General features: G+C 40.9%; 1 protein-coding gene across 2 annotated transcripts; it reads left to right on the plus strand.

The window, feature by feature from the left end:
* Positions 1–9,262: 9,262 nt before the first annotated feature.
* Positions 9,263–74,500, plus strand: LOC146258732 (chemokine-like protein TAFA-5). Of its 2 annotated transcripts, none has more exons than XM_084672302.1 (5): positions 9,263–9,456; positions 48,710–48,859; positions 64,522–64,649; positions 70,383–70,520; positions 72,389–74,500. In XM_084672302.1, exons 1-4 carry the CDS (start codon positions 9,345–9,347, stop codon positions 70,389–70,391), a joined length of 399 nt encoding a protein of 132 aa, XP_084528428.1. In that variant the 5' UTR covers positions 9,263–9,344; the 3' UTR covers positions 70,392–70,520; positions 72,389–74,500. The 2 variants fall into 2 exon arrangements, with proteins under 2 accessions (XP_084528428.1, XP_084528429.1); XM_084672303.1 differs by lacking the exon at positions 9,263–9,456 and adding an exon at positions 31,528–32,382.
* Positions 74,501–133,334: the final 58,834 nt, after the last annotated feature.

Here is a 133,334-nt window from a genome sequence, read left to right on the forward strand (position 1 = left end):
TCCCATTACACACTTGCCTAACATAACCAGCAGTGTTATGGACCTCTTCTACCCCTTCAGCAAACAACAACAAACCTGCTGCAGTCCAAGCTGACGGACATTGAAAGACAGACGTTTTCAGAGTAAAAAACATCAGGAAAACCTTGTACCTTGGAGGTTATCCAACCCTACCGTTTCATAGATGTCATGGGGTTGTGGTTTGATCCGATTTCTGGTTTGCGTTAGCGCCCTTGATGAGGGTGTACCAGGGGCAGATCAGACGAGGTACAAAATCACCCCATATTCAGGGCCTGTGTAAGCTTTCTTTGTAAGCAAACAGGCACACCCAGTACAAAGGCGCTGTTTCAATTAGCCTCTGTTAATTGAAGACAACAGTACCCCCAGGTCACAAAATCAAGAAAACATGTCCAGATACAGTACACCCCTTGTCTGTCGCTTGACGCCAACATCCATCAATATCAGCTTGACTCCTGTGCCTGTGAAACTGTGAAATGACCCTTTACATGTTGAAGATTTACTCCGCTCTACTCTACTGGGCATCTGACACAATTGGTATTAAAGTGAGGGATTTCCATTTATCACTGAGAAGTGGAGGTAAATGATAAGTGTTTAAATGGATGGAAAGCAATATATTGACATTGACTATTGATTCATATACTGTCTTGAGTTCAAATAATGATTGGCTGGGCATGCCTGGCAAAATGTGCATATTCGTCTCTCGGTAAATAATAAACATTGAGCCAAGCCATAGTATAATTGTGTGACTGTGTGGCAATAGTTTACATGACAGGTCTGGTCAGGTAGGTAGGCCCTTTAACAGAATTTTGCTTAGGGCCTGAATCAGGTCAGTAACTGCTCAGGTAGCAGGTTTGAATGAACGGAACATTGAGGCCAGTAGAAAATCTTACGCTTTCCTTTTTCCACACTTCCTTTTTCCTCACGCACACACAGCTTTACCTCAGGGACAGAGCGACGATTGAGATGTTTGGCTAAAGTAATCCGAACTCTTCCTTCAACATGTTTTTGAGGCCGTTCGCTCATCTGCGATGTGAAAGGGACTGGATTAACTGTAGGATCACGGGGAGATAAGGGAAGATGATCCCACTGAGTTGCAGACAGATATCCTCCTCCAGTAGCTACAACACAACCTCAAAGACCAAGAAAGACAAAGTGGGACTTGTAGAAACTCAAATTTTATATAATAACCCCTCATTTATTATATAATCTTGTATCTGTGATCGGCTTCCCTCTTGCCCCCAGTGTAGAACGTTATTTTCATTTCTACATTTCAATAGCCACAGAAATCCAACCAATGAATCCTGGGGATTTAGTATTTTTTATGAAATTGGCCCGTACCTGGTCCATATTTCCAAAGTATTGAGATATCATCCTCTGGTGTGTTAAAGGGTTTTCTGGGAATGTTACCTTGAAGGATTATGGTTCTTGTGTGTTTTAAATCCAGCTCTATAATAAATGGTGTCCACAATGTGTGCTCTATGAATAGATGGTCTAGTCATGTTCCTGTATGCCCATCCTGATAAGTTCTTTATGAATGGCTATAGGAAAATACACAAAACATTGTTGTCCCAAGGTAGTTCAATTATCTAGCTGTTCTCATTCTATAAATTATGCAACATCATTTAATTTGAGTCCCACTCTCCCCCATAAGGACTCATATATGTACAGACTCTAATTGTAAATTAAATCCTGCTGATATCACATGCATGTTCTATTGGATTGGTATGCTCCAGGGATGTTACTGCCTCAGGCTCTTGTGTTGCTGGCTGACTGAAGGCGGGATTTTCACATGCTATACAGTCTGATGTGTTTTATAAAAGTATTTCATCAATCATTGGAAATACTTATTACTGTTTTGGAGGTCTAAGAGGGCCATGGTTCTCTGTTGATTCCATAGTCATATCATTCCGTGGTGTATTCTATGTATGGTTATTACATTTTGCAGTGCATTTGGGCTTTTAGCGAAGGTAGTATTATCTATGGGGATGGATAGGACCTGTCCTGGATAGAACCCTTCCTTAATGCACGGCCTATGTGCTGAGTTTTCACGAAAATACACAAGCTCAATTGAATAATTAAAACCAGCACATTATGTAAAGTTAAATGAATTTGTTGGGCAAGCGAGGGAAATCTTTTTAAATTAATTGGTTATTTATCAGAAAGGTCCTCAAAGGGGATAGTTTGAATGTTTACTGTTTTGATCACTTTGGAAGCCATTTAAACAGCTGGAAGTCTACCAAGGGCACTTGTGAAATCTGTTAATTCTCCCCAGCATGCTTTGCATCTTGCTAAGGGAGTAACCTCCATCTGTGCATCGGGAGTTTGTCGGCAAACATGAGCAAACAGAAGTTGCTTGAGTTTACTGCAAGAGCAAAACTTCTGACCTAAACAGGAGGGACCTGGAATTATTCTACACCTCAGGTAAGGTTTTTATGCTTTGTTAGGCCTTTTGTATTCTCTACTTTACTGTAGTCATGACATTACAACAGTGGAAAGTAATTTCCCTATAACTTTATTCTATCTTCAGATTGGTATGAAGTGTATTTTATGTCAGTTTTTTTCTGCCATACTTAATTACATTCCATTTTCGTCATTGACTGAGTTTGCAAGTCTAATACAAAAAAGATGTGCATTATTATGTAAATTAGAATATAACAAGGACTTACATTTGCAATAACTCACTTTTAATAGACAGCTGGGTGTTAATTTAGGCGTATCATCTTGTAACACCCACTCAGGCACATTTGCATGTTCGCGATAAACACTGCAAAATATACAGGAAAAAACAAAGACTGTACATTAATAGTGCATTACTACTTTATTTTCAGCACACAGGTGACATACGGTTTACAAACCTTAGCCGGTAGATTATTTTAGTATAGCCACACAACTTCAAACACTTGGGCTTCTTTAAAAGCAGAAGCAACATTGTCTTCTCACTTTTCAAATCCACCACAAACCAAAACAGTGTACTGCAATCTGTACGTTCCCTGACTAGCCTTGCTTATCCCCCATCTGGAACACTTTCACTAACAATGACTTCTGGCTAGTAAACCAAACAAAGACAACACCATCCAAGTTTTTTGCTGCTCTGCGTTTGAGGCGATTACAGCCTCAGATCTGGATAACGTCCAGGGATCAGCCTCTCTCTCCTCATTAGACACCCACCTCCTCCTCAGCGCTGTCCAGAGGCACGGTCTTCCTCTAATGACCCACTGACAGGCTATATCGTCAGACTCCCACGGAAATCAAACTGGCTAATCAAGACCAATTTTATTTTCAAACCCAATTCTCCGGGTGAGCCTGGCTGCAATGGGGCCTGCCCTTTGATCTCCTTCAAGGCCACTTGTATTGAATTAATCATACCGCTAGATGAAACCGCCAAAGCCTAAAGCCACTTTGATAGTCGACTTGATTGCCTGTCGAATAGACAGTAGAAAGGTGCTCACTTTTCAAGGTGAGACACTGTAGTGTCTGTGATGGGATTCATTTTTTCATCTCAAAGAACAGAGCTGCACTATATGAAGCTTGGTGCTAGTTCTACCAGGAAGACATGAGTCAAGCAGATGTGAGAGTCCTTGTCACTTAGCATGACGTGTCCCTTTGTACAACGGCCACTAACCATTTCATTATCAGAAACCAAGCAGCTAACCTTTCCCATGGTTCCTTGTTGAGTCTCTGTTCCAGTCTCACAGCGATCTGCCCATTACCACCATGTTCTAGCTCCCTGCCTGACCTAGAGTTCTCAACCTGTTTGGAGATGACAGACACGCAAGGCACATGCTAACATTTGATGTGTTTCAACACAGCATTCAAATGTATTTTTGATAGCAAAGGGATGTCATAGTAGTCAATACAATCATGCAACAAGGGACTCAGATGGCTGAGCGGTTAGGGAATCGGGCTATTAATCAGAAGGTTGCCGGTTGGATTCCCGGCCGTGCCAAATTACGTTGTGTCCTTGGGCAAGGCACTTCACCCTACTTAAAAACACTTTTTCCTGTTCTCAAAATCAAATCATACATAATCTGAAACTTACGTTTCTAAAACTACATTAAACCAATCCAAAGTTAGTTTCTTGTTTTGGGCTGGAAGGACTAGAAATACAAATGTTTTGAATTTGTGGAAAAAATAATATTCTGTTTCATCCCCAAAGTGTATCAATAGAGAAATATATTTGTGTTGCTTACTTTGGTTGCTATACAACATTTCCAACAGTATGTAGGTCAAAACCAGTGGGAGCCTTTTCAAACATTCTAGGAATGGATTTTCAGAGTCTCTATACGATACACGTGAGCTTGACAAGTCCAGTCTTGGTTGCAGCGAATCTATAAAACCTCCTGCTACAGAGAGAAGTAGAGAGAAAACTCGTGCCAGGAATCCAGTACATCACTTTCAATATCTCATTCCTCTAAGAATAGAGAGTGAAGAAGAAAAAAATCCCTTTCTCTAATTACAACTGAGCAACTGATTGTTTGTTTGTCTAAGACACTGGAGTCAGTAAGAGGGGCCCCATTCCAATGAGGACCATGCCGAGTCACATTTTTCATTTAAATGGGGGTGGAAAATGCTTCGCATGCGAGAGCGCTCAGCTCAGCTTGAGCCGGGAGGCGAAATCCATTTGCCGCGGCCCGCCGCTGAGGGCGTGTAACCAAAACCAGCAGGGAGAGATTAAGAATTGATATCCTGCTTTCTCGTCCATCACTGATAATACACATGAGCTCTGTGGCGCAGCAAAAACGGAGGCTTTGCCTGTCTTTCTATTCTCCTCAACCATTGCACTTTTGGTCTCCCGGCATCACAAGGCCGGTCTTAACCTCTGGAAACCAATCGGTACATGCACCATGAGTCCAGGATCAATTCAGATGTGTAGTAATAATGTCCTCCACGGTTAGTTTTTCCCTGTTTTGTGTGACAAGGTACAGTCCAGACATAGTAGACGAGGATATGTCCACAAGGCATTTTATGTGGTTCAATAATGTGTCATGTATGTGTCTCAATTTTGGGAAAGATAAACATTTCAGTGTTTCCTGCATGTGCAGTAGCAGACAATGTGTGAAGGGTACTATTGTCCTTTACGGCAAAGGTCCCCTTAAAATGGTCTACAGATGCTCAAAAACAATCCAAACAGAAATAGTTGACTTTCTTTGAGAAGTTGTTACATTAGATTCAACTCAATTAATTTCCTTCATTGATCCTGAAGGAAATTCAAGAAGGTGTTTAGTTGACCGTGTGTATAGTGAGTGACTACAAACTGTTTTGGCGTTTCTTCCCAAAAATATGCTGGATGCTGTTGTCAGTTATGCATGACCTTCTGCTTGAGGTGGCTTTTATCCTTTTTACAATTAAATATGCTGCACTTACCTTTATGATGCGATATGATGAGATATCTCCAGATAACAGGCTATCCCTATAGGCTAAAGCATGTCCCAGCATACAGACGCACATGCTTATCAGAGAGCTGTTATATTGGAAGCAAGGTCTTGATTTGCATTTGTTTTCCTTTGTTTTCACACAGACCCAGGGCAATCATATGAGGATTGCTGAGCTTAAATGAATGAGATAGTCCTCCTACTAATGTGCTGTTGTAGCTCCATGCTAATGAGGTTGCCTGTTTCGTTGCTGTACCTTAATATGCTTACTTGTCCTGGGGCACTGTGTTTCATCAACACAGAAAAGGATGACTTCTATTGTGTCAAGTTGTATTTGTGAGAGTCTACCCCCTGAATGAAGTCTACAGAGAGGTGTGGAAATGGTGTGACTTCTTTATACAGGACCTCACACAGTGGGGCGTTGCTACCTCATTACAGTGTTGTGCAAGTTCTTGACAAAAGAGGATTGAACACACAAAACTAATTGTGTGTTCCACTTTACACAACAGATGTACTAACTGACAATAGCTAATAAGTTAACATTGAATAAAAGTTATGGTAAAAGTGGCTACAGTATATTATGATAAACCCTAGATCTAGAATATTTGTACATCAATAGTATTTGGGGTCGGCAAGATCAATAAATACAGGAATGCAATGGATTATTTTTCCAACATGTTTCAAGTGACCAATGTTATCGAGGAGAACAAGCATTTTCATCCTGCACAAAAACAAACAGTATAACTTAAGTAGTGACAAAAACATCTAATAAATGGTAATGTTATCAAATGCATTTACTACAGTTAATTCATTTAACACTCATGGGAAGTGTTACTGATAAGTGGTACAAAAATGAATGGAGTGATTTGGAAATGAAGGACATCGTTAAAATGGCACACTATCAGAAAATAATGTCCTAGAAAAACATGCCAATTCTATGCAAATTGTCTGGGTATATTCATCTAAAAGCATTCAATGTGCTCAATCCGAAGCCCATGAATGCAATAAATACAACCTGATTCACAAAAATGGTCTGCAGACTCATTTTACTAACTGAGTCTAAAACGGATTACAGCTTTCCAATTTTAAGCGTTTAAGCAAGGCCGGTACAGGAGGTAACTAAGGCAGAAGTGGCAAAGATATCCCAGACTCCTTGAGTCAAGACAGTTGACACCACACATCGAAGAGGATGTATTCGTAGACAGTGCTTTTTCCTTTTTTCCAATTGTACAGCTTCATCCCGTCCCCCCCCCCCGTCCCCCTCATTTACTATGACACTCAGTTCTATTATGGAACGTCCTCCTTCTCGGCTTGAGTAATTGTGGGAACAACGGGTCAGCATGGTAGTGCTGCCATTGACGTAGTACAGTCCCTGAGTGCTTGGCATGAGCACTAAGCTGCAGTCAGAGTCTTCCCCATTATTAGCGCTTTGACAATGAGAGTTGAAATCCCACCAAAGCCTCCTGCCTACGTAACTGCGTATGTGTATGACAATTTGGTGTAATTAGAAGTTACATTGCCCATGTTCTGTTTCTTTCAGGGAAAATGGTACTTCTGTGTAGTTCAAAGAACTAACCCCATGTGAGATTTCCTTGTACTTATGTGTTTTGCCTCATGCTAAGCAGTCACAAGTCCCTCTAGGTAATCTTCTTTCCCGCACCATCAATCCTACAACTGGAATATTATTCCACAGGGAATTTCTTTCTTACTTTCATTCAATTTTCTTCCAACATGATTTTTTCTGGTAGATGAGCTGGGTCTTTAACTCAATCCGTATAACAATAATAACGACAATAACACATCCATTTACTATTATTGAATTTGTGTACTGCTCTAATACTCCAATTTACTATTATTGACTAGAGCGGAGGGACAACTTGTAACTGGATGTGAAGTTAAAGTTGATCGGCCTGCTGGCAGATTTTCTGTGTAGGGTTTTTCTTTCTTCCCTGCAGGCTGCTGACCCTGGAAGATGTGACAGTGGAAATGCTGGAAGACTCGGCATGCTCAATTGGCCAGAGATTGCAAAAAAAGAAAGCCAGCCTCACCACTTGCCAGGAAACTATTGCTATCTGTTTATACAGCCTTGGTTGTTTTACCAGCCTGCAGGATGCATGTATGAACCAGTTATTGATACATGAGAATGTGGAATATTATGACCAATATGGCCGTGGTACTTGGACTGGATACTATTTCATACTTTCCTAGGGCAATGGAATCATTCAATGATTTCAATTTCAATCCGGTGTATCATGGGATAAACAGTGTCTGAATTTGGGAGGTTATGAATGAGCATAAGCATGAATTAGAATGACTTGGAAACAAACAATGCCACTTCCACACAAACCCCAATGCCATCTTTGGTCTGACTGCCATGGGTGGTAGGTAACTGAAGATACTGTATGTAACGTATTGAGTTTGATTTACTCCCGTGGCAACAGTCTCTTCTGTACTAATGCTTTACTAATGCTTTACCTGTAGTGCTGTATGTGTGATGCATGCACGGTACAATAAAGTTGGCATAATCGAAGCTAGAAGCGCGTACGTTGACTGGAGTACATTACACTTAATACAAGGTGTCAGAGCTCAGAGCTGTAGCTGTTGCTGCCAAAAGTCCAAGGAGTGTCAAAAGCGTAAGAGACATTGATTTGTTAACATTGATTTACAACTTTTGGGGGGACAAAAGGATTTTAGAAGTAAAGCTGCAAGTAGCTTAGCAATTGGTAGGAAGGCAATTGCACAACTTTTGGGGGGACATAAGGATTTTAGAAGTAAAAGCTGCAAATAGCTTAGCAATTGGTAGGACGGCTATTGCACTAATAGTTTACTGTTCCAAATAGCAATGTATGTCAACTACATTACAAAAAGATGTGTATAAAATTGAATTCCCCTTCTATGTGTTCTTAATTGGCTTCTCAGCAACTGGGCATATGAGTCCTGCAGACACGAACGCGCTTAAAATATTGACGTCACATGCGCTGTCCGTATCCTTTTGGTGCTGAACCTTGGGCTGCTGTCTCCGTTAGACTGAAGTGTGGCAACGACTTTCTGTGTTAAACATAATTTCGTGACAATATCACTGGTTTAATGGATAATGAGTCCCACACGGTAGTAATCTGCTGAATAACAATCATTTCGTTAGATTTCACTTTTGAGTGCTATTTTGACTACAAGCTTCGCCAAACAACCCAGTAACAGGCCTATACAGTGGATATGAGGTTGTTTCACTGTCGCACTTGGCCAGTCGAGTGGTAGTTTACCTGTAAAAAATATGATGTCAGGATAATTCTATTTCCCCATTGCAGCCTTAAACCGTAAACATCCCACAGAGCACTTGCTGTCAAAGTCAGACCTTTGCGTATTATCAGAAAAGCTCAGTTTCGAGCGTCTTATCTTTAGGAGTTTTTTCACGTTTTTGCAGTTAACCATTTCCGTGCTCAGCACCGTCATCCGTGCGGGTAATTCTCGCCTCCCTTAAATCATAGCAGTCATTCAGTCGTTGCTGGATTTTCAAGAAGTCTCCTGCACTTTCTGTACTTCTCTTTGCTATTCTCTGAGACGGAGTTAACACGCCGCAGGTGTTTGGCACGCGGGTTGCAGGGACGGTCCCCTGTCCAAAGCTTCTCTTAACATTTTGGATACAAAGATGACGTATGTCGTATGTTACTATAACTAAGTAAATTACGTATTGGAGTCATTTATGTGTTGCAGTCGGATTTACTGCTAAAGAACATTTGAAATTGTAACTGCGCGCGGACGTCCATCGTTGAGCAGTTTGGATAGAATTCCGTTTTTCCTCCCCTGCACTATGGTCGGGCACCGCGGGCTATCTCACTCTAGCGCGGTCTGAAGATGTATTTTTGGGGGATTACTTGTGGCCAGAAGTGCTCTCACCGAGAGCGACACGGATACTGAATTGATCAATTTATTTTTGCTCTGGGGAACTGGAACTCAATGGCATCGTCTCGCAAGCTGGGTCGCCGGAGGAATGTCACCGCCTGGCCAAGAATGTCTTCAACTTTCTGGGCTGCTGTGCTACTGACTAGCCTGCTGATCATTTACTGTGGTAGGTAAACTATCTTTAATACAACTAGCCTACAAGTCTGACGGAAATGCTAATTTTAAGATAACAATTACCAGTATTAATTATCATAGCTGATTTGTATTTGTTACCTTTATGGTAAGAGAGCTTGTTCAAAGCACCTGCATCCTGTGCGCGACCTGACACGTTAGGCTATTAACACGCACGTCATCGTACACGCACGTATTCAGAGACATTGAGAGAACGGTAGCCTATTTAATTATTGATATTAAGGGTTTACCTTAATACTTCCTGTCCTAGTTACAAAATGAGCAATATTCAGGACGCTGTCAAGACCGGTCAAAAAACCGTTTTCCACTAAATATGTAGGCTACCTGTATGGCTGTTCTTACTGTTTGGGTAAATCAGCTTTCTACACCGCCTCTCACAGAATGTTTCTTCCTCATCACTGCCTCCCTGTTTGCAAGCCAATTTTTTTTGCCCCACAGGAGAATATCTCCCACGCCCTCAAAATCTGACTATCCTTGTCAGAAAAGCGCATTTCACAATTCCCACCTGAAGAGTCTACAGTGTGTATACGTGTGGTGTTACGGTACAACACACAACCGCTGCCTCAAATCCAACGTAGTAAATAATAAACTCTCGCATAAAGGCTGATGTTGCATTTGAAACAATAGACGAACCTTATGGAAGAAAGGTTTCACGCAGTGCATCTGTAGTTTTCCACGTGAACATGCGTAGGACCTTTTAATCTCTGTTTAGAACCACAAATGACGCTTTCACACCAGAAGACCATAAAACGGATCATAAGGAGTTCATCCACTGTTGTGTTTGTACTTTAATTTAATTATATAACTTCAATTTCAAAGTACAGGGTTGTGAAAATAGACCACATACTAAACTTAAGTATGTGATTGGTAGGTTTTATAAGATGTTCATTTACCATGTGTACCATGTTAAGAAAATACGAAACACTGCACTAGAAAATATAGATATTCTTTGTTTAGAAAATGAGCATCTATCTTTAATCTCACTCTCTCTATGCACTCATTCACTCACACTCACTCATTCACTCACTCTCGCTCACTGTCTCTCCCCCTTTCTCACACAGACACACACACACACACTCAATCACGTGTTTTGAAAGATATCATGTCGTGACTTATGCCTTTGATATCTCTTATCCATTGGGGCTTGATGCAGAATCAATAACAAACACATCATCTTAGATTTGCCTCAGGAAACACTTAGCATTAAGGTCACATTAACTACCTTGCTAGTAAAGGCAAGTAAATGTTAACTTCTATCTTGTTTTGAAAACACAACATTTAACGGCACCTGCCCAACATCCACATATCCTTTATGTCTATACCTCATACCTTTTTACACTTTTGTGATCATATATAATATAATAATATAGTATCCTGCTAGGATTTAATATTACTCAATTAAAGCACAATCAATTTATTTGTATCTATGTTTTTATATTATTATAGCTATGTAGTTCCATAGTAGTTAATGCATCCTTAATATTAAGTATTGTCTAGCACAAAGGAACCCTTGAGTCAGTCCCAATTATGTGAATCTCTTTCATCTGGCATAACAGACAAGCTCAAATGAAAGCACTCTTTAATTCAGTCTCGAAAAAGGATTGTTTTGTGTGAGACGCAGCACAGAGAGAGGTGGACTGTGATACAGAGAGAGGAAGAGAAAGAGAGAGATGCGTTCAGCTTTTTCTCTTTTTTGACCTCTTATGCTTTGAGATTTATCCTAGTCTACGCCATATTATTGAGTAGTACTTAGATAGAATATCGATTTCAAAAGATTTTTCCTGGCCAATATAGAAATCCAGCCCTTACCGCCATATACCCTTCATTAGACATTGGTTTTACTCAATATCACCCAGAGGTTGCAAATGTCTAACTAGTAGCATGCATGCTATGCTATATGATACAACCTGACATGAAAACAGCACCATGGTCCTGTTGATTGCTATGTTGTACAGTGTGTTGTGAGAAAAGCCTGCTGAACCATGTTCATAAAACAGTCAAAATGGTCGTCCTCTTATCCCGGTGTTACCGGGTGTGGTTCGGCAAAGAGAGGGGAGCACGAGCAGAGCTGTTAGGTTGGCACTTTAAGTTACTTTGAGGCTGGGTTGTCCTGGCGTTGTTTGTGTGGGTAAAGGAGCAGTAATGGACAGATACGACGGGCACAGTACATACTATTTTCACAGCAGCTTGAAAGCCAAAACACCCCACTAGGACAATTTCAGCCACTGCTCTCAAAATGGCAGAGGTAATTCATCAGTGTGTGTGAGACCTGTAATTACTGATCAATGCTGCATACACAAACACACACACACACACACACACACGCACGCTTGCACACACTAACACTGATATGCGTGCACATGCACGCACAGGCGCTCTCTCCTTCTCCATATGAATCTCTCTCCCTATCTTTCTAGCTCCTATTTCTCTCTCTCTCTTTCTCTAAGATACACATGAACACACACACACACACACACACAAAAAGGCAAATACGCTGAACACAGACACACAATAATATGTGTACCCTATGGTTTTTCATGTTTCCCTGGCTGTTGACTGAGATTACCCAGAGTGCCAGTGGAGGGACTGACAGCTTGTTAGGAAGGAAGGCTGCATTGATTTCCCTGAGTCATGCAGAGACTGCCTTCTGACATCAGCTTGCAATGTGTCTCACTATCATGCCTGGTTTAATCACACACTCTCCCACTCTGCTTCCTTGCTTGACTCTTCCTGTTGTGTGTATGTGTGTGTGTGTGTGTTTAGGTATGTTCATTGTGCATGTGTATGTCCCTGTGTGTGTGTCAATTAGGATTTGTGCGTGGAATACTCTTGTTTGTCATTGTGCACAGATCTCTCATGAGAACATTAAACTGTACAGAGACACACACACTCCGCACACAGAGGCAGAGCTCGTCCAATGGAGCGGAGTGGGAGAGTGTGTGATTAGAAAGTAGATGAGATTACAAAGTCATTTGCATGAATTGTGTCAGCCTAAGGTCGTAGCTGTCTTCATTAGGGTCTTCAACTGTGATGTGACGATAGGCACAGATTAAGAATATGAGATTTTAAACACATTGTTGCCCTTGTTTCTGTGTGCTGGCTCCCTCCCCTGGTTGATGGCTGTCATGCCAGGTAACCTTATCTTAACGTTTTCTCATCAATCACGTCGGTGGCGCTAGAGGTCGTGCTGATGTTCGATTTGAAAACCAATGAAAAACGGATCAGACAATAGCGTCATTCTCCGAGCAGCATTGCCCTGACTGGAGCCCCGAGCGAATGAAATTATGTCAACCTTGTGCTCCGCGGTGTCATTTCCTGTCTTTTTGCATCCTTTCTTCTCCTCTTTGTCCTTATCAGTTTTGCATAAGGTGACAATCTGGGATCCTAGCTTAGTCACAATACTCTCCGCTAGATTCACTTCCTCGCCTTATTTTCCGTAACCAACTCATATTAAAAGAGCAAAATGGATGTTCTAATTCCAGTTTAAAATATACCTTGAGGCTCAGACCTTTATTGTAAGATTGGGGTTTGATTGCATTCCCGGTTAGTGTGATGACAGCATAAAGCAGAAATTGAGCCTTTCTGCACATACTAAGCCCCAGTGATGATTGCTTATGAGTGTTGCTTAGAATCAGTGCTCTCGCTTTGACATTTGTCATAGGTTGACAGACAAGGACGCCAACCAGCTGATGGCTAATGAAGCCATTATTCATAAGTTTCAAAGTGAGGCTTTTTCAAGATTTTCCAACAGAAATCCCAGATGAATACTTGACATGCTGCTCATGTTAAGTAATTTGACCAATCGTATCGTAATAAATTGGCTTGTCTTCTTTCCTACTATTGTTACCTTTGTCCAGTTATGAACCGCTTCGCTCCAACCCTGAGAGCTGATGTCTACCTTTGGTGCATCTCATGCATATGTCTGGAAATGACCAATTCCCAGTTTCCTTGGATTTACTTCTATGAATTTTAATGTGATTTCACTTGACTGTGTCAGAGCTTCTTTTTTTTCTTCTTATGGTCAGAATAATCTGACTTGTCTGATGAAATAAAATAGCACAACGACACCTGGTCACACCCCTACAGGAAAATGAAATCAGACCGTTCCGAGTCCCCCAAATCAGATGGGTGTCAGGCTTTGGCACCCCGTGGAGAATGGGGGGGCGAATCAACCTTGAAAATCAAGCATGGGATTTTCAGGAAGGGTGTATTGACACCTGTAAGCTATGTGCACACCTCCTCCTCCAGTTCTTATTATTTGAACTCAGTCAGCCATGGTATGTGACGTCCACTTCAAAGGGCACAGATGTAAATCGCTAACCTCTGGACCTTGTCGAGATTTCCTCATAGATAGGAAAGAGGGACATAATGTTCTTTTTGGCCAAGGTGCAGTCGTGTAATAAATTAATGTTCCATCCTCCTGGATAACTTTACAGCCAGAGATGTCTTGTACGGAACAAACTGTTCTCACAGAGTTTTATGTGAGGAGGAGGGAGAGGAGAAGTGGAAGGAGGAAGAAGGAGGAGGAAGAAAGATGTGGGAAATGTCACTGAAAGAAAGGGTGTGATTTCACAAGGCAGATGGGAGTTAGTATAACGATCATGAAGGGGGGGGGGGGGGGGGGCTCAATCACTGGAAATGCATTTGGGGGAATCGATGTCCCTGTGTGCATTTCAGGGGGAGCCAATGCAAGATCAGGGAAAAGGAGAGAAGAAGAAGAAGAAGAAGAAGAAGAAGGAGAGAGAGAGAGAGAGAGAGAGAGAGAGAGAGAGAGCAAGAGGAGATGCAGTAGAGGGAGACATACAGTAGATAGAGAAAGACAGAGAGAGAGAAATATTTCATTTGCTAGCAGTTTTATAGGGTGTTTTACCTAATCCCAGTTGCCCGCGATCCATGTGTTCCGTTCCCACACAGTTTATATCTGAGAAATCCCAATTGCAGTATGCAGCCATACTTTGCTGTCCACTTTCAACCGGCGATGTCACCACTATTGAACACTTGTAATTGAGCATGCACTCAACACTATTATTTATGACTCTCGCTACCATCCAGTAGCAAGTAGGCAGGCTACTCTCAGCCACTAACACAGGCGGGTAGTGAATCAAATCATACAGATGTATCACTCAATTAGCACCACCGCCTCACACTCCCTCTCTGCTTTATGTTCCTTTTGTTCACTTGCTTCCCATCTTTTTCCGAATGTTATCACGATGAAGTTGAGGAGCACTGCGGGGGGACGTGTTTGATTATCCTGGCTGGCAGACCATCCATCTGTGCGGTAGAGGTAAACAAAAGAGCAATAACGACTCAACTAAGATAAGAAATTGATTCATTCCCGTTTCGTTTTATCACTCAGTTTTACAATTACCTCAAGTCAAGTCATTATATTTTTTTGAGGATGTTGTTGGTCCCTTTGTAAGTCAGAACACTTATCTACCCCACCAACACCGCCCGCCCCCCCCCCACACACACACACACACACACTTCCTCTTAAAGTGCTGACATTCTGTTTGCCATGCTGAAAATACACAAGTGGCAACATACTTTGAGGTTAAGAGCAATTGGGTATCTCCAAGTGTTTCCCCAACGGTAACGCCAGTATGTAAGAACTGTGTTGATTGCAGGACTTAAAAGTGTGGGTGAGTGTATTTGTGTGTGTGTGTACTTGTCGGATTCAGGAAATCCAATACTTTATGTGCAATAATGAAACATCTTTATTCTTCCTCAACCGTACAACTGTAAGGTCATGGCAACTGTGACTACTAGTCATCACAACTAGTGTGATGTCAAGTCCCATAAGCAGCTCCCACACCGAGACACAGATCAGATTTCAGACATCTAACCTAAAATTCTGAGGAGGCTGTCTTGGTCTTGAGGGAAGACAGCAAGAAGCTTGGTCCTTTTCTACTTTCTTCCATTCTTAGGTTCATGTTGCTCACTGGTCAGCTTTCCTCTTTAAGAGGCCATCTCCATGAAATAGACTTTGATGGTTTCCCACAAGATGTGACCATGAGCACTTTATGATACATGCTAAGACATATGCTATTTCCCCTGGCTTTAACTCATCTGGCTAACACAGTTAGCAACCCAGCTTTGATCTTTTGAGGCTGCTCTTTAGATACCGTAGGCTCCTTTGGTGTGCACTCCCTGTCCACTGTAAGCACCGAGATAAACACTGGCAGCATTATGTAACAATTAGGCCAGGGAGCATGACATCAAACAACTATCTGAAGACCGGCAGTACAGAAGAAGAGGAAGAGGAGGAGGCCGGGAGGTGGAAGCAGTCCAAAAACAACCCTGAATGGGGGAGAAAAGACATAGAACCGAGGATGAGCCATGGTAGTACAGTAATCATCTGAAGCCCTCCCTGTCCATTGGGGTTTATGTGCGATCAGGGTCAGGTTCTGTCCACAGGAAGGAGGAGCGGTTCTTCACCAGGTGACTTCATATTGTGTTTCTGAGTGGTCGTTATGACAACGCTGCATTAACTTTCACTGTTATTGGCCAAAGCGCAAGACCTTGTTGGACAGTTTCAGGGGTGGGGGAGGGGCGGGGGGTTTTGTGGGAAAAAGAGAACCTTTTTAACTATGGTTTTGCTTGGGCGTTGTTGGTGTGTGCAAGGGCATGGATGTGGGTGAGATGTTTGGGGTGTTTATCTGTGTGTGTGTGTCTTGTTTGTGTGTGTTGCTTGCTCTGAAGTATATGGATGGTGTGAATTTCTTGTTCTACAGGTATGTGTATAACAACATCAATGACAAGTTGTTGTGTTAGTCAGAATAAATGGTGGGTCCTGGGCATGTATGCCTCTGGGTGACTCAGCCGGCAGAATCTAACCCATGTTCACCAGCCAGCCATTACACTAATTTAATTACCTCTAAGTTCCATATTTCTTTGCTGTAGGGAAAAAAGCCTGCCTGGAAGCAACTCAATTCTCATTAGGCAAATTAATTCATGGGAGGGTTACAAATGGAAAGAGAGAACTGTGGTCGTAGTTCATTCTCATAGGCTAGAGTGGCGGTGTAGCATGATGAAATGGTAATACACAAGTTGTGTGATTTCGTTGAAGAACATTCTGACAGAGTTCCGGAATGTTCCGTTTCTGCTGATTGATTGGATGTGTTACGAGGCAGCATATTGTAGGTTAAGGCTGTCCCACTTTGTAACATAAGTACTTCGGAATATATCATCAACTGTGCTTCATGGAATGAATGGAATGATAGATGGATTTGTGACTATACAACAGACAGGTCAAATTTGGAATTAAGATCTAAAACCATGGTCAGGACGTGTCCCTTCCAATACGCTCAGCAATCCTCCTGTACTCCTCTTTTGTACCAAATTCCACAACTACATGTCAACAGGGAAAGGAATATAAAAAATGTTTGATATTGTGCTTTTCCAGCTCTACTGAAACCAGTACTGAAGATGGAGTTACAGCTCTTTGGAGTGGTCTTGGAGTAGCTTGGCAAGTGCTAGGTTGAGCTGCTGTTGGGTTGTGTGGAAAATATTTTGTGAAACCAGTATGTGGAAATAAACATGCTAGTGAGTGTTGACCATACTGAAGCCCAGGATCCCAGAGGCTCAGACAGTACAATGCTCAGCGCAGCATAACATACCAAATTACTTGTGCGTTCTTTGCACATTTTCCAAGCTCTTGTTCCTGTGAGAGTAAACTTGACTTGTTCTGCGCTAACATTTCCAGAACACCAAGTGGTCCGTTAAAAGCTTGTTAAAATGCTTTTGAATGTGCATCTCTGAGGACTTTGGTTCTGAGGCTATTAAAAAGACCCCACTGCTTGTTTTGTTGTGGGATTCTGTTGTGTCATTTTTAGAGAGCAAGCATTTAAGCTCCTGTGTGACTTTGAAACAACATTATTCTTGTTCTATTTTCACTAGACTGTTTTCAATGCCAGTCAGTTAGTATCTCATTCACTCTCTCTATATTTTATCCTTTTCAAACACAAAAACACATTTCTAGTGAATAGAGAAAATAATGAAAAGACTGCAACATACTTGAAGATATATTCACCTCCTCATATAGGCCACATTTACGAATCGACTCCCACAATATTAGACCAGACGCTTCCATTGTGCAAAGCCACTGTGCAAATGACATTGGGTATTCCTGGAGGGCCACATCAATAGAAGTGTTCTCTTTTTCTCTCTCTTCTCTCTCTCTATTGTGGAGGGAAAACAACAGAAGGAAGGGATGATGCTGGGAGGAGTGCACAGAGGAAGACAAAACCCAGCCAGTCAGGAGAAATTGTTCCGTCCAGTGATCTAACAGCAAAGGGAACAAACACATTTGATGCGATAAATAAGTAAAGATCGTGGGCCGGTAGGGGGTGTACCTTCAAAGGCTGCTGTGAACATGACGGCAATAGAAAACCTTGTAAAGTGTTACCCAGAACAAAATCAATTACTTTGAGATTCCACAGCAATTAGGTACCATGAATACTGTTATTTCCAGTGGTTACAGCATACTGTACAAAATACACACGGGCATAATTGGACATCTACAAGACTATATATGGAATTATTGTCCTGAAAATCTGATTATGCCACCAGTGACTGTGCAGGCAGGGCTGTGCACAGTTGCATATTGTTGTCATAAACTTAAATGGGGTGAAACTGGACCTTTGGGATGTATAATATTGTAATGTTTATACGTGTGTTAAAAACGCACACACACACATTCACATTTGCAAGTTTCACACGTGCTGTGCACTTGAACAATCATGTTATGTTCACATCAGCTGATTTCAAATTTCACGTTTATATCAAGTGTCAAAATATTTTGGTCTTATAAAGTCAATTAGTTCCTTTAAACAGGCTCACAGTTCCTTCTTAACAGGTTCCTTCTAAAGTGATTCACAGTTCTTGTTTTTGTTTATGGACAGGTGTAAATTGCTTTCTCCTTGGTGTTAATTTGGGGCCCAGAAAGATGCGCGCTGCATACTTATCTTGGGGAACTGTGCCACAGACTGCATTATGCTCTGCTTTGCGAGTGTATGCACATGCACACACATGCTCACACTTACAGTGCACACTCTTCACTCTTTTCCTGTCTTCCTCTTTCTCATGCACACTCTTCCCCTCACTCACTCACTCACTCACTCACTCACTCACACACACACACACGCACACGCACACGCACACGCACACGCACACACACACACACACACACATACATACGTCCCTCTCTGTTCTGTCTCTCTCTTACTGTAACAAACACACACACACACATTCGCACACAATTCGCACACCCTTAGGCTCCTGGGCCTTTATTAGAGTAATTACTGATTATGGCAGGTGCTCCAGGCAATCTCCACGGCCAGTACATGTATATTCAGTGTGATGTTCTGAGCCGTGTGGGGCCTGTTCTCATACTGTGAGTTCCATTGACTGAGACTTAGACCTTGATTGACTTTCTCGACTTCACACAATACCCAACTTTTGTTTGTTTCAGTCCTGTTGGACCAGAGTGGGTGAAGGCCACATCATGCATATTGATCTTCTGTCACAAACTATTTCAACAATGGGCATGTGCGTGTGCACACGCGTGTACGTTTCTGTGTGGGGTGAGTGCGTATGTGTTACTTTGTGTTTGAGTGTGTGGAGGGTGGGTTTGGGGGGGGTACTAGCTTACCAAGACAAACCATATTACGACCGTATTATGTCCACATTGGGACGTTCATGTGTGTCTAGTAGTCCTTTACACGTCAAACTGTGTTTGACTCCAGCTTTGCCATTTCAACTTTTTGACCTCTAAGAGGCTTCTAACCGTTCACGGTTTAAACGTAAACGCCTCGGGGTTGTCAGACAAGTCCAGGCTGTCCGGCTCCGAAATAATTTTCAAATTTGATCAAATCCAGTGAATCCAATATTTTATATGCAATAACATTAAGCAATATCAAGAAAATGTTATGATATTTGTTCAACATTTTAAGGGGGATTATTTTTGACGTGAAGAGGTTTGTATTTTTGATCTTGGTAATTCCTTCCATTATTCATATAGCAGAGCAACAAGGATCGTTTACACCACATACTGTCATTCGTTTTGATGTCACCAGCATTAATATTTATCCTGACTTAACTCTCCAAGCAAATGTTTTGACATCTGTTGTTCTGAAGTTGACATTCCAAAGTGGGCAGCAGCTCAGATCTTTTGTTTTACCTAATACCCACAACAGGGGATAGATGTTTAAGGTCTAATTACCTCGTCCACTGGTAATTTCCACTGATGTGTTTAAAGATTTAGCATGCCATGGTTTTATAGTGAAAGGTGTGTTTTCAGCAGTATTATCAGCTTAGCAGTTTAAAAAGGCAAGACGAAAGCAAATCTGTAACTGGGGACTTGTAGATACAATTAAATTTTTGTAACTCATAAACAACCTCTTATCTTGCCTGGCGGGGCATACAGCAGTCATATCTGTGATTGTTTTCAGTCGTTTTTAGATTATGTATTTTCATGAAACAATATTGTTCTACACAGTAAGCACAGGCAAAATGCCATCCATGTTCCTGCCTTGTATGACTATGTAAGATGTTACTGTAAAATGAAAACAATGCTAAATTTTAAAATGCTAGGTCCATTCCATTAAACTTTTTCCCATTCTAACCTAAAGAGATTTATATCTCTCTTTTTTTACCTTGACATTAACTAAAAGCAAAGTTGGTGTGGTAATTTGGATTTTCATCTACATTAGAAAAAAAATTCTCAAATCAATTTAAATCAATTTGGATTAGAGTGGAACCATTAAATAACTGCATTCTGACTACAGCACAAGTTATCAAACCTGTAAATGGGTACCTCTCAGCTTTGATTGACAGCCCCCACCAAACAAACAAGAAGAGAACACACTTTCGGATTTAGAAGACATTTGCTTGCTGCTATTAATGAAGACCCTTTTACTGTAAAAGCAAGGATAATGTGCTGATAGGAAGCTTGTTTTTTTAGTATATTGACCCTTTACAGGAACTGTTAATGATTTATAATTGTATAGTCAAAGTATAATAAACAGTAAATCCTGATAGTAAGCAAAGTAAGTAGTAAGTACTTAATTGAGAACTGCATGATGGGAGGGTTTTGCAAGGGATGGTGAGGGGTGGATTCTCACTCAAAGGCGGGAAATAATAAAAATTGATCCAAGTTCAAGTGGAAGGTTCCTCAAAAATGACTAAAAGACGGGTCTGAAATACTGTGAGACAACTCAAGCTCTATATGAGCCTAACTGCGAGAAAGAACAAACTGGGCTCAAACAAAAGTAATGTAATTAGCGCTTAAGCTCTATCTCCATTCACAGAGAACCATCAAAATGTGTGTATTATAAACACATGGCTGGCTGTTCAGACTGCTTCTTTAATGTAAAACAGACAAGAAAAGTATTTCCGCTTTTAAGTAGTCGGTTCTCTTCACTGCATGCGATCTGAGAAAATAAAATACCTATAGTCTTAATCTTCTCATCCTTTCCCAGTTTCCACAGCTAATCTAATAGGCACATTATTCAGCCTGCATCTATTAAAGTAGAACCCCTAGATTTATTGCTCAGGTTTTAGTCTATGGTAAAGGAACACATTAGGGAGATGATATCGCAGTCTATGGAATGATTATGCACACTTGCAGAAGAGAGGGGGAAGGCTGGCTTAATTAAATGCAAGGCCTTGCTTTATACATCAGTGCCTTCCTCACAAGTAGCGCGGTCCACTTATTCCTGCCCCGGTTTGGTTGCAGGGCGCTGAGCGACATCTTTTTTCTCACCAATTTCAGAGGCTTTGCCTAAATAATAGATATTTAAAAAATCCAGCCCAGTGTTTAAATTTAGCATCTGCGAGAGTTTAAGTACCTTAAACTGTAGACATTCTGTGCAGAGCTCTAAACTGACTCATCTAAACTGTGTTAGCGTCATGCAAATAACTTTGGTTTGCTACATTTCATTTTTGGCTTTCCCAATAATTGTGCTTGATGTCTGTGATTACAATCCTCATAATGCGTTTTTTATTGTACGTATAAACTCCATTCTACATGTCAACAGTAGAAAATGGGGTGTGTGCGTGCGTGTAGGGTGTGTGTGTATGCCGTCGCCATAAATTGGGACTGTTGTGTCACGTTGTTTCCACCGCAAAATATTTCATGGAGGAAGCTCCCCAACTGAAAGATAATTCAATCTGAAGTCTGTATTCCCTTCCAGTTTGACCCATGGTATCGTTTTGAGCCTGTAGGCTCTGACAATTTGAGCACTTCTCAACACTGTAACCCTTGTAAATTGTATCCCAGTGAGACGTGGAGAAGATATTGCAGTGAATGTATCAGTGTGATAGTATGAGAATCGTAACATACAGCAAATGCCTCTTCCCTCCAAAAGGCTGTATATCAAGAAATTGGGGTATCTTTGAGGCTTTTTTTTGTACTGGATGGGGCTATCACAATTACAGACTTGTTTCTCCCAGTCCTTCTATGATGCATCATCCTGGTGCAGCCAGCCATTGTGGCCTTCTGTTCAGAGCTTTTCTTTTGCTAAACTAAATCAAGTTAAAGTTAAATGTGCCAGGCATGCCAAAGTGGAGTCTTGCGGCCCCTGAATAATGTAAAGAAATTGCTTCTTTGGCTTGTTTGCAGATCTGCTCGAGGTTGAACTAATTTAAAGAATGCTTTCAAAACCGTTACATAAGCTAAATGGCTGTGTGTGCGTGTGCCTGTGAGTGTGTGTATTTTGGTCTGTGTTTGCATGCCTTTTTCCCAATGCTCTCCAAACAAATTACCACAAGCAGGGAACCTGACCTTTTACCCATTCATTTATTTATATTTGGGAATGCTTATCTTCTTTCCCGTCCAATTTGCAAGGCCAGATTGTTTTATGTTGTGGTTGTAGCCTATGGCTCCAGCCTGTTGAAGAGGAAGAGGTAAATCAAATACCAAGGTACACGCAGCATGAAGCCTGTATTCAAGATCAAGTGCAAGTCCATCTTGCTCTTTTCTCGTCCATTGAGCTCCCCTGACCTCAGGGATTATGTGTGTTTGCATGCGCTGGTGTCCATTATGGGCATCAATCAGCCAGCCACAACAAAACAGAGAGAGAGAGAGAGAGAGAGAGAGAGAGAGAGAGAGAGAGAGAGAGAGAGAGAGAGAGAGAGAGAGAGAGAGAGAGAGAGAGAGATGAGAGACGAGGGTGGAGTTAAAAAGGAATTACAGGAAGGAAGAGGAGGAATGAAATAAATAATAGAAAAAGGACGTGGGGACTGTGGATCTTTGAATTTGGGTAGGCAGCAACGTGAGGGAAGAAAGCTGAGGAATTAAGGCAGCACGGTAGATCTCCTTGTAGTGACTTAGCTGCTAGAAATGGCTGCTAAAGTTCACAAAAAGGTGACAGCAATGAGTGACTTCATTTCCTGCCGCAAAGACTTTGGAACAAACCTCCTGAAGTGTACTCGTGAATGTGGGTGCTCACAGCACCTGTTGCCACAGCATATAACCCAAGGTAAAATCACCCAGGAGAGTTTACTCTGTGGTAAGGGACCTCAACCGTGGGACAAATCGGCACGGGTGAACAGTGAAATCCTGGTGTCACTACCTAATCCGCTTTCTGGCATTCGAAACTACTCACACCCTTTGACATGAATCACACACAATGACAGACAGTCACACGCACACGCACACACACACATAGACGCACTCATGCACCTGTCGTTGTGTCATTCTCAGGCACAACATCGCAGCCTGCGGCGCCCCTCCACAAGACAGATGCTTCTAGTTGCTCTGTCGAGAGGTGAAGACATCCTGCTTTATTACCAAGTCACAAAAGCTGTCCAAAGTAAGGTTGCCAGGTTTCATTTGAGTAGACAGGAAATGCACATTGGGTCCAGGGGGGTAGAGGGGGGGGACGGAGTTGGGCTTGTTATGATCTTTCATTTGATGTAAACATCCACCCTGCTCTGTCCTACCACAACTCCTGGTCTTGGAAGAATTTGGTTTGGCCAAGATTGTTTCTCTCACGCTTCTGAGCTGTACAGAGACAGGTGCTTTATGTGGTGCCTTCACAATGTCCTTGTGTGCTTTGCATGGCAATGACCGGAAAAAGATATAAATTCTGCACTGAATTTGGAATAAATGTATTCCCATTTGACCTTCGGGCAATAAAATTCATAAAGTGTCCTATCTTTTATGGGTGCATTAAGATTTTTTTTTTTTCTCCTACTATCCACTTTCCAGACAGTAGCTTATGTGTGGAGCCAGAGTTGTGGCCACTCTCATTGGAATTCTGAAATGTTCTTCCCTTACTGGCCCAAGCAATCACTTTATATCTGCTATTTCTCAAAAGATATAGCTTTTTAATTTGTTGGTCAGCTATTCTTCAGCCCTATTTTTCTGCACTGAAAAACCTATTGTTCACTTTAATATGCCGTCAGATTTGCTTATAAGTCGTTAAATGCACATTCCACAATTGTCACATTGCAATCTGTTTCTGGATAGTTTTATGGTGGAGTCTATTAAGTTCTCATATTAACCATACTTGAAGCATGTTCTTTAGTCTTGATATATGGAACCTATTACTCTAGACTGTAATATATAATAACGTCATTATCAACCTTGTATGAATGTATACAATACACAAGCCTTTCATGTAGACGCCGCAAGTCACGTGAATAGCATTTTGAGTTCCATATTTATTCCTCACCCAAGGTTCCAAGGTGATTACACAGCTAATAAATCTCATCCCAGGCCTACAGAGTATCTTGTGTAAAGTTTGTCCCAACGCATCTGTCTTCCCAACTCTTTGTCAACATGTTATATTGTGTTCCACTGTGAGGGGCATCGTTCAGGATCTTAATGATTGACTGTGTTGTCGACAGTTGTCACTGGTCTTATGATGATAGTGGCAATTTATCACAGTGTGTGTAGATTGGGTCTCTGTCAGTGTTCTCCATGGGAATTGGTTAAAAGTCATGCAAGGGGCTCTTACACATTTTCTTGACGTTATATAGCTATTTAGCTATTATAGTCCTATTAATGTGTGGTTTTTGAGCTGGTCCAGAGACACTTTCAGAGAATCAATCAAATATATATATATTTGAAAATCTGGGCAACTAAAGTAAGAGTTGAGAACATATTATTTCTGCACACAGCAGGTATAATTGAAAGCATGCCAGAAATACCATATTTAGGTCCTGTCATTCATGTGTTCAATTAAAAGGAGAAGGACATCAGGAGACACACATTTCAGCTCACACTGTCCTTACCTGCAGGCTTTTACAAAAGCACCATCTGTCAAAGCTTTGGTAGCAATAGATCCATAGATTCATACATTTTTTCGCTACATCATTCATAAGGATCTGGAATATGAAAAACCAAAACCATTATCTATCTGTCTATCTTTTTGAATACGTCCGTCCGTCCATTCATCTACAGCATATATATATATATATATATATATATATATATATATACATATATATATATATACATATATATATATATTCTACACACATACGTATAGATATATATTATGAATGATTGCATAGTCTTTTAAAGATCTAAAGATGGACTCATTTGTGATGATTACGCTGCAGGTGTTAATCCTTTGTCAACAATCTGAGACCATCAGCAGATGAAGTTAAATGGAGTAAAATGTCAAAGTCATTTCTGAGAGAACAAATGGAATAAGGACGTAAATGTATAGGGGTCTTTGTCTTGTATGGGCAATGTTTTCAAAGTGTCTATTTGTATTCTGGTTAAATCGATGCCCACTTCTGGCCATTTCTCTTGAATAATTCTACAGTACTGTACTTTTAGGCTTACACCAATGGTTAAGTGTTGACTTTAGCTCGGCAACCATGACTGTTTTGCAGTTCCACTTTATTCCTTCTCTGGGCTATGGAGAATGGAAGACATGATATTGGGTGTGGATTACAAATACATGTACCTATAGTATAGTTTAGTCTAGCACACACCCACAGTAAAAATGTGTGTGGTTTGAACCATTGTCCCTTTAACAAATTCATGTCATTTACACACGTTTCCCATTGTGTTTTAAATTTGTTTTTTGTATCTACATGAGACGGTTTCATGTAAACGGACGTGTGTTTGGTTCGGTGGACCTCAAGAACACTAGTGGTTGCCATGGCAGCAAATGATGAGGATCCAAATAAACTGTAAACAATGAACGGCTTTCCCATGTCAGCGTCTGGTCAAAAGGGTCAGTGCCTTTGTCAATATATTAAAATCCACTGTTGTTCACATTTTCATTGCCCCTTTTTGTCCGAGTTTCATTTTCGTCCCTGTCAGTTGCACCTATGGCAACCACTGATCTACTGGTGTTACCCCAACAACAAGCAGTATCTTAATGGTTGTACTTGGATGAGTTTAATCTGGGAAAACCCTGGATAATAAGAAAAGCACTTTCAGACCCACGTTGTCAGCTGGATTGAATTGAATAGGCCTTGGCTGTTGACACTAATAACATCCTTTCAGTCGATGGATAGGTGTCAGTTTAGTGCGTTTTCATCCTCATAATAGGTCTTGTTGAGCCAATACAGTAAAAAGGCTGAAAAGCATGGATTATTTCCCCAATTGCACTACAAGAGATATGATTCTCTGTATGAATGCTGTTCGTTAACTGATGTGCTAGGTTGAATGTGTCAAATGCATTGTAAAATTATGATTTTACGAATGGCAAAACAAAATCATAACTAGCAATTGATTTTATGTTGGTTTTGTTATGTTGGCATTCTGTGCCTTGGAAAAAACTCAGAATCACCTTAGTGTGTATTTCTTAATGGATCACATACAAAACATAAAATGTTGTAGCAAAATCCAATGCATTCAGGAAAATCAACATTTTCCGACTGCATTCCTACAGAATGAAGTGCAAAAACAAGCTAAACGTTCAAGTTCATCTGTCACTGTAAAATGTGAGGTCAGAACAATTGTCAAGCACCCCAGGGACCATCTAAAACTTGAAAGAAGGAATACAGGGCAGCGAAGCAGCCTCGAAGCTAGCAGAACGCCCCTCCCTTCACCCTGCTAGGAGGACTGAGCGTGGTCACTTTGTTGCCATGGCTGCATGGCTACCTCTTCGTCCCTCACAGTTTCTCGCCAGCGGGCAGACCTCTATCTCCACGGAGACCCCGAAAGATGACCCAATCAGCTTCCTGTGACTCTGATCCTCTGTTCCCGATTCACCTGGCCCTGTGTTGATAGTGATTGGCTGGAGCCACCCAAGGTGTGTTTGGCCAGGCAATGATAAAAACAGGGCCGTATCGTCTGCTGCGTGACGGATCGCGGGAAACAGCTGGGAAGCGAGAACGGCAACACAGCAAACACACACGAGTTCACCATGCTCAGTTGTGTACACTCAAATGAGGTGTGTGTAATGGAAGAGCACACATTGCAAGAGTCCCTTTGTCTTTGTTTTGCTGCCACCGCATGCAGAACCTGTCTCCACTCTCTTTCCTGCATGATTATAGACTTGACCATGATGTCTTGTTTTTGAACAAATGGCCATGAGGAGAAAGAGGACAACATTGCTTAGCAGCCAATATGTTGTACAGTTCCACGTTGATTTATGTTTATGATAAACTGCATAAAACTCTGGGTCTGTAAATTTGTCCCATCTGAAAATCCTCAAACTCTTCATCTGCTCCACAGACTTGACTGGCAGTCATTTTATCCTCCGACCTACTGCTACTTCCCCCAAATTAGTCCAGGGAGGAGATTGATCTGCTGGCTTTTTGTGGACAGGGAGTTAAGGGAGCCCCCCTGACTCTTATCGAAATCCCTCAACACTTCCGGATCTGTCACGGAAACTCCATCAAAGTCCCTCCAGCCAACCTTTGATTGGGATCTTTTCCATCAGCCCTGGAGTCGCCAGCCTTGCGGGAGTGATTATTGCTGTGTTTTTTTCTCTCATCATCGATTACCTTTCTGCCCCGCTGTCTGTCAATGGCTTCTTATTTCATGTGAGCAAAGGGGGGGGGTGAGGGTGGAGAGATATCAAACCTCGCTTTCTTAATCGTCATCTGTCGTCTCAAAGTCATAGAGGAAATGAAACTGTCCAGTGCTGAACGTTTCAACGCCATTTCGTCAGATATGGTTGTGATCACTGTGTATGCCATGTCCGACTGCTGTCGGGTATCAAACAGTTGAAGTGGGTGATAATAAAATTATATGATATGACATTTCTTCTCCTGCTGCTCAAGGTTTCAATCTTCTGACAGGTTTGTCTCCCTTTCCCATGCAGACCACCACAATAAGTGTCAATATATAGTAAAGCAGAGGACATATCTCCAATAATAGGTCCAATATTCTACATAGCTCTGCTTTAGAAAAGTGCCGAAGTAATTTGCATGCAAGCATATTGAAATGCATTTGGTAGTTGAAAATGAGTCAGGGTACATATGAATGTGCAAGGCAGAAAATATATCACAAGATGAAAACTTGTGACATTTGAAGGAGCCCGCACATTCCAATATGCCAGGAAATATCCATGGTTACCACATGACTGGCATACCGCAGAGGGATTCGTCCTGCGTCTCGAACTCAATATGAGTAAAGAAAAATCCCCCATACACTTCAATCACCATGAAATGTATGTAAATATGTGAGCATATTTGCGCACAATAAATTAGTAAAGGACCGTCTGGCGTAAAACTGGATTTGCTGAAATGAGCCACATGGCACCCTTTCGCTGAAATCATTCCACTAACCCACCAATGGGGAATTTTTGCAGCAGCCTAAGGCAGCTAATACAACACCGAAGATTAGAGTGCGTCTTTCTTTTCTTTCGTTTTTCTTTCTCCTCCTTTGTATCCCCAGGCTCTCTGCAATTAATTTAGTGGCGGTGTGAGATTCCCTCTGACTAATGGCGTTTAATTGGCATGTGGTTACCACCAGGAGGTCTCGGAGCAGACTGAGAGAGCACACCTGCTGTACTGGAGAGAAACAAGGCTGAGTCACGTTTCAATGGTTCCCCTCCTTGCCATGCCTACCCCTGTTTACTCCCTGCAGGCGTGTCACAGCCTTTCTGGTCCTCCTCTTTCTCTGGGTCTGTAATGCAAGCTGATGGAGAAAACGTATGTGGTGTCACAGGCCGACTGTGACTGCAAGTGAGGTGCTGCTGTGAGTGATAGTCTGGGTGTGCGTGTCTGTTAATGGCAGAGAAGATGAATGAAGGCGAACTTGTGATGTACAGTTTGGTTTCAATGCAGATTGATCATTTTGTGACGTTGGTGTGGGTGCTTCTCGCATACGGGTAGAATTGCCAGACTTAATTCGAACATAGCCTACTATTTCTGAATTTGGTGATTTACAAGGCTGTCACAGATGCCTCTCAGACTGTCTGTGTTTGTGTTAGTGTGTATGTGTGTGTGGTAGTGTTTGGCGTGTGTTTGAGCGTGAGAGTGTATGTGAATGCACCTGTGTATTACATATGAGTCTTCAGCACCTGTCAAAAGCACAATTTACACATCACTGTTTGTTCTCTTTTTGGGACTTTTACTTCTCTTCTCATAAATAAATTATAGGTTGAATGCCTGCAACAGTAGCGTCCTATTTATGCCTTTGTTTGAGGTAGAAAATAACGAAAAATGCCTCCATACATAAGCATGACTCCCTCTGTCTTTCACGGCGATTCCAACGTGGTTTCAAAGCAAGGCGGTGACCTCCCTTGGCTCAGCAGCGCTTTTTAATAATCATACGTCCACTGGCCAGAGTGCTAGCTATGCCCTACGTGGTATGCTTGGCACGCCGCAAAGCTCTTCATCAAATACATCAACCCACACACCCAGCCAGAGTTGGAGTAGATGACATCTCTGTGACATTTGAGTGTTCCCCCACGTCACAGACCACCCATTAGTGCCCTTGGCGTCCTATGGCAATGAATACATGAAGCGTGTATGATGATAAGATATGGCGGGGAGGACGAGGCTGAATATGTTAAGACTTGCGCTCGGTGCTGCTGCACCGGGATGGCACCGTGACGTTAACGACCTTGACAGCAGCATGGCGAGGCGATCAGACAAGTGAAGGGGGGAGTTGGCACTGTGCAATGTCCTCTTGTAATTTGTCATGGGAAGACGTGGGATGTTGCGATGACAACGCTACCTGAAGATGCCTGCTCTGCCTCCGTGTGTGACTATTTTGGGGTCAGAACTTGTTGTTTTATGTTTTTCTGATGATAGAACCAATGCATTACATGCTCTGGTAGTCATAGCTTGAGAGGTTTCTGTAATTATATCTTGACAAGGGTGCGTGACAATGTAGGGCAAAGTAGTTGATGTGTCTTTTCACACTGCAAGAGTTTTGAAAGACATGTATATTAGTCACATATGGCAGCATGGTTTTAAGATGAAATTCTGCAGGATTAATTGTATTTGTTGAAGTGGGTGGATGAAGTAGAGACAAATGTATTTTTTCTACCTCCTAACCAATGCAACTCCAGTTCAAAGCAAGTACGTTCAACTAATATTGTAGCGTTGGTCTGTTTTTTTCCAACGAACCATAGGTGTCCAAATCTAATGTTCTACTGGAATGCCATCAGCTTGCTATATGTGTTAGGTAACTTCTGGGCTATGTGTTAGCTCGCCTCGGGACTTCCAGACACTACCTGCCGTCTTAGAGATAAACAAAGGTCAGCCTGCAAGGTAACTTGGTTTGCCCTGTCAGAGATAGACAGACAGAGGACACAAATCAAGGTCCCAAGATGTCAATCAAATCCACTGGGACCACATATCAAGCTGCAGAGGCATGTGTGGAGTGTGATTACCACACTATCAGATCCATTACAGACAAGTGTGTGCATGCGTGTGTGTATGTGTGAGAAAGAGAGAGAGAGAGAGAGAGAGAGAGAGAGAGAGAGAGAGAGAGAGAGAGAGAGAGAGAGAGAGAGAGAGAGAGAGAGAGAGAGAGAGAGAAGGCACTAACGTGTAGACCCATATGTGTCTGTGTGCTGTGTGCTGTGTGCATGCAAATATAATCACATTTCAGTGTGTGTGTATAAATGGAGGACAGTGGATAAACATGACAGGTGAGCTCCCATGAATGCAAATGAATGATCTGTCCCTGTTCATGGTGACACTTGCAAAATGACAGGGAACTCCTGGAAACAAAGTATATTTCTTATAGGGCTTGGCATAAGCAAAGCACATACTGTGGTATTGACCCTGACTATGACACGCATTCCTGGTTTTCCTAATAGGACAAATCCTGTAGATTCATGTGTTCAATGTTTGAAGTGATGGTGTGCACACAAAGCTACAGCAAATACACATCTGAGCCATAACAGGATCAACATACATCATTCTAAAACATTTTCTGAAGTAATTACCGACCTTTCTAAAAGCCTATTGGTCTGTGCAGTACTTGGTCCTGTTTCTATAGAAACGCTGAAAAATGTACAAAGTAAATAAAACATTAAGTAATTATGGCATGGGCTATGCGCCCCATACAGTACTTTATAATATTTCATGTTTCCTTGTGAGATGCATTGAAATGCAATTAGATTGGATCGGCTCTTCGTTGCCTTACAGCTCTTTATGCTCGGTAGGCTTTACAATATGTGAATCGAGTGGCTGTACAGTAACAATACAGATTTCTGATCAGGCTAGGTCCCTTGAAACTTCCTGATTGAACGTTGAAAGTTGCAGAGTGTATTCTACAGCACAAAATGTGTCATTCGCTCAATTAGGCATATGGAGTTGATCTCGTTTCGAGAATAACAATGGGCTATCTCTATCTCTTTTATCAGTCTGAAATTTAAATGGATCCATGCACTTTGGAAGGCTGGCAAAAACCTTTGTCTGTAACCAATAACCAAAAGGGTGATGCAAGAAATGAAATAACGGTGATATTTAAGGTTGACATTGCCATGGTTCCGCGAATGTTTACATTCTCACACTGTGACTATAAAGTGTTGAATGTTCCCTCGAGCCATGGACAGCCTGTGGAATAGCCCGTGGATGAACGTTTTAAATGATGTGACGTCACGCAGCAAGCTGAGTGAAAGTCGCTCGTGAGGCTGCGGCTTTTTATAAGAACAGGGGCAAACCCAGGAGGTATTGGTAGGCAAAGTACAGCTCTACGACAGCTCCGTTTTCTCCCCAAGCTCGTCATCAGTCATTTCCGAAGTTGAGAAAAGGTTGATGAATTTGATCTGACTTGCAGGCTGCTCTTCGGGACAGTGAGTTCCCATTTGATGCAGGTTTTCAACCGCCAATTGAGGGAATGTATGCGGACGTATTGTGACTGCGAAAGAGTCTAATGGATACCAGGGGCAGACAGTTCTAACTTGAGAGCGCAGCGAGGATGGAACTATCGGAAGCCCGCCAGTGCATAGTTGGTGAGATACTTCGTCCGGAAAATATCGAAACAAATGTATTTACACGGAATTGCAGTAAAGTGGTCCTGTGGCGTAGCCGTCTTTTATAGGCATCTTGAACAGTGTGGCTCGCCGAGTCACTGCTGCGCTCCAAGATTTCTGATGTAGCCCATTTCTGGTGACAAGCAGGTGAATTTAAAGTGCCCATGAAATAATTCCCCTGTCCAAGTGAGGCGACATTCTTGAACTTTCTACACACTATATTGTTTTTAATTGTCTTCTGCCATTGAAATGATCGAAAGAAATACATTTCTAATGGCTTGTGCTTATTTGGTGTTATATTTTACATTGACGCCCGAAAAGTAAACGAAAGGAATTTCTATCTTGCTGGTCTTTTATTAACTGTAACACTGCTCCATCGGAAAAACATGGATTTGTCATTGGACTGCTGCTAAGGACCACGCGCTCCAGCGGGTGTTTTTGGACTTTCCTCGCGACGATGCACCTCCTCCGACTGGCGTGGGCTTTAACGGGAGCGGCAATCTGCTTTTTTGTCATCCTGCTCATTCATTCCCACGTCCTAAAAGAAGGTAATTCTTAAATCAGTGTTTACCATATGTCTTGGGGAGTCATAACTTTACATGCTCCTGTCTTTATCGGTTGCATCGATAAAACGTCTAACAGTATTTAATATTTCGATATTCAGACGAGACAACCTTGAATGAAAATAATCTTTTCGGGGTTTATATCACCTCTGTCCCCATACAGTAGCCTGTGATCTAACACAATGATAGCCCAAAATATCCTAAAATATGTGTATCTCAACAGGTATAATCTTTGTATCACTATACAGAAGACAATGGTAGTTCTGGTTCTTTGAGCAGTGTGTGTGTGTGTGTGTGTGTGTGTGTGTGTGTGTGTGTGTGTGTGTGAGTGTGTGTGTACGTGGGTGCATGCGTGCGTGTGCGCATGTATGTGTATTTTAGCGAGACAGGCAGAGAGTGAGATATTTTTCGGGGGTTGGGGGTGTAATTGTGTCAGGAAAACGAGAATAGACAAAGCAGTCAAATGTTTAATTATTTAGTTTCACATTCTTCAATAGATGGCACCAGAGTGTTACTGAAGGGCAATAGGAGGTCAATACAAGCCTTGAGTCTATCCAAAGGTTCTGTTGTATTGATGGTTTGATCCATGAATAGAGGTATATGCTATTTTTTCTGTGCCCACAGTTGGGATTCCTAATGCTTTTGGTTTGGAGCCCATATTGATGTACTTTACAATATGGAGACAACTTCAAGCTTGATTCAAGCTTGAGCATTGTGAGAGACACCTACAACAAAATGGAAGAACGGGTGAGGAAGTCTTGTGTCGATTTTTTTCTGGCCTGTAGGGCTTTTTGTGGGTATTTAAGACTCCTGTCATAGTCTAATCCCCTACACTCCAAGTTTCGAAAGCATCTTGGAACCAAACGCAGCCCAGAATGACCCATTGTTGAGGGATAATTGCTCCACCATGCCTGCCTTACATTTGGCAGAGATTAAGTTGGAGTCTGTAACTTGTGTCTCAAGATTAGGGGCATGTTCTTTATTTTAGAAGCTTTAGCAATGTCGTTGATGGAGGTGGATGCATTGGAGCTGTGTGTTGGGGGATGTGTTTCATAAAGCACATGTGTCAGGTTCCCCATTTGACCAAAGCTGCATGTTACTATGTGGGCCATTTTATATTTTACTTGTGCTCTGGTGACATGTCTAGTGAAAACACACAAACACATACACTGCAATTTATCACCTGTACCCAGTTACTCAACTTGAATTGTTTGAATGAGAGCCTTGTGGAGCTGAAATGCTCACTCCTTCGATCCTACTATGTTGACATCTCTGTGCCCTTCCTCAATTCGAAAAGTCAAATGAAGAGCAGAATTAAATACCGCCTTGAATCTAAAATGGAATCTAAAACAGGGTTATTTTGGACCTTTGAGGCCTTTGTGTATCACACAACTCCCATAAAATAAGGACAATATTATATTTTTCCTTGGCTCTCTTTGGTGTATACCAACAAGGCATATCCACAGGCTTGGTGTTATGCACCTCCAAAGAGCTAAGCATGATTAGCATACAACACTGTACAAAATATATAATTGGGGTCACTTAATCCCAACAAGAGGAAATGTTCTGTTTGTACATCATATCCCAATACTACCCCACATGTGTGTGGGCTTTACTGGACAGATACGTTGACATGGTTATGCAGCCCTCTGTGACATTGGGGAGGGTTGCAAAATTAGTCACCCATGCATAACTGTTCTACAGTGTATGTGGTTGCAGGGTTTTTTGGTTTACACTGTAAATCAAGACTGATATGGTCTTTGTCAATGTTCCATGCTGGCCTCATCAGACGACAAAATTGGGGTACAAAATTGCGTGTGCATGCAAACTTTGGTGAGTTGTGTTTCCGATGTTTGGCAGAGTGAGTAATAGGTCCTTTACAGTGTTTCAAAGGTATGATGGTCAACAAAACAAAAACTATATGCTGTATGCATATGTGTATTTGTTATTCCTTGAATAGAACCACAGTATTGAACTTCAGGGGCATTTGCATGAGGTCATGGAGAAGCCAATATTGGAGGTAAGGAGTGTAACATAATCCATTCAAATGTGATAGAACATGTCATCTCCATACTGCAGGGAGCATTCCGGTTTTAAACTGTATGATCTCTCAGTGCTGAAGTGACATAATGATAACACTTTACTCAAGCTTTGACAAGGCACTTCATCTTGTTGCATTGCAACCGGCCTGTCTTTACAGCACTCAAAAAAAACCTTTTGTCCCACTCTAACAACTCTGGCAACCAAAAGCCAGGAGTCAAGGACTGTACTGTATCAGAGCTTTTGTGGAGATCTGAAATGACGCTTCACAATGGCGTAGGAAAATGATCTTGCTAAAAATTGACAATTTAAGCGGCACCGCTCTCTTGGTTGCTGAAACACAAGTTGCTATCTTGGCAGTCCTTTGTGGATGAATTTATTCCAATCCAATTATGCAGCTGCAGCCTTTTTTGCTGTTGCTCAGTTAATTTCTGTTTGTGTTTTCATGCTGTTGATTTTCTATCCCCTCGTCATGGATTTTTATTCAGATGCAGTATGTCTATAATTTCCATGAATATATGCTTGGCTTAATGGAGCATTGAGTATTAAAATGGTATCTTAAGGGGTATTTAGGTAAGCTATGTGTGTTACAGGAGACTGTGTACTCTGTGCGTAAGAGGATGCTTTACTGATCCTAGACAAAGACTAATCCCAGACTAAAAGGCGTTTGTGATTATTGAAACTTAGAACTGAGATTTAAACTCGGACCTGTCATTACAACCTGACTAAACCCTTAAAAATGAATGATTAATGGTACATGGCTGCATTGTAATCCTACATTGAGAGGAGGAAAAAAAACACAATTTATGTTTTCTTTTCTTCCCTCTGCTTGCTCATATACTGTATTTCAAGACATTTTAAAAGATGTGACAAATGTGTCTTTTGATATCAATAAGGTATACATTGTTTGCCCTTTGAATTGTTCAAAATTACCAGTAACTCAAAAGAAAATGGTAATAATACAAATACAGATGACATCCACCCTTTAGTTTGAAACTCTTATAACAAAATGAAACGCTAATTATATAATATTTTCTCCTGCCGTGCAGTTATATTTTATTGGCATAGACACAGGTTCAACTGATTTGCCCCTTAACCGCAGAGTACTCTAATTATGTGCTGGCCACTTGTAATCAAAGTTATATCTGATCTGCCTACTGGACTGTGTGAGACAGGAAAACAACCACCAGACAATGTTAAGCTGCAGGGTATTTCAGAACACCACGTGATGACATTTGTTGGTATGTAGACTTTGTGTTCCCTACATTAGTTTGTTTTAAGACTGTCTATAGAGCTACACAAGTTTGGGTATAAGATACAAGTTTACTAAATAGCATCTGAATGTTTGGGTCCTGCTGCAGGATCAATGTTTGGTGAATAAATTCTTACTTTCAAAACCGCTTTTACACTTTCACACATTCTTTAACACACTGAGAGAGAGTCCTACTTTTATATGACATTCTGCAATAATAGAGATTTTAACTATCGTAAGCGGAACAGTGATGATGGGTAACACACAGTGTCAAAAGCTATTTAAATCTAATCATTATTTCCTTGTCTCGACTTGAAAGTGAAATGAGGGGACCTTTATTTGAGCCATGCCCATGCTACTCGATTCTTGCATGATTGTTATTCTTATTTTCAATTTACAGGGAATTAAAAAAAAATAGTCAGTTAATGAATACCCCATATCATCAAATGTCACTTTCTCTTATTCCTTCATCCTTGAATAAATTGCATGCCAGTTGCAATTGAACCCATTCTGAAATGCAATTGGAAAATATTGTGATTCAGGACATGGAACAACCCAAAAGCAATACAGCCACAGAACGCATTCTCTCATCTCTTGGCATAATTTAATCATATTTGATAATGAGAGGGCTTGGCCATCCATAAGATGTCCATTTGCACATTGATAAATAGGGTTTCTATTTGGTTTATGTGTTCTTATTGTGTTCCTACAAATATCAGTGTTTCTGTTAGTTTTACTGTTATTTGCCAGGACATCAAAGACTCCTCAAACACATGCCTGCTTCAAAGAGGCAAACACAGAAACTTGTATTTCACAAAGCAATTACTGTGGCAATTACTGTACAATTTACAATGATTCCTATATAACGGATACATCTATTTTTCTATAAGTGTGTTATTAGTTTATTTAGAATTTTAATGTTTTGTGTGTCAACAATACAAGACAGCACAAGCTCTCAGAGGAAGGGCAACATTAGGATTTAAACATTTTTCTCTTATTAAATTTCACTGCAGTATTGTCAGCGGCCATCCATTTTGAATCATCTCTTACCTTGAATCACCATGACTACCTGTGCTTCTCCAGAACAGACATGTTTCTTCATAAATGTCGTTGAAGTAGATGTTGAGTGAACCAAACACAATAATAATATGCTAGTCATTGGTAGACAACCGTGACATAAAAGTTTGTGGCAGAGGGATGGCTTGACGTGAGTATTAATCTTTGTGGTGTTGATATATTGGAATGTTGGCTCGTCGGCGCCTGATCAGGTCACTGACATGGGGGTGGAAACGGCTGTGGTCAGATAGTGAGTACAGACAGGTCATGGATTTATGTATTTAGCTTTTATCCATAGTGAATAACTGTCCAGGTGATATTTGAACCTGCAACCTACAGTGAAATGCTCTAACCACAAAGCTATATCCACCACAAGATAGGTGTAGTCAAAGGAAATGAGCTTTGGATGGTCAGGGTGCGGAGAGCAGGAAGGTCCTTTGCAGAACATGAAACTGAGAGATTACAGTATAGAACCCAGTACTCAGTGGATTTGCATCTGGGTTTTCAAACATGAGGCATTGGAAAATAAAGTACATGAATATACACTTGCTCTCCACAACACTTTTTCCAATGAGGTTGTACCTTCGGACTAACTCATTCTGTGTTCAAGCATCAAATACAAATACCACTTAAGGAATATATGCTCTCTCTCTCTCTCTCTCTCTCTTTCTCTGCCTCATTTTTATCAAGCCGTTTGCGCCTGTTTCCAGGCGTTAATTGTCCGCAAAGACTGACTTAACGATGCGAGCTATTGACAAACAGGGCGCACTTGTGTAAAATTGCAGATTGCCTGCCACATGAACGAGAACAGGCAAGTTGCGCTTTCAATATGCGTTGGTGGGAGGGTCATGGAGAAAAAGGTGGGAGGATGTACATAAAGTGCGCCTAATTATATATTCCGCTGCCAGTAAAAGTGTGCCTCTATTCTTTGGGGGAAATTCTCCGCCTGGTCTTAACCAGGAGCGCATTTTCCTGTGTGTACACATGTACGTACCATATTCAATGGCAGCAGGGATCCGAGCAAGGCGAAGACATAGGCCAATTTTTTTACAAGGGTGTGGATGTTCTTCATGTTTGTATGCTTCATGTTTTGGATACCCGCAATGTTTTTGGCGCTATCGCGTTGTTTATTATCATTGACCTATGCACTTTTGTAAAGCTCTCTCTTGGAAGTCGCATTTCTGAGGCTCTCTCTTGGAAGTCGCTTTGGATAAAAGTGTTCTGCCCTGTAATATGTTCAGGTTTGCTATTACTTCATGCACGTCACAAAATATGCGAGCCCATTGTTCTTCTAGAGGTGCTTAAATTACGCTTGAGGGGGCGGAGTATGCAGGTTTGAAAAATACTACGCACAATGAGAAGGCATAGCGGGCGCTATTACCAAACTCGCAAAAATAGACGCAGCGTAAACTGCGCCATTATTAATAAATGAGGCCCTAGGTATCTGGTCACTTCTCAGAATGACTTTCATCAAAATAGCTTATTGATTACTAAAGTAGGCTAAACCTACAGACCACAGACCATGACAAAGGATTACCTGCTTGGCATTCTATTCAAACAACATTTTACATACCTACAGTGTACAACCACGGGCTATCCCTTTCAGTTATGTTGCCATGGTGACTGGATGGTTTAAAGAAGTGCTGTGGTTCTATGTTACTCGTTGATGAGTGTGCACCTGAGACCTGTAACTTGTATTAGAGAAGCGGTTGTTGGTGCGAGGGGGAGTGGGATAAGCTTCTACTTTTTTTCTCCAGTTTTGCCCAAGTATTTAAAAATGGCTACTGTGTCAACATTAGTTTAAATTAGGCAAGCAGGTGCAAATAATGAAGCTGCTCAGTGTCTTGTTCAGTTGAGTTTTCCAGCCTGAACATCTTTACAAGAAGCTTTAAAATGTACAAGGGAAGTTTGAAACTAGAACCATAATGAATGATACTAGTTAAAACACTTGCAGTTATACCTGTAGACAGTGTGTTGGTACTTGTGAGTGAGCAACTAGAATTTAGTTATACAAAACCTACACACAAAAGAAAACTTACAAGTTCCCCAAAAACATTTTGGTATAAAAAGTAAATAAGAATGAATTTTGTATTTTGAGTTCACGCATTGCTCCGCAGGTGGTCTCAAATTGGGCGTTTGTTGGTTATTTTTTGTCTCCACATTTTTTGACTGCTAACATCCTCCTATCGAGCAGTGCCAATTTTTATGTGTTAAAAAACAACAACTCATTTTATTATTGCGGTGCAAAGAAGACGAAGGGATGAAGAATGCCAAATGAACTGGAGGTAATGAGCAAGAAGCAGAGATGGATCAGCCCATAGAGAACCCACTTTCATTCTTCCCGGTTACCATGGGATACCCATTAGAGATCTTCTTCTTTGGTTCCCTCCACATAATCTAAATGCTGACAGAACGCCAACTGCCGCAAATAACTACCTTTCTCTTAGGCTTTGACTAGTGCCATAACAGGTCTTTTCTTTTTCGGTCCCAGTATGCGATACGACTGACTTTAAAAACAGAAAATCTCCCTTTGTGAAGTTTAGACACACCAAGAGGGTAAAGGGAAATTGGTGTGTATCGCTGGGTTCCCCTACGGGGGATTACCGTATGGGAGATTTCTATTCAGTTGCTGTTGAAGACTGGGTTTTCGTGTAATGCCATGATGTTATTTCAACTGCTTTGTCAATGGCGGTGGACTCAGGAGGGGGAAAGTGCCTTAAGAACAAGATCTGTAGAAGGTACAGTCAGTCCTTCTTGAGTTTTGTGGTTAGACTGGAGAGTGATCCAGGCTTTAGTGTTGAAGTGAAAAAACAAACAAAAACCCCCAAAAGAATTGACTTCCATGGTGTGGATCTGTCTTCGGGTGTTTCCAATGGCAAGTTGCCACACAGAAGAAACAAGGTTATGGTTTCATGAAACAAGGTTAGGCACAGATTGTCTGTGGCCTCTGTTCTAACTGCCTGGTCAATTTGAATCTGCTGAGTGTCTGCAGTTTGAATGTCACAGGTGTCATTGCTTTGCTCGTCAATATCCCTTCCTGCCGTACTTTTCTTCTCCGGTGTTCGATCTTACGTCCTCTGATTCCAGCTCATATCTGACCCCCTTTCAGATTCACCGCCTTAGCTAGTGCGCTGAAGACCTGGTGATTCACTCGTGTCTTCTATGGTTTCATAAGGTGTACAGAGTGCACCGTATGCAACTGGACGTGTATACTTTCAACGTTTTAGGTTGGATTAAACGCTGCTGGTATTTGATAAGTTGTTGACAGGCAAGCTTTGGGTTGGTTCACTTCAACCCTTTCTTGATAGTCACTGTGTATTTAAATTCATTGCATTTTTTTGTCATTTTAACCTTTAACCAAGCACACTCAAACTGTAAGGATGGGGGGGGGGAATCCTAAGAGGAACAGTTGGACATTTTTCTGTCCTTGTCACACAGGCTTGTATTTATTCATAGAAAGACGCCTTTTTACCGCTGAAGTATCTGCTCTTGCTGTTATCTCAGCAAGAGCAGCCCGCGCTGTAAGAGGAGGATGACAGGAAGGCGTGGAGGGGGCTGGGAGTGGGGATTGCAGATGATAACCCTTATCAGACTAGCTTTCATTGGCCGTGTAAGCAGCGAGAGCACGAGCAATGAGATATATTAGCTTCCTTGTAGCCCTGGGGCTGCAGGATATCATAATACAGAGAGGGACCAGCACTGATTGGAGTGGTCTACGGTCATATCTTAATATGGGTTGTCAAACGCAATTATAAGCTTGGTTAAGGTTGGGGCAAGACGGACAGGCTTACTGTAGATTCTGATGGAATGACTATGTCTGAGAGGAATTTATATCCGTGTCCCTGTCTCTCCCAGGAAAATAAAATAGTTTGGGCTGCTTAGGCCACATCTTTTGAAATGAAATTAGATTTTTCTTTTGTAGGAAGGGTTTTTAATGTGATTTTTTTGCTTTTTAAATGGTTTGAAACAGTAGATTTGGGATTGAGGGAAGCTACACATTTAGGGTGCCGTCCCAGAAATATAGTGTCCTGTGCACAGGTGTGTTCAGATTACTGGACCCCTCTGTTGATGGGCCATGTTTAACTGTTCTCCAGACAATATCATTGATCTGATATGAAATTTGCAAACCAGAATCCAATGTGTATCTGGAACACACACACACACACACATGATGTGTTGACTTGGCTGTACTTTGGTAGTAGTAACAAGTGATATAATTTGAGACTACCATCCAGATGGCCTTTTTACAGTCAAGTCTGTGATCTGCCCACCAAAGCCCTGTAGATTTCCATATTTCCTTACTGAAAAAGAAAATGCACATCCACCGAACATCATGAATCAGTGCTCTTGATTTTGTCACAATCTGTTGTCAAGCAATGAATGTTCTCTCGCATTGGTCCTGAATCTTGCATCATGATCTTGCCTTATTGATACAATCTGCTAGTATTCAGTTTTGTCATTTGTATTATATAGTGTTCAGTATACTCCACATGGTGCTTTTGCTGTTCAATATATCCTTGTGGTCAGCTCCTACAAGCAGACATTATGTGTGGAAATCAATAGCTGAGCTTTTCAATGTAGTGTTTGGATTATGCTGCAATGTTCAGGATTCCACCTAAGCTCAAGACATATTAGAGGGTGAACGTTATAAATCTATAAAAAAAACGCTGTTTACTTTCAAACATCAAACAGAATGCACTGTGTGTTTGAGTGTGTAGGAGTGTGTCCCTGTCAGTATGCATGCCTGCCCATATAATCCTACAGTCCCACTGACTGAAATGGGCAAAACAGAGAAATGTTGTTTCCCTGTACTGTGCACATTTGTGCAGCATGCTCCTGTGGGAGGTGTATCACTATCAGTGCAGGCTTTTGGCTGAGGTTAGGGGAAGAGGACGTCTGCCAAAATCATCTGGCACGAGGACAGATAACCAACAGACTCTCACCACAGGTCTACGCTGCTCTCTCAGGGGTCACCACGGCAACTTCCTCTGAAGCCGTCCCCTTGCAATCACCACCGCCAGCGAGGACAGCAGTTTTATACGCTTTAGAGAGCTACATTTACATTTATTAAGTGTTTTTTATATCACGGTAGTTCCTCACTTGTTTTTTTTATGAATGCGGTTTTACTTTATGTCAGATAGTGTAAGCCATTCTTTATCTTCCTCAAATTTTATATAATCTTGTCTTTTTTCGGTTCTTTGCCTGAAACCTGAGCTAACTTTAGCTCACAAAGCTTTATACAGGTTCCAGGTTTTCACATGACAATTGACCGTAAACCAAACAAAAACGGCCACTTATACTTTGCAGTTGAATATGGTTGCCCAGACACCATTTTACTGTACATGGTAGAGATTTTGCAGCTCCTCTGGAAGGCAAGACTATCCTCCGACAGTTAAGAGGCCTTTTCATGCTGACACTTCTCCGCTGAGCTTTTGAAATTCTTGTCATTGTCAGGGGCAAAAGCCTCTTTGGATGACACAGTTGTCAGTTTGAAGTCCAGAAACATGACATGCTAACTGAAGTCTAGGATATTACCACATGTCACTGGCGAGTTCATTGTCATTTGTGTCTTGGCAAACTTCACTGACGACACATTGTTTGTGTAGTCAATGTCATCGCCATTGTCCATCACGACTTTGGGGTACTTAGCACAGTCTCTGTGTTATCACAAAAAGACGTCCATGTGGATTAGTGTCTGTTTGATAAGCTACGTCGCTGAGGATTATTTTCTCTCTCAAAACAATAAGGTCCTTCAGTTGTACTTCATTCTACTAAAGAAGAAAAAAATGGCCAACCGCTAAGAGTCAGCAACTGACAGTTTATTTTTTACGTTTTCAAGTAGAGAACTGTGTTGTATCTTACCTAAAGCTACTATATTAGCTAGAAATAGAGTACACAACATGTTATTGCTTTGCTTATTATAATTTTTTCCTAAAAGCCAATACTGTACATATACAGCAGGATATATAGTTTATATCTTTCTATGTCAAGAGGGGAGGTAAATCTACTAGTAAGCTTTTCATTCCTAAAATGCAGCCAGCCAAAGGTATCTCATAATGTTGGTACTGTGGTGATAGTTATTCCAACCCAAAGTTATTTTGATAACCAGTACCAGTGCACCTAGAATAGAAACCTTCATGTGGCTTGAAGCGCAGAATGAGATGATAATGAGGGGGTTGGAGTAAGGAAGGAGGAGACCGAATAGTGACAGAATGCTAAAGGAAGATGGAAGTCAGGGTTTAGAGACAAGGTGAAAATGAAAATATATAAAAAGATGTTGTGAGGAGGGGAAAACATAGAAGTCAATGATGAAGACAATAACTGAGTTAAGGATGACATAAATATGAGGACAGAGAGACAGAGCGATAAAGAGAGGAGGGAGGGGGTGGAGAGAGAGAGAGAGAGGATGTGTTTTTACCATACAGCTGAGCCAAGACACGCTGGGCCTGAATGGAGAGATGAATGAATGAGGGGCGAGAGGAGAGAGATTAAAGCTCAGGGAGTTGGGAAGTCTGCATTCAGTTACTGCAGTGACCGAAGATACCCCCTCGCATGCTGATGAAGTTCCATGAATGGGACTATGCACTCTTCCCTCTCCGATATCTAGCAGGCCTCTGCAATTATGGCCTATACGCACTCAGAACGAGTAGGTTCTTGCTTTGTTTAAGGAGAAGGGTTACCCTGGGTTCAAGGGGGAGGGGGTTGTACTGGTAAATTAAGCCACATCTTATGGTCACTGCAATGTAAGGGCTTCTACCCTTTCATTTTAGTTGGATCAGATGCTTGATTGTTGACCAGCTCAACTTATCATTGTCTTAATATTGACTTTCGCAGATCCTATGACTTTTATACCATGTCATGAAAACTTAATCTGACAGCGTTTTTCCTTTTGCAGCTTTAGCCTCACCAACAAAATGGCGGGGTCAGGCTTTAATCAGATATCAGAAACAACTGAGACGCCATCTCAAGTTTCTCAAGAGCTACATAAACAAGTACACAGCTATTTGGGATATTTCAGTATTCTGCTTTTGAGCTGAGACATTAAAGCATAATTTTTCCCATTCAATAATGTGCAGTAGCCCAAATAGGTTAGGATAACTGTCATAAGAAACCCGAATAAAATACATGGAATTAGCTGCTGCAGTATTAGAGATTATGATCAGGCATGTCACTTATCTAATGTCTTACTGTTTTCACGACTGGTACTGTAGTTATGGATACTGAGATAATGTATGTAAAAACTGTTAAGAGACTGTTACCAGTTGCTTCTCTCTGAAGGGAAGGAGAAAGGAGAACTCCATGAAATGGAATGCTACTGTGCCGTCATAATACATTGTGAAGTGTCTTTTAATATCATATTTCTTTTGGAAAACCCACCTTTGATAACAAGATAAGTTCATGTAGTTTGATACAAAATAAAATCAACAACATTGGTTAAAATTTGAAACAGATGAATGTAATTAGAGCCTTAAGATAAAGTTAATGCGTGTTCCATTGCCGGCATTCATAAAAAAGTCTTAATAAAACAGTAGATGCAGGTGTTCTAAGATGCATTGACCAAACACACTGGCAAGGCCATTAAGACTGCAGGACAGAAAACAAGAACAAAAAACTTTTGAGGCTTACATGAGAAGAAGTGAGTGAGACGAGAGCGAGAGAATCAAATCACCTCTTGAAAATCTTCCAATAATCACTGAAGCGCTTGAGCAAGTCAGCTGCCTGAAATAGATTGGATTGAAAGTACTTTCAGTTTTATGATGAGAACGGTTGCAACAAGGGGTCGTCTGGAGAATGTTCTAGACTTTCTTTGGTAGTTCTGGCTGAGATGTAATATTTCTTCACCGTTGTAAAATATTGGCTGAAGTATAACGCATCATAAACAGCTCAGATTCGGGAAGAGGCAAACTAAGATTGGTATTCTGGATGAGCACCAATGACCACCAACAGGAAGTTTTATCTGTTGGGATCCAGGATTTATTGCTGTATTACTTTGTTTATGACATTATGCAGCACTGTGGGTACAGGTGCATGAAACAGACTAACACCCAATAGGCCGGGCTTATCATTGAACTTGTGAAAATTAGACAAAATATGCTAGAATAACACAAAACAAAAAAAAAAAAACATGGAAAACAGTAGAAGACTTCTTACCAACATGCATGTGAAGTGAAGTGGTTGTATGATAGGAACTGAACAACAATTGAAGAGACTTCACAGAAGCCAGACGAGGCTCATCAGAAGTGTCATTTCTTAAGCCCTGGAATTACAAATCGCACACCACAAAACCTTTAAGGTGCTTGTAAAGAGATGAAGCAGACATGGTTATTCACTCTGCAGAATACAGCGTTGGAACCTTTTTCTCTTTGCATGTGCTTAGGGTACTATTAGCGTATATCTGTGCATTGTGAACTTAATTCAAGTATGTTCTAATCAAGGAAGGCTGAACATAAACTATAGGCATCTACTAATAATTATTTCCTCAGCTGTTCATTAATAGTTAACATGTTTCAGCTTTCAGAAATTAATGCTAAAAACCTGTCTTTCTTACCATCTTGTTACTAACTTAACTCTTGAGTTAGAACCTCAAAATTGGGAAAGTACATTTAGTCATTTAGCAGACGTTCTTATCCAAAGCGACTTACAGTAAGTACAGGGACATTCCCCCCGAGGCAAGTAGGGTGAAGTGCCTTGCCCAATGACACAACGTCATTTGGCACAGCTGCGAAATGATCCGGCAGCCTTCTGACTACTAGCCCGACTCCCTCACCGCTCAGCCATCTGACTCCCCTGACTCCCCCCCCCCCCAATAGGTCATGCTCATTGGTCAAAAACGTAACCGCTAACCGCTTTCTAAGCAGAGGGAATCCTCTCAGATGCAAGCCTCCTGCAAAACGAATAGATAGAGAGCCTGCTTTGAAACACATTGTTATTTTGTTGCCGAGGGCTCTATTTCGTCAGGCAAAAATAGGAGCCCACGCACCATAAAACAACATTTCCACAGACAGGTTACAGCATTTCTGTAGGCTACTGTACTTTTCGGTTTCGGTCTGGGAATCAATCCAAATGAGTGTGAAATTCAAGAAGAGCAGGGAACGCACATAAACGGAGAAGAAACACTCGACAGAGATGTCAATAATCATATTGATTACTTTAGCACAGTAGCGACCTCTAATCCGTCTCTATCTCAAGCTTTGATGGAACGTTTATTTCGCCCCAACTAAAGCCGTCTCCACATACGTCTCAATCTACTCATCATTAATGTGACATCTCAATTTTACGGTGGCATAATATATATTTATGGTTAGACTCTGGGCTTTTCTGCTACCCCCATATATTACCTATCTGCTACCCCCATATATTACATATAGTACGGGTATACCCTTAAATCAGCAGAAAGATATGAGGAATGCAAACGTTTACATATGATCATCATATGATGTCATCTGACATCTGGCATTAACGCTGTATAACTCGAGACATCTCAATATGACATCTCAATGTGCCTCGTGCATTAATTGTATATGGCGAGATATAGTTGTATATGTAGGATATAGTTATCCCTTCTCAGTGTGAGAAATAGTTGAAATGTGTGAGAAATACAAGGTGTTGCATGAGAAATGGCTGGAATATGTGAAACAGAGAATGTGTGATACTTCAGAGCCCTGGTCATCAGGGTTTCTTGCTCTTCTGTGTGGACCAACGTCAAAGAACGCAAGATGCTAACGTGGAAACGGTCATGCCTTAGGCATGAATGATGGAGATTTGGTCTAATGTTCCTTTTAGGTAGCGAGTAACGTAGGCTACATGTGGATCGCATATCGTGCTGCATGTCTAACATTGCGTAGCAAGGTTGAAATGGATTGTGTAACCTCCTGTCTTTCCCGTGGAGTGCCCTGAGGCATGTAGCCACCGTAGCGCTAACAAACATAGTGGCCCATTGGTCTATTGTCAGTCTATTATAATAGCAGTGAAATGAGACAGAGATTCTTTCAAATGTCATCACCTTAAGTTATTATATTTTTTTATGTAATGACATCACAGTAACAGTTTTGTATGGGATAATGGGCTTGGAATAGTCAAGTGTTAAATTGCAGGCTACTTATCAGCTGCTTCTGTTTAACACAAAGTAATTAGCCAACAGTCTTGTTGTAAGGGAGTTGTACCGAACACATCCTTACATTGTAACAAGTTTCGACTGAGCTGCAAACATTAGTATCCTGAACTCAGAAACGCAAGAGTGGCTGGAAGCCAAACCAATTAAAGGCCTTGTTAGTAATTTCAAGAATATGAGATATGTGTCTGTGCATGCAAGTGCGTGTAACCTCCAAAGCAAGGCCAGGAGAGAGATGGTGTTTAGAAGGAGTAGGATGAAAAGTATGTGTAGGATGGAGAAACCTGTTCCACATTCTGTTCCTGCTGCGAGAGATTGGCCATCATATATCTACAGTATGTGAACACAGTCAACATCTCAAAAGATTTGCATTGGAATGTAAGTGGTTTCCTGGAAATGTTATGAGCTTATTGTGTGTGTGTGTGTGTGTGTGTGTGTTAGGGAGAGAGAGATAAAGAGAGTAAGAGAGAGTGAGAGAGAGAGTTTGTGTGTAGGTCTTTCATAAGGTCTTTCTGGGGGACTGAACAAATAGCTTATACGACAATATCAGAATCTAAACAAGTAGTGTTTCCATATTTGATGCAGAAACTGGGAACATGGCAAATGTGCTGTGTTTGTTACCAGAGCTCCTCTGCTGTACAGTAGCAGGGTCTTTTACATGTTGTATGCAGATTCATTAAAACCCCTAAGGCCACATCAAAGACTTGAGTCTCCCTTCGGATTTATAGGGGATAAGTCAGTAGGTATTATTTTAATGAGGAGTCTCAGGCTCACACACACACACAAACACACATATTTCGTGAGACCTGTTTTCAAAACATGGCACCAGAAACCACGCATCATAAATGCACCAGCACTCACAGAGAACGCAGATCCACGTAGCTTTCTTTGCAATCCCTTTGTGAATTCCTTGCATCTTAAAAACAGAAGTACAAGAGTGGCACCAGGGAGAAGACTTGTTGTGTCTCGTGATCCCTGGTCACACCGGGCGGGCACCCTGTGACTAGGGACATGAACACTGCTTTATCATCACTGTCCTGACAGAGCACCATTACTTCAGATGTATCCCCGTAGTAAACTTAATTAACTCTCCCAGAACCTCTGCACTGTGACTTGGGGCCAGATTAAATCACTGTATGTGTGTGTGTGTGTGTGTGTGTGTGTGTGTGCGTGCGTGTGTGTGTGTGTATGCGTGTGTGTGAGAGAGAGAGATAGAGAGAGAGATAGAGAGAGAGAGAGAGAGAGAGAGAGAGAGAGAGAGAGAGGGGGGGGATGAGGAAAAGAGATAGATAAAAGAATGGAATGAGAGTCAAGGAAAGGCCTGAAAAGAGAGAAAAATTGTAATAGAGAGGAATGGAAAGAGAATGTGAGAGAGCAAGGGAGCAAGAGAGAGATGGAGAGTGTGTGTGTGTGTCACAGATTAAAAATGCTGGCCATGATAGACCACTTCCTCCCTGTGGAGAAGGCCCAGGGCTACTTCACTCAAACAGGTTAATCTACAATCAGGTGACGGGTCAAAAGGTTCTGAGGATTTAGATACATCTACAGACTGTCCAGGCCCCAGATACAACAGCGTTCAATCCCAAGCAGTGCCAAAGAAAAATAAGACAAATTGCACTGTTTAACACACTGTTTCACAGTTATGTACTGTAGGTTTCACCAGGGTTTATTTAAAACAAAAAACATGAAATAATCTGAGCTAGATCCGTTGATCATCATCTCCGCAATGCCTAAACGAGCGCAATTTCCCCTCTCTAATTCCACCTCAGCCAAGTGGCACGTCAGCTTCCTTTGCCATCTCCACCTCGTTATCTCGGTCTGACATCACTCCTCCTTCCTCTTTCCGCCTGTAGGTCAGCTGGCTGCAGGAACGTGCGAGATCGTCACTCTGGACCGCGACAGCAGTCAGCCACGGAGGACCATTGCGCGACAGACGGCGAGGTGTGCCTGCAAGAAGGGCCAGATTGCCGGAACCACGAGAGCCAGACCAGCCTGTGTGGACGGTAAGTGCCAAGATAGCCCCCCTCCCCTCTCTGCTTTTGGTGGCTGCATAGGTGTACTAACTGAGAAAGAGAGAGAGGCAGATAGAGAGCTTGAGGAGAGGATGGCGGAGAGAGACTCCTAAGCTCTTCTCTCTCTTCGGGGACACCCGTCTCTGCATCCTCCTGAGCCTGTTCTGATCTCATCCCGATTACTCCCGGTTATCTCTGTTATGTTGATTAAAGGGATCTCGTGTGGGAACCGAATGTTACGTTGTGTTTCATCACCTGCTCTCTGGGGACCTGCAGAGACCTCGGAGAGTCTGCAACAGGCAACAGAGAATTGTCTTATTCTCCTGGTGGGGGGGCGTGTGTATTGCGTTTGTGTGATTGTCGTGTTGATATGGTGTGTTTGGACACTTTTAATCTTGGCTTCCTCAGCATGCAACCATCACAAAGGCTCCACTGATAAAAGCAGAAGTGAATCAAAAGTTTCCAACCTCCAGTAAGGTTCGGTTTTGTCTGGGAGGAGGAAGTGCTCCATCTTTGCTCCTCTCTGATGTTTTCCGATTCCTGGCACAAAAGACGCTATTTTAGACCGTTAGAACTTTGCTTCGGCATTGTGTTGAATGTCGTTGATTGCCATGACCTGTCTGTCAGAGCTCAGAAGTTCCCAACTTTCCCTCAGACACTACTTTCGTTACATTTGCTACCCTGAGACGCAATAACATGACAGGATGGCTTGTAGGTATCGGAGCTTGCAGAATGATGCTGTTCCTACATACTGGTGACCTTTACTCACCTAGCGTGTGTCGCATCTTGAAGGCTTGGCATTTATGTCAGGTCATATCTTCGCTAGATACTCTCCTTCTTTTGTCATTCAGTCCATAAATAAAACACAGCCAGCCTCTGAGCAGTATTGCAGTCTATCTGGTTGGAATGACAAGTTCAATTTCAATCATTTTGGAATACTCTCGTTCTCGAAATCTTCTAAGGATTCAATTTAAGGTGTTCCTGGTGTTATTATTGCATTCTTCACCTAACTCAACTTCCCTTGTCCTGTACGCTGATGTCTTATCTTCCTAGGAGGTCACAAGTGTAGCAGGATAATCCATATATCCTAAATCCATATATCTATCACAAATACATTTCCTTGCATTAGCCAAACTGCAACCACACTGTGAGAAATCAGTCAAACTTTGGTTGTCATCGTCTTTGTCTTGTCGGAGTTTAGATAATATCCACAAAGACACAATCAAAATGGGGATTGCGTTTGTGCTTTTGTGGAAATGTTTCTGTGTAAAGATTGCACCTGTGACTTTGATCTCTTTTCAAGACCCTCAAGGCCCGTATTAATCACACAAGGAACAGCTGTCTTTTGCCATCTCACATTTTCCTCAAAGAGACAACGGATGGACGGAAAAATAAATCTCACAGCTCCTACAGTGTGAAAGAAACTTACACGTAATCAATGAGGAAATTCAGTTTGCAAACATTGTCGTGTCTGATGTTGCTTGATTACAGGCAACTTGTGTCTAGTTTAGGCATCTGGAATGTCTGGCTTTCCCTGATGTAACTACTTCAATTAGAGAGAGAATATTTAGAAATTGGAAAAAAAACACATCATGTTTTCTTTTTTTTGGTGAGACCTGTAAGTTCACCACCTGCTAGATCACTGTATTATGAGACAGAACACTCTGTTTTCATGAAACTCTTACTGGAGGACACAAGATAACCATGCTGTGACATTGCTGATGATTCATTCCAAGTGATTGCAGATGTCTCTCAGAGGGCAGAGTGGTTTATGCTAAGTTGTAATTTCTACGGTTTTATATCTATCCTCATGACTATTTTTATTCCCCAAGAGAACAATATCACTGACAGGACAATATCATTTTTCAGTATACTTGAATAGCATTTTCCAGCCAGTTGTAGAATGTCCCTTATGGAGGTATAGAGGACCATTAACCTGTCTGAAAGCCAAGTCTAAGGATATTCTGACTGGAATCATCTGAAGCTCTTAACAGTAAACCATAAACACTGTTTTTTTTCACTGCCTGCTATTATACAATATAATTGACAAATACTGTCCTTGGTGTCGTTTATTTAATGGACTGTGCAGCCAACTGACGTTATATGTTCTAGTGACGCCAGATAAAAAGGGAGAGAGGGAGTCAAAGCGGATGCGATGGGGTTTAGAAATAGCTGTTGCCTGGGATTTGGGGCTAGGTCTCTTGGGTACATGTACATACCTGGGTTCGGAAGTAGACTCTTCCAGAAGCCAGCGCTGCGGTCTTAAACTCTCTCCTTGAAGTTGACATAGCAATTAAGTCAGGATATGTCTGCCTTGGCAACAGTCAATTTTTAAATTCTGATCTAACTAACCTTGTCTCCCTGTATCCCTTGATCATCTGCAGAATTGGTTTTGATATTTTCCTAAGAATGAATGAACTTTACTGACACAAGGTCAACATTGTAAATTGTAACTTGAAAATAATACAATGTCTGTATCCCCCAAATTACAAAAGTAAATTAAGGTTGTGAGCAAACCTAATGAATAACATATACAAATGTGTGAAATAATTGCCTTAATAATTATGTACAGATCAACAAAAACACAAAAAACAAACCTGGTTGCTACATATACAAAGAGTAATAAATTAAACCAATTTTCTTGCTGGAAATATAAAGTTATCAACCAAATGCTATGAACCACATGCCTTGCCCATGACAATATTCATCCGCATTAGTTGGTATTAGGACTAACGGATAGTCTTTGCTCAATCATCAGTCAACTCTTCATTCACACTGTAGGTCAGCCAGACTATCTAAACGTTTCTAAAATGTATAATCTAGATGAGTAGGTTTGGATAAGGAGTAACAAGATTAGGAAAGACTGGAGAAGATGAATACCTGGAGCCTCGAGTAACTGGTGATACTGGGCAGAGTTATTTTGGAGAAAGAATCAATCATCCACCTGACAAGCTGAAATGGAACCTCCCTAGAAGAGGTAGTAGACTGCTGGGCAGCTGAATGGAGACCCTGCAGCTGAACAATTCTTTCTGAAGAAGCATCACTGGTCATTGCAGAGCCTACAGTAGATGAGTTCCAAAATCCAGGAAGTGGTTTTCTCCATCGAGCTGCCTTGCTAGACTGGAAAACGGTCTGTTCTTCCTCGAACACAACGTCACCTATCACGAGTGCTAAATTTCGAAACAGCAAAACGTAATCACTTGATAGGAATAGGAGCGGGGAATAGAAAAGAGAAAATGTCTCACATTACTGTAGAGTAGTAGATAGTGTACAGTTTTACCATGTGGCCTGGCTCGACCAAAATATATGTATTCATTATGGGATACCACCATCTCTCATAATGTCTTAGTATGCTTTGAATTAGCAGGTACTGGGGCACAGTAGTAACTGTTGAAGGAATTTTCTTTTTGAGGTGGTCCTTGACAAACAAACAAACAAAATTCATTGACATGGGTTCCCCAAATCAGGGATAGGCTTTGATCCTCATACATCATTTTATTGTCAAATTGTCTTTTCAATTCAGTTTATAAGGTACAGCATCTATGGGATTCTAGCTTTACCACTTGTTTTTGAAATGGTTTCAAGAATGTACTCATTCACATCTGCATCCCGCTGTACCTTGTGTAATTTCCCATCTCCATCTCTTTATTCTTCTGGATGCCTCAGGGAAAACACTTTCACACTTGCACCTCTCTTCCCGTGGAATCCACCACATTGATGAATGATGTGATTACGAAATGGTTTCCTCTTTTAAGGAACCAAGTTCTTCAAATGCAGGATGTGTCCTGTGGATTTGTGCACTGCGTCAATTAATCAGAAAACACAGTGATGAAGCATTTGCAGGTGTTCAGATTCTCTTCGTATCGTTGAGATGCAAGATGATTCACGTTCTGTAACAAATAGACCTGTAGTTAATGATTTATACCCCCGGAGAGGGGTTCTACTGCGTTAAAGAGTTGTCAGTAAAATATTTTTCTTGTTTGGCATGCCCCCATTCTAGAATAAACATGGTCTCTACTGTTTTAGCACTGTACCAGTCAGTTTTATTAATCTTTTAATCTCTTCACCAGTGATTACAGATGAATGGCTCATGCCGTCAACATCTGTTAGCAAGCATTTCTTCTGTATTTCATTAATAGAAAATATCCCCATCAAATGAATTCCCACGACTGCAATCCATTTGCTCAAATATGCATAAATGCACAAAACTGATAGCATATTTGGCTCGCAGACAAACATGTTGCGCTGTTAAGAAATGCAGTCATGTAATGCATTTGTTTTTGATAGCGCAATCAATTCAAAGGTACAGTTCAAATCACACTGGGTATAGAAGGTGAGTGCCTGCAAGACAACAGTATGGCGAAGCAAGCCAATCTCCCAGTTTCTACAGCATCTTTGAAAATTGCTGTTCGAAATGTAATAACGAAGGAATCACAGATACAGACTATGATATGGTTCTAGTACTGCAAGCAATCACAGTAGCGCATATAAGAGCTATCACTGTTGGAAAATAGATTGAGATGATAGCAGTAGCAATCAGTAACTGATAAAGGCATTACAAGTATGAGTATGCCAGTGCATCGGAATGCACTGCATCACTCCCACATGCATGCACACGGAAACACACACACACACAGGCGTATTGCTGTCATTTGTCATAGTGACATGTTTTTTCAGGTCATTTAGCAATCTTTGGCGATAATCTTCAGAAGTGCTTTGAAACATACGAGGGAGACAAGTGAGTTGTAATGACTCATTGGAACACCCAGATGAGAGCAAGGGATATGGCTGGACAAGAAGAAGGATTTGATAAGCTTATCCTTTTGTTTAACAAGAGACTGTAGGCCTTGCACCTTTCACACCATGATTATTAGATTGCACAAAAGACTCCCCCACCACACACATACACACACACACACACACACACATGCAGACACACACACTCTCTTATATTCCGAACATTTACAAAAAAATGTGGAAGAGTGTGGAAATGGAATGCTAAATTTGAAGCATGACTGTCATGTACAGGATTCTGTCAAGCTCCCAGCAATGGTGCCCCTTACTGCATCACCTCATTACTATCCAAAATACAGTGAGAAATTAGGTGAAGAGGGACAGACAGGCCGTTGTCCTTGAAAATACTGCAGATTACAGCAGTAAAACATGATGTGTTGCCTTGGTCCACTTAGTGCAGGAGGACATTTATCATTATCCCACATGATACCCATTGTGGGTCTGAGCCTTGTGAAGAAGCAACGGCATAAAGAAGTGCACATCCTTCCACTTTGTCACTCCGGGCAATTTTCATAAGAGGCTGTTCATGGGATATATTTGGTTGTGTGTGTGTGTATGTATGAGGGAAGAGACGGACCAAGGGAGGGAGGGAGGGAGGGGGGGGGGAGGGGGGAGGGAGGGAGGGAGGGAGGGAGGGAGGGAGGGAGGGAGGGAGGGAGGGAGGGAGGGAGGGAGGGAGGGAGGGAGGGAGGGAGGGAGGGAGGGAGGGAGGGAGGGAGGGAGAGAGAGAGAGAGAAAGAGAGAGAGAGAGAGAGAGAGAGAGAGAGAGAGAGAGAGAGAGAGAGTGTTTCATTACAAGCCCGTACGGCTAAAAGGAACAAGTGAAGAATGGCAAAAAGGCAAATGATTATAGATGACAACTTGGTGCAGCACTCGGATGAATGATGTGTGAGTTAATATGTAGTGGGGAGGCACAGAGGATTGTTCTCCCCCTGTGCCATGGATTCCCAGTGAGGGTTCTCAAAGAGAGTCGCTTCATCAACAAGAATCTGATGAGCTAAGAGCTGGGAACAGCCGCCAAAATGCTTCCTCGCCACACCATTATCATTATACTGATGAGCGGCTCTTCTTAGCATGAGTAATCGGCCCGACGGAGGAAACAACACAAATATTCAATCAATCATCCCAAATTTCACATTTTCTCACATTAATATGTTTTTTTTCTATTGTAACAAAGATTGTTCACGTTGATTAATGTGCAGCTTTGTAATTCTGAGCCAGCACAACAATGGGTCAGTTAATGATGGTTGAAAGTTGAGCTGCTCAACTACTTATCTAGATTTGTTGGCAGAGTGATGTGAACAACTTTCAATGATCTTCCTTCAGAGGACCCAGTTGTCCTGAACTCAGGGAAACTCCACCTAGGTTAAACCTTGTGGACCGGTGAAGTCCCGAGATATAAAAAAGAAAAGTTGCCCGTCTGAAATAGAGATATTTGTTTGTGTACACTTTCAGCCGGCGAAGCTTTCAAATTGCTTTAAATTTGTCTTGGGAACAGGGAACCAGAAGAATAATACACCTGCCAGATGAAGTCAGCTTCAGGCTGTGACAGTTTGTGCCATCTATTGTTACCCAAATGCCAATGGGGCCTTGTGGCGAGACTTTCCCCACCTCAGTGTAATAAAAGAGAGTGCTGAGAAGGATGGTTGTTTTGGCATTCGGAGCAATCAACCTTCAGGTGAGTTGGACCCCCTTCCCTCAGTTGTCTCCACTACAGTGGCAATTGATTGGCTCATTTTGTTTGGTAGAAGAAGGGAGTATTCCCCAAACCTGCTCCCTCCAATGACAAATTGACTATTGATTTGATGTTTACCATGGGCTGAAATGGTATATGAATTAGGAAATGATTACATTTGTTATCTGAAGTTTGCAAGAGTTTCACAACAGCCCCCTGAAGGGGGGAGGGAGTGCAAATAGTAATGTGACTTTTTACAGCTGAAACTTCTGGTACCCTCGATGTTGCATCGGGCAAGATGGACAATGAGCCAAATAGCCTAGCCCCCCCCCCCCCCCCCAACAAAAAAAGGTCCATGACACACATGGAAAGTGTAGTTAACTTCTAAGAGATATAAAACATAACAAAAGGCTTTTTTGAGAACCATTCAATCCTGCTGAATATATGGTAGGGAACTGAGGATGTGTTTGAGAAGCTAGTGAGGAAACTCCATTGGTTTCTGCAGCTGGTGTACTTCCTTTTAGTCTCCAAAGACTATGATGACTCTTAAAAGTCTCTGTGTTCAGTAACGTTTGCAAATGACTGAGAAGGCTGTATAATCTCTAGTCATTGTTCCATGTGACCCAGCCATGTACCACAGATTATACGTGTGTACCACAGCTGTTTCCAGAAGCACCAGGGCCATCTCCTTGAAATGTTCGGTAGCTTTGAGTAGAACAATTTTTTCAACTGTTCAGATACGCAGTTAATATACAGCTTCCCAATAACACAAGTTTATATTCAATCTCAGGCAAAGCAGATCTCAAGATGTCCTTTGAGTATTCTGAGACTGCTGCTAGCAGCTAACGTTGTTTAGAATCGATTGAGCAAGGCCCCCGGATTGTGATGGCAGAGTGTTTAGGGGAGGGACAGAGTTCAGCGTCAAACAGACTTGACTCCATTTAACTTCTTCAAAGCCAGCAGTGTTACTGCTGTAACCTTTGGTATTGATTGGAACTGATTTGTTTAAAATGTCAAGTACAACACCCGGGCAGTAAGCACCTACATATGTTAGCGTTCCCCGAGCTGTGAACTCCACAGTGAAACTGATGGTTAGCCACACTTGCTGATTCTCATGTATTTCAAGTTCAGCACAACTGTCATTGTTATACTTATTTATATTTTTGTATTGGAATTGTATTTTGTATTTTTTATTTTATTTTTACTGCAAATTAATGGAAAACTTGTCAAAGTAAAAATAACCAAGGCCATTCCAGGGGGCTGAACAAGTCTTGGAAAATGTGCTCACTTTGAGTCTATGAGACACTCCCAGTGGGCAATAACAATCCCACAAAGTATATTCAGAGACTGAAACATGCCCTGCAAACACCGGTGCAAGGTTGTGCGGCGCTTAGCCAAAGTATTTATCAAAATATATAAATAATTTCTCCACAGCAACGCAAGGCCCACTCTCATTTATCGTCTCAATAAATCCTGTCAGCAGGTCTTGGCTGCGGTCATCAGTCAGTAGCCCGTCTTAACTGGGTCAAGACCATCAAGGCTCAGGAGACTGACTTTACCTCTGTCAGTGAAACTGGTAGAACCGGGGGTTGAACCAGGGGTAGAACCGAAGGGTAGAACCCAGCTGGGATGAGGCCACTCAGTCAAGCAGGCTCATTTATAGGGACCTGCTGAATACGAAATGATCAAGACTGGCAGTGTTTTGTAGTACAGTTCATTTTAAGCTGATGCCAACCTGCTGTAATATTGATTGTATGGTAAGAGTTGCTGTTGCTTCATACAATACTATGGAACCTGTCCAAAAAGGTCCATAATATAACATATAATCCATAATGTTTTTCGCAACATACATTTTTCTAAAGTTCTGTGCGTGGTTCTGTGTTTGTGTAAAAATAAAAACTGGCTGCTCAGGAAGGAATGTATAGTGTGGGCCTCTGAGTTACCATTTCAGTAGGGGTTTACATGTTCCTGGCATGGCACCGTAGCCTCTGGGGGTCAGTTATGTATTCTGAGATTGTGGTTAGCTCCACAGCCTTAGTATTAGCTGAACAGCTGTTTAGTGAACATGCTTGCATTGAGATCAGTGCCCTGATCAAGCATTAAAACAGTACATCGGAGATATTTCATTGACTGTTTATCCCTCAAGGTTACAGTTAATGGTTTATGCACTTTTTTGTGGAGTCACATATTACTGTATTATTGCGTTGACTCCTTCCATCAAATCAAACAGTCCTCCAGTCGGGCAAGAGTGTCCTCAGTCTTACATATTACTTGAATGTTTTTATTGGGTTTCCATCTTGAATGTTTTCCTTGGGTTTCCATCTACAGCTATTCTGAAACTCCCTTTCTTTGGATTTAATAGTTTATGTTTAATTACGTTTTATTTATTTATTTAGAAATATTGTGTAATCCTAATTTGTTAGGCCTTTGGTTTTCACCTGTGATTGTATGAATGGTTGATGGAGATTGCCAGGTGCTGCTGATTGCAGTTGTATCCCATGAAAAGATCTAACCAATGAATGATTGGTCGGGGCTTACAACACTTCCTGTGCCCAACTAACAAGAGAGGGGCCTCCTAGATGTGTTCACATTGCTGTTTAGAGAAACACCTCAGCCAGACGGCACACCAGGAATCCCATTGAGAGGAGTGCATCTCGAATCAATAATGCGTGTCTATGAGCAGCGATATGCCGTGAAAGCTGGCGCTTTCAAATGTCGCTGGGTGGCTTCTGATAACACCCAATTCGAAGCACCGGCAAAAAGACACGCGGCTGAATTAATGAAAGTGTTATCAGGGGAAGCGTGTGGCGTCCGCACTTAGGGAAGGTGTCCTGGGATGATGGAGGATAGAGACGTAGCATCAGACGTTCCCGGGGAATTAGATTAAGGGGAGATGCCTCTCCACAAGAGACCACAAAGAAAAATGTCCCGTCCGCTGTCGGATTCAATACACCATCCGCCAGGAAGTAACAAGACAAAACAGGCCCTATGCATTGGACCTGTGATTACATCGCGGGAGGAAGACAGTTGGTGGCCGTGGTCCCTGCTTCCCTATCCCACCAGCCATTTTGTTCTTTGACATGTTTCATTATACCTTTGTCTTTTATAATGCGCTCCTCATGCAACCTCTGGAAAAATGTGGAGGCCATGTGGCGACGGCACAAAGGAGTCTTTTGTGTAGGTTCCACTGAAATGCATATATATATATATATATATATATATATATATATATATATATATATATATATATATATATATATGCATATATATATATTTATTTCCAATTGGCTCATTATGAAGGGAAATGGATACAAAGGCTGGCTTTATTGCGCTCCCCTGCTGAAAGCTTTAGGTACTCTGGGTTCTAGAGACTCCCTGTGCCGGTTCTCTCACCCGATTCTTGATGCGTCTCTCTCCTGCTTGTTTGCGGGCTTTTGGCTGGCAGGTCCAGGTTCAGGCGGAGTACAGGCCTTTGATGTATCGATTTGGAGAAACGTGTCACCAGGAACAGCTGCTTTCCTCTCTCACAGTCGGCGTCGCAGACGAGTGACAGCCTTTCGAAGGCGCCGAGATAGCGGCCGCCTCATTAGAGGCAGGAGTCGCCAAGCCGTCGACTTTGTAGCCATGACAGTTAATAGGAGGGCTTTTAGTTATTCTGTTTTTGTTTCACTAAAGCCCATTCTCATTTATTTGTTCTCGCTAAGACTCCAAAGAGGACAGCAGACGGCTTAAAAGACAGCATAGGAATTTCAAATACTTGTCAAAGTGAATGGATACACCATTAGCCTGGTCATTAAGTTTGATGTCTCACACAGTTGTGACATAGCTTGATTCTAACTATACTGTTGATGAGTCATTTGAGTTGCGTAAAGTCGCTGTGGAGACGTGGTCTAAAACATTGACTTATTGGAGTGTATTAGTACTCCTAAGGCTGTAGCATGATTGCCAACTGTGTTTTTGTACTGGGAGGCTGGGGAGAGAGACGACATGCATCATGGGTAGGAACGACAGCAAGTGAGCCCCCGTAGTCAAGCATTCAGCAAAGCCCATCGACGTGAGTTTGTACCCCTTCCCGTGACATCAGCATTGAAGGTAGACAGCAACACCTCACTTGGTGGCCATTCATCGCGATTAGACCCATCAGAGGAGTGGAATAATCAAATTAAAAACATGGCCGCTTACAACTAATAAGGTAGAAGGGCTTTCTCCACCCTGATCATGTGTCGCATCATGCTGAATGGGACTTTTCATTTTCCACAAAAAGCTAAGGGGGGAAAGCTAAATGGCTCGCACCAGTGGGTAGATGAAGAGAGCATTGAAGAGAGCATTGAAGAGAACATTGTTAATTGGGCGAGTGACTGGCTACGGAGGCAGAAAAGCATGGATCCACGTGTACAGTGCCACTTTCCAGGCTCCGTCCCTCAGCGATTTGTTTATTGCGTGTACGAGCTTTCGCATTTCGACCCATCATTTGAAAGCATCCGAAAGGACTGTAGACATGAAATCCGTACAAGTGACACACCATCCGAGAGATTCTTTAAACATCAACAAATGGTACTCTGACAGTTTTTTTTTTATGATATGCAATATTGAACAGTCAAGTAAAGGCAAACAATTTGACGGACACTTTGACCTTATTCAGTTGGCACTTAAACAACATCCTTTTCTTCAATTTTGCCACAAGTGAGCCACAACCTCCACGCCACACAGGGAAAATACTCGGAAGTATTTGAAGAAAGAGAGCACAAGCTCATCAGTTTCCACTGGCGGTCTAAGTTTTGATCCATGTCACTTAAGTGGGAGTCAGGCCAGGGCTGTTTTAAATATGACCTCAATGACCCGGGGTGACGACAGGCGTCAACATCCTCCTGAGCACCCCAAGCCGTGGTGTGAAATGCAGAAGCAGTGAATTAGCCTAAAAGGCTCTTTGAGTTGTCATTACTGCGAAGAGCTTAGCGCTGAATGCTAATGGTTTAGACTGAGAAGCCTGAGGCTGTGAATATGTTGCCTGTGTCTTCCAGTGCTGCAGTTCCTCCTACACCAAAGATTTTACACACTGAGAAGAAAGTAACCTATAGTATGTTAGTGTGCTAAACACAGCAATATTTTGTTTTTCAGTGTTGGTCTAGAATAGATTCAAGTTATTATTGCGTCTTATTGCCTATTATCTGTACACGTATTCTGAAGAAGAAGAAAAAACACCCAGGGGTTCCTGCATGTCATTTATCTGTCAAACTATGTCATCTATGTTTTTAATTTACATCTAAAATATATAATGTACATTTGCAGCTTACTGGATATACTACACTGTCCTAGTAGGGCCTGAACTGGAATGGTGTGTGCTGTCTGTGTTTGTGTGTGCACGATGCTTTGTGAGAGTGAGAGTGTGTGTGTTTCTGTGTGTGTGTCTTGTGTATTCCCAGGCCTGTCCTTTCATAGATTAGCAGTGTGAAGACCGTCTATTGCCAGACCCCATGGCTTCACAGTGCGTTAAGAGAAATTTATCACCCGGGCTGGCCAGCTGTTGACACCAACGTGATATGCTATTTCGCAGACATACTGCCCCACCAGTGGATGTAATGATGTTATTTCTGTCTTATCTCCGCAAGATGAACTCTTTGCATGGCGCGCGCACACACATACACACAAACATACCTACACACACACACACAGAGTAAACACAAACACACACACACACAGTGTGCGCCCACACAAACAGAGCTATGACAAACGCGCGCACACACGCATCTAGAGGTATGTTCGATGCAGGTCACTCCTGCTCCAGCCCTGTTCTGTTTTATCATTATTATTTCATAACATTGATTTTAGTGGATCCCCAACTGCCCTGCTCCATCTGTTTTCATCTGCAGCCGTCACAGCCAATGGCATTATAATGAAATAGAAAACAATGGCGTGGCATGTGGATTACAACGTTATCTCAAGGTTGTGTGAGAGAGGGAGAGAGAGAGAGACAGAGACACACAGAGAGAGAGAGAGAGAGAGAGAGAGAGAGAGAGCGAGAGGAAGAGGTCCTGGGTATGTATTTAACAATGATGGAGACCCCTCATACCCCCATCTGTCCCCCTTACTTCCGATCTGATAGTAAAGGGAGAGGATTTAATTAAGGACTATTTCTGAGGAGGAGAATGGTGTCCTGGTACACTGCACTGTTCAATAGAGAATTGGATTGATAATTGAGGCTAACAGGCTATCACAATCAAATTGCCAGTTTCCCAAATGCCAAGGGAGAACATATTGCCTTATTACACTGTCCCATAAAGAGTTTCATGTTCTTTATCTTCAACGAGTCTTGCTCTTTATCAAAAGCTGGTCTACTTCTTGCATAATGTCATTTTTGCATACATTCCTTTGCATACAAGTTACAGTTTCTTTTTGTGAACATTATAAAAGGTTGCTTGTCACTCCTTGTGACAGAACCAGATTTGTTGTCCAAGTATGTGAACACACACAAGGAATTTGTTATCCACGCATTTCAAATGGGATATTGATTACTGTCAGAGTGGAAACAATACTGTTTCTAGTAAAGTCTGTTACATTGGTAATGGTTTTCCTGTAACAACTTCTAGAAATGATGAAAATACTGTATTTTCTTACTGTTGGTAAGAGAGGGCAAGAAACAAATGTATATACACGTTTCCAAATCCTTGTCCTGTTTCTCCTTTCTGTTTCACTCAGATTGTTTCCTGAGTTTTCTATAACATTATTCAAACCATTATGTTTCTGTGTTTGCTGTTGGACCAACAATGCAATGATGTTTTGTCCATTGTGGTCCCTCTGTTAAAGGATTTTTTTTTTTTTTATCTCTTTTGTTGCAGCGTGAAACTGTAGCAACTTAATTGAGTTTGTACAATTGATGTGAAGGTAATTGAGTGTTCTTCCTTGACATCACATTCACAATGGACACAATAACATTGCCCTTGGCTTTCAGAATGTGCAGCGGTGAGCTTCTCCCTATTTCTCCATCCCTCGATGCTGTGAACGTACGTGCTTACCTTGCATAGATATTTCTGTGTTTGTTATTAGCTATTTTCCTCCTCAATTAGAATTTCCCTCTGGACCTAAATGTGCAACTCCAACTCCTCCCCAACTCTCTCTTTTCTCTCTCTCTCTCTCTCTCTCTCTCTCTCTCTCTCTCTCTCTCTCTCTCTCTCTCTCTCTCTCTCTCTCTCTCTCTCTCTCTCTCTCTCTCTCTCTCTCTCTCTCTCTCTCTCTCTCTCTCTCTCTCTCTCTCTCTCTCTCTCTCTCTCTCTCTCTCTCTCTCTCTCTCTCTCTCTCTCTCTCTCTCTCTCTCTCTCTCTCTCTCTCTCTCTCTCTCTCTCTCTCTCTCTCTCTCTCTCTCTCCTCTTTCGTTCTCTCCCTCCCTCTCTCTTTCTCTCCCCCCCTCCTCTTTCTGTCTGTCCCTCTATTTCTCTTTTCATATTCTCTCCTCTTTTCTCTCTTTTTGCTCTCACTCTCCATCTTTCTCACCTCCCCCATATTCCACCCACCCCCCAGACTCACATACACAACACTCTCTACTTCTCTCTCATTCCCTCTCCTTCTGTCTCTCTAAGGGCCAATTGGGGTGCCACCATATGCAAATTCAAGTGTGTGAATGCCCTATTTCTTTATAAATAGACGTGTGTGTATGATTAAGTGTATAAACAGGTCTACTTCAAGGGGAGAGAGCTCTTTGCTGCACCAAAACGTTCAGTCTCATAACACAGATTGCGTTATTAGTCTCTGAGAGTCTTTGTGCCATTTTTTGTTGCTTTTGTTAACTGTTGCCCTTGCCGTGTATTGTTTGCAACCCCTTGGCTTGCTAGTTAATAAGTATGGGCTTAAGGGGCCTGTTGATAAGGCCAGAATAAACACTCTTTATCAAGTGGTATTGTGGTGGGAGACTGCAGTCTCCAGTGTTGGGTGGGCGACACACTCACAAGCAAGCGCACATGCTAACATGGACACACACGCACCCTTTCACTGTGAACACACCGGGGCACTCCCAACTCACAAACGCACACACAAACATACCTTTCACTTCATTTCATCAAAGGGTAAGATTTGATAAGGTCAGGAGTCCTGCCTCTCTCTCTGTCTCTCTCACACACACACACACACACACACAGTCATCTGTGCGTAACCATGGGTTGGTTCCCTCCAGTGGGCTTAGCATTATAAAAAGCTCTGAGCTCATATGGCGGAATATACAGCAGGCTTTGACCGATTTCTAAGCTCTAAAGTGTTCACTGCTGCTTGCCAACCTCAATGATCACAGCCTCTCATGCACAACATGGCTGTCCACGATCTATGCCCTTTTTTAGCTGCTAATCCTGTCAACGCTATCTTGTGATATCTCGTCACCGATGTGATGTTTTTGGGCTGGTCATTGGTGTGCATATTCAGTAATACACAAAGTTGTCATAATTGGCCATCAGTTCGGGCACTCCTTCATATGTAGGCTAATTCATAGTGAAGCTCTGACGTGTTTTACAACGCATTTACAGTAGCATTTGTTTGAATGATTTATGACTCTAGATTGGCTTCATGTTGGTTTTAGGATGCATGAAGACTTTAAAGTTGTTTACTTGACAGTACTGCATATTATTTTAGACGTTGCTCCATCGGCAGTTTTTGCCTATTGTTTAGGACACTGAGGGTCTCTCAGTCAACACCGTCTGTTTTGTGCAGTTATCCTTTCAGGACTATGTCCTATTGTCTCAGGTGCATAACCTTGGTATGAAAATAAGTCGAGGACTTTGCAAGAAGCTAACCTTCTGAATGGTTGCATGGCAACAATAAGCTTAGTTACTCAGGAACATTAGGAACATCTTCCCAGTATTGATACCACATTTTACACTGCTAACTGTCGTACCATGGATTTTGGGGAAATCACAGTCTTAAGAATAGTTGAAAGCTTCTCCCAGTAAACTCGCAGCTCGATTGCTGTAAAGCTTACTTCAGGGGGTAGCCTGTAACCCTATCCAATATTTTGTACTTTTATATGTTACATTTTTGTTTCACTTTTTCAAGATTTTCGTTCTTATTCCAAAGTTGTACTGTACTGTAGGTTCCTTTAGAAGGAACATTTAAATAATACAACCTAACCCTTCCCTTCCCTTCCCCTATCCTCTCTCTCTCTCTCTCTCTCTCTCTCTCTCTCTCTCTCTCTCTTTCTCTCTAGCTCGCATCGTGAGGAGTAGACAGTGGTGTGAGATGATGCCTTGTTTGGAAGATGAGGGCTGTGACCTGTTGGTGAACCAGTCTGGTTGGACCTGCACACAGCCCGGGGGGCGAGTCAAGACCACCACGGTAAGCCAGAGCAGACTGTGTCAGGCCATGCAGTCGGTCATCTGTCATGAAACCGTGAAAAAAGATGTGAAGCATCAGTCATCTTAATCCATTTCCTTCTTTTAGTTTAACGCTCCATTTAAAAATACCCCCCCCCCTGCCCCTCCCCCTTATTCTTTTGCCTGCATGTCTGGGGTTTCAACTGAGTAAAACGGTTCACGTGCCCACACAATGTGGTCTTTGTAGTCCCTGCTTTGCATAATGTTATAATTATAGACTTCTCGGGTACATCGCAACATTCCTTTGTTGAGGTCTCTTGAGGCAGTAGGGAAATCAGAGCTTATGTGTCTTGATGAAATAATTGTCAACCATAAACACTTAAAGCCAGTCTCTGTCGAGCAGTGCATTTGATGAAGATCATCTTAACCACTGATTAAAGCTTGTATTTTCAATAGACCATCTCATAGTGGTAATTTGCATCAAGATCATTGACAGTCATTGCTTGCTAACAAAAAAGTTGTTTTTATACCATACAGAGTTGTCCTCATAGGACATATTTAGGTTACCCTCAAGGATAGTTTTTGATAACGTTTTGATCAGAGTTGTTCTCAGCTCTACCTTCAATTACAAACATCCCAAAATAAACACAGCTCAAGTGACCAATACAAGTGCAAGCATTGTCAATCTTTCACGATTGAATAACCTCTTGGTTAACAAGAGTAGAAAATAGCTCCATGTCTATCTGCGTTCGGCGTTACTAAGCATTCTGGTCCTTTGAGAAATCAACACCAAGACTCCACTCACTGCAGTAATGTACCTTTTCTCAATTCTTATATTATTTCCACTCAGCCAACAATTCAACAGTTTCCTTTCCTGGAGTATCGAGAGGCTGACGGGTATAGTCAAGCATACCGCAGTCCTCAGTGCTACGGTTCGCAGGGGCCGAGACAGGAAGCTTGGTGGGCTGTCAGTCAAGCCTCTGAATAATGAAACCTGCCAACCTAGGAATCACTTTGAGCGTCCAGCCATTTTCTTATGCGTATAGAAATACCCCTCGGCTGAAGCGCCCCCTCCCTGCAGCAGTCGCTTCAAATAGGGACTTGTTTTAAAGAAGGACAGCAGGCCAGGGAGCTGCTAACCTTATAAATTCTTAGTCAAAGAGCCTACCTGGCAGCATGTGAAACCCCTTTGCTGCACGTCCTCCATTTTGTGGTGCACTGTTTTAAGTATTAGACATTTGGCACTGAAGCACTACTGAAGCTAAATCTTGAAAGGTAGACTCTGCAGTGTGACAAAACTCCTCTGCAGGATATTCATTGATGTGCTCATGTACACCAATGACACAGCGGCCAGTAAGTACAAGGCAATTCTAATGTAAATACCATTTAACCATAAAACAATAAACAAAAGGTCAAAGTGTTTTTTGAAAATGTAACAACATGCATATTTTTCTTTAGAGAAGGCTTTAGGAGGGATACATGTTTAGTGACACCAAAACTGCATACGGAGCCCAAAACATAAGCCTTGCTCTGGCTGACTACACAGAAACTCAAAACCTCACAGGTTGATATCGGAATACATTTGACTGCATAATTCAGGTCCCCTTGCCCTGAAGTACAAAGAACACATTGTTGTGTAAGGATTGTGCAAGACACTGTACCGTTGTGGGAAACATGATAATTCAAAGGTGTTGCCACCCCTCAGAGGTGTGATGAGCTCACATTTAATAACTTTATTAACTTGTTTAAAAAAAAACAAGTCTAGTGTACTTTCAATTACAGGTTAATCTTTGATATAAATAAATGAAACTAAACTAAACATCATGGCCATTCTGAACGTATTTATTCGTATTATTACTTGAGTTACCACAATTCTGCAGCTCATTAAAATGAGTGTCTTAATGTACAGTTGAACTAATTTGTAGAAGAGACAGGCACAATAGCATAGCAATGACATTGCTATTCTGGTACTGTACATGCTTCTTGCACAGAATGAAGAGGGTCATTAAGTGAAAATTGGAGAACTTACAGTAAATAAAATTCTATAAAATAAATGATTACAATAAAGCAAACTAATAGAGATCTTGCTTTGTACGTAGTGTACAACCTATGAAAGCCAAACATGAGAAGTAGTACTACACCTGTCATAAAAGTTCTACTCTAGTTTTATTAGAGCCATAAAAATCCATGTAACAACTGCAGTATATTTTAAAGGCACTCTGACAATGCATAAAGTGCATTTAGGCAGATACTATGTCAATCAAAATATTCTTGATACTCTAAGCTTCACTGAAGCTCAGTGGGTAATGTGTTTTCACATTTCCAAACATTCGCTATAGTGAGCTTTACAAGCTCCCATGCACAAACCACAAATCCCATGAATATTTCCTGTATTTCCATGTTTATCTTGACCTGAGATTTAATGAACATGAGCCTCCTTTCCTTGCAAACACAGATTTGTTGCGTCTTTGTACACCCACTCCTCCCTCTCTCCAGGCTCTCTTCCATCCTATTGAATTTGCCTTGCAGCACTGCAATTATATACCCTGTCATTCATTTGCTATGTATAATGTCCAGACAGGGCTCCTTCAAACTAAATTCTTACCCCTCGCTGCTCACATATAGGGTTTTGCCCTGGGCAGCCAGTGAAAAAATATGAAATTGCTTCAAGCCTTCTTTTTTTTTTTCTTCTGGCAAATTAAACAATGGGAGTGGCACTCTGCATGCTGTTACCATTTTAAAAGAAGAGTTGAAGAGTGATTGGTGAGGGGCAGGGGAGGAATAACAAAGCATGGAAGGGAGAGAGATGGAAGGAGACAGAGAGGTAGACCAATAACAATCATCTTGGGATGCCTGCTGACATTTCTGATTTCAGTTTGATAAACTAACAATGACGGTGGACTTTGCTGCATGTAGTGCTGCAATGGTTATCATGCAGCACTATGCCCAATTCTGATGTGTCTGAAGTTTGAAAGATATTTCTTTGCCCCACGCTTTGCTGTTGTACACACCGTTGGAGGAGGAGTACAGGGGAACCATATCCCATAACACAGTATGTTTGAAGATGGAAAGAATACAAAGATATAGTTTTTTTAGATATTGTAAAATGATGAGGAAACTATCTCCAGACTTTTATATATTTGCCAATTTACTATCTGTGGTATTCACTGAAAATATAGCTCATCTAGTTCTGCTCACAAAACAAATTCCTTTATTATTTATCAAAAAGTAATTATGTTCTCACACGGACAAAACATCTCCTCATGTTTTCCAATTAATTCAAGCACAAGCATTTATAAAAAAATGACAGATAACAACAAACGTTATATTTATACCCCAAGAATCAACCATTGTAGACGAATCTTACTAGTCACATTCATTCTAGATTTTGACCACGTTTTGACTGAGAGCAGGAATGCAGTGAAGGATGATAATTACATGATAAAACTCAATGGCTATTACCTCTCTTTCTCTCTGTCCCTGTCTCTCTCTATCCCTCCCTCTCTCTCTTGCTCTCTCTCTGCTATGTATGCAATTTCACACTATAAACATGGTATTTTCAAATGCAGTCTTAATTTAATAAACATACTATTTGCCTTGTAATGCCTGTTCAATTGGCAAAACTGTTTACACATGTAAACATCATAGCTAAGACTATGCCAGGGTTCCCAGGGGCCTTCAAAATCCTTGAGTCTGTGACATCTAGAAAGGTAAAATGAGGCCTGGAAGGTTTTAAAAATGGGACTTGAACCTTGAAAGTACTTGAATTCATTAGATTTAGACAGTATTTTACATATAAGTTATTGCTTAAAAGTTGTTTTAAGGTTCCATAAACTGAAAATCATCAAATTAATCTCAAATGCATGAAGCTCCATTGTCAGCGAATGTGACTACCTTCTACATACCATCTGATGGGATGTGATATGAGATTCTGCCCTTCAGATAGTAACAGTATATAAAAACCCTCAGGCCCACGAGTGATGTGGCAGACTGTGAATGACTAACATCAGTGGTGGATAGGGAGGAAAGGGACCGGTTGTAATCAGTCTGATTTGGCAGCAAGCATGGACTCTGGGTAGGTCCACAGCAGAAAGAGCCAAAGAGGTGATCAGTTCATTCAGATGCACTGTCAGGAGCCTAACCATCTCCTGCTCTTTAGCTGACCTTCTCAAACAAAGCACAACGGAGATAGAAATAACGGTGTGTATGTGTGTGTTTGCTTGTGTCTTTTTGATCAATTGTATCATAAACAAATGTAGGCTTGTTTAGTGTATAGTGTATATTTGTTTATATATAATGCTTTTATAAAATAATGAATTTGCATGTTGCACCCTGTCCTTGTGTTGGCTTATGAGAATAGCTGTGTGTGTTTGGGTCCAGTGAAAGTACCTGTGTTTATGTCTGTCCACTGAGAATGCTTGTGTGTGTGTTTGTTTTTGTGTAGTCAAGTGTCACTTCCGGTTGAGAATGCACGAGTGGACAGCACAGAGATACATGTTGTGTGACGGGAAGACTGTACTGCTGCACCATCTCTAATTGATCCCATTGGGTGACGAGGCTCAAACTGAACCACTCAAAATGCAGGTTTAACACTATTGCAATGGTGAAGACAGCTGCTTGTCTAATGCCAACAAAAGTCAGTGTACAATACCCCCCCCCCCTCCCCCCAACACACACTTTGACAGACACACACTAACATTAACTGGGAGGCCAATGCTGTGTTGTAACTTGAGTAAAAGCTAAAATGTTGACTAGTAATAATTGTATCAATACTTATATTCGAGGCTTAAGTAGTTCAAAACTGGTTGTTTTCAGACAAGCATATCCCACTCATTGATTAGCATCTGTCCATGGTTTATTCTTTAGCTGTATATAGTTTGTGTGGAGGATTTGCAATCCACTACCCCTCACTTCCACAGACTGGAAGGTTGTGGTTTCTTCTCCATAAGATATCTCAGGTAGAAATGAAACCTCAGGGTGTGTGAGCTTACTTCATGTGGCAGACCCTACTCTGAGGACTGCTCAGCTCCATCCCCTGGGACCAGGACTGGTTCACAGTTACGAGGCTCAGATGCACTGACGTACATGGGTCTGATCAACATTCGGCTTTGTTTAACACCTCTTTTATATAGCATGTATTCTCTAAAACCGCCCCCTTTGGAATCAGTGTGTCAGCTGACGGGGTTCAGCTGGTAATATTTGAATCCTGATTTCTGCAGCGTTTTGTCTCCTTGGCCTGTTTGATGCAGGTATTTTGTATTATTTTTGTCATTCCATGTGGATATGCTTTCTGTGTTTTTGCTAACTATTTTGTATACTTTCAGCTCCTTCAGCTTTACCCCACACTTCTGCTTCACCATGCTTTACCCCAGTGATGTTACTATGCTAAGATATCTGTACAAATACATGTGTTTTACTGTAGACACGTGAAAATATCCAAAAATGTACTTGAAACTTTTCAATCAAAAATCAAAAGTTACCAAGGCGTTTTCAGTGCCTACAATATATATCCTTCTTCAGCTACAGAAAACAACTTCCAAATTAATGCACATTTCTATTTTGTTTCACTCAGACAAAAACAGTCTGATTAATTCAATTCAAATGTTTGTTTCCACAATGCCAAAAGAAAAGAGAGTTGTTTTTCCTCTCCAAAGTGAATGGGATACCTTGTTTGATTGAGTAAGAGCCAAGATGCAATTCTTCCCTCTACACGTGTGTCAGAACCAAATGCAAAATACCTTCCCTGTGATTTCAGGCCCTATGACGGCACATACACAAACAAGACAGAAGTCACTCCCAGCCAGACAGACAGCAAAAGTCAACCACTTTTCAAGGACAGACATGTGAAAAACAACAAACTGCAGACCCTGGCAGGCTAGTGCCACACAGCAAGGTACAAATGAATTCTGTTTCCAACCGCAATGTCATATGCATGATTACTCCTTTGTGATGGCAAATTACATCCTTGTTTTCTCATCCATAATGATGTAACACCATCTGATGAAATGAAAGCGTTCAGAAATGGAAGCTGAATTCAAAATGATCAGCCTTGACACAGTGAGGGGCTTTTTCAATGGGAATGTATGCTTGATACCTGGAAAGTTGAAACATATAATCACACTGGATTCATAGTCAAACATTCCGGAAAGTAAAAATGTAAAGAAAACCTAAAGCTTAAATGTTTTATGTTTTCTTCAGAGGCAAGTGAGCCAACTCTATTACCATTCAGGGTGAATTTTCCCTCCCTGACTGTTCCTTCTCCTATACTGTATTCCTAATACACTTGCACCAGACAGATATGAATAATTCAAGGGAAAACCGCTCCAAAGGTGCTCTTGTTCCAAAGTCTTCACCTGGAAGAAATTACAAAAGCCCCCTTTAAGGGCCAAAAATATTATTTTCTGCCCATGTTCTCTGTTTTCACGCTGATTTGTTTTCCTGCAAACCGAGTGCTGTCCCTTAAGAGCAAATGCAAAGTCAGGGCGATTGAAATACGAGCTAAGCTGACTTTCAGTCTAGCTACAGTGGAAAAAAATTGTATACATGAATACCTAGAAATTATGCTTTTAGATATTTTTGGGGAATCCATTCCCTTCCCCTCGAGACAATACAGGTGTCTCAATGTGATCCAGCATTCTGACAAGAGTTGCTTCCATTTATTTCTTACACTGAACTCCAGAAGGGGATTTAGAGAAGACTCATTCCGGCAGTAATTTTGCTTTTCCGTCGACATGTTCGAATCACCAGAGGGCAGCACGGATCCCACAGTTATGCTGGGTTCATTAAGGGCCGTGACAAATTACAGCCAAGAAGCATTCAGAAAGAGATCACATTCCATTAAAAAGATACGGAGGCAATGGTCACACGCTTTAACCTCAGTAATATCAGGTCATCATAGGACTTGGTACGACCACAGCAGAGACGGTATCCAATTGAATTAAGGCTCATTTCAGACACTGCAGTCTGCCTCTCGGCATTGCATCTCTCAATTCATTTACATATTCGCATGTCTAATATGACACTTCAACCTGAGCAACAGCTTGCAGTCATTAGACAAGGTTCGTTAAGGGAAATGCGCGTCACACCTTCGTAGAGTAAGGAACATACAACTGGTGTGATCCAATTAGGGAAAAAACTGTAAAATTTGCCAAGAATGAACCTACAAGGTTGTGTTCTGTGTTACTATATTTAAGTTGGTAGAACTTAAAAGTTGGTAGAACTTAAAAGAAGTAAAACTTCAAAGTCTTACATTGCCAGGTCACGTGCAAGGAACAGTTATATATATAAATATGTATATATAACAGATAAAACAGATAAAAGACTATTCTGCTCCAACCTTTCAGTCACTTGACACAGTGTAAAAGCATCACACATAAAACACCTAAAGTGAGGGCCTCGCCATTCCAACCTTAGGACTTCCTGCCCCATGAAAAGCTGAGGCTCTCTGCAGTAGAATGGAACCTACAGGGGCTGTTATGGATTCGCCTCCAACTCCATTCTCAAACCCCCTAATGTCTGTGTTGTATTTCCTATTGATCCCCTCCCTCTCTCCCTCCTCCGTCTCCTCCTCTCCCTCCCTGCCTCCCCTCCTCTCCCTCCCTCTGTCCTTTCTTCTTCCCCTACCCTCCCCCACTCCTCTCCCCCCTCTTCCTGTCCTTCCTCCTCCTCTCCCTCCCCCACTATAATTTCTCCTCCTCTCCCCCTCCCCCACCCCTTCCCTCTCCTTCATCCTCCTCTTTCTCCTCCCTCTCTTCTCTCCAGGTCTCCTGACGATGGCAGGGGCAGACGCTCCCTTTGGAGTGGTTGGTGTGTGAGCCTCTTCCCATAGCCCTATCGTCCTTCGCTGTGTGGACCATCCGTCATCCAATCATCAGCCATTTGTCTGTTCTTCAAAACTGATGCCAGAAGCGAGGGGGGGATGGACGCAACCCTTTTTTGTGCCACGTTGAACCTTTTGTTGATAAGGAGCCTGAACTTCTAACACCTGGAATGTGAGATATTCGTGGAAAGAACACATGGGACTCTGCAATTCTAGGTTCAACTGAACGTAACTTTTTTTCCTTTTTGTTGTTGTTTTTTTTTGCTGAATTTGGAAATACCGAATGGGGTCATGAGGGAGAGTCTTGGAACTAACCTAGACCTGGGACCACCTGGGATGATGCGAAAGACAAGGAATGATAAATGCTTTTGGAGTTTATGCTTGACAAACGCTCTATAGTGTTCTTGCAGACCAAAGATAGAAATGGTGACGCTGGCTATATTCTAGAGGAGTTAATGGAGATGGTGAAGAGGGGATAGGGGACTTTTGCAAGTGGACCCAAGTCTTGCATCCCCATTGGGTCCGATACAGACGCTAATGTACACGTAGGGATGAACAGTAGGACTTGTTGCATTCAATATAAATTGTATACAAACAACAAAAAACAACAAAAAAACTGTCTTAACAAAGACAAACTTTTCGATTAAACTTGAGTCCAAGGATAATGTGTAACTCGTTGACGACGTTTCTGTTGGGACAACTAAACTGTACTTGTTTACTCACTGCTAAATTTTGAACATGCATTTAATCCGAGTTACATTTTCAATCGCTATATTTGGACAATTTGCAGTCAGCATGGCTGGTTATAGTGAAGCAAGCAAATCATTTCTCACCAAGAAAGAAGAGGAGTGAGTGAGGGGAAAGAAAACCTGTTAGGATTTCATATGTCATATCTGTTCGGAGGAAACAAACATTAAATGTATTTTCAAAAGCCTAAAGTTATATATTTAACAGTTTTATATGTTGTATCTTTGTAGAGAACCTTATTTAACACTGAAGATGTGGTCACTTTGCCAATCATAAACTGTGGGTACACAGTGAGCTATATCCTTAAGCTGCTTGTCTGTCTTGTTCATTTGAACAAAGTCAAGTGGCTCTGCCTTTTGAAGCTAATCGGTTATTTTTACAACATGAAATTATGTATTATTTAACATGAAATGAAGAGTAAAGTACTATAGACTAATTAAAGTGATCAAAACATAACAAGATCCCTCTCTTGACCGAAACTAGACCTCTTTCACACCAGTAGCCAGGGTCTTATGCCGAAAATTTGAATTGAGTGTAACCTGTTTCAGACCCATTCATGCATAACTATGCGACATGAATAGTTGTTGTGTTGTCACAGAAAAAAAAAAGAAGAAAAAAAAAACAGTTGATCACATAATTAGCTGCTGGTTTTTGATGCCACTAAATGTGTGAATTGAGAACATCTGTTTGGCTTTGTGATTCTGCCATATCTTCATTTTCACTTTGGCATTTTGTGGCAACTTCATCTGTGGTAACCATTGAGAAGTTAAATGGCACTCGCTTTTGTCAACAAAAGTCCCAGAAAGGACATTTTGGCATTGTGTGATGGCTGTTAACATGGCATAAACAAGAAACTGAACCTTACATGGGTTTATTCCATCTTCTGACCCATGTTGCCTACGCGTATCACTGAACAGAACTTGAGTTGCCCAGACCAGTGATTCAGCCATGTTTCACTATTGTGATTAGGTTGGTGTGAAAGGGGTATGTAATGTTAGGGGAAACTTGATAGGAATAAATAAATAAACTGAATCTGCACTGGGACCTCAATAGTGTTTATGATAATATGCAAATGTGATACCTGGGAATTACATTTTATTTCAAACAATAAGTATCCCTATAATCTACCAAAAGAAATGTGCAAGTTGCTTAACAGGTGCAAACATGGTGGAGCTATTATGTCATAGCATCAGAATATTCATTTTTTGAAGTTATCTGTTTTCAGAATGTGCAGATATTTGGATATCTGTAATATGTGTATAAACAGCACATGTAAGAGATACTAAGAACATGACCACTGTCTGTAGTTTCATGATTTTCTCTTGGAATCTTGAAACGTGTTGTTAGATTAAATCTTTGAAACCTCATGCGCTTATCTATAAATCAGTAGCCATGAATTTCTAGGATTATGCTTCTCCTACAGTATATTGATTACACAGGCATTTACTGTAAATGTGTTGTGGATGTAACTGCTTTCACAGTATGACTGCTATAGGATATCCTAAGCCCGGAAAGAAATGCTTCAGTTTGATCAGCCAACTATAGCATTCTATACCGTCAGGAATAAATTATACTTTTTCTTCAGTTCTCTTTAAAGTCTATAATATGATCATTATGCCACACCAAAGGGAGAGGAAAAAAGGCTCAAAGAATATTTTCCATTTGATATTGTGAATACATTACTTTAACAGATTGATTTGAAAGAACTACAAATACAGAGCAGTCAGAATGTAGGACTATGGTCTTGGAGGCTGCAGTTCTCTTGAATGATCCTATTTTATTTATTAAGTTTAATTTGTCCTAGTTTTCACACTACATCACTATTAACCCATTTTAGCTGAGAGGGAAATTAAGCATACATATGAACAAAACAAACTATGTTTGCTTTAATGAGAAATGACCGATTGAGATAAAGACATTAGCAAAAGTGTCCAGACTGGCGGTTTATTAAAAATATAATCTACATTTCTAATAATAAACCCCTCTGCTAAAGGGGATATACTGTATATGGCACATGTCTGATACAATGCCACACCACAGCTAGGTGTAGGTGTGTTTATGTGTGTGCGTGCGTGTGTGTGTGTGTGTGTGTGTGTGTGTGTGTGTGTGTGTGTGTGTGTGTGTGTGTGTGTCTGTATTTGTTGGAAGGCAGAGCACTGTGAAACAAAACAAAAAATACAGATTCTTTCTCTCTACACCCTCCAATCTGCCATCTTACCTTTGTTATTTTACTACACACAATGAGTCTCCTGACAAAAAGGCTTAGTAAACCATTAAATACACAATTGAGTTTGTTCAGATAAAGCTTATCTCCATTGCACATTGGTTTCCTTTTTTCAGCATTTTACTCTTAATCTGATGCAGGTAAGTTTGATAAATGCAAATTATTTACAACTGCTTTTTTCCTTGGTGTGTTATATGAATTTCAAATGGCTTCCCTTTGCCTGGTGGAGGTCAAAAGCATTACATCTTCAAACTTCATAGAAGTCTTACAACATCCTTAGATGTGAGAATGGTTTCCAGTCGTTCGAAAGAGTGGACATTCGTTTTCTTTGTCAAATCCCTGTTCAACTAATGTACTCACTCTTGCATAAATACCAGCTACCAACAATCGATCGCTGAGCTTGTGTTTGCTCGTGAATTTCCTCGGGTCCAGCAAACAGAAAGGAGTGTCTCATCTAAGAATTGGTTTACATAACAGGCTCGCTAACAAGGTGCCTGACATATCTAATTCCCCTTGATTGAATTCCAATAATTATCTAGTATCCAGGAGGCAAATGTGTTAGATGTCATGCTTTGACATAATTTATTTTGGGTTCTAAAGAATTATGTGCGGTTTCCTCAAGCTATGTAGTTTTCAGGTAGAGATTTGCCAAGATTTAGTTCATCATCGCTGATGTTCTGAGGGGATATCAAGTAGGTCAGGTATAAATGGATTAATATTCATGAAATACGGTGCACATGGACTCTCATCATTAATTTATACCATGGATAACGACAGTATATCAATAAATATACTGTATAATCAATATGCAAATAAAGCACTGCTCATAAAGTAGGGCTTCAAATCTAGTAAGCCAATGGCTGAGAGCACATCAAGTCATGGTGTGATTCAGGTTCATCAATATGCATGTCTCCCTTCAACACAACAAACCTGAAACAGCTTGAGAGATTTATCTTCTATGTTTTGGACCACCGCTATCACAACGACCACATGACCAGCCTCGCGAGCTCGATCTATCCCCTTGTCAGTTTCTCTTCCAACCATACCACTGGCTATGTCTGATAGCCACAGTGTACCGGTTTCTGCAAGAAACTCCAGAGCCAGACGATATCTCGTCCTCTGCTCATCCTCTTCGCCTCATCCTTGACGGACTCGGAGGAGATGTGCCTGTGTCAGCCAAGCGTCAGGGTCCATTTAACATCACTAACAGCCTGCATATATTAGTGCCTCCTATTACACTGCCACCACAGTGCCACTCCACCTCTGCTGTGCCCTGGGACGTACACTGTGTGTGTGCTGTGTGTGTGTGTGTTATTCTTCATGACTGCTAATACAGGTTCCCTCTCGTGAACTGTCATATCCATAAAGGTTCTGTAATTACTAGAATTTTAAACTCAAACAACATATAGCTATTGATCATTTGGTAATAATAAAGCAATGATATTTACCTTTATTATATATATATATATATATCGTTTTTGAATCGGAAATTATGCCTACATCAAAAGTGGCACATTCGTATGGCTAGGCTGTCCAAGGACACAATCTGAGGTGAGCTCAGACAGAAAGGACATTAATATCACACAGTGTGGAAAGTTATTGTAAAGAAAATCAGACCTGAGCTGTAAAATAATGTTTTTACCTTGCTTCTCTTCATTAAAATGCATTGCCAGTACTGCCTCGCTCCAGGTCTATGTCTTGAAGGAATGTTGTAACAAAGATCTTGCTGATTGTCTGGGCGCGGGCAAACAAATGAACACCACCTTGTCACCCAGGTTGGGATTGCAAACTGAAGGCCGAGTAGTCCATTAAAACCAACCAACTTTATTGACTTGATGCCATTAAAATGTTAGTAAAGTGTTGATCTGACAATTGCCCTCTTTTCCCCCTCTGTTAATCTCCACCAGAACGCTTTTAAAATTCCAATGGCATCTGCCCCAGAAAAGAAGCTCCATGCATACAAAACCATGGGTGATGATTCTGCTCCTAAGGATGGCTTCATGGTGGTTTTACATTTGTGTGGTTGTTAGAGCTTCTTTATAGGAGACTGGGGGAGGGGAGTGTGACCAGACAAAAAAAGCATGAATTGTCTAGATTCCTTGTTAAAAGTATTAGTTTTCTCTTTGAACAAATTGAGGCACACAGTGGTTCAGTTCAAACAGTCCTGAAGTTCAATTTTTCCTCTTCCTCTGTCCCTCACAGGACCTCAGATGGTAGGAGAGGCAGGAGAGGTACGGTATTGAAACCTGGCTAGCTCTCACAGGCCTATATACAGCATTGCTAAGGTAAAGGAAACAAGATAAAATAAGGAATAATACTGTAAAATGAAAAGAAAGCTGGCAAAGAGTCAGACTTTCAATCGTTTTTATGGTCAAAGTCACACCTCGAGCATTATAAAATGTACCATGTACTACTGACCCTGAACAAAAGTTAATTCATAGTGTCTCGCTGTTATCTAAAAATACCACCACGGACCACTGGTGCATCAGGCATGGAATACAGATGATGTGTGTGACATCCTGCCTAGGGACGATGACTATTGAGTGTGTGTGAATATTTGAAGTTTTGCCATGGCTAACTGTGATGAAATTGACAATCTCTTCACACCTCTCTGGTTTCTGTCAATGCGGCAAACACAAAGCCAAAATCATAATGAGGACTATGGACTGAAACAAAGGGTTGTTGAAGACCTCCCACCAGTTCCTAATCAGGCCCTGATGGGTTTGGTTTAGCCCTTTTGCATCTTGATGAAGCCAGGCAGCTGGAGGCACGGCCTGCTCATCTGAAGCCTAAATTAGAAAAATCACCACCTTTGCCAGTTCCTTTAAAACCCCATTTCCATCCTGTCAACTCTTATTAAGGACACCGAGAGGTGACAATAGATAGAAATATGCATGAAAGAGAAATCCCGGCCCCGTCCTATCACGGTAATTCTGACCGCTACTTACCAAACTGCCAGCTCATTTTCTGGTGCAAAGTAGTTTTCTCTTTCTTCCTCCCCTGTGCCCAGAACACTAGACGTTAGCAGCAATTGCCTGAAATCCTCCCTTTTGCAGTTTCCATACAATTATGAGCACCAGTCACAGTATCACTGAAGGATTACGAGTTATAAATGCTGATCCATGAATAAATTAGCTGCTTTTTATGCATAAGCAGGAAAAGAGTAGAAAATAACCAGGCAAGGAGAAAGTGTGGTTTGCTCACTAGCTAACCAAGGCTACTTTTAAAATTATGATTTTGGCTTTCTTAGAAAAAAACATGACTTAAAAAGAAAAACGACTTTTTATTATAATTTGCTGAATTGTTCTGCATCTAAATTTACTTGAATTGAGTATGTGTAATAACTTTTTTTTTATGGGTGTGCAAGATGATCAACTTTATGGTTTATTTATGGTGGCAATTAATGAGTTGCCATCAAGTTCATTAGTTCAGTCTTCCACTGTGCAGAACATGTTCTAAAAAGGTGTGAGATAGGTGATCTGCAATTCAAATTAATACAATTAGAAGACGCTCAAATGCATAACAATGATTGGGTCTTGTTGTCACATCTGTGAAGTGTCACACTAAATTGCTTGGGTCTCAGCTGCCCCCACGAGTGATAAATTCCCTTTAATAGTTGAAGGGAGAGATGAACAAATCTTTTTATGGTGCAAATTTATAATTGCAGGGCAATTGGAAAAGATACACACCTTTGTTGGTAATTGCACGTAGGCAATTATGTATTAGCATGATAAAAAAGAAGAAAAAAAAAAGAAAAAAACTCCACACACCTGAAAACCATCACGTTTGCACCTGAAATGAACAAAAGGGCATGCAGTGAAACTAAAGGTCAAGGGAGAGATTGAAGAGATGTCACTCTGCTTGCTTACTTTAGTCATAGAACCAATACATTTTGACAATCAAAACTAACTGATGATTTCCAATGCGTAAACCTCTGCCTACAGTATGTTGGTTTAACTTAAAGGAGGGCAACTATGATATGAAGTTATATCTATCATACTACACGTGTTTAATGCCTTCTCTACTCTCCCGTATTTGATAACAATACCTCAATGTGCATGGCCCCAAATCTAGTAACCATTTTTTTTCGGGATTGTCATAGCATCCTTCAATATAGCATGCTTGTGTATGGTAGACAATTTAATAATAGTTTTAATCCCCACTTTGCCCGTGAAAGGTCTTGCCCTAGTGTGCACAGCAGTAAGCGTTCTCTGTGCCACATTGAGAGCTAAATGGTGTTTGAAATGTTTTAATCTACTCCTGTCTCTTCATTAGCTGGATACTATTGCACAGGGGGAGCTATCTACCAGTCTCTGATGCTCACACCTCTCCTGAGGGGATAGTTATATTGGTCACTGCATTTAACTGGAGAATTAAAACCATTCATTCTTCCATAGCCCTCTTTTTAATGGCCTGATAAGACAACGTCAAACCTGTTCATATGCCACAGTTAACAAAAACATAATGGCTTGTATTATTATAGCTAGAACATAAAGTTAAAAGATGCTTGCAAGAGGTACAACACAGCCCCTTTCATTAGGATTCTAAAATTGCTTCTGTTTTTATTATTGTTTGGCAAGCAATCTTGCTTTGAAAATGTATTTCTTCTCGTTTTATCAATATCTTAGTCAATTTCACTACCGGTATATGGCATAAAAATGCTTGGCATTTCCATAATTTAGCAGAACAAAACTTCTCAATTTAAAATATTCCACATACTATATTCGAACAGCATTGAAGTACTTAAGGGGGTCCCCCATGCATAAGACAACCTTTCAGTTAAGCAATTCACAGCAAATTATAGGCTTTTGGCAGTCATTTCTCTCTAAATGTCAAATTTGAAAGGAGGAATTTGTTTCAAACGATTTAATTGTGTCATGTAGAGCTACAGTTTCCTTTCTGCAATGGATAACACCACAGGAGCTTGAAATTAGTCTTTCTTCTTAACAACTAAGAGAATTGGATCAGCACTGAAAACCATGTTTACAATCTTTATAATATTTTGAGAGTCTTTAATTTATAAAACACAAATGTTTCCTCTCTGGCGATTACATAAGTTAATGGAACTGGTGAATTGTCATATTGATACACACTTTGGATAGACCTAAATCCTTCATGAACATAGAGGGGAGTACTCTACAGAGATACCCGGACTTGGATCATATACTGTCACAAGGGAGACAACCAGACAGCCTCTGTGTCTGTCTGTCTGTCTGTCTGTCTGTCTGTCTGTCTGTCTGTCTGTCTGTCTGTCTGTCTGTCTGTCTGTCTGTCTGCTAATGCCAGGGGCATTACATTGGGACTGTGAGTTGAATCCTAACTTGCCCTTCAAGTAGATGTTCTGACCCAGCCATAAATCATCTTCAGGCTGTGCCCCCCGCCCTCTGTGGAATGGTACAGCCCATCCAACCCCCTCCTAAAGAAACCGCCCACTGAGACCTCCGCCATCCCAGCACCTGTCCACATCCTCTCAGGGGTCCTGTCCACTACACGACCCCCAACTTCACAGAAAGTCGCTGTCCTTCAGGGACAGCAGGAGCCTCTCATTCTGTTATCCTCTTCCCCCTTGTTGGCACTTTAAGGTCAGCATATGGGACTTCCACTCAGAGACATTAACTTACTGCAGCATTTGCATTAACCATGCTCTGGAAGCCTTTGCAACTCGTTCGTCCCTAAACATCCCTGTATTTTAGAGAAGTACAGTAGGGAACTGTTCCCTCTGTCCTTACCATAGACCTGACTACCATTCACCGGCCTTCCCTGTTACATTCACATTTACAGAATGCATCACCACATGGGCTCAGAGCAGTGCAGTTTGATAGAATGGTTTTGCTGTCCCAACGTGCATTGTGTTTCATCTCCTGAGTCTTGGAGATTTGTTTCCTGTTTCCACTGTTTCTCAGTTGTCCCTTGGTGCTTCCTGTCTACCTTAAAAAAAAAAATCTATCTCCTTCTGTCTGAATAAATGCAAAGGACTACCGTAGGAGAGAGGAATGTACTGTAGCACTTTATAAAAGGCCAAGGACACACTAACATAAATCCAGAGTCCCACTACTGGACCAAGAGCAGATGGTCCTGAAAACTCTTAAGTTGCAGCACATTTATTCTGTAGCTAACAAAACGCCCTCTGGTTTGGTTTGTGTGTAGTCTCTGTACTGCAGACTCGACTGCTCCCAGCTGGCTTCCTGCTTCAGGTGAGGCAAGGTTAACCACGTTTAGAAAGAAGCTTACATGGAGCTCTATGGGAAGCTTGTTTGTCTTCTGACCAGCAACACCCACGAAACAACACACTTGACTCAAGAAACTTACCTCCACCACCTGTCTCCCACCATGTCTAGGAAATGCGTGCATCAATGTGTATACTCCCACATCAGCTAGGTCTGAAGGAAAGTGGTGAACAAATATGCTTGATTTATTATGTATATTATTCTCACCTCAAAAGGCGGACATGTACATAGATCTTTGGTGATGTCTGTTGGCCATCTCTGTCAAATGTTAGATATTTTAGATAGTTATAGCCGCTATTTTAGCATTATGCTACGTTAGCATTAGTTTTTATGTGAAATATATATATATATATATATATATATATATATATATATATACATATTTATACACACACTGTAGAACACTGTACTGTATAAAGTGGAAACATGCCTGCACTTAACATGCCACACTTCTGCATTAATTGTGATGAAATGATTTGATACAATATGTAAATGTTTTATGTATGCAACCCTTTTCACCCACACGCTGCACCTGGGGCATCAAGACTAGGGGGTTATGTAAGTAGCTTGTCAAACAACTACTTTGTGATTTCAACATAATCTGGGCATATGGTCAGCCTGTCATCTTGTGCAACTTATTGAATAAGTTGGTGCATCCCCAATTTAGTGTCCCGAGGGACCATATAGCATCTGCTGGTTTACCAGTCATGCTTTTAATCATTGACAGACTTGCAAGCAGGAATCCAGGTAAGTCTCATCACAGTCTCTGTTCAATTACTTGAATTGGAATTCAATAACAAGGAAAAATAGAAAAAGGTTAATTGATTTCCCAAAGGCCATGAACTAAATACGACATTGTTCAAATAACATGATTCATAGCTTACATATAAATACATCTGTATGCATTCGATGAAGGGTATTTTTTGTTATACTTATACTGTTTTTGTGTCAGTAAATCTAAAAAGTTTATCTTTTAAATATTATAGAATGTAGTGTGTTATGGTTGTGTTACAGTTGAAAGAAGCGGTCCTATGTCATTTTTTCTGCTGAGTGTGTGAGTCCTAAAATTTGGATTAGGAAATCTAGCTTTGGATAAAAATGTCTAAATGTAAAATTGTGTTTCATAAAAAAAAAAGTTAAGATACTGAGTAGCATTTGAAGGCCACACTGCAGGAGCTTTGACAGAGTGCAGACAAGTACACGTATTATATCCCAGCTATGATGATTAGCTATTATGATCCATGTAACTACATCATTAACCAGAGAAGACCTGCTATAGCAATATAAAATGCAAGTAAGTGAAAATTGATTGAAAAAAAAGCACAAGGGCCATAACTTTGATCTGCATAATTGAAGTGGGCCACAAAAGAACATTAGCTTGGATAATGATACTCATAAGAAAGATTTTACGTTTTTACAATGAAGAATGTAACATCTCATGTCACATCTAAAGAATGCAACAGCGGTGCTAATGACATTATCCAAACGAACCAAAAACAATATCATTTATTTACAATCTACATGAAGCAAATGCATAATGTCATGTGACGTAATGAAACACTGAGATAGAATATGAAAAGAAACAAGACAAAGGACAAACAAACAGCATGTGTTGATGTATTATTCAACATCCTATAAAATATTTACATAAAGAAACTGTAACCTGCTTTATCAGTTATGTGTAAAGTATTACAGAATTTCGGACTTTAAAAGGGAATATATATATATGTATATATGTATATATATATATATATATATATATATATATATATATATATATATATAGATATATATATATATATATATATATATATATATATATATATATATATATATATATATATATATATATATATATATATATATATATAGATAGATAGATAGATAGATAGATATAATTTAGTGAACTATAGTGTGTGGCCAATCTCACCAATTGTAATAATAATAATAATTTGAATACTGAGAAAGGCTTATTTTGTTTAACACAGATAATCTTTTTTCTTTTATTTGCTAAATGGATCCTGTGTCATCAGCTCTCATTCATTAACTCAATGGAATTGCAATCATTCAATTACGGATTCTGACCTGCCATCTTCACTGTCTGTGTAGAGACCGCTTCCAGGAAGCTTGCACTGGAATGGACAGATACGGATCAACAGAAGACACTGGCATGGTCATTTGGTCAAAAACGACAGCAAAGGTCTGGTGTCTTCAGAGGATTGCACAGCAATAATAGTGAAGGTTTGAAACTAATACTGTGCTTCTTTTACAGGGTTCCCCTCCCTTGGGGAAAACCAAGACTATGTGACAAACTGTTCCTGTTAACTCAATTCACACCACAGCTAGCACTAGCCGTGCTAAACAACTAGCACCATGGCAGGCCATCAGACCTCCCTGAGAGGAAGTCTTGAGGTGTTGCTGCTCTGTCACTTCAGAGGGGAATTATTTTAACCCATGGCATGCGGTAATCCCATTCAACATCTTACTCTGCCGAATAAACATAATAATTTCATGTTTTAATGTCTGTTTTCAAGATTAGTGGCCACCAGTGGTTTAAGCAATGGTGGACTCGCAGGGCTGCCTGAAATGATATACTTCATTTGTTACCCAGAGATCAAGAGTGAACCTCTTTGATTTTCCTGACAGGCAACAAATGGTCTGGATCATGATTATCAGATGTGCACTGACAGCCCAGAGTACAGTGAACGTGGGCTGGGGAGGGGGCTGGGGGGGAGTAGGGAAGTGCGGTTGGGGATGGGGGGGGGGGCGGGGGGGGATGGGTTGCTAGACACTGCGGCTCCACCAATTGAATCATCCTTGACCTCGCGAAGGGCCGAGACGTCCAGGAATAGAACAGGTTTCGATCCACGTCTTTACATGACAATTGACATTTAATACATCTTCTTGCCCCAAACGTGCCCATGATGTGGACACAACATATCTGTCATCTTCGAACGGCAGTTTGCAATCGATGCATTTCAAATAAGATGGATAAAGAGTCTTTACACACCAAGAGAGCAGGCTTAGTCATCGTGTTGCTTTATTGAGTTTTGGATAAAGTAAGTTAACATGGATTACATATTGATACTTGTCTTATTGACTACTGGAAAACATACTCTTAATTCCCTCAATGTCAATATCTGTTTTGATGTGACAAATTAGCATTTTTTTCTCCTCTGTGCAAGGCTCATGCCAGTTTTCATACAATGTAAGTGAATAAGAGTAGAATCCCCCCTAAGGTGATCTGGGCAAAGATAACAGGAGGGTCTCTTCAGGAGAAGCCAGGCAAAAGCAAACGCTAGCTTAGATTTCCTTTCATTCACTCAAAGTAAAGCTGAATGTGAAAAGGTCACTAAAAGATGGGAGAGGCACGCCACAGGGAATGGCAGGTAAATATCAGCCCCTCTCCCTGGTTGTATATGTGTTGAACTGGTCTGAAAACAACACTAAGTAAAGGAACAGCTTGAGATGTTCTCATTTTTATCCTCAGTCGGGTTTGTACTCTGTCACTTGATCTGATGGTAATAGAATGTTGACCTTGTTTAGTCATGTGAGAAAGAGGACCCAGGATTGCAAGAGATGAGTATGATGCACACACACACACACACATTCGAAAGCACGAACACCCCTTCCACAAGTGTACACACTCCATAACACATGACACTCCTCCGAACACATACACAGCCCTGGGGTCTATTTTCCATGGCTATTAACATGCCATGAGTATGACAGATGTAAAGCCTCAGTGGATTCAAACATCAGGGTGCCACTATAGGGACTCTTTCATGGGCCACAGGCCTGGCGACATGCTGAAATGTCCATCACCGCAACCAAATCTCCCCATCCATTCAAGTTAACCCTGAAGTCACCATGTATGAACTGCATTATACTTCTGACAGCCGTAGACTGAAAGTGCTTTAGGGTTCTATTTCACGGTGTTTATGGTTAGTTAGCTTTAGAGAATTCTTCAGCTTTTCGTGACCGTTAGTCGTTAAAGTTAAAGTTGCCATGGGGGTACAGATACCACGTTTGCCATTTTCAATTATAATACCGTTACTTATGGTTGAAATGAGGTTACTGGCAAAAGCTGAAAGCCGGCCGTGCATGTTAATGACACAACCACAGTAGGCTCTGAACATTCCTCTCTCATGCATCATAAAGTGACAACACGTCACCTCAGCCGACGACCTCTGGAGCTCCCTCTCTCTATCACCGTCTGACAGATACACACAATAAAAGCCATGGTTCCAACCCTGAATGCCTCATAATGTATACACGTGCCAGCTCTCCAGACAGGGTTTATCTTGACCTTCCGCTGAGCTACATTAGCCCTGTCCCGCGTCGCTGCGGAGCCCCGCAGGTTAGGAGGGGATGGAGCCGGGGCGGTGTAGTAACTGGATTAGCTAGGCCAAGAGGAAGAGGGCGCTTTGTTGACCAGTGGTTATTCTAGACCGCTGTTACCAAAACTGATTGATTTATGTCGCCGGCGACTCACCAGAGACACCTGAATGTCACCTTTTCAAGCTGTGGAAGTCAGGCTTGAGGCTAGGGTAGAGCTGAGCACTGACGAGGCCAGGAGAGGGATTGTGGAGAGGGAAAGAGAGAACGCTGGGTGGATGGAGAAAAGGAAGGTCAGAAAGATAGAGAATGGAAAGAGGGAAGGTAGAATGGGGAGTGAAGAAACAAGATTAGACCAGAACAGGGAAGAGCGGAGCGAAGCCGCGTAGCGAGAGTGAATGTTAGAGAATATTACATAGTGAAAGCAGGGAAATATATTCACTGGAAAAAATATTTCACAAATTGATATTTTCTATTGGGTCAGCGCAGACAAAATCTGGGCAACGTCCATGACTACCAGGGCTAAGAAGAGGAATGTCAGATGTTTTAATAATTGACAGCTTTAACGTTTGTGTAATACTATATTATCCAGGTTTGTGAGATTTTATCACAAAAGGGAGGCACAGTTATTACCACTGTCCCTCTTCAGTACAGCACACATGCAGTGGTTCCCTCCTTGCCTGTTCAAATTTAAATCTGCTCATTCCAGACTGTAAGCAGACCTGTTCATTATGATCTCACGATACATGCGGTGTTCACATCCTTCTCTTGCAAGCTCATTGACATTCTAGCTTCCTGTCGGCTTCCATCGAACTCACACTGCACCCTGAGTATTTTTTCCCTCCTCGCACCGTCAGTAATTCAAGCATCATCATTTATCTTGTCGCCATATCTATTTCTAATACTGTGAACGCTCATGGCTTACTGTGGCTAATTGTGCCATTTTCAATTGAGGTTTTGAAGAGTGGATTGCAGGCAGATAAGAGGCAAATTCATTGGACAGGAGAGTGTGCAAACACATTTGGGAGAACAGGTGCGGGGTGTGAGGCAGCTGACCTTTTACTGGAGGCAATTTTCTGAAAGGCCGACATACCTTAAATATTGCAGGCTATTAGATAACTGGTCCACACAGACACCTCGCGTTCATGATACACTAGTTAAAAGCACAGAATCGTAGATTCTTCATATCAATATCAGACAGCAAAATAACAACAACCTTGGTCTACAGTGGAATTGATGCTGTATGTGTGTTACTGTAGGCTATGTGTGCCCTGTAGCCTTGTCGTTAGTTACCTCTGTGGAACATATACTAATACTACCCTTTCACAGTGTAGTATTTTACACTGAAAAGAAAGGTCAGGCTTACGTATGCTACAATGGCATCAGCCCAATCGATCAAGCTCAAAGGGAAGCGAAAGAGTCCAAGAAACCTCCCAGCACCATGCAAACCAAATGCTTAGCTTTGGCTCTCCGTATGTCTGCATGTTTAGGCTATGTAGGTACACAGCATGGAGATAGCCAGATGTCAGAGAGAAGAATCTGAGGTTATTTTTCTCATATTAAAGCTAGTCTATTTAAAAATGTTTAAGTGCAAGGTGATACTTTAAACCGAGCTATCATCACACAACTATGGCTCATTACACCACAAAGTGTCGTGGGAGTGATGTCCCCTCAGTCGGAAGCATTTCCTGCTCTTACAAACCATTTATCATGATCGTTATGCTCTAGTGGCATTGTTGTGTCATTTCCTGTCCTCTCGCTCCCCTTGGAACATAGCCTCGCATACGTATCTCACCTCACGGCTCGCTAGCGTTAGCCCGGCGCGCTAGCCCGCGTCATGACAGGTGACTAGCGATGCTAACAATAGCTTGACCGGACAGGCAGCCCGCCGTTAAAGACCGCCGCATGATGAATTACCCTCATCAGCCCTCCTCTCCGACAGACCCTTTAGGTCACAGGGAGAGCGAGACGTGACATTTTTCCTGTACTGTATAAATGCAAATACCTGCCAATCAATTAACAAGTTGGTCTCTCTGCCTCCCCACAGCTGCTGGTTGTGATTGCGAAAATTGATTGGAGAGGCAGAAATCAACATGACACCATGCCAGCAGTCCAGGGTCATTGGGACAGAGTGGAAACAAAACAAGTTTTCTCCTTTTCGATAGACTCACTTGTGTGGCGGTGCCTCCTCTCTTTATATGCTCGTGTGAGCACCAAGGGACTCCATTTTAATGGGTAAAGTGACAGGTATTGGTGACACACACCGGCCTCCCACTGGATCCATACAAGTAGTCTGCTGGACCTGTTTACGGTCCGGGCTTAAAAACTCAGTTGGCCCAGAGGTGTCCAAAGACTGCTTACGTGTGTCACTCAGAGGAGATATCTGAACAATCATACCAACTCCCCAAGGTAGAATAGTGTAGAGTATTTTCTAGTAGAATAGAGTAGAGCAGCACTTTATTAAACCCAGAGGTCACACCATTCAGACAGATCAGCACTATTAATTTGATGTATTCTACAGCATACAATAGTAAAAACCAAATGAGTACCAGAATTTTTTGCATGCCTGGAAAATGTGTCAAAGGTGTGCCTGTGCATAAAAGTGTGCCTGTGCATAAAAGGTGGGCAACGCAAAGGTGTCAGTTCTGCTGTTTAAGTCATGGACATTTACATTGTCCATTCAGTAGGTTCATATTCTGGTTGCATGTGTACATACTGATGCTGTAATCCAACAGTATGGTATGTTTATAAAAACATGGACGGTGCAGAAGCATGCGAAAATTATATAAAGTGGGTTAAGTGGACTGGTGAACCATTCTATGTTCATGAAAAACATGTGGTCATCCTGTATTTATATCTGTGACAGTACACAGGTGCATAATGAAGTAAGACATCTTACAATCTTACAAAAAAAAGCCAGGTGCACAGGTGTAGTATTTGAGCGCTATATGTGAAATCTTTGACAGGAGAGGGGATCTAAAGATCAAATTATTCACACTGCACTCACACCATGAGCATGAGCACCTCAACCTGTCATATAGCTGTATTCATGTAATTACATCTGATTCAGGCGGATGGAAAGTAGCCTACATTTCTGTTACTATGTTGGCAAGGCTGTGGTTTTCTACATTGGCGAGCTACTTATGTTTGATAACTGTGTGTGTGTGTGTGTGTGTGTGCTTGTCTGAGCTAATACGATAGACAGTTTGTTGTGTCCATGTGTGTTTATGTACATTTCGACTCATGCTATAATTGTATATGAGCTGAGAAGGTTGGGATATAGAGATCCAAACTGCATGATTTTTTCACACACCAGCTGCCAACTAGATACTTAGCTAGAGCTCCACAAAAAATCAAGGCTCTTCTTTAAATATTTTTTTTGCCCCATGTCTAATCCGTGAGGTAGCGTACTGTAAACTGCATCCCTCCAGAGCGGCCATTTTGTGTTTAATATGTTGTTGCTATCAGTAACAGAGATTCCCTGACAGGTGAATGCAACTGCCTGCACATTAGATGCACAATGTAGATGTTCAAGATCTGTTGTCAAAGCCATGACTCCTCCTGGAGCGATAAGCATGGGGCTATTACCAACCTCTATCATGATCTGTAGCTGAGCAGACAGCTGAGAGGAAGCCCTTTAAGCTATCAACATGGAATCACTCTAACCCAGCTTTGGAATAGCCTGTTCCCTTCAAAGATAATCACTTTTCTGAGTCCACATAGCAGGAAAGGTGAACAAAATATTTTAAAAGTGGTATTTTTAAGCAATGCGGGTCTAAGATAAGATACATTTTATTTTTGCAATACTCTTGCTGATAATTTACTGTTTGTGCCTGTGTGAGTGAGTTTGCATTGGGGTGGTATGCCAAGGGCTTGAGTAATGTATACATATATCAATAAATGGCTTTCATTGCTTATTTTACTCATTGCCAACTAAGTTCTAACTCTGAGAAGGAAGTGTCTATATATGCAGGTAGAGGTTACGCATGTGTGTGTGTGTGTGTGTGTGTTTGTGTGATTCCGCACAACACAAACACCATTACGTCTCAAACGACAGTGTCCAGTGTTAGTGTGTGTATGAGTGTGTGTCTGTGTGAGTGCATCCGCCCCACTTGTGTGTTCAAATCAGAACACGCTGGCTGGCTCTGTTGATGTCCATAGATGGTGACACACAACAACTGAAGCCAAAGTGCCAATGCAGGACACGGCTTGTATTCCCAGGAACAAAGAGGCTAGTGGATCCCACACCGTGCATCTCAGCAAGTCTGTTTGGTCAGGAACAGTAGGGATAAGGACCCCTCTGAGAGCAAAGCCCTGAGGAATGTGCATTGATGAAGTGCCCATGTAGAATCAGAATTGATCCATTTCAATTCACGCTGTGGAGATCTCTGGGCGGCAACCAAGGCGAGAGTTTGGTCTAGTGACACTATCAAGGCTAAAATGACTGGCAAATAATCAAATTAGTAAAATTAATAAAGACATTGAATCTGAAATCTGATGTGGGGGGTTTTGTTATTGTATCAGAACATTATTTTTATTTTATAGAATGCAGATTTACCTAGAAAAACTGTCACCATCTAGACATTGGAAATACTATTTCGGTTTGAGGCTATGACTAGTCTAGGAAGATACTTGAAAATAATGTAAAACATGATATACTGGACATAAATAAAACCTTTGTTATAAGCTCATTAATATTTATGTTTAAGCAACACTCACTCTTGATTTACTGTTGATGATGCAGTAAAACTAGATAAGCTGATAAAAACATGTCAACAATATCATGAATTGAGATCAACTGTGGAATTAAACAGTGTGTCATTTATTATACACTATAACACAGTCTCCTACCTTTGTATTAACCTGTGTAGCCTGAAAGTGCTCTAAGTTGAATAGCCTTTTTTATTGTGCCACCCCAATCACTGGCACCCTATGGCTTCCCCACTAAATATTTTTTTTCAATCATCACTAGTTTGGTTGGGTGTGTTGTTTCTAGTAAGCCTTTAACTAACTTGCTAAATACAAGTCATTGTGTCGACTCAGGGTATCAGAAAGTCGAGAGATCTTGAAGTCTGCAACTGTAACATATGGATGTTATTATATAATACCCTTCTAGTTTATTAAGGTGGGTTGTCTCTACGATCTTAGCTTTTAAATAAAATATAAATGGTGGTACATTTCTGTCACCTCAAAATGTTACTCCCACTTACAATACTTCATGCCCTCCTTCTTTGCATTATGTGAGTTTTGACATCAAATATAAAAACACATTTTAACATAGAAATTGACGGCAAATTACTGTCAATTTCTCTCTTTGATTTCTGACAGTATAGGTTCCTCATAAGGAAAGCCAATTCACCATATATTATCTTCTCCTTTACCGACAGTTATTTATTCATTTATTATTTTGATTTATTAAATTTAAATGTAACTGACCTGTGAAAGCTGAAATGCCCAAAGGGATAAATCTTCAGATTATAAAGTTAATAAAGTTTGATAGAATGACAAGAAATGACTGACACACGAGAGTGGCAGGGTGTGAAGAAGTAGATGCAATGACACTATCGTCACCTAAGAGTGATATTTCAATCATACAGTATGATCTTTTGTCCAAGGGATTTCAGGGTGATTGGCATGAAAAAGTGAAGTGAGAAAGAATCTTTTGAATTGTCTTTTGAATCCTTTGATCATACAGAAGAAACCACTCCTCCAGGTTGCTTATTTTGAAAGATAGTACAGAGAGAGAGGAGAAAAATTGTGTGATAAAATAGTGTGTGAGTGTGTGACAGAGAGAGAGAGAGAGAGAGAGAGAGAGAGAGAGAGAGAGAGAGAGAGAGAGAGAGAGATCCAGCACGAGAGAGAGAGTCAGGAAGTATTGAACTTAGAGTTATGTGCTGTCATCTTGGCTGCTTGTCCTAGATTCAGGAAAAGACTTTGCTCAGGTCTTTGCTTTTGATAGTCCTCACATGCACTGGCAGTCAGAATACAAGAGCTTGAACTGTGACACATTCATGCTACCAATGCACATGGTACAATAGAAACACTTCAAAAGAGCCAGTGTTCTTTCTGTGTGTGTGGATGTGCTCTACAACTGCATCGTATTGAGGTTGATGCATCATGAGGCAGAATCTTGCATTCTACAGTTTTCCCCCTTGAATTGAAAAATATATCTTATATACCGAGGTCATGTCATTCGCACCTTTCTCCATGAATACAATAAATCTAATCTCAAGAAGTGGTTTTCCCTTTCAAGAATTGCAGATGTAGCTGGGAGGAGGATTGACAGAACAAAATAGTGTCCATGCCCTATAAGCCACTGATTCGAGAGAAAACACAGACCTCAAGTATGACTTTTGTGCCCTCCGCAAATTAGCTGTGTGTTTTCCTTGTCATTATCTCTCCTCGAACCCTCCATCACGCTTTCTGTCTCCTCTTTCATTGCCTGGCACTAAGTGAAAAGCCCTGGCCCAGTTTACAGAGTGAGTCTGGTGAGGGGGGCCAGATGGACATGGAATAAATGTATAAATGATTCAATTCTCTCCCTCTTTAGAGAAGTTCACTGAGGGTGCATGATCGAGAGAAGCACAGGCCCTCTCTGCCGGGAGCTCGCGGGCGCCATCCTGTATTAAAAGCAAAAATATGTTGCTTTCAGCAGACCATATGGTAATGTGAATTCATGTCATGCCATGTCATATTGCATATGGAAATAATTTGAATAAATAACTAAAAGGGACACAAAGTGTTGGGGAAAGCCACTTGGTGGTCTTGCCTTTAAAGACAGGAACATATATCTAAATACCAATAAAAATTGGTGTCCTTGTATAGTCATTTGACCAAGACAAAAAACTAAGTTTTTGTATTTCACAGATACTGTATGTTTATGAATCCAGACTCCCTAAGGGCACCGAGTGCACAGCACTGCACTTGATTTATCTTAAAGTGAAATTTCTACAGATTTGAGAATGCTAAATTGGCCTCTTACAAGGAGTTTACTCAGTCACTGTATATAAATAGAAGCATAGAAACCTGACAGAACATTGTTTTTAATAAAATATTGACGTGTCTGTTTTAAGCAAGAGGAAACTAATCAATTGCAAAGTCTAAGACCGCATAACAGCTTGAGAATTAAATAATGAAAAAAAAATATATATATATATAACGCCCAATTAATTAGCCTATTCATGATAAATTTTGAGGTATTGTCTTTGATTAGGTATAACATTAGAGAAATACACTCAGTACTCTCGCACACAGAACAATCACTTTAGTTCTGCTAAAACATGAGAGACAGATTCATCTGGCTTGTGATTACTGTTCTCGACGGTCCTCCCTGATAGAAGAAGTCTACCATGATGAGGCATTTGTGGTCTCAGTGACATCACGTACAAACTTACAATTTGTAACAGGTATATGAACAGACTGCTTTTGACACTCATTACATTTAATTGGAAACGTGTTTGCTCTGACTTTAGTTCAGTTTGTAATCCACCATAAAGGGCATTGTTTGAATGAGTCTTTTCAATGTCAATGAAAGAACTGCCCAATCTACAGTTTGCGCTCTTCATTCAAAACCCAAGGTCAATCCTGCAACATGCTAGGAACACAATTTCAAGCATCTAAACAAAATTGCGTTGGCCGCCATTTGAATACACCCTGAGATTAAACTTGTGATACAGGAAACACAGGCGACTTGGCTCTGAGCTTTGACAATGAAGGGAGCAATTTAGTTGAAGAGGACGTGAAGGGGGCTAGGTATTGAGTGCTGCTTAACCCCACACAAAGGCGTCCCGGCCCTTGGGACATCCTCATTCCTCACCCTCTACATCCATCATGGCTGCCTTCGCTTGAGAGAAGAGTGGAAGGTCCCTCGGGAGACACGAGTCCTTGAGAGGATTTCCAGAAAAAGGGTCACATGATTTGCCAAGAACATTGTAAGGTACTTAAAAAGACGTTATCACATGTTACAGAAATATGTTACAGGTTCTGTCTCATAATTAATTTATAATGTGATTTCGAATTGGCCAGGTTAGATCTGTCAGCATTTCAAGTGACCGCTCAGGGCCTGTCTATGACATTTATTGTTACACGTGCTAGCAAGATCAATTATCTTGAGCCTTCTACATCAATAGAATGAAATGGCTTTTAATAGGTTAAATTCATACGTTAAACGGTCTACGTGGTCTTTGTTGTGTTGGGTTGTTCCAAGTCAATGTAAGTACACCATTTCAACCTCCACCATTTTTCTAACATTAAAGATTAATAAGTCAAGTATTTACATAACATGATGTTTATGAAGTAATTATACTTTTGCTTCCAAGAAAAAGGTTTGTTGGTTTAGCCAAAGTTAGCCATTTCAACTGAAGGATTCCCCCCCCCCCCCCCCCAAAAAAAACATGTACGATTTATCAGAAATTATTACCTGTTATTTTCATCTATATATGAAGTTAAAGGCTGGAGTTTGAGCTGAATTGTGAAATATTTGTTTAAAGGATTAATTTCAGTTGTGTTATGTAAATGTCCTAGCTCACTGTAAACATTTTACAGTTGGCTAGGATGTAGTACACTGCGATGACCACCTGATGGTGCACATCTGATAACGCTCATCATATTGTGCTATATAATGGAAATTCATAAATTAAACATAAATTATTATTATTTTATATCCATGCTCCATCCAAAAAAAATAAATCAAAAATGTATTTTTTCAGAAATGACCGCTGATTAAATATATTGATGGGGATTAAAAATAAAATAAAGAAACAGCACAAAAGTCGCTGTGATAGTGAATGTCATGACCTTGTTATTTTATTGGTGAAAAAAAAGCAGGAACTGCAGGAAGACTATATGTAAAATAAATAAGCAGTAATATATTAAATATGTGATGTTACATTTTGAGAACATCAATGTATGGATCACGACAACGTATCAGTCCTTGTTAAGTATTATATATTCAAATGTTGAGAAATAGTCTTCGGGCCAAACATTTGATTCACCTGTAATTCAACACTGGCTTACAACAAAATAAATACAGTACTTAGTTGATGTTTTGTGATACCTTGTGTCTGTATCCCTGTTTGTATACTGCAGTTTGATTGTGTCAATACAGTTGTAAATAGATAATGAGGAAGGATTTAGAATAAAACCTCAGTGTACGTATTGTACAATAAAAAAAAAAATCACAGTCTTTTCATATTTACAAATCATGTTTAGCAAAGCTACAATAATTAATGAAGATATATCCTTAAACAAGGAGGAGTGTCAACCGTGTCTATATAATAACTGTTCTGATTGAACTGTTGAGCCTGTTTAGAAAGAGATTCTTTCCCTCTATCTTTATCTACCGTCTGTAGCAAATATTTTTAGATGAAGACATGTAAAAAAAAAATGAAACCATTCTCCCGTTCCAGTGATACTGAGCCACGGCACTTAGCAGACCTGGCCGCAAAATGCATCAGATTTCATAAAATATCAATTTTGCACTTGGCTTCACTCCACTGCCTTCCCTTCTACTTATTGTCCTATTTGCTTGTCATTAGTCGAATTTATCACTTAGCTATGAATCAAGATTTGGAATCTTTTGTATTTGCAAATAAACTACTATTCCAAGTTCATGTGAACCAGATGATACACAACACTAAGTACTGAAGCAGGGGGCCTGAAAAGGATTTGCAGCTTTATTAGTGTCAGAGACAAATGGGCTGTGTATACATTTGCAATTCAGATATTTAATGTTCTAAACTATATTTGAGTTATTACTTTAATTTAGCTTTGTTTACCAAAGTTGAATGGACAATAGCTCTCTTGGCAAGGTATCATGTCCATGATCTGGATTACAAAAGGATGAGACAACGTTTTTTGTGAAGCCAAAGCTCGCTTACTTTTATTTTGTCACCTAATTATTTCTCCTGAGGGCTAATTAGTATATTTATGATACTGTGTGTGGCTACACTTGAAACGGATAGTAGGACCAGCAATAAGGACATGCCTACTGTGTATTAGAAGGACTGTCAAAAATATCTAGACTCTTTATTCAAATATCCAGTATACAGCATCCAATTCTTTTTCCCCCAATTATATTCAAAACCTTTCTTTTTGGGGGGATAAACAGTGTGGGACTGTCCAAAAATGAAGAGGCTAGGTGCTGTTTTCGATATTTGAGAAGAGTATCATGATTGGTTGATGTCATGACAAAGGAAAAAGTAGCCTTTGCTGCAGCCAATATGCCAATTGTATTTTTCATTTGACAAACGGGATCCTGTACTTTGACTTTGGTATGGTTTTCAATCCAAACCAGTGATACAGCCAGTTGCTATTCAATTGTATATTAAATGAATATATTAAAAACAGCTGAAAAATGCTTACTTAAGTGCTTGCTAATGCAAACTCAAGCTAGCCTTAGCTGGTTAGCTACATACAGTATCTTGCGGAAAGGATAGGCTACATTAAAACTTCAAATGGTGGCCTTACCAGCCTATTGTAGACACCAGAGCTAAATATCCCCTGATTGACTGCTTGCATGCCAATACTACTCAAAGCCTGGGACCAAAATGGGAAAAAAATGTGATGCTGGGTACTGAAAGTGACAGCTGAATAGTCAGCGGGGCATAACATGGTTTGGAGATGACTTTCATGTTCCACAGTCACAAAATAGGCTGTAATTTAGTGAAGAGTTGCAATGTCAAAGTCAGAAAACCTTTTGTTGGATGAGAAATGCAGAGATTCTCAAGAGACAGGTTTGAAGCCAAAGTTGAAACATTAAATAAGTTATCACTTAAAGTCGTAACATTTTTTTTTAAGACCCGAATCATCCAAAAAGTATTTTGGAGCATATTATCATTTATAAATATGTTAATTATGGAGACATAGGGAAACATTATTTCTGTAGGGAAATGCTGTGGAGAGAACATAGATCTTAAAATAATAGTTTTTAATAAGGCTTAGACTTAAGTCTCCACCTGTCTTTTCCTCCACCTCTTCCTTCATCCACCCCTCCTCCTCTTCTTCTTTCTTTCTTTCTTTCTTTCTTTCTCGATCTTTTTCCTTGACCTGGCAACATTCAGTAGTGCATGTTAAGCAAACTTTCTTTAACAATTGATACAGGGAGAGCCTAAAGCACAGACAAATGGGCGAGCATGTGCTCCATCCATCACACACAGGAGAAGACTCATTGTTTGCAGATTTTAACCTATAGCAGCTTTTCCCTTCTTCTCCTGTGAGACCCACAAATCATATCTTGACAATGGGACTAGTACAAGCTGGGATGAGCTCAGAAGTTATGCTGTTAAGAGAAAAGGTAAGTAAAACCAGGGGGGGGATTTTTCCGCAAAAAAAAAAAAGGATTTTTTAAAGTAGTTTGTACGCAATGCTTACAATGAAGATGAATGGTTACTTTTGACGTTCCAAACACTGTAATAGTGTTTGCGAAAGTCCTGGTTGATCACACAAAATTGATTTTGTGAGTGATTGGATGTTAAACATTTTAAAGGGTGGATACAGACAATTTGTGACAGAAACTGTATTTAGATACAAACAGTAAAGTACTGTATGACAGCACAGTACTGAGACAATCTTTGCTAGTTGGTTAATATTCCAGTAATACTTCTTGCATTTTTGTTGACATCAAGCCGGGAGAATTTGTGCTGGTTCTCATTTGGGTGTTTTTCTTTTTGAAGGGGGGGTTCAATTGCACAGTTATTTGTTATGATCTGTGAATAGACAATCAAACGGCTTTTGTCTGACAAACGTAGGATGTTGTTCTATCCAGAGCAGTCACAGTGCATTTGGATGACATTCTGCTGGAAAAAGGAGCTTTGAGTGGTTACAGTGTGATGGGAACTCTAATCAGTTTGGATGGTGGCACATTAAACCACAAAGTCACTTCTGTCAAGCCACAGTAGACTGGGTTCACCATCGCTTGAGGAAGCAGAATAAACCCAGAACAATGTGTTTAGAGCTCCATGTTATCATGTCGGGGAGAGGGGGGCATCAGTTTCCTGCTCTCCTTGACATAGGAAATGACAACTAAATTAAGTGAGAACTGTGTGAGTTACACAATTCAAACTCAAAAGGATGCAGTCTACCTGGTACTTTCTGGCAAATTTGTTAAAACAAAACGGAGGATGTTTTATTTGATTGTCCGTCTTGTTCTGGAGAGAGGTTTCTATGTTGAGGTGTGTGGGGGTTTCATGCTCAGAGCAGGCCTGCAGTGTGCTGAGAGCCCCTAGGAATTGAGAGATCTGAATAAAGAGAGATGTAGGAGTGTGTCCTCCTTGTAGGGAGATTGATGAAACATGTTCCACTTGGTTCATACACTGGTAAGTGTAGTTGTGAGATTCTCCATTTATTTTCTTCATTTCTCTCTTCTTTTCAGATTTTTTTCTCCAGCTGTGGGTCCAAGATACTATTTATTTTGTTTTGTTTCATTCACGCCAATCATACATCAATTTAGATTTGGCATTTACATAGACATGCCTTCGTTGTCCAAAACAGACCAGATTTCTTTTTTTTTGGCGTTCTCTTGGCCTCACCAATTTGGTTTACTATGTGTTTTTGCTCCAGGCATGTTCAACTCCCGACCAATGCCACCAGCAAGCGTGTGGCAAGCTGGCATGGACCCAGGTACTCTTCAGAGTGTTTTACTACCAGAGTGCCATTTGTTTACAAAACCTGTCACACAACCGTTGTCAGAATGCCATTTCATGCATTTACGAGCACAAGCAGTCCAACATATGGATATGTGCTTCCATTGTTTTTCCACTTCCTGTCAGTTCCCTAATGCAGGTGTGCAGCTGCCCCCCCTTTTTGGAATTGGCTTACTGACAATCATAACATTATCTACTAATAACGTTGTAATATTTATTCTCTCCTGTGTGGTTGCTAAGCTATCTAGACCTACTTTTATATTCAAAGTCTATAGACGATAACAATGTTTGAGGCAAGTAATTCTCCATGCCTGTGGACACTTCATCAGCGAATTGACAGTTTGATGAATCCTGCGTAACTGTGAGGTTAAATGTCAATCTTCATACACAATAGAAGCCTGCAAAATGTGCAGTTTGTTAGCCAGAATTGTTCTCTCACACATGGGTTCTGCTGTCTTTTAACTGAGGCTTTCCCTAAAGTTAACATTGTTCTACTCTTTTTCTGAGAGCAGGCTACTCCAGCAAAGAGGGGTCAGGTAACAAAGTAGACTAATCTAATTCCTCTCCCACAGTCAGACCAGTGTTCATGGATCTGCTCACGGCTCTTCAACAACAGAAAAGAGATGCAATGCTGCATAAATTGTTAAGTGCATGGGTTGGTGGCATTTTAATTATTCTCTGCCTCACACGGTCCTTAAATGTGTCTGCATAACATAACAGCACTGTTGCACTCAGAAGTAAAAGTCCATATGTGCTACAACACTGTTAATAGGTTATATAGGTTTCCATGTACACTATAACAATCTAAATTAATAAAAAAACATGAAGAAAAACAAATATAGCGTGTTATACTAAAAAGGCATACAGTTCTATCTAGTAATTAAACAGTGTATTTACTTACTGTGTTAGTAATCTCATCTACCCCATCATTTTCAATGCAGTTTTCTATTTACCAAGCACCCAGCTCAGAGGATTTAAGTGTACTGTGAGCACAGTTCTCAGTGTGAGTGCTAACACTCACCGCGGTGGATAAAGTATCCGTGTTATGACACAGGCATATACTCCATTGTACAAAGGTTTTAATCTACTGTCACAAATTTCTGCTCCGCAACAGCTATGAGTATCTGTACAAGACACTCTCATTGTTACTAAAGAACAGCACCAAACCACTTACCAGTAGCAAGACTTACAGTCAAGAGAGACCGAGCAAGAGAAGTAGAGAGAGATAGAATTTTCTATTTTGGGAAATAATGAGAACATGAAATAAAGCAAAGGCCATGTTCCCTATCCACCCACAGATGAAATAAACTCCAGAGACTCCTGCTTCACCGCTGAGAATGAATGGGGGGTTGAGGGGGTGGGGGGGTGGGGGCTAAAATACAATGCAAGGTCAATGTAATGATTTTTCAATGGGTGTTGTTTGATAACATTATGATGAATCTAACCTTCACATAAAGGGAAGCATATTATTTAAGTTTGATCGTAAAAAAAAAAGAAAATGGCTGTAAATTGTCATCAGGGATTATTCACTGTTTACTGTACTACTAAACTATACATGGGGCAATGATATCTGTTCCCTGGGTTATATAATTGAATTACTGCAACACAGACTTATGATTAAACATTATATTTGATAAATAATGTATACAAACTGTGATCACAGAATACATTAATGTACATGGTAAAACACCTAATGAATTGAAATTATCCCATATTCAATGATTCACCTTCATGAATGTTAGATGATTCTGCGTGTCCTGGTGGTGAATGTGACGTTTTGTCACGTGAAAATGGGGTCTTATTAACCACACCTTGTGCTACAGTTTTTTTTATTTTTATGGATCCATTGATATGCTTGGTCGGTGATGATAGAGAGCTATTTAACATGATTCTCCAACATGGTCTTCAGAGACACTAGAGATTACTCTCATGCATAGTGCACTTAAATTCATTCAAGTTTTGAACTAGCAAATGCAATGGTAAGGTTGTGTGATTGAACGTTTAGGGTAGGGTATCAGGTTTACGGTGAATTCCGTAGAAGGTCGGAAAACTGCATTGGTAAAACACCCCAAAAGGCTGATTAGCAATGAGCATTCCCATTGTAGATCCTGAATATGTATAAAAAATGATTTTGTATGCTTAAAATTATGAATGGTCTGTAGCCTATTTTACATGTTGCTAAACATTTAGTTAGTAGACGCAGTGTGCCGTGAAATAAGATATACCGCACAAGGAGGCAGATTGTGGGTAATGTTAAGGACACAAGTGTAAACCCAGCAAGCCTACAATCCTTTTTTTCCACTGCTACTGGTAAGTGTTGAAGTAAACTTAGCAGGGGTCTGTGTAAAGAATTTATCAATCATTTCTCAAGGGCAGAGTGATAAGACAATAACTTGCATCTTCACTTACTTCATGATTTAAATACTGAAACTTATTTCCCTACTCTTTTCAGTGAAAATAATGAAGTCTGCTCATTAGTTATGTAAAGCTATCAAAAATAAGACTCAACTATTCTCTGTAAATTTTAGGGGAATTTTTCAATGCGATAACAAATGTGGGTTATCTGATATTAATCATTTTCCCGTTGAACATTCATTAAGAAACTCAAAGGGGGTGGTTTAAACCAGTCACTTGAACTTGCAGGTTTTATGAATTATTATTTTGAGGAGAAGTACATTTATTATGTGTGTTTTGTTGCCCGGAAGCAATTTCTAATAGCTCCCTTTCAGGGTGTGGTTGGGCCTTTGATGAATGTTGGCAAATCTGTGATGTCAGCCACAGCATTTGCTATCATTTATCACATCTATAAAGGAATTCCTGGTGGGAATATTAACAAGCTCGTTGCCATGGCTAAAGTCTTTAAGAAAGTCTTTAGGAATATTAGAAGTGCACTTTCCTCTGACATCAGATGATCGAGAGAAAGGACTCCCACTGTGGTGTAAAATAAGACTCTAGCTTTTAATATGAAACCATATTTATGATGTGATGAAAAGATCCTCAGAACCGTTAACAGAAGACTTGAAGTGTCTTAGAAATGGAAACTCTGAGTCCCAGTGTATTTCTGCTATGGGCAAAGGGGACAGAAACAATGTTACATTCAAGTAAGTATTTTTATAAATAACTATTGAAGTATTTGAACGCAGTTAGGTAGTAAGATTTCAGAGAAATGTATGTTCCCCTGAACAAAGTAAACATTTTAAATAAATTTGCCACTCGGTTTGACATTGCTTAGATGAAAAGACTAGTTTCGTTTACACCCTCAAACTGTAATAAGAGCACAGGGCCTGGGAGAGCCCAGTGTTGCTACTGGAGCGAGTCAGTTATGTTTACTGTGCTGCCTCAGGGCCTGCTCTCATTTTACCCGTGTCAGCAGGCCTACTGCGGTTTCACCTGGATCCTGTGAATCACCTGGGTAAGGGTACCTGGCGTTCCCACCCTGGTTATTTGCCACACGCTCTCCGAGACACGCTGACCCTCTGGCCACGCTCTTAAACGAGACTTGGGTTGGGGGCGAAGTCCCTGTCCATATGGTGCAGATGGAGAGGGAGGACAAGGTGGACACCTATCCGATAGGGTAGCGCGCACACACACATACATACACACTCACACACACACTTGCTCTCTCAAACAAACACACACACACGCACACTCTCCCTCACACACTCGTTCTCCCTCCCAGTCTGACTCACATAAACTCTACCCACAGTCACACAGTGGTGTTGTTGCTAGGCAGCACCAGCGGACGCGAGGATCCAGTCTGTCCCAGCCGTGCCAAAGCTGCCGAGCTCAGAGAGGTGCTCGGCCTCGTTACGGCGACACTGGCCTCTTCCTCAAGCTCTGTTTATTAACTTGCACCGCCACCATCATCCTCCCCTCTCTGCGGCTTTATAAAACTGGACTTAATCATCCAGTCCTCGAGCAGAAGGGAGATGGGTGAGTGCTAATCACTTGGTATCTTTGCAGCGTTTCAAAGATTTGTTCGAGGAACAGTCAACTTTTTATTAAATACTGTCATGGTCCTGTCGTCAGCATCAAAACAGGAGTGGGTTGTCAGTGTCTGTCACTCTCTTTGTATATACACTGCATGCATACCTAGGTCAAGATAAGACGGATGATTACTCAGTGGCCTGTGAGTATTGTGAGCAAGTCAAGAACACAGACAGTGGGTCCAGCTTTACGATTAATGGTAAGATTAGCCATTTGGCTTCTGAGTGGATATACGTCTACATTGTTGATTGTCGTTATGTATGTTTCCTAGATTAAATTCATTTTTAGAATTCAGTGTGTGATAACTTGTATTATTTTATTTTATGGAGCCCCACTTAGCTTTAAGCTAACTTAGAGTTCTGTTGCTAAAGGGAAACAGTTACCCCTGATCCCACGAGATCTACATGTCCAAGTTGTGAGGACGTTGTTGTCCCAACCTTGATATTTTCAACGTAGATGCTCACACACCCGCATAGCATCTGTTCACCCCTCTTCTAAAATAAATGGTATTGCCTGGAGCGTGTTGCCATGGTTTAGGCAGGACAACCTGAACACAGGTAACCAGGGACATGCTAAGTGTTTGATTTGTGGAGAACAGTTTTCATCCTTGCTTGAGGCATGGAGACCAGGATATTCATTCTTAAGCAGTGTTACCATGGCACATACACAGTTTAACCCCTATGTATGATAAACAGTTGGGACAGATTTGCTGATGTGAAACAAAAAAAAAAACATATATTGGCATAACCTTTATAATGTTGGGCCTTCTGGTTATAAAATGCAAACATTCACATTTTCAACTGTAAGTTATACAGCATGTTACAGTAGATGGACCTTTGATCATAACTCATTCTGTTTAAACTTATATAGCCAAATACTAATTCACATATACTCAGTGGGGTACTCCAGGGTAATATGTTGGCTATCCCCACTTATTATTCTGTGCATTATGTGTATACTTATTTAGATACCTCCTCAAATATAAATACCATGAAAACGCAGCAAATTGGCTATTAACGTGGAGAGTTGTGTTCAATCAGCAGCATTGTCTACCTGTAGTTATATTTTCCTACAGTATGCGCTCTTCTTCCATAGTTTTACATCACCCTCACCTCTTTATCAATGCCTCCTCTACACATCACACCTTTGATCTCTCGCTTTCTCCCTCTCTCTGTCACTCCTCTGCTCCACCCCCCCACTCCCCCCACTCCCCCAACGCCACCCCCCCACCCCCTATGGCGCCCACTCGCCAGCAGCAGCTGCTCGCCTCTCATTCCGCTGCCCTTCACATCTCACTGGTCAGCTCGCAGTAATCAACACGCGTTACCCACACAGGGCGTGATCCTAATTACCTCTCCGTGCACTGTACAAACACAGTGGGTCGTACACGCGGGGCCCCACAGCAGGACCCAGATGAACACAGCCACAGTGCCTGATGGCGCAGGTTGAGGTTAGGCCAGGCTGGGAAAAAAAGGTGCTGTTCGTGTATTGCATGCCGCACTATCTGATCAAAATGACATTTTTTAGGTCTTGAAAAGAGGATATGTCCGGGTAAAAGAAGACGTCTGGTCACCCAATGTTAGAGTCTATCACATTTTCAAATAGGTGTCACCTTAATGACGAGTTGACCACTAGGCAGTGAGACTATTCAGTACAATAGTTGATATGATTGACAAGAGTCTGAGATATAATATAAGAATGGGGTGGTCTATTGCTATATTTTTAGACATTTGACGTTTATAAAATAATTTGACACAATCGAAAAAAGACTACAATTACGCTTTTAGCAGCAACCACCACATAGTAGCACAATTTGGCAGGAAAGCCAGGCAACTCAAAAAGAACTGTGGTGGACTGGAGAAGGTGCCGATAACTATGCAAACACTCAGAGCATTTGAAATAAAGTGTAGATTTGCAGGGCCATAGTTTCAAGACAGAAACAATGGTCTTTGACAATATGCTCCATATTTTCCATACTGTAGTTAGTTTTAATAATCTTTCAGTTTTACCCATTTGCCATGTATATTTTCTGTACTGTTCTCTAAGGGCTTAATGATAACACTTGTATAATTTTAGGTGCAACCTAAAAAGTGTGTTGTAAGTATGATAATTATTCACACAGTGAGGATTGAAAGTATGAAACTTAAACTTAGGTGTTATGCTTACCAATATTTATAATGAGTGCTGATTGCAACCTCCCTTTTGTTTCTATTTTCTAATCAACTGACTATTGTATGCTGAAGGACACAAGGTGTTGACATGTCACCATATCAGCAGGTACTTTAGGCAGCGGCCATTTTGTGAGTGAGTGACACCCATCTCAGCAGGAAGTTAGCCCCATGGGGTTATCCAATCAGGGCTTCCCGCTGTGCAATACAGTATCGCCTTTCTGATCCTGCTGTGATTCAATCACATGTATCTCTTCACGTGGATCTCTGAGTGAGGACACCTCTATCTAAATAGTTGTACAGTGGATTATGCATAGGAGGTTGAACATACTGAAGGGATTTTTCAATTGCTGTCATTAATTCAGTCGATACAGTTAATCAAGACAACTAGTGTTTTCTTTATTTCAATTGTGTGTTTAGCCCCCCGTATAGATATCTGTAGAAATGTAAGCTTTGATGTCGTGATGAAGTATAATGTTAAGGCCCTGTCACACCATAACGTTCTGGTCGACGTTCTATGACGTTAGAGGAAACGTTGGTAATCGTCCATGGTCGCTGGTATAGCGCTGGTAGCGCCAGAAGAGCGTTGTGTGGACGCTGGTGACGCTGGTAATCGTCAGTAATCGTCGGTGATTGGCAGAGAACGCTGGTCCCCAAAAACGTTTTGAACAGCACAAAAGTTCTCATGGAGACCAGTGTTCTTCAACGTTTAATTTTAAACGCTGGATAACACTGAAGAACGTTTGTGAAACGTTTGACTAATGTTGCACGCGTTTGCTATCGTTAGTCAGTCCCTATTGTTAGTCGGTCCCTACACTAGCGTTACTTGGATGTTATTCATCGTTTGCTTTGTAGTGAACAACTCACTCGCTAGTAGCAAAAGCCCCCCTTGCACCCTTATGTCGTCTAGGCGGCATTACTGTTCAGAACAACTGAATCCACTGATTTTCCAGTGTTTCATACCCCTTTGACCAGAAAACCCACATGCCAGCAAAATGCTACTCTGTCGTTATAATAAAGAGTAGACGCCACATTGGCTGCTGGGCGCGAGAAATGCAGCCGCCATCTTGGAAAGGTCAAGTTCCTTGTTGCTTAGCATCAGAATAAACAAGATGCCAGCACTGTGCAGCATATTCCTGCTCACATCGGCGGACAATCGCAAACAGGGCTCGGGGGATTACTTTTCACAAGTAAGATTTAACATTACCATACTATTGGTTGTATTTTGTGAAAATAATAACCATATCCTGTATCATACCTACATGTATGACCCTTGCAGCAGAGCAAACCGTGTGAAGATCAGTTTGGTATTCAGTTCGGTATGATTAATGAAAGCGCTGACAGCTCATTGCCCCAGCCAAACAGATTACACTGAGTGGAGCGAGTGACCTTTCCAAGATGGCGGGCCCACGGCTCATGAGCGCTAGTAGCGGTTGGTACGAGCCCCCACCCCTCGCCCCTCGGCTTGAAGCAACGGCCCCGGTGGATGTAGGTGGTATTGCATTTACGGTTAGGTTCCCGTGTCTTCCGGTCGTTTTTATTCTATTAACTCCAGTCAACATTTACAAAACTATCTCCCCCAAAAAATTTTGTCCGATTCTCGAACCTGGCTCATACTACTAGCTTTTTCATAGAATCATTTTTCCATTTTTTGCTAAGTTTGAAACCAATCCGAAATGGGTAAACTAGCACCCCATTTATTTGCCTACTTTAATAAAAGTTGCCTGCAAATGTGCTCGCGGATACTAACAGGGCACGAGCACAAAAGTTCACATTGGCCGATTGCCGATTTACATTGAGCTGAATGAGCAATAGACCTATATCGAATAAGCACGGGGAGAAATGGCTTGAGTTGCCTGCCTTATATATACCTATATACATAGGTAAATATATAGGTATATATATATATAGGTATATATTAGTGCTGTCAGTTTAACGCGTTATTAACGGCGTTAACGCAAACCCAAATTTACGGCGTCAATTATTTTATCGCGCGATTAACGCTCTTTTTGGCCTAGCAAACTTTGTAGTTTTTTTCACATGCTGTTGCAACAACTACCGACGTTAGAAAAACTACAACACCACACCGGATCTAGCTAGACCGGAAACAAAACAACAGGCACGCCAAACACTCGTTTGGCTTGCGAGCTGGCTAAAGAGTAGTAGCAGAGCCCGTTTACAGATATTAGACAAAAAGAAATCAGGGACATTTAGAATAGATAAAAATGTGCGATTAATTGTGATTAATCGCGAGTTAACTATGACATTAATGCGATTAATCGCGATTAAATATTTTAATCGTTTGACAGCACTAGTATATATATATATATAGGTATATATATATATATATATATATATATATTCCCCCTTTTGACCATGAAAATAATGTAATAAGAAAAAAAACAAGGTCTTCTTCCTTTGGACAATTATATAGATGAACCATTCAAAAAAAATGATCATCAATCACTCCACTAATTATCTGTACCAGCTAGTATGTCCCTTGTGTTGCACCATGGCAAAATATTTCATTCATATTTTCTGTGACCCCACCTTCACATCAGGGATAGTGGCCCAAAATAAGGCTCTGGAAGTAGTGCAAAGGGTGCCCGGATGCCCCCCTTCTGTGGATTGGGAGCCAGAAGGAAGATACTGTGGGTGAAGGGCAAAGATGTGAGTGAATAGTGGCATATGGACCAGACATTACTGCTGCTTCTAGGTAGAGGAACCATCTGGACTAGTGACAGTTTACAGTTCTGAGCTCCAGGTGTGAAATCGTAACCACCGGGACCAGCGGGAGGAACAGAGACTGAAAGATGTGTGTCACACTGTAGGGACAAGTTTCATTCATATATAGCAACGGTGCCTTGTTCCTTTAGCAAAGTACACTGTTCTTACAGTGTTGAAAATCAGCTGTAAATGAAGTGTCAATGAATCGGCATTGCTATTGTTGTTAAATGTTTGTAAAGATTGCATTGCCTATTTGATCATGCATCATCTAAGAACAGTGAGTGATTGTTTTTTTGTGTTAACTTTGTCTAATATTTATCTGAATTTGGATCTCACAAATATCAGTCCTCACATTTGACATGATTTAAGGAAGTAACCACTCTGCTTAGGGATGTTTACATCTGCATGGCTGGTCAAGTACATATAATATTAGCATTAGCATTAGATTGCTAGTGATGGTAATGTATGGATACATATCACAACTAATTCTACATGCAAACAGACATTTAAGTGTCTAAAAACATTACCTGCTTATTGGTATATTTAGTAGACAGGCTAGTACAGATTAATATACAGTATTGTAGTAGACTTTGAGGTGCTTGCAGTAATAGCAGATGTGGGTTGGACCTAAGTGTAGTTGATTGTATTGATATAAATGTTCTCTCCAGCTTGTTACAAACGCAGCGATCTAAAAGCTAAAGAGAATAATCGTGCTCTCCATAAGTGGGGAGTGGAAGGGGAGAGGAAGGGAAGCGTATATTGACAATTCCCCTGATTCACTAGCCTTTGCATTAGTCATTCTTGTCTTTGCGCCTCAATTATCGTCCTGTTGGCCACACGTCTCCTTTCTTCTTGCGCTGCTTAGGTTTAATTGCCCACCTAGGTCTTCTTGCAGTGATGCATTCACTCTGCGTTCTACTGCTGGTGAAAGGCTAGATTAAATGATTTTTTTGCAACTAGTTATTTTATTTTATACATACATACACTGTATGTATTTCATCCAGGGCCAGAATTATTTATATTCATATTTATCTAAATAAATATAGACGATAAGTGATGGGAGTTCAGTGGGGCCACAGCTTTCATGAGTGTAGCAGAAACCTGCAAGTGAGGCAAATTTGGAGAGTGAGTGGCTAACCCAGATGGGAACGCGAGCCAAAGAGAGCATTTCATTACCAGCAAACGTCTCGTAGGGTGCAGGTGCATCCAGTCTAGGCCTCACAGAGATAGAGGGAGGGTTAAGAACGAAGTAGGGAGCAGAGAGAGAAATAGAGAGCAAAAGAGTCAGAAAGCAAGATGGAGATTAGATTGCACAAGAACGGTCCCGGCAATATGAAGGGAAGTTTGTTACGCTAATTACAATTGCACAGTAGAGTGAGAGAAAGCGAGACTTGAGTGAGTGCAAATAATACTTACAGTATGCTAAAGAGCACAAGTTGGGAAGCAATTTGTTAATATTCAGTGACGTAGATAGCTGATGAGGATGACAAATGATGGTCTACCCGGGAAGATGGAAAGAGGAATGGGAATGAAAGGAGCAGGGAGAGGAGGTCATAGTGGGAGCTGTTCTGAGAGAAAACGAGAGTGCATTGTTACCAGACGAGCCCCAATCCCATCTGCTTCACGCACCAATAAATGAATCACCCAAATTGTTTCATGTTCTCACCAACCATGCGTGTTTAAAGATATAGCACTGGCTCTTTGAAGTCAACTATTTGTGTATGTGCGTCATCAATTCATCCACTTTTGAAATCAAAAATAATCTTTATGGTTGTAAACATTCAAGCCCAGAGCGATTCAGTGCATGTTTTTGTCCTGTTTTTGACCCGATCCAAAGTTATCCGCACACTTTCAGTGTGTATGAGCTAATTGAAGGTTCAATGTTTCTAGTATTAAACAGCTACTATAGCTGTTTACTATAGGACGTTTAGAATACTAGTATAATAGCATGTATTGGTTAGCATAATGACACTACTGTGCTCTATTGCTGTGACACACAGTACTCAAAGAATGCTATAAGTAAACGATGGATCCAGCTCAATCCTACACACACACACACACACACCATTTTATGAAATCATGACCTTGAAAAGTATGTCTAAGATGTATGTCCTGTCGTCAGGGATTTTCTGAGTTTATGATTTCACGTTCATGGTTATTACATTATTAGTTTGTGTACCGATGTACCCGTCGCCCTTGCGAATAAAGACTTTGGTTGATCAGTTCCTGTATTCTGGAGTATCTTCAAAAGGCCTTTGTGAATTTTAATGTCAGAAAGCTCCTTTCGTTGGTCTAATGAGAGACTATAATTAGTGTTTGTTAGAACCAACACAGGCGCTTCCTTATTAGCATTTCAGCTCCTAATGAGCAGCTTCAACATGTAGGTCTAATTACAAAGATAAACAAATGGGATGGAGAGAGAAAAAATGTCCTACCTATGAAAGCATTATTTTATGCATAGGAGGCAAGGATGCAGCTTAACACCTGTTAACTGTAATATCACTGACATGTTGTTTTTATTCTTCTTAATATCACACATACTGTTCAGTTGCAGTAGGCTTAATTGCCACATGCGTTTGACTGTTATTTAAGCATGGGAGGGGCTTCTGAGACACACTTTCCTGACTTCTTTCTCCGGAACGTTTGCTGATGCATCTCATGACTCCACCTCATGACTTGAAACATGTCCAGTAACTTCCCCAACTTGAACCCACATAACCTACAGGCTTTCAGTGGAGGAAGTCGATATTGGCAAGGTGTTTTTTAGTGTGGACCAGCCTGTTTGGTTCCGGGGTTTAGCCTGACGCCTCACCTCTCTTCCCGGTTTGAACCCACCAGTGTGGAGTTGACCCGGGAAACCTTTCATTTTGCTGCGATGCTGCAAGGCTCGCGCCCATTAGTCAGACCTGAGGACACGAGCGGCAGGCGTGCTGCAGCTGAGCCCACTGATACGAACCGCGCCTCACGGAGCCAATTTACTGAGCAATTAGTTTTCGATGAGAGACAAGGGTCAGGCATGTGGTCTCGCAACAGAGTTAAGACCTCCATTTTAGAAGATTCTCTGATCTGGTTGCCTTTATTCTTCAGAAAACTGGAGTTTAGTTACAAATGTTTGGGGGATTTTTTGCAGGTAGGTTCCAGGAACCTCAGAAAGAAAATTGGAGGATTTATTTTTGGCATAGTTACTATTGAAGACTAGGACACCATTTGCTATTCCTATTTGTGTTGTTCACAATGTTACACTCTGGTCAAATGACTGGTTGTTACTTCATGCAAGAGTTGCTGCCATTGTTCAAATGGTCTCAAAGGTTTTGGGGGTCACCATTTTGGTGGGGTGATAGGAAACACTAATGGTGCAGGACCCCCGGTTTTGAGTTTGTCGAGTTTTGAGTTGTTTCGAGGTTGTTTACTTGTGTGCTTAGGGAAATGTAAATATAGTGAAGTGAAATATAGTTATGTATAAAAGGAGCACGTTGAGTTTTGTCAAATCAAAACTAACACAATTAAAACTCATTTCAAACTATGCTGTTTCATCCATTTGATTTAATCCCAAATGGAAAACATTGTTAAATGTAAATGCCACAAGAGAGTTACAAGATAAAAACAATCTCTGGGTGTAATTTGCATACTAATTGAAATACTGTAATCATGAGACGCACTCTAACCCCCCCCCCCCCGCCCCTCCGCTTTTAAAGATAGTTATTCCCACGCCTGAGGGCACACACCCTCCCACGCACACAGAAGGGGTTCCTGGGATTTGATGAACAACACAACTCTACCCACCTTTGACCCCTACGCGATGATGATGACATTTATTTCATCAGTCTTTGGTACACTCCAACTTAATTAACAAATGAGTACATCTGATGGATTTGCATATCAATTAGTTAAGGCATGAATCCTGGCGAAGGTGACAGGACATATTATCTAACCATCTACTACTTGATTTCCATCATTATTTCAAATGGACTAGTTTAGAAGCATTCATGGAATTTTCTATTTTTGGAACTTACGAAGATAATACATACATTTAAAAAGAAAAACATTTGATTTAAAAACAAAATATAACCATTAAATATCTCAGATTCATCACAATATAATGATGTAGCAGATTACTCGTTGGTCACTTGTGTCCAATGCCTCATTCAGAAACATTGTAACAGATTCTTCTGGTCTAATCCATGAGTTCCTATATATTAACAAAAGGCAAGAAGAGCCCGTCTGTGGCTTTTTGTCTCAATCTAATTACCCCTCTCTATATTGGCTCTGTCTGCCAGGCCAGCAGACGATTCAGTCTCTAACACCTTTTGGGAAATTAATTCATTTTTGTTAAAGTGTCTTAATAATTACAGTGACATCAAGGTTAATTGCCTAATCTGTATTGCCATAGAGGCATACCGTTGAAATCCCCACACAATCTGTTCTTGAAATGGCAGCCAGAAGATCCCTGTTACTGAGGGAGGCTGTGACCTAAATAATTTCCTTTTTTTCCCCTTTTATTTCTCCACTGGAACAACCAGGTACTTTCTGCTGAGAAACTTAAAGTCATTGTTGTAAATGAGTCATTCTGCCACGATAGAACAATGGAAGACACACGTTATTAATTAATGTATACGTGTGCTTAAGTGGTCTGGAGTGCTGCTCATGCTGTACTAATGGGAATTATACTGGGGTGATCTTAGACTTGGTGAGCTCCTGTGGTTTCTCCTCTCTGTGTTGTCCATGAAGAGAGACTGTCTGAGCACACAGCTTGATGTAGACCTGACAACATGAAAGTTATGTGATGTGAATGTATGAATGTAAAGTAATTCCAAATGAGCTGCATTTAGGTGTTCATTTAAACTCTATTAAAATCAAGTTAAGGGACCAGATGAGCTGGCTGTTGCCATTGCAACTTTAGAGTTTGCTACACTGCATGGAAGGACTCCCTTGCATAGATCATATTGAGGGGGTTCACAGATGAATTTAGTTTCAAACCGAAAACAAGTAATCTTTTGTTTGAAGTTTTTTTTTTCATACCACTGCCTTTTTCTCTCATCTTCTCGCCTTTAGCTTGCTTTGTTTACTGCTGGGTTTGTTTTTTACTTTGTGAAGTTCCAGAAAGAACTTTTGTCCAGTCATCCACCAATGTTATCATTCACCAGTCAGTGAAGCGGCACCATAAATGTAACTTATACTAAATAATTATCAGATTTAAACTTATCTATAAATTGAATTTGGAGGAATTAAATAGCTGGTATTGGACCATTTCAGTCTTGAATCTAATACGGTGCAATTTCCCTTTGGGGATCCAACCTGTTCTATCTATCTATCTATCTATCTATTACATTTTGTGGTAAGTGTAATACACCGGAATACATTTTTTGGGAATGGATTATGAATGGATTATGAATGGATTTGTATTTTCATGCTGGATTTAAATTGGGGACAACAGGATCTGTCCAGTCATGTGCCATATATCTGACACGAAATAGCAAGTTACCCTCAATCCTTCTTAAAGCCAGAACAACAAGCCTGTTAGGACTCCACCATGGAGCTGGTTTGAGGACAGACATGCAACTTGGTTGATGGATGCTAGTCTCAGCTACAGTCAGCGTCAAATCCATAGAGGGAATAAAACGAGCACTTGTCAGCACAAGATCAAATATGGCTACAAGGTGATAAAACTTCCATGGTTGATAAAAGCATGTGCTTGATAATAAAGGAAATAATTGGTGACGGCTATTTTACCATGCATGTTCTATCTGATGCCCTATTTACAGATTTGTGGAATATCACCAGGTTATACTGTTGCTGGATAGCAGAAGAGTGTGTTCTGCTGGAACTAAGACAAACACTGCAGAAAGACAATATGTTATCTTCTATTTTATGGCTTTGAAATAAGTTTGCTGCAATAATGCAGCCTCTCAATATAACTCTCCAGTGTGTTTCAATGCTCCAGTAATGAAATCCTTTCAAGGTTAAAACCACCTGTAGGGTATTCTGGTTTCAGGCATCACATCACCTACTCTTCCTTGCAGGAATCATCCGAAGAAGTGACTTCTAATCATTGAGAAAAAATACCCACACAAAACAGCTATTAAACGGTGAACATATTCAGTTCGGAGCCTGATAATCCGAGCTAAATGGTTTGAATGATCAAGCCTGTGTTCTCTGACCCACAGTTGAGTGTCTAGAGGGGGTTTTATTTGTGTGAAAAGGATATGAAATGGTCCTATCACTCCTTAATTACAATCACAATGGAAGACATGTACTATCATTGTGTGTCATGTACTCCCTGACGTTTAAGACAATTTTACCCGTCTATATCGAATATCAAAGTCTTTGAAATCCTTCCAAATAGAACAATGCCACTGTTCTCTCTTGGCCTAACATTTTCCATTTCAAGTGTCTCACTGTGAGCCAGGATTTAAAAAAAAAAGTTTTTATTAAAGGAGCTTTTAAAACATGCCTACTGTAATGCCAAAATCATAGATATTTCAGGGTAAGACACTAAGTAGGAGAGTTGGAATAATTCAAAACACTAAATCACTGGCTGAGTGTAAGATGAGGAAAAATAAATAAGTAAAAAGTGTACATGTGTGGAGGAGGGTATTTACAGACAACCCAAGGGCAATACAGCTGGATACTGAATGAGTGTGGCATTCGTAAGATTCTGTGCACTTCCGCGGTCTCTGGTCACCCAGTTCCTCTCCTCACTCAATTACAACCTTCAAGTAGTAGAGCAGAAAAAAAAAAGGACCATCTGTTGTCTTTCCAGTACTTTACCAAAACCTTACTACAGACAGAGTACAGTGCAAAACAAGTACAGTGTATGTAGTGTAACACATGATGACCCTTGTTATGTCAGTTGTTAGCTAGCATTAATACCAGTTAACAAGGATTCCCACGCACAACACCAACAAGATATGTTGTATATTTCTACATACAGGCAACATACTGGTAAAAAAAAAAAATTGCAATAGATTTGTCTTGTCTATTATTGCAGAGCTGCACGTTGCACCCCACATTTTGGAATGTACGTACACTGAGACGATTGCAAATGGTTTCAAATGGTTTCATGGTGTATCAATGAAATCAAATTTATTATGTATTTGATAAAGAATATGGTGGATTTACTATGTTGGGCACCGATGTGTATTTCTGCCACAGTGTCGGTCCCACTAAGCTGTGGATGTTGTTATCACAGTCATGATATAAGATTTAAATGCTTACTTAAAGCTTTATACTGTACCTTACTACACCTCTAAGCAGTGTGTCAACCAATGCAAATACAATACAGTCTGTGTGCATCCTGCCCTATTGTTTCCTAATCAAAATGCTCACTAATCTGTACGCATCATTAGTTAAATCCCTGTGATCATGGTTTCATTACACCACTGAGGCAGGACGTGCACGTGCGTGAACCCATTACGCGTCATAAGTCTTCCAGTCACTGACACTCTGATGCATCTGTGGATGAACAGATTCTTTGTCGTATGTGTGGTCATGTATGTGGAACGTATTGAGACATGAATCTAAATTACAGGTGTGGCCAGAGCGACAGGCAACATTAGTTTTGGTCAACTTCATTCAGTCTGCATCTGCAGAGTGTTGGACCGAGGAAGGGCTGAGGACTAAGCCCCAGTTTGCTCTGTGCTGTGTAATGAAGACACTAAGGATTGTAATTCATGCAGACCCATAGCTCCCATACACCCATTTCTATCCATTTAAGAGAATTATAATGCCATTGGGAGCACAGTAATCTCTCAAATCCCTTAAAAAAAGTTGTATAACTGTATGTATTTTACGTCCAGTGCAGAAACACAGCTACTGTCATCAGTCATAGTCCTATTGCCTTTGAGGTTTCGTGCCGATGTTTTGTTCCATAGAAAATGCAGTGCGGATGATGAGCAGAGATATCACTCACCAGCACTTGCTTACAGTAAATGACATTAAATTTTTCAGAGCAAGTCGTGGCTCATGCTGAAGCAATCAGGTGGCCAGGGCTATGACAACAGAGGCCTGGCGGGTCGTTGAAGTCACATTATCTACATTTGCGGTGACGGCTCATTTATCTCACTTTGAAACATGACAAAGGGAGAGACCCCATCAATGCTCTGATGACATGTAGTGAAGGTTAACGGTTCTTAGAATGCAGTGGACATTTCACACAATGGCTGCCCTTCGTCGGCAAACAGTGCATTTAATTTTGTGTTTTAATAGATTGTCATAACATTGAGGGCGAGAGTTTGAGTGTGATTGAACAAACCATTCGTTTTTTTTCTTTTCCGGCTATTGCTGTATGGTGGCTGTGTATTGAATACTAATGAATATGCTTATGTCTTTGTTATAGATGTGTTTCAGGGTCAGAATAACTTATCGCTGCTTCAATTTGATTCCAGCAACAACAACAACAATGACGACAACTTTACTTGGGAAGAAAAATTCCTAAAGAAAAATGTATGGCCAGACATCAAGAAGCACCATCATGTAAATCAGATCCATTTGAAGAGACTACCTAAATAAATAAAACATTCCAGAGACATAATTAGGTCCTGATGCCAGTCCACACAACTTAGCGCATGTCCAGATTCCCCTTGACCAGAAACTTGAGAGCAACTTGTTTCCCTTTGGTCAAATGTGTTTCACAGTGTTTCACTGTGTGGGTGGAGGTGGAAATCATTGTATTGATGCCTATGGTTGGCTGATTTCCCATCGTCATTCAGAGGAAGGTTGGGGTCTATGCTCGCTTATTCATTGCAACACTCAGAAGCGACCTTAGAGGTGACTAACAAGGGCGCCTGCAATGGATTGCTCAGATATTTGCTTACACAACCAAATCATGTACTCTGAAGATGAATTACCCTGCAAACCAGTTAAGACAAGTCTTGTGGATATTAATTTAACTTTTATTCATATTTTATAAGATGGGTGACTTGTTAGAGGGGTGTAAAGGGACAGCAGTGTGTGATGGAATACGAAAGGTATTTGTGATTATGAGATGAGGCAATTAATAAGATGACACGTCAAGGTATCTACAACATTTTTATACGGATTATGCAATTAAATAGTTTGAATAAAGATATCAAGTTAAAAACATCAAATATAAAAGTAATCTGAAGAGACCACACACATTTGACTTTAGATAAGTAATTTCAATTGAAACTCATAGCAATCCTGTACATTGTAGAAAGAGTTAGATTAACTTTTTAAATGTGAGACAATAGCTTTGGTTATAGACCTGAGAATAAGCTGCGAGTCAAATACTGAAGAGGATAACAGGACAAAAATGGTTCTTAACCCCTGCTCGACATACTGAAACTTTACAGACACCATTGAGTTGCACACTTTGGGCATCTTATCACTTACTTCGCATGCCAATGACTACTGTTAACCACTTTCCACCCCAGATTCATTGAAGTGTGGAGTTACTGAAGTGAAACATTCATATACAAAGTCTGCCCTCCTAACTGGTGAATTAGTTCAAATCTTTTGTCACTTGGATTACAGGCATTGATAGGAGAGTACAGAACAGGCTGTCTGATCGTGCATTAGGTACACTAATAGTGCTTTCTAATCCAGTTGTCTCAATCCAATGGAGAGAACGGTAGGGAGGAATGAGATGTCCGGTCAGAGAAACAGAGGTTCTCCTCTGTCCTGACAAATTCCCATCAAATCATTGGACCATCTCATACAGAAGATTTCAATATTTCCGAAATTTTGGGAAACTACGTTTTGTAAGTTGTTTGTGAAATGTACTGATTGGTAACCTCTTCTGTCACATGACTCTGAGCAGATCAATAAAATGTACCTTAAAAATGTGTATGTAAATTATTTTTACAGTATAGATTCAACTGTCACACCACATCTGTTGTGTAACATTGTCAAGGCGATTGACACAATGGGAACCCTTGTCTCCAAAACTCAGATTTTTCCAGAACTACTTCAGACATCCAACAGCCTCCCTACATTTATTTCAGACTCAGAGCCTCATTATTGAAATGTCAGGCAAGAAAAATAAAGAGAAGTAATTTAGTTCAGTTCCGCTAACTTGAGAAATTGCACTGCCAAATAAGATTTTCTTTTTACGGCACTGTCATTTTTATTGTTGTTACCAGGGCTATCATTTTTCTCATGTACTAATTGAGGCTAACACTTTTCTGAGCCTATACAATTCAAAAGGATGTCTTGGATCCTGCTTACCTGGTTACTGGATTGCCTTCAGGATTGCTTGCCTGTAAATCTGAGCACAATAGTACACCATAAGTTATTTAGGAAATAACAGAAACAAGGTATCTGGATTGTGGAGCCTCTCATTTGAAGCATTTTATTCAGGGGAAAATGTAAAGATGTGTTTATCAAAATGTAAGAGGGCATTTTCCTAGAAAGAAGCTGATCATAATTGGAGCGTTGATTAGGAATTGTCATAGTGGAGATATCTAACAGACAATTTGTTCATTGAGCTTTATTTAGACTGCATTGAAGAGTGTCATGAATCTCCGCTGTTGGATTGCTCTAGGTGTGTGATTTGTCCGCTTCCCAATTAGAACCTGTCTTAAGTTTACAATCCTCATTGAACAATGCAAATATGCACGTTTTGTACAGTAAATCCCTTGATCTTCTGATATAGATAAATCATATTTTCATTCCTCAGTTTCCATGTTCCCTGATTGTGCTCTTTTACTGTGCCTGTCTTCTTTCATCTCAATAAATCTTTGGGTTGATTGGACATCACCAAGTGATTAAGATTAATTGCGCTACTATGGTTAAAGAGGGAAAAAAGGGAAAAAAGATGGAAAAAGAGGTAGGCAGACCTCTAAGGGATGTCTATAATGAGCAAAATGGAAAAAAAAACATCTTACAGGCTTGCTGAGTTGGGGCCAAAAATATTCAATGAAAACAACCATGTTGTTGTTCATTCTTTGACCAGGATAATCATAATTTAGCAAATCCAGAGAAAAAAAAAATCAATGGGTTGCCTCTGCATTCATTGTTGTTGAATTATTATTTTTTTAACTTTTTTTTTAAAAGGTCAGTTAAAGGTATTACAAAATGTATAATGGTGCCGAAGCTGCAATCATTAGCAGTTTTTTTTAGCCTTTTGGACTAATTATCTTTTCAGACAACAGAAGAATTCTCAAATGCATTCTTATTTTTAATCAATATAAAATAAGTGGATTATTGTGATGTTATCAGACATATCTCTTTGTGCAATAAGGCCTCACAGAGGGCTACCAAATATGCGTGGGGCCCATGACACCAATTAATAAGTTGCTTCTCTCTATTTCCTTGGTTATCTAACAACATAACAAAAGTAGCATTTCAGTTGTTGTTTTGTTTGAATTGATTGATTGAAGTCAAAGGTGGACATTTTCCAAAGAGACCACATGAACTGTGTTCTCCGTCTTAAGATATTTGGTAAAGAAAAGACAGATAACAATTAGATCTTACTGTAATTTTCACCTACACACAGTAGCATGTAGTTTTAACTCACCAATCTCTGCTTCTCAAGAGAGTGGTTCAGGATTGGGATTCACTTGGCACTCAGTATGAATGGAAAACATTTACCTCAGTTATAATGTGCAATCAAAATACTTAATGAAATGTCAACCATTATTGTTTTACACAATAATGGTTGACACAGACTCTAAACAGCAAGCCCACTGGGTAATTTTTGTGTTGACGTTATGGAATCGCATGTTTTGCCTTTCTCCACTGTTTCAAGGTGTGGGTCCTTTTGTGAGGATTGTAGTCTCTACTGCCCTCTAGTGCTCAGTGATTTTACAGAAGAGCACAATCCCAACAATATTTGATTCTACTTTCAGGATTTGATCAGACAGGTGACCTTGAGTGAAGAACCGTGGAAGACCATGATTAGTGATCAAAGCTAGAACAAAAACTGAAAATTTGGGTCTTTAGGATGAGACTTTGAGATCCGTGGCCCTCGTTCCCTCTCTCATTATGGGGAAGGGGAATCTCACAAGGTGGGTGGGAGAAGGGAGGGGTAAGGGCAAGCGGGCATGAAAGGCAGTGTGATGGATGGAGCTCCTTGCGAGTGATGGAAAAATCGTTCCGTTTTTAACAGGATGGGATGGGTGAAGAGATGGGTTGGTTCCTTCACTGTCCACCCACGCAGACACCCCCTCCTCAATCTTCTGTATCCAAAGATGAAGGGGAGAGAAGTACTGAGAGAAAATGAGAGGTATTAATATTGTGACATCACACTTGTGCCTATCATTACACCAAAATTGGCCCCCAAAGCTAAAATGATGTGCCTAAATGTGTAAGATAAAGTCGAATCAAGATTGTTTCACTTGCACATCTCTCACCGGTTTAAAAGCCCATCGACAGCATAGAAATAATTATCTAAAACCCATAGCTCTTCACTCGTTAGACTATTTCTCCAGGTAAGACAGAAACAGAGGGAAAGAGCCTGAGAAATCAAGCATATTGCTTATTTTAGAAAGGCAATTACCCGACAGGAGAATTCAGTGGAATCAATTGATGGGTAGACACCATGACATTTCTGATAAAAGCCTTGGGATGTCTGTCCGTTTGAGTCCGCCTGGCCCAAGATGGTAATATTAGCTAATGGAGTTAGATGCTGTCAATTTATCTCTCCCCGTCATCTTTTCGACTGCACAGGCAGGTAAACACATTTAGACTCAGAGCAGTTTTGGTGACAATGATCAATGAATCTTATCACGGCCCGTCTGCCAGTGTATCTAATGCATATTGGACAAGTGCTTTTATTGGCACATTGTTGCAGGGAGGAGAAAAAATGACACCATTTTGCAGAGGTATGAATATTTTATCTACTGAACTCATTAGATAGCACTCCCTTTAGGGATCACTGGCGTTTGTTTCGTGCCAGATTATTTGCATGATGAATTATACATTTCAGCAATATGAAAACATACAGCTCCCAGATACTGAGGCGCACAAGAGCCTGGAGGGAGGCCGTTGAGGAAACCGGCTATATTTACTTGTAACATCAAAAGGCATGCTCCTTGGCCCACTTTAGCGTCTAGGTACCTCACCGATGTACCAGCCACTCTCAGTTGCAGACAGTGCCAAGGTCCTAACTTGTACACTTGTTCAACTTTTTGTGTGAAAAAAAGATACATGGACAGTTCCACTCATTTTCTAAATTGGAAAATTTGGTTTTGTCAGCGTGGTTGTGTTGTTAGGTCAGTGTCGTGCCATAACACCTTACGGGGGGGAAATACAATTCTGATGGATGATGTAAGTGGGTGGCATGATGTGCTTCTGATTTAGAGCTTGTTAAACACCATCTGACCGTCTCACATAACATTGTTATGGGGGCCAGCTGTCACTGTTTTCATGGTCACCAACATTTTCCTTGACCATTTTGACTGGATCAAAAGAACACAGAACACTGACCCGGGACCAAGCAACGGACATCTGGACATGGGACATCTGGAACAATACAAGCTATATTGGAGTGGGTGATCTCCAACAACCTCCATCTAGTCTATAGTAATTGACAATGGGCGATTTTTGAGCAGAATAACTCTTTAATGGCCAAAAGTAGCTTGTGGCATGGGTCATCTCTGAGCCTCCTCCAGCTCTGGTGGGCTTTATTAGGACATGACAGACCTGAGAATGGGCTGTAGGGCTGGGGCCTCAGAGCAATCATGGCGGCCATTTCACACCCTGGTGATCCCCTCATCTCCCCAGTCTTGGAGGGCTCGGAGGGTCTGCAAGCCCCTGATGAAGCACTGACCTCACTTCAGCTCTCCATGGATATGCCTTTCAATGCCCCCCAACCTCCCTTTCCCCTATTAAATTGGCTTCTGTCTTACAGGGTGTCAATTTAAGGTTCTGGGAGGTGTGTTGGCCACTTGCTAATTGCTAACAAAAGTTTCAAAGTCAATTCTACCAAGCTGTAGTAGGTGCAACAAGTATGAGTTCTGTGAGATGTTCAGCTCTTCATCTGCGGGGTTGCTTTGCTTTTAGTCAAATTAGTACCCCTTTGAAAACTTTCCTGCACTTACCTTTCCATAAACTCTTCAAGTGGTACATTCATCCCGCTAGGTGTTCGCACAGGAAGTAGATTTCTTAATTCAAAATGAAATGTTTTCATTTCAAATAAGCCAATAGGTACTTGTAATAGAAATCGTCTGCTTGCTCTTTCTTTAGGAAAAGGTTCCTCTGCGTGGCTGCTGAAATACAGGCATATAATTAGTGTGTAGAATTTAACATTATTATTACAATGAAAAAAGGGTAGGCAAAAATAGATTGAGAATTGTGCGTGTGTGTTGCTATGGTTATGTAAAGTGTGTGTGTGCATGCATGTATTTGTGTGCAAGTCTGTGTGTGTGTGTGTTCTCCAGATAAATGATAAGCAAATAGATAAACGATGGATAAATGTGACAATGTTCACATTTCACTCCCCCCCCTCTCCCCCTCTCACACTCTCTCTTTTCCTCTCATATGTGGAACTGCAAATCCATTCACTTTGTAGCTTCTCTCAGACCAGACCTAACACCAAAAAGAAACTGTTGCACACAACATTTATTGATGAATCTTCTTCCCTTGGTTCTCTCTAAAGTCTGGAAAAACAGAAGCACAAATGCATTAAAAAAATACGAGTAAATCGCAGCAAAAAAGACGCCACAAAGAAGTTCCTCTGCACTGGAGCAAACAGGGATACTGCAGTGTTTTCAACAGTGAGGTGTAGCCAATCAGTGCGTGGGAATCCATCCAACCATAAACCGGGTGCCATAGACTCAGTTTTTTGATTGACAGTAGGTAAAGTAGAACTGTGATAAAGCTAAATGCTCGCACACATACAGTCATCCCAATGGCTCTACGGTGCTAAAGATAACAAAGCCTTGGCAGACAAATGCCCCCAAATCCTGGATCATTCTCATGTATCATAAAGCTAATGTGTGTCTGGGGGGGTAGCTGTAGCATCTGGAGCTCTCTGAAAGACTGAGGCACTCACAGGTGAAAAGCATTTTCTCTTTGATTTTAATCTGTTTTATTTTCCGGGACGACTTACCAGTATTGGCTATTCAAGACAGGCTCCGGCATTGTCATTGTGTAGAGGCTGGTGAATAATAGGAAAAAAAGCTAGCAAGGGAATCAAAACCTGAAGCAATCCCTGGTAGTTATTCAACACTTCAAGAAGTTGGAAAAGAGAGTCAGGGGGAAATGAAAAGGAGAGGAAAAAGGGAGTATAAAACAGAGAGAAAGAGAAACAGAGGGGAATGGAGAGAGGTTGAAAAAAAGATGGTTAAAGAAAGAGAAGGAAACAACCAGAAGCCTATCTCTTTACTTAAAGTGGAACATAAAAAGGCATCATTGGTGGTAATGTATTGCCAGAGCTATAGTTGATCTCGGCAGGTTGTCATTTAAAGAGCCTGCCTTCTTTCCACAATTACCAGCCCAAAACACCCCACAAATATCCCTCCAAACAATTTAATCCAAATGAAGATTTTCTGCAACCGAAACCATCATTACTTTCTTGTCGTGCCCTATCCGCTGCAGCTTTGAATCTGTTAACCTTTTTCCGAGGGTGGCAGAATCGGCCCTGCTTGACAGATTAGCCATTGACGCATTTATCAAGGGATGACAAATGAGCTGTCCTTCCAGATGCCTGATTACTTGACCTTTATTCCACACAAGCCAAGGGGGCCTGACAGAGCTAAGTGGTGCCAGTCTCCCAATAAGGACCCGGCCATGGGGGATATGCATGTTTTGGAGGTGTCTATTACAATGCCATGCCACGCGGCCAATTTCAACCCAAATTAACTAAGAAGTTATTAAGATTGCCTGTGGCGCGTCGGAGGTAATTGAAACTCTTGCATTCCCACAAACAGGTGGAATCTTAGCCTGATCACATTCTATTTGTAGCAGAGGTGGGTGATAAGTATTAAACATTAAAAGCGAGGGAAGTAAATTGTTCATTTAGGCGCCCTGATTCGCCATCCTTATGAGAGAGAGCCGAGTCCCTGCCCCAGAATGTTGCATTCCTCCGCCTTTTCTCATTTTACAAAGGCTTTCAGCTGGCCTCCGGTTTTGCCAGCGAGCATATTGTCATTTATGCTCGTAATTGCGGGATTGTTTTTCCCACCCTTCCTGAGAGTCTGTCAGTGGCAACACACAGAGGCACTGGTCCGATCTCACAGTAGACAGCATTTCCCATGTAGAATGAATAAGAACATAGCACAATGTTGTACACAATCACTGACAAAAAAAGACAAAAAGGTTGCATTGACATTCTTTCAACTCTACAAAACTTTTGGTTTCTTTTCAGACCTTGAGAAAAACTATTGCTGAAGAATAAGGTCAAACAAAAACAAGCTGTCATTATCATGATAACAATGTATACTGATAAGAAATGGTACAATTTACTGCATAGTAAATGTTTGCGCTGAATATGTCCACAATTGAAGTTTGACTCAGTAAATTCCAATGTGGTAAATCAAATCGTATCTGAATCGCCCTTTTTACAAGAAACATCACAGAGGGTTTCCCATATGCCCATAGAACTGCATCGAAACCAACCTAAACCCTCAAGGGTTGGTAATTACATTTCTAATGACAGTGTGATGAAATGTATTGTAAAAACGAAAAACAACCAAAAAACTGTCTGAAAAGCACTTTTGTCTGAGAAACTTATGTTAGGGGACGTCAACGTTACTTTTGTGATCTTTCAAATTATTTTAACTGTTTCACCAGGCCCTTAGTTATGGTAAATGTGATTCTGAATGCCACCGATGCCATTTTACCAGTCACGCCTCATATAATATGGGTTACTGCCTGGTGTAGTTTAATATAGATCCAATGTCCTTCCTCAAGTTTTGACACCCCATCTATCTTTCCCTGGACAGTGCTTGGGGGTCGATCGGTGCTGAGGTGGCCAAAACAAAGCCACCCATAGGGCATTAATATGCCCCTGCGGTGGTGACAACGATTGGTGCCTGGCCCTGACGCAGGTGACCTGTCAATAGATTGATAAAACAGCCCAGGCCTGGCCTTGAGTTAGAGGGTTGGAGGATAATATCAGACAGTGAATTAACTTTGACTGCTAAACACAAACACAGAGGCAACTTTGAACTTGTATTTATAAGAACAGTTCATAAAATGGACAGTGACTTTCTCGAGGCTTGTATCTAAAACAGCAGTTTACAAAATAATAAGTGAATGTCTTGAGGCTTGACTGGAGCTTGAAATTGGGCACTTCTGGGTTAGCCATTAGTGACACCTACTTAATCACAGTAATCTACTGTTTGTTGTATTTATACAACCAAACAGCCCACTTAGCAATGATGTTTCAGCTGAAAGACAGAACTACTGTCTTTGTATGTACATATGAATTCAACTTTTTCCCTCTCCCTCGTCATCCCTACCAACTCAGCATCAGCTGTGAACTTTGTCTGCGTGACCCAAGCTAGCTAGCATGGTGCAGCCAAGCCACCACTCTCTCTTAGGCTAACTACATTCACAAACTGAGATGAGATTTTCACACAGATGTTTACATACACGACATATACACATTTTTATGTTACAACCATTGTTCTTACATGTAAGGGGAAGAAATGTAAATAAATTAAGTGGACACAATATTGCTGAAGCGCAAGCAACACGCTCTACCTTCAGGAAGACCCTGGAGGGCAAAAACACGCTCTACCTTCAGGAAGACCCTGGAGGGCAAAAACAATCAAAACACATTTTACTGAAAGCAAGAATTACAAATATCAACAGATAATAAAAGTTACAAAAACAATACAAATACAAATTTGAGCGTGCATTTCTTTTTCACATTCAGTGCACACTGTTGCATCCATTAAACACACACTCAATGTTGTGACAAAATGACCTTTAAGCAGTCCACACACTGAAGGGGCTTTTCAATCACCAATTAGCCCAGTCTATTCCACCCAAACCCCCAAGGCCTTGTGGGATAGGAGCATCGATCGTCCACCCAGCTGCCAACCACAGCATCTGAGGTACAAGGCAGCCTTTTGTATTCTCAGCTTGTCCGGCCTTGCTCTATTGTCCTGCCAGGACACCACCGTGCATCTCCCATTTAGCATTTTGACTTCTCCCTGAATCTTACAGCACTGGAACGATTGATCGATTCCATTTAAAGATGACTACCAGTCCTACCAGGAGTGACAGAAAGGAGTGCATTCCGGTTTAAACTGATAAATGATAGCTGTAACTCTACAGTGCTCATATACTGTAACTCTTGATTATCTGACTGCCCAGGCAAAACCACACTTTTTCAGCCATTGCTATAAGTACACATTTCCAACCAGATGGTTTCGTAGGATTACCGGCCAAACGCTGTCAATAATTCTATATTCTGTCCCGGTGCATACTTACAGAGCTCCTACATAAAGCCACAAAGCCTTGTGGGAAGTGAAAGTTAATTAGCTATGATGACTAAACTCTGGGGATCATAATTAGGCGTACGGCATGACTGCCCAACAGTAATTAAATGTCATTTTCCTCTCCATTCGCTAAGCTTTGGAAACCTTGGCTGGAAAGGTCAACCACAACAAATTTGCAGACGACCACTACGGCGTAAATAAGGATGTTAGGCGAAGAACCACAATGTAAACAAGCACAGTCTTGGAGGACATTTGTTTTCACAGACAATACAAAGTATGTGTGAATGTTATTGACTTTTATTGTAAAGTTAAATTTAATTGGGGTGTTTTTTGCTGCTGGTCAGGCCATGCTATCTAGAACAACTAGTTGTCTAGACTCTAGAACAACTGAACTGGTAAAGATGCATACGCATTAACACTGATAAGCAGATACATGTTGATGTAATTACATGAATGACGGGCTAAGCACACATTTCAGTTACATGCAGTTTATTTGTGGTTTGAATCTGGATCCCAGGACAAGACATGCATTGGTTCCTACAATACAGTGTTGAATTAAGGAAAACCCTGCAGGCTATGTGCTGTATGATTATTGTTACCATCTCAGTCAGTTTCTATGGGCCTCAAGAGTCAGTAATCTTAGTGTTCAACTTAATTAGAAGGCTTCTGTAGATGGAAAAATCGATTTGCTTTCATATAATCTTTGCTAAACAAATTTGTGGTGCGAGGCTTCAGTCTCCAGGATTGCTAACGTCAGAGGAAGGCGTTCCGATATGTGAACGTTCCATGTGGGTACGCACCTGTCCTGAACCCCGCTTCCCACTCTCTCCCAGGAGTGGATTAAGAGCCTTTAAGCGCAGTCAGCTCGGGCTGCTGTGTGTTTGTCTAGTCTACCCTCTGTGTCATTCAATTCTTAGATTATAGTAATACACAGTAGCAACATCTGCAGGTTAGATTGTAGTTACTGAACTGAGGAGGGGAAAATGGGGGAAATGTATCAATATCGAACTCCATTTGAACTGGAGCAATGTGTAATCAGTTGGGTATCACAAAGTTAAACCATGATACAGATGCTATATATTGTTCTGTGTTGAGTATTTCTGTGCATCTTTTAACTCCTGATTTTTGGTAGTAGCCTCATGAATCTGTTGTGTCACACCCCTGTGACTTGAAGGGTCAATATGATGTGGCATAAGCAATGCCAAACCATCCAGTCCAGTCAATGGCAAGACACACAAATAGCACCTATGGCACTATGAAGTTTGCTCCCAGTTGCCAGTTTGATAAAGGGCTTTATCTCTGTCTAGTGGTCACCAATACTACTTTCTGGCTGCGAGGTAATGGTCATCACTTCCTTCCTACAGATATCCCAGCTGGATTGTCATATCGACACTACAGGACCACAGTAGGAAGACAGAGTACCGGTGAAGATTGATTGTTGACACACTTTATCTAACAGAATCCCCGTGTGACTGTGCCAAAGTACCAATCCCAACCAGTCGGACCGAACAGGAGTACCTGAGAGGAAAAACTAAGTTGTTTACAACAGAACAGATGTGAAGTAATGTAGTTGTTTGCCTTTTGTTCGCGTTTGTTCTACAACGTGGATCTAATTGAGAAATTATGTCTGGATAATCATGGACATTATAGGATAATTGTACAAAATGGCTACATTAAACATAGTTCTCAGTTGATTAAATTTTTTTACAAAAAAAAATGAAAATGAACAGACTCAAGCTTTCGATGTTTAAATGTAATCCCCAGACACCCAACATGGGCCTAATACACCACAGCTTCTATCTCCCTGACAGACAGCATGAGTGACCTGTCTCCAGTCCACCAACATTAATTAACTTCCAGTGCCAAGCTAGTAAAGGTCGGCCTATTATGATTTTATTTATTTTTTCTTCTTTGTGTTGGTTTTTATTATTTATTATTTTTTAATTATTTTTTTATTGTTCACACTTGTGATTGGCTGCCTGTTGGCTGCTGTCCACCTGAGTGACATTCTGATTGGGTATGAGTTGAATATGATTTAAATTTCATGCAAAAGGTGAAGTTTCACCAGAGAACTAATGATTCTTGAGAATTGCATGCAAAACGGGGCCGAAGAAAGTGTGAATGTGACATTTTTAACACATTACGATTATCATTTCTAATGTTGTTAAATCGCACGCGTGACAGAATCTGTAATGTTCCTACTGACAAAATGTGCTTGCAATATATAACTATACTTTGGTAGGTTCCCTTGTAGGTAACAAATGTAATTTTAATGTAAAAAAAAAAGAAAAAAAGACCTGTATGGTGTTTTTGGAGGCATCTGTGTGAGAAGAACATACCTTACACATTTTAATGAATGGTGATCTTATCCCAACCTAACTAAAATACTACTGCTATAATGATATTGAATCAAATGCATTCTATTAATAAGTATTGATTTGTTTAAACATATACATAGCAGGGAAAATGTTAACCTATAACACATTTGCATGATGGAATGAACATTGAATACCTGTCAGCCTCAACATAATCTAATTAGCATATCTTGCACATTTAATTGGGTTTGACATTATTAGCTACTTAGTTTGCAAAAATAAATCTTTACACAAGGTTATATGGCGTGTGTCTAAACTGCAAACTAAGCAGACAACATGCAAAGTAGTAAATCTGGTCTTTATAAAAGTTCACATGTAAGAACCTTTTCACTAGGTTAAATGACACACTGGGCTTTTTGCCATATGAAGTGAGAAAAAGTTGATGTCTTGACTATGTAATATCATATAAATGATTCTGTAAATCAAACAAGTACATTTCTCACTCTCTACCAGTTATCTTCCTTTATTTTACTTTCTATTTTCTTCTTCCTTTCTTTCTTTTAGATCTCATCAATTACAACAGTCTGTTGACTTCTGTTCTCGCATGACTTTTCAAAACGTCTGTTTTTAGCGCCATGCTAACTATCCACCATTAGCTAGCTCCCCTCAGCTATGGCTTCCCATTACTGGAGAGACAGCTGGGGCACCAGATCATTGAACAATGGAATAAGGGCCTTGACATTTCCACACGGTCCAGTTCCTCCCCACAGATCATGGTGTGTCAGATGGCCAGTGATATGTACCACTGTGGATAAGGATACCAGTCTTCCACGAGAGGCATATGCTACATCGGTTAATGGCACTGTGGCAAACTTCCATAGACTAGGCTCCTAATGCTCATTTTGCCACCCTGGGCATGCCACTTAGTTATGCAATAGGCGTGACAATAGCATTTATGCACGTTAGCGAGTAAACTAGTGGATGAGCTACGATGGATGGTTTTGTGTGTAGTAGGCCTACAATTTACAATAATACTGTTTATACTTTGCATCCTTATCAAGGTTGTATGACCGGTGTTACATTCATCCTTTTTAAATTGATGCTTGCTGATAAAACAACCAAATGTTTGAAAAAGTACATGGGCCAAAGCCAAACTGTCTACACAGTCTCCCTCACATTCAGTTTTTAGGCCAATTTTTGACCATAATGGAACACAGCAGTCCATGGTAAAACAGATTTTCACAAAAATGTGGAACAGTCAGGCATTGTTTGTATAAAACAGTGTTTGTATATAAACACTCTTAATATCCCATAATAACACATAATACTTCTCCATCTCCCACACCTATCATTTCCATTCTCTCATCTCTATTTCTATTGTCTACAACCCTTTTGACATTTACAATATGTCCTATGGTCTAGGATCATCATAAAGCATCAGCCAATCTGCCATCACTGGCAATGATCCATTTACATAAATATTACCTCATATTGTGTTTACCATTGCATCACGTCAACAAATCTACACAACCCCTGGCCCGGGTATATTACATCCATTTCCCCCCAGTGATGGACGACAGTTTATGATTTAAGGATCTAAAAAAAAAAAAAAAAAAAAAAACTTGCAGTGTCCACAAATGGAGCTGTCGACAGAGGGGAGATGTCTGGGCTATGAGCTGTCTGATAAGTGAGTTTTCTTTTCCCTCGTCCCTCCACAGTAATACGAGCTGACACCCATTTGTGACATATGACTGTACGGGAGATTGCTGCTACGAGCCGCAATAGCATCTTCACTGGGCGCTAGCTGGCTGAGCTTGGGGCAAAATGTGTCTCAAATGCTGTTGAAATTACACAGGTGGGGGCGTGTTTCTGTATGTGTACATCGGGGGAGGGTACGTTGGATCCGAAGGCTGTTTTCCCAAGGCCGAGATGGTATCATACTCGTAAATGCCAGGAGGCATTCCGAGTACAAAATGTTCTGGTGTTTTCATGGTAAAGGGAATATATCAAAACATAATTGTTCAGACCTCTTTTATAAAATTACTAATGGTCTCCACAGACCTTTGGCCATGACAGACAGTGGCTCAATCAATCTCAAATATACTATGATTAGTTTGTCAATATTTTGTTGAACATTGTTAAGCATAGCGTTGGGAACTTCCCAGTAATTGCACATTCTCATTCAACCAATTGTTTGTGTGTCATTGCACAGTCTGGGCACCATCTACTTGAGTACAAGTCAATGACGGCATGGTGTTCAGGTCAACACTTCCCTCTGGGACAACATCTGGTCAGCCATGTATTACACTGGCCACAACGGAGGTTACAGGTCAACCACTAGACCACTAGCCTTGGGCCTTAACACTTCATTTGTCATTAGAGGACATGTCAGTAGCTGGGTTTGCAACAGATTTGGAGGGAGCACCGTTGTGTGGACCAGCTGTGTGTCTTTGAAGAGCAAAACAAACAATTCCAACAGACTGCCAACAGGGATGCACAAAATTAATGATTTTTAGGCTCCCATTAAATGCTTAGTGAAAGCCAGTTGGTTACAAAAAGTCAGGTTAGACAACGTGTTCTTGGAGATGTGCCTTTTGAAGAGATTTTGGGAACCAGAGAGAATTTAAGTTATAAAAACGTGTCTCTGATATGAACAGTAACTTCACCGTGATTCCTCTTGTGAATTCAGATTTACAAAGAGCTGCAAAAGGGGGTTTGAACCCGCGCTCAAATACATTTAGAGGTGGTTGAAAGTCAGTCACCAACCACCTGTCAAATCATAGCTAACTTTCAGCTTAACAGGCATAGACTCCCCTAGGAGAGTGACAAGCAGCAATGCTGTTGAAACCCCAATTAGTACACACCTTAGTGACATGGAAAAGCAAGCCTTTAACGAGAGGAACCCCATCATCTCCTAGGGTTGTAAATTATTAAAACGCCACGTTAACGCTACTTTTTGATGGACAGAGCGGCAAACGTCAATCTCCTGTGTTCATTTCCATTTCAATCGTTCGCTCTCATCTCTGGGAATAATCTCCTTATCAGATCTACGATTTATCCCATTTAAATTAAGTTTGGGCTCCGAAAGAAACCAATGACTTTTTGTGTGTATGGAAGGCACAGAGAAGGGTAGTTAATGGGTGGAAAAAAAGTTTGGGAAGTAATTTGTAATCTTCGACAATGCCGCAGGATATTTGACCTATCTCTCTGGGTGGGAGGATTGCTTTAAATATCATGCTATTGTCTGGCTAGCTAATGATCACTATCAATTATTAACAGGTGGATTTTCGAGAAGAATAATCATACAGGCTTTATATATATTTCAATATGGTGTTCTATTTCAACACTGGATTAGTTCAGAGTCATGCACTTGGGCAAGATTACTCAGGGTGCAAAAGGACAAGGCTTGATGAAGCGGCCATTTTCCTTCCCGCTCCCTCTCAAGTCATGTCACATTGAGGGATTTTCAGGGAATGGATCTTGGGTAGCCTTCAGCACATTGGACAGTTAGCGAGCTTTTATTTAAATCAGCTTGTTTGTCATTGTCACAGCTCCCAGGGTGTTTGGCGTGTTGGAGATCTCCACTTTGACTGCCAACAAACCCTCTGCCATGTCCAAAAAGGCCCTCTCGCTCTCAATAATTCACTCACATATACACACTACCTCACTCTTCCCTCTATGGTATGTAAAACTTTGTCAATTCCCTAGCAACAGCTCTGTGTTTGCCTGTGACTGTATTTTGGTGTTCAGTCCTCCACTACTGTTTCCCTGCTGAAACCCACTTTGGTCAGGGACCAGCTTCATTGTCTTCCCTAAACTACATGCTGTTTTTAAGCAATTTCCTGCCTACACATTATGACTCAGCCTTTTCATTTCATACAATTCAGATCATTTTGGTCTTGTGTGGACCAATTGCATTTGGTCTCTTTTATTCACATCTTTGTGGAACATTATGTTCCAAGTTCTCTTTCCTTTGAACACTACATAGATCAAGTTTCACCAAGTGAACATTCATGAAAACTAACATTGTAGCTTTTACTGTAACTTACAGGTAATAATATTTAAAACAGCCACTAGTATTTCACTGTCTAAGCAATTCCGCCACCACTAGTTTTTTGACCTATTGCTTTTTGTCTTTTTTAAATGTAGTTATTCCAATCTCATCTCTGGGAAATTTGGGGTACGGTGTGTTCCAGGTTCTGTTTCTGTTGAATAATATAGAGTGTCAAAGGCTGGTCAATCCTCAAACCCACCTTGAGGCCAAGCTATCATGCTTTAGAAGCCATGGTTCATCTCACACCTCATCAGCAACCCTCTCATCTTTCACATCTGTGATGTCTCCGCGGTGACCAGCCCAGCTCAGCTCGGCTGGCATCTTTCCGTTTATTTTCTCTCCGCTGTAATGAAAAAAAAAAAGGTGTGGCCATGCAAAAAAAAAAAAAGAAAAGAAAAAAAACTGTGTCCTCCATGCATCAGCGAGGCCACTGACGATACGATAATCAAATTGCTCATTTTCAATTTTTCATTTCTTTCATCATTTAAAAGGGCCTTGTCAGGTTGGAGCACTCTGCTAGCGTGCCACTAACCTTTGCTGATTATCCCTTGTGTAACTGTCCTCCTCTCTCTCTCTTTCTCACTTCTACCTCAATCTGCTATTACATCCCTCTCAACCCAACCTCCCCCAGACCTCAACACACACACACACACACTTTCTCCTTACATAACCTACCCTTTATCTTCTATCACAGGATGTCAATCATCAAGCTTTCCATTGGGCTAATGCGGCATACATTATTGTATTTGTTAAGTTTATGTGACACCTTCAGTGCCAGACATGCACTCTGACTGATGGCACACCTGCTGCATTTATTTCCTGTCCTTGCCCCAATACACAAGAAAAGAACATTTCAATAAATGTGACTATTTAATTCCTGAATGTTGTGTATGTGACTGGTATTTTACTTGGTGTTGAAAACTATAGCGTTGTTGGAAATATGGGTAATAATGAATTACAAGTCTGCATGTCCAGTACTTGTTACCTGTAAGTTACAATAAAAGTACTTAATTATTGTGTTAGTATTGAATGTCATGGTGTTTACTTTCTGTATTATCAAGAAGGTCAACCAAAAGATCATGCAGACAGACAGTCTGCCATATGTAGTTG

The sequence above is a fragment of the Hypomesus nipponensis genome, chromosome 14 (genome assembly GCF_054491055.1).
Source record: "Hypomesus nipponensis isolate SF chromosome 14, ASM5449105v1, whole genome shotgun sequence".
NCBI classification, from domain to species: Eukaryota; Metazoa; Chordata; class Actinopteri; order Osmeriformes; family Osmeridae; genus Hypomesus; species Hypomesus nipponensis.

Excerpts from the sequence above, each read along its gene's own strand:
- LOC146258732 (XM_084672302.1), top strand. The coding sequence starts at position 9,345 with ATGGCATCGTCTCGCAAGCTGGGTCGCCGGAGGAATGTCACCGCCTGG. Across the intron at positions 9,457-48,709 it reads CCTGCTGATCATTTACTGTG|GTCAGCTGGCTGCAGGAACG; the intron begins GTAGGTAAACTA and ends TTCCGCCTGTAG. Across the intron at positions 48,860-64,521 it reads CAGACCAGCCTGTGTGGACG|CTCGCATCGTGAGGAGTAGA; the intron begins GTAAGTGCCAAG and ends CTTTCTCTCTAG.